General features: G+C 36.6%; 1 protein-coding gene across 2 annotated transcripts; it reads left to right on the plus strand.

Annotated features, from left to right (window-relative positions):
- Positions 1–2,175: 2,175 nt before the first annotated feature.
- On the plus strand, positions 2,176–98,220 carry DNTT (DNA nucleotidylexotransferase). 2 transcript variants are annotated; one of them, XM_049810476.1, is made up of 12 exons: positions 2,176–2,290; positions 2,652–2,731; positions 6,138–6,312; positions 12,596–12,721; positions 24,064–24,234; positions 25,497–25,568; positions 28,613–28,736; positions 30,082–30,214; positions 62,335–62,437; positions 71,350–71,613; positions 73,064–73,147; positions 97,974–98,220. In XM_049810476.1, the coding sequence occupies exons 1-12, from the start codon at positions 2,258–2,260 to the stop codon at positions 98,058–98,060; spliced, it is 1,452 nt and encodes a 483-aa protein (XP_049666433.1). In that variant the 5' UTR covers positions 2,176–2,257; the 3' UTR covers positions 98,061–98,220. The 2 variants fall into 2 exon arrangements, with proteins under 2 accessions (XP_049666433.1, XP_049666432.1); XM_049810475.1 differs by lacking the exon at positions 2,176–2,290 and having other exon boundaries at positions 2,529–2,731.
- The last annotated feature ends 45,959 nt before the right edge of the window (positions 98,221–144,179 follow it).

The following is a 144,179-nucleotide window of genomic DNA, read 5'->3' on the forward strand; positions in this document are numbered from 1 at the left end:
ACTACTCTGAACTCTGGGAGACTGTACCGAGATGGACAAATTTCTGCAAGTTTCTGTAGTTTTAGGCCACTAACCATATGTGGTGTCATGAGTTAGATAACAGGATACTTTTCCTTTGTCATAAATAAAAGACATGCTTTTCCTCCACTGTATTCTCTCTCTCCCTAATGCATATTCTACTTTCTGTGTTACTGTCAAAAATATTATAATGTAATGTTGTAGGAGAGTAGGTTATTCACTCATCTGGGATATGGAAATCCTGTTAATTTTAGAAGGTATGTTTAATAAAATTGCATCATTGGCAGGGACCTTTTCATGGTATTATACTGTGTTTATTAGACAGAGAAAATCTCGTTGCATTAGGTTCAAAGCTAGAAATTGATTACCAAAGGAGCCGGGTGCCTAGGTTGCTTCGATATTTTGAAAATCCCACTAGGCCTGTGTTTGCAGCTTTTTGGCACCTAAATACCCTTGAAAATCTGGCTCAAGAGTTATTACAGAAACACAAAGGAATAACAACTTATGTTTTTCATGCCAGAAGGATTTTACTGGCACTGAGCATCTTGATGTTACACTGGGGGAAATTATATTTACATATTTGAGAGCACTAAATTAATTATAACATAAAATAAGACTTTGTTTAACATATGTAAAGAATCTGTTCTAAAATACATTATTCCTTGTAGGGATTGAGATAAAGTAAAGCATTTTACCAAGCCTAGGAAGGCTGTAAACAGGGAGATGGCCAGTGTTCAACGGTTGATTAGTAGTCTGGAAAACAGACACGGAGCAACAAAATAGATTGCTCAGCCTTAATGCCAGACCCATCACTATTAATTTTTTTTTCTTCCGTGCTGCCATTCTTTTGTGTAAGCCTCTTAAAGTCTGCTTGTCCGTTTTCCAGTTCTTATGAAAATATCTTGTATAATTTCAAAATAACCTTGAAATGATTTACTTTGACAATTTTAATGTTATGAATCAGAAAGAGGAAAAGATATTTTGGCTTCTGGGTTATCCTTAGGCAAGGGAAGAAATGAATGGAATCTAGTGTACGTACTGAACTACGTATATATTTTCTTCATGGCCTCAGGAAGACCCCAGAGCTGAAAGCTCTATATTAATTTTTGATGGTTAGTTTCTATTCTGATGAAAACTATTTCTTTGTATCTGTTACAATACAGTTGAAGCAGCAAGATCTATAGGGCTGGGAAAATGTCAGTAGTACTTCTATAATTTAATTTTTAACTCATGGCAATAATTGCAGGAAATGGGTTTTGACTTATTTTTCCGTAACTTAGGTTGTATATCCATCCATGATAAAATGACAGAAAATAAAATTGATAGATCTGACTTGCAGGATTTTTCCACCTTGCTTCCTCTCCTGAACATGAGCAATGAGAATTGCAAGATATAACATTTCTGACACATTCTGAAGGACTGGTAAAATCCACATTCTCTGCTACACTAAAAATAAAAATCTAACTTGACGTGAAAATGGGGATATATACCACTGAAGTAGATTTGTGCTGAAATAGATGCACATGCTGTAAATCTGGTTGTTTGCACTCACTTTGCTCTGGTGGAAATTCAGGGTGATACCTAACTGGATCCAACACAATGTCTGCAACAAATTTTAGCATAGTTCTCTGATGATCAATACCCCATCTTCTAGGAGAGGATGGTACATAGCCTCCATAATCACCCCTGTAGTGGTTTGGAGGTCACTGGGTGCTTAAAAGCGGTAAGCTAGTTACTTTTTCCCTACTGTACCTGTTTCCCTACTGTACTGTAGATAGCAGTACTTTCCAGGGCAAATAGTAGAAAGCAAAGTTGGCAATGCATGCCAAAAGTGTATTTAAACACATCTCTAATGCTTTCTTTTTGTCTTTCATTGCCTTAGTATCAAAACAGCAAAGGATTCAAAGGATTTCTTTTATTGCAAATTTAATTTCAACAACGTATTTTTTGTTCGCTCTCTCAAAAAAACCTATCCGTCTTAAATCAAATTAATTACAGACAATTAGCAAGTGTACAGGCTATTCTACAACATTTTGTATACTGTTATTTATTTGTATTCTAAGACATAGTTCCTAGCTGACAGTAGGAAGAATTATTAATATTTTTTAAATAAATTGAAAATTAATGTGCCCTGCAGTTTGGAAAAGTGAGATCTGGAAATGATTTGAAAGCAGAAATTGATGGAACTGGGCCATTAAACCAGCTGAAGACCGTGTTGATATTTTGAGATAATTTTGCTATGATCAATTTTATTTGGATAAAGTCTTTACAGGTAATGGCTGTTTTAAGGAATGAAAGCATATTTGCACTTCTCTCTAGTAGTTCTGTGCAAGAAGTCCCAGCTGGTAGAAAGCAAGTGATGTTTCTGCCTGTGTAGCACTTGTTTTTGATTTCAGAGGGGCAACAGAAGAAAATTACTTCAATGGGTGGTGACTTTAAATACAGCTGCTGCCTGGCAGAAAGTATGTTATCTCCCTTTTACCCAAGTGAAAACACTTCTACCTTGTGTCATGGATAGGATCAGAACTCCAGCTGTATTGTCCCAAAGGAAGAGACAGAAAGGGATGCGTTCCCCAAACCTTTCCTGCAGTTATGAAATAAAGTTCAATAAGTTTGTCATTTTTATTATGCAGAGGAAGATGGGGATGACCAGAAGGACATTTTTGATGGAGCTGGCAAGAAGAAAAGGTTTCCGAGTAGAAAGTGAACTAAGGTAGGAAAATGTTTATATGTGTAGAAAGAACATGTAGTAATGCTGCTTGAAGCGTTCTAATTTAATAAATGTAATCATACAAGTAAGTGTGGTTGAAGATTTTGCCTACGTATTTGGTAGATATACTTTGTTCTTCCTGCTATAAAGATGCTTCAGGATTTCAGTGGGTGTTGCTAAAGTGTGGTTTGTTTTTATTGTCTTCTGGGCAAACAACAGGCAGAACACAAACATTAGCAAAATTTCTTATTTTTTACCTCTAAAATCTGTGGTTCTAATTGATCTTAAGTCTGTTAATTTTAACATGTCTACATTTTTCAGTGTACTGCTTCTCACATGGCAAATAAAAACTATAAGGTGTGAACTTGTTTTTCATGGGATATGTTTCTATGCCTTTGTATAGTCTCACTGGAGTCAATGAATCATGTCTTTAGCTGATTTAAATCAGCCGTTGTTTACGTCCTCCTTGAAGTCAGGTTAAGATTAATCTAAACTCAATGGCCAATTCCTGAAATGAAAAAACATTAAATATACAGGAACAGAAAATGTGATGGGTTGAGGGGGACATTTCTCTAGAACACCTCTAGTATTCTAATATTTAATCTTCCTGTGAGTAATACACTGATGTGAGTCTCAAAGTTACTGGCTTACGCTGTGGTACAATCTGTAAGAGCACTGGAGAAAAAAACTAGGAATAAAGTACCACAGATGTGGCATTTCAGGATGAAAATATACTCCACCTGCAGATTTGTCTGGTGGTGTTTCAATAAGCCAACTCATTTTGAAGGAAACCTTCCTCCAAATAGTGCTTTTCATGAGTGCTAGTTATGTTTTGCAGTTGTTATGTAGGCTCTCTGAAAGGCTGGAAGAAAACCAAGTATTGATCATTTGTCTGTATCTGTATGCAGATAGTATACAACTGGATCCTCCCTATAAAAGCTCATTTCCACAGACTTTTTTCAATCCCATTGACATTGAAAGCCTGAGGTAGAGGGGAGGATGAAATAATTTGTAAAGCAAGATTCAAGCAGGTATTGAACAGAAGTAGGCAATTAGTGTTTGATACAAAACTAATTGAATTCTTAGGGGGAAAAAAATGAACTGTGCTGTTCTGAATCCTACATTAACAATCCATTGAGGACTGAGTAGAGGCTTTAACTGGTCTGCTTTGACACACAGGTATTTATTACCACTATTTCAGACTTTCTGTAAGTTGTATGCAAAGCAGGTGTTATGTTTAATTTCAGCCTAGCTGCTACTGGATAGAACATAACTATTTAACTGCTGATTTTTGTTTTTGAAAATGCCAGAGGAAATGCTAAATTTGTTATGTTCTGTGCCAGGAAAAAAGTACAGCTGTACAGGTACCAGAGGAAACCAGTGCACAGCAGCTAAACTGCTGCTGTGAGCATAGAGATGGCAAAGTTCCCAGATCTGCAGCTTGGTACAAATACATTACATATGAATATTTTATATAAAGTGGAATAAACCACAGGAAGCAGAAGTTCTATGTCTCTAACGGATTTTTTTTTTTTTTTTTTTTTTTTTAACTGAAGCAAAGATGTGACAGTTTAATTAAAGTAGAACCTAGCAGGGTTAGATAATAACAAATGCAATAGTATTTCATGGATATTCACCTAACCTTGATTTTTAATCTTTTAGATTAAAATAAATTTGGGGTTTTTTTTTTTTCCCCAATGGACTCTGCTCTACAAGCTTCACAATATGGAGAGAAAAAAAAAGTGCTATACTGTGACAGTTTTCGTATTTCCAAAGTATGGTACATTCAATACATTTCATATCTTTCAAAAATATAGTACATTTAATGCACTGGAGATTTTGTGATACCAGTTTTCTATGGTCAGTTTCTAGTATTTGTAATTGTGGTTTGGCGATTTAATGAAATCAGTGATTATTGGTATGAATCAGGGTCACAGGGATAGGCCAAGGGGTTTTGCTGGTCTCCTGGAAAGTAGTTTGCTTCGAAAGGTTGTGCAGCCTGCCTTCAACAGTTATCAGCCGTCATTTTTAAAGTCCATACTAACCAGCTATTTCTACCAGTGGTGTCCTGTCTGCTTGGACAGGTTGGTGGATTAACTTCTCCAGGTGTTACAGAAGGGCTGCAAAGCAATCTGTCAGGTCTGTTTGAAATTTACTGTATATGCACAAGGCTGTCCCCAGCACGGGCTAGCAGGAGGTTACGGAGGCTTGCAAATGGAGGCGGCTGCTATTGGGACAATTTATGTTCCAATTCTAGGCTTATTTCTATAGAAACTAGGTCAAATAATGACACTGTCTTGTCTGTGCCTTTCCCCCAAGAAGTTTAGGAATCTGTTGACTGATATAATTTAATTTTGGCATATATTTCAGAGATACTGAGATCCTACAAGTTTCATGAAAATGAATAGTTTTGTCCTTTATCTGTTGTTGTCTTTGTGGGTAACAGCACCCTCCTGGGGTTTGTGTGTGGAGGGGGAACACTAGGAATCACTCAAGATTTCCTACCAAGTTAGTAGTTTTCTAACCTTGCTGAGGAACATTAGCAGGCCAGGTAGAAATTTACAGATCATCCTAAGTGTGTATGTAATTTTTTCTTGAAACATAACTTTGACCCTGTTCATTATTTTCCTGTGGAAGGTGCAGAATTGTGTCTTTTTAATGATGAACTATCATGGGATTCTTTCCAATGTTATTCTAGTACATGGATCCAAATTTAGTGTAATAAAGTCTGTGCTACTGTATTTTTAAGCAATGTACACCATATAATCTATTGAACAATAACTCAATCTGTACATTTTATATTCACTAAACTAAGATATCAGTTTCGTAAGAGACTGGCCTCTTAGTAGCAAGGAAGCAATCTTTAGATGGAGTGCATAATTCATAAGATTTAAGTTATGAACATTTGACAATGCCATATGTAAAAATGTAAGAATAGAAAAGTTAAATTTACAAAAAGATATTACTAGCTGTAAAGCTTTAAAGAATTATTGTTAACAGACTTTTTAATACTGTAAATCTTTCATTCATTTATCAGGAATATTGAGAAGGGGCTAGCAGGTATCGTAAAGTAGCCTTTTCATTATGGTACTGCTCGCGCAAGCCAAATATTTTCAGAGTTGCAAAAAGTGTGTAATAGGTTAAAGTCTTATGGAACGCAAATGATACTGAACAAAACAAAATGCTGCACTTATGGGAGCTTATGGCTAAAGTTTTTCCTCAAAGCAGATTTGGTGACTGGACTAGATATATTGTGATATGAAAATACAACTGCTTCCCACATCCTAACGTACGATATATACTAAAATTTCAGGAAGTGCTTGACAAGTAAATATGGAAATAGCAGCTCTATCTGTGTACAGCTGGGTTCAGGAAAAAAGGAAATTTCTTTTTCTGTACTTCTTGACAGTGACTCTGTCACTCACATTGTGGCCGAGAACAACTCGTACCTGGAGGTGCTGGACTGGCTGAGAGGACAGGCTGTGGGCGACAGCTCCAGGTTTGAACTACTGGATATCTCCTGGTTCACAGCCTGCATGGAAGCAGGAAGACCAGTTGATTCAGAAATGAAGTATCGTCTCATGGTAAGACAGATCCTTGAGTGCAAATACAGTGATGTTCAAAATGCATGACTGTGATTAGTTGGTTTTTTTATATACTTGTGTTGAGATATATTTTTTGAATTTAAAAACTTTTTTTACTAAAGTTTACATGAGTAATTCGCACAGTTTTAACAGATTAAAAAGACCTTCCATACCTTCTCTATCAGTGTCTGGTAATGCTAAATTACTATGCCATCACAGGTTACAAACTGGTAATATACATCATTCCTGTGAAAAAAGGGGTGCCATTAAAGGGGAAATATCCATCAATGAAGCACTCACTGTTGTTGTGGTACTTGTGGTATTTCCACAAATACTTCAATGTCATGGTAAATGTCCCACTGAGAGCAGTGTGTTTTAATGGGCTCCTGATGGAATACTTTGCCTCTTCAAAACAATACAAAAATATTACAACCTTTGCTGTTTGGAAGTGATCAGCTAACCGCTAGGCCCTTGAAGGACCTGTGAAATGAAGGCTGCTGCAGTCTGTAGACATGCATTTACAAACTTGGCACCATCAAGTAAAACTGTCCTAAGAAAAAAAATGGTTTTATTATATTGTATTCTCTCTTAATGGGAGCTGTAAGTCAGAGGATATTGTGAATGGCAGGCTGATTACTTGGTGAACGGTGTTTGACCTTGAAGCAATGGATGATGACATACTTTCCTCTGATCTGCATCTGACAAAATTATGTGCTAATTTCTCAAATTGGAGCGTAGTGTGAAACGGTGGTATTCAATACCCCCAGTACAGACTAGAAACGATGAGGCTGTGGTAGGGACGCCTGGGGTGCTGTGCACAGAGCGACGACAGCACGTGCTGCTGGGCCGTGAAATAGAGCCTGCGCTGCGGCAGGATGAACCTATTCCCTTGTTCTGCACGCATTCAGGCCTCACGGTGATGGATATAATGTGCACTGGTGAAGAAATTAATTCATACATCAAGAGAATTACAAGTCTGATCTAAAGCTCTCTGAAGTAAAGTGAGGCATTCCCGCTGATTTCTGAGGGTCTGGATTAGGCTCCATGTGAACTGTTATCCCACTGCAAAAATGATAACTGGGAAACCTGTAAACACTGGGACCATGGCAGGATCATCAGCGTGTACCTTCCTGTGAGGCAGAGGATGCCTGAATATTTAACAGCAATATCACACTGTTTGCTGCTTCTTCATCCTGATGTTTAGATTATGAAGGATGATTCATAAATACCACCCTTCCCAAGAAAAACTGTAGCTCCTGATTAATTTTTTCAAACACCTTTCATTGCCAGAAACTATTTTCCAGGATTTTATGTGTAAGAATTACTGTTTAATAACACTTGGGGCTGGGGGTGGGGAATGAATACACCAGATGGAGCTGTCGCTCTCAGACTCAGCATAATTCCATGACAGAATATGTGTTTGTATTTGCAATCCTTCCAATGAAGTATTTTTGCAGTATGTTTATAATATTTTCAGTGAATCTGCTGGAGGGAGAATAGACCAAAGAAATTAATGCAAAACAGAAAAAACCTGAAAACCTTGTAACTACTGCATTGTGTAATCTCACAGGCAAACAGGTCGTAAAAATAAAAATACTGGGTATGCAAAGAAGTTCTCTAAACAAGAAATAAATCCAAAAACACGAGCAAAAATCCTGTGAACTTTGCTGAGAGTTTCACCTCAGGATTAAAAGTAAACTAAATTACCCTTTATGTACATTCTTAGTTTCAGCAGTGTGTGAAGACCTATAGATTCAGACATCTCAGAAAATAGATGGGTTTTTTTCCTTTCAAAGTCAGAAATGCCTTTGTCTTTCTCCAAAATGTCTCCAACGATGCTGAAGCTTACTTTTTTTCTTTCTTGCCTTTTTTTTTTTTTTTTTAAATCAATGAGGAGGCCACTGCAAGTTGAACTGCCTTAGTTTTCTTTTATATATAAAAGTCCTTTTGGAGTACTGCTGGAGCAAAAACTTCTGAAAAAGGTAGCAGCACTGTCAGGAGATCGTTAGTATACTTTGAGACTGGCTCTGCAAGTAAGAGCTTCTGTTTTTATTGAAACATAAAGATTTCATGCTAATAAATGTAGAGTGCAATAAGCAAGCCAGTGACAGCTGTACCATTAACATTAAAGCTTATAGTTAAGACCAGTCTGAATTATATAGTGACTCTAAAGAAAGAAGCATATTTGTAAAGCAAACAAGGAAGGAAGGGCAAGGATTCTAGAATTTCAGCAAATTTAAAAATAATTTTATTGTTGCAGTGTCACCATGATTATTTTTTTTCTGCCTTGAGAAATGAGGAAGGATTGAAGTAATGGTTAATTTTCTTTTTAAGTACTAGACCAAATTCATATATAATGTAATTTAACTGGAGTTTCACTGAAGACAAATTTGGTCCATTATGTCAGTCTTGTAAAATGTGAAATGAAAGTGAATTAACAACCCTTGAACTCAGGCTACATCATGAAGGCTTTGAGGTATAAGGAATGGATTGCAGTGGGGGAATGTTTTGGGTGAATAAAATTGCCATTAATATCAACAGCAGTAAGATTTCCTCTTTCAGATCTTACAGTAGCCTATTTGGAAGGTTGTTCTTCATTCAGGACATTTGTTTTAATGGATTACTAAAAAGAAATGTCCTTCTTCATGCAAAACAAGGGGAATAAAGTCAGAGTTACAGACCATTAGCTAACATATTAATTACAGTTGTCACCAAAGTACATCTTTCTGTGGTTGCGAATGATCCAAGAGGTGCTCTGATGTTAGTGATTTATAGAGTATAAAAGGTTGGGTGACCAGATCTAAGATGGTCTGAATTCTTATTGATTCATTTGGTAACAGTTGACTTTTATAGTTAATAGCCATCATTTAATTTAATAGGCTATGGAAGTGTGGTAGCCAAACATCCGCTTTAAAGGGAAATCAAAGTATTTCTCTGCTTTGTCCAGAGATGCCCTTCCCACCACAAACAGATGAGTATTCTGGACAATAGCAGGACATGGACATCAATATGTATGCAAGGGCATCCCTGCATGCTAGAAAGTAGTGATGTTTCCTGGGTAATGGAAAAGAAAGAGGCAGAGGGGAAGCTTTCAGAAGGATAAAAAGAAAGGAAGAGAACAATAAGTGGGTTCACATCCTCAGCAGCCTTAGGAACTGTGCTGTGATTGTGTCTCTTCCGCCTTTTTCTCAGTCAGAACCCCAAAGTTGTTAGTTAGTTAGTTATTTTTTTAGAAAGAAAAAGAGTTTTATTTCCTGAACAAAGGATGTCCCTCCACACTAGGAAAAGGAAGTACCACATCTTTTGATCCCTTGCTGTATCATGTGACAAGCAACTCATATTTAACATTTTCCAGAGTGTCTCACTCTGTTGCCTTGTGAAAGAGAGAGGCTCTAACTAATGGAAGAAATCCTTCATACTGACAGTCAGAGTTTCCCAGAAAATAAAATGAAACTTATAAACTGGCTGCCTTCTCTTCATAAAATGCTGGATATCAGCAGACTTCATTATTTGATCAATGCTGTCTGGACTACAAAGCTGCTGGCTGTTGAATAATGTGGCCTGACACAGTCTCTAGTATCTGCACACCTTACTCACTGCTGCTCCGTTTTCTCTCTCTGTTATTTCCCTATGTCATTATACTACTTTGTGTATTAAAAAAAAATAGTTTGACAAAGAGCAAAGTAAGTCCTCTACAAGATTAATTCTGCAACTAAGCCACTCTGCTGTGCAAATAGATGCTAGTGGTACAGGATGATTTTCTTGCTTATGCCATGTAGAAAATGTCACCGTGAAGGAGTGGCAGTGACTTTCACTCTTACTTCAGCCTGGATGTGGGGTACAGACTCTAACTAGCTCTAGCAATTCAGTAGCCTACACATTTAGATTTTTTTTTTCAGTGGTTGCCCCTGTGCAGTGTATCATAATTTAATTTTAATGTAGTGGAGTTATCTGCAAAAAAAGGAATTTTAATTCTAACTTTTTTCTCATATCCATAGTTGTTTGTTCCCAGTACTACAAATTATTTTGAGGTAGTATGAGTTTCCAGGATTGCTTGTTCTACACTGTAATTGCTACTGGATGAAACTTTTGGTTTGTCCCATCTGATCTTCCCACCAAAACACAGTATCAATCCTGTTCCTATCTTATGCTGATGATAGATCATCTCTGTAGTTCTCATGCAGGCATTGTAATATTCCCTAAAAATCAGACTATAGTGATTACTGTTTGCTAGATGTTTTTGCTGTTGATTTCTAGCTGAAGTTTCTTCTGTTGTTATATATAATCAAGGCCTGTTAATTAGAAACATAACTATTACTGATTAAGAAAAATGCTCAAATATCTCTGCTAAGGCAGGAACAGGATGTTTATGTGCCAGTCTATCACCCTCTTAAATGCATAGAGTTTCTGCATTAATTCTGCTCTCATCCACAATGCTAGGTAATGCTACATGTAGGGCTCTTGTTCTTTGTGTGTATATATCCTAATGAAGATAATAGCTTATTATATATTCTATTCAGTAACGTTGTGTTTGTTCGCAGTCTTTGCAGCTGGCACTATCATTTCAAGCAGTATATTAGCTGTAATCAGTCATAGTTTATATGATTTAAAATCAATTTTAAAGTATAATTCATGAATGTGTGCAAAAGTGGATGAGTTGTGCTGTTGATCCTGGCTGAAACCCATTTCAGTTATTCCCAAGAGTGGTCTTACACATAAAATAGCTTCCTTCCTTTCAGTGTATACTATGGAAACTGCCATATAATTCACTGCTCCTTCAGCTGTGCAAGTAAATGCCTTTTTTGTGTGTGCATGAATACCGTTATTTAACTGCTCTGTATCAAATACAAAGGCAATTTAGCATGAAATTATATGTGGGGGGGGAGTGTGTGTGATGGCACATACACATATTTATAGGTTTGCGTAGCACAGATGCTAGCTGTATGTCTGCATGTCTTTGGATATAGGGGAGAAAGGGCTCATCATTCCATTATTGGGGTGAAAATTTCCTCCATGTATCTTTGTGCTATTTTTTTGTTGCTGTTGAACCATTTCCCTGTGGTTTTGGATAGTGCAATGCAATACATTTTTGACAGATCTGCCAAATGTTTTCAAACAAAATGACAAATAGCAAAAAATACACAGAAATGCTGAGAATGCTTCGGGTGTTTCCCAAGTATTTAAGATTTGGGCACTTCTAATGAAAGCAAAGGGATTAAAGGACTGGGCATATAAAGCAGCAGAAAAGCTGGTGCTAGACTGTCTTTTCAGTTGCTCACTCGTCAGGACACTTGCATATTGAGGACTTGTGCTTAGGACTCTCTTTTGTCAACAGGGACACAATTCTGTGTATCCTGCCTTTCAGGAGAATACCCCCCCCCCCCCTCACTGGGGTGGGTTGCCCACAAACTTTTTTGTTGCATGGAGCAAAATTAGGTGAAAAGCAAACAAGCATGCAGGTAGCCTGGTGGTTGGGAAACTCCCATTTAAGATTTGGCACCTGGCTCCTTTTTCCTGCTCCAGCAAACACCTAAAAATGATGTCTGAATTAGATCAGCATGTAAGGAAGGGGCTGAGTGAGAAACCACATCATAAGAAGAACACTAGCTGTTGGTTGAAAGGCTGGAGATGACTCTTCCATGGCTGTAAATGTTTCCTTTGCTTTATAATGACCCCAAAATAGAACATTTAGCTCAATGAATTAAATCCAAACCAAAAAACTTTTCTTTCATTTTGCCTGGAAGAGGGGGGAAAGGTTTAAAGTCATACAAACATTTTTCTTCAACCACTGGAATTAAAAAAAAAAAGTCAGTTATTTGAGCATTTCCTTTTTTTCTTTTTTCTTTTTTTTTTTTTTTCCCTCCTCAGTCTAAATCCCTGATTTTATATTGAATAATCTAGTGTTTTCTGGGAAAACTCTGTTCTTTCAAGCTTATCTGCTCTTAAAGCTTTGTGGTTTATCAATATTACTGCAATAATAAGAGTAGTAGAGACTTGCCCTGTAGAGAGACTTTTTTTTTTTTAAAATGACAGTGCCATTGAAAACTGCCTGCTAGAACTTACTGCAGAAAATGAAAAATCCCAGTAATCACCAGATAAACTGGTATTGTTAGTGCAGCCAATGTGAAATTAAATGTTTTTCCTAGAAAGATGGTAGAAGCCTTATTATTCTCTTGCCTTCTCTTTAAAGATACATATTTTGGGATCATGAAATGTACTTTTGGTATTTTAGGCTATTTGACAGGTGTGTCACCAACCCTTCTCCCCATTTTTTTGTTGTTAGGAACAAGATCAGTCTCCTCCTTTGAATACACCGGAATCAGAAGTGCCATCATTTATTGCAAGCAAAGTATCTCAGTATTCGTGTCAAAGGAAGACAACTTTAAATAACTACAACAAGAAGTTCACGGTAATGCTTATTCTATCTATGAAATAAAACCTAGCATAAATAAAATAATTAATACGGTACTTGCATCAATATTTTCTATGGTACCCTCAGCAAATTTGTGAGTTAAACAGGCAGCACAATTATAAAAATTTAAAAAGTTATGTATCTGCCATACTTAAATTAAAATTAAGTTCAAATTTAATTGCATCCTTTAAGTATTGCTGAAAGCTTAACACAGTGGATCTTTAAATACACTAATCGCTTGTAAACACATGAATTTTTAAAACAAATGATAGAATGGCATTCTGAAAATGTCTTTTAGCTCTTCATCACAGTCTTATTTGACAAATTGGAAGTAATGGTAAGCAAAAGTTTGGTTTAGGTCAGTCCAAGGTACTTCACAATTGCTGTGCTGCCTTCTTGCTTGCCCAGGTGTTTGGTTCTTCAAAGTGTGATTGTAAGCTTGAGATTTTCACAACTGCTTAGTTATGAAAACAGATTGCATGATCAATGTAATTAACATGATGAAAAAAAGCCTTTAATTGTTTAGTTAAATAGAAGTCTTAGAGACTGTCATATATCCTATTTAATGCTCATAACATTACACAGTTCAGTGGGTATGAAGAGCCTGAGTCATCTGGTCTAAATTCCTCTTAAGTTATTGTGCCTAATGGCTTTTCTTGGCTGGCTCTAGGTACTCAGTGACAACTATTCAATAGGAAACGTTTGACACAGAGACTCTAATGTAGTATAGTCTGGATAAATCTGGCATAGTTATATTTATATGTTTCAATTATAGTGTGAAACACCTTCTCATCTTCCTAAAGTTTTATTATTTATTTTGTTATTATTTATAATTGTTATGCTTTTACTTTGTGTGTGCCTATAAATACACAAAAATCTTTCAAGTAAGTATTATTTGCAAGATCCATATAAAAAGAATAAAACCAGATACCAGTAATTTGAGAATAAAAAACATTTACAAGGTAAATACTAAAACCTCTGGGAATTCAGAACTAAAGCTAAACCTAAGAGCAACTCTGAAATGTCTTGAATGCACAGTTAAAAATTAAACCCCCTAGATTTTGCCTTGTGGTGATGCTTTTAAATAATGATCAATTATGCCAATAATATAATAGTGTTTAAGGTACTCAAGTAGGTTAAACTGTTTGCTTATTTAAAAAAATTTCCCATTTTGAGCAACCTGATGGGAATTTAGTTTTGACCCTGCTTTGAGCCTGAGGTTAGACTAGAGGCCTCTAGAGGACTAGAGGTCCTTTCCAACCCCAACGATTCCAACATTCCCAAAGCTGCTGCTTTTGAAATAGCTACTATGCCCCACCTCCTGCTAGAGAAACAAGGCTGTGAATGCTACCATTTAACCTCTTGAAAGTGGCCATTCTTTTTCACTGTTTACAAATATGAAATACACCCTGCTGTAGGGGAAGGTGTCAGACCAAATATAGTATGATCCAAAGATTCAGTAAAATACTGACCTTCTTGGAGAAATAGGAAGTAAGTGCCTTTGTTCTACACTTCCTGAAAACAGTGGAATATGGGAGTCTGACTTTTTCTTGAATTTTCTGTAGTAAGACATTTTGTCAGTGATTCTGAGGGTAAAAAATTAGAAGTAATTGTGATGGATTATGGCAAAGTACAATGGCTACCCCTAGAAAGCAATAAGTTGTTGATTTTTAATTATAGTTAACAATTTGAGCACAAAAAGGTCTAGAATAAGGTAGTTCTCTTTTTAATGTTACCTTTTAAAATTATTTTTACTTTTGAAAGATCTAATATCTTTATTTGCAAATTCGCACAATATTTTTTCATTTTCGAAGACTGAGTACTCTAACTCTAGTGAATATATAGTTTGTCTCCTAGCTGCTGAATTCCCGAATTTAGTCCAAGATTCAGTTCAAGTGAAAACTGTGATAGCAGCAACATATTCATTGAGTGGTTTCTGTCATACTTGTGTTTCACAAAGAAACAGTCCCTAAATTACTTCCAGGTTTATCATTGCAGCAGTCTTAATGTCAGAGGACAACTTGTATTTGATAAATGAATTTAGCTGAACACATGAGAAGCAGGGCAGTTCGATGACTGAAGCACTGAGACTCCCTTCTGTTATCCTATGTATCAACCATTTCTGAGTCTGGCTAGAAATTAGGTTTTGTAGTGACAAAGGTAGCAGTTTTTCATCTTCATACTTTGAGAGTAACTGTTCTGAGTTCACGCTGTATTTTATTTCTGGAGGTGGTGCTGGGCAAGCTGATGATGCGTATGAGTCTGCCTAGCATCTGCATCTTGACAGTTGTAATGTGTGGTGGGTTGACCTTGGCTGGACGCCAGGTGCCCACCAACCTGCTCTATCACTCTCCTCAATGGCGGGGCGGAGGGAGAATATAAGGTGGGAAAAAACTCATGCATCAACATAAAGGCAGTTTAATAAAAGCAAAAGGTGTGCGCAGAAGCAAAGGAAAACAAAAGATTTATTCTCTACTTCACATCAGCAGGTGATGCCCAGCCACTTCCCGGGAAGTAGGGATTCAGTACGTGTAGCAGTTGCTCCAGAAAACAAATGTCATAATAATGAAGCCCCCCCCCCCCCCCCCCCCCCCCCTCCTTTCTCTTGGCTTTTATTGCTGAGCAGACATCATATGGCATGGAATATCCCTTTGGTCAGTATGGGTGAGCTGTCCTGGCTATGTCCCCTCCCAAAACCTTGCCCACCCCCAGCCTACTGGTGAGGGGGGAAACGTTGGAGAGCCAGCCTTGATGCTGTGCCAGCACTGCTCAGCCATGGCCAAAACACTGGTGTGTTACCAACACCTTTCTAGCTACCAATGCAGAGCACAGCACTACGAGGGCTGCTATGGGGAAAAATTAACTCCATCTCAGCCAGACCCAATACATAATGTAACTCCTTAGTGCTGTTGCTCTTTTCCCTCACAACCAAAGCTTGCAATAACAGCAGAAAGGCTTGGGTGTTTATGGACTGCAAGAGCTGGCCGCTTCCCTGGAGGCCTGCCAGTTAGTCTGTCTAATGTCAGAGGAGCCTGATTTTCAGTTTTGCTGTTGTTTTGTCAGTCTTGCATTAAACCTGTAATCCTTGTTCTCAAATAAAAGTGTTCCAACAGATTTTTCAGTGTGAGCACTTAGCAAATGCACTGAAGCATTGGTATAATTCACTTGTGCATGCTGTGGGCAGCCAACCATTAAATGACAGATTTTCCCTGGCTCAGAGCTGTATATCCTGAAAATTAGGTCCAAACCATCTTGAATTATGTGTTGATGATAGTATTTTGTTATAACAACTTTATTCTGTGAGCCAGGGTTAGTTCCCTTTCCTTACAGTTTTTCTATTTTCTTTGGTTAGCTTGAAAATAATGTTTTTTATTCTTGCCTCTAACAGCGTCACAAACCTGTTCCTTACTTATGTGTTCTTGGATGAACTCATGGATTCTTCCTCTTACTGGACTTTGCCTTGATACTGTGTATCAAATTCCCCTTTCAAATGAGTAGTATTTACATTTGAGAAAGAGTAGTATTTACATTTGACATCCTTTAGTCTCTTCAGAAGGGCAGGAAAACAGTCACTAATAGGAAGTGACGTGCGTACAATGAGGCTTTGACTGTGCTGCTTCAGACACATTTGGAGACTTCATTTCTGGACAGCTTGGTATTTAATCATCAGTTTTAATCTTGAGTCCTCTTCTGTATATATTTTACTGTGAAAGACCATTTATTAAAACCAAATAGCAGAGATATTTGATGAGAGCTTATGAGGACAATGTGGTGGTTTAACACACTAGATGCAAGTTCTGTGTTTAACTGTCCCATGTTTTCTTTCTATTGCAATGGCCAGAAAATAACTTACAGAAAGGTGCGCAAACCAGTTTTACATCATGGAAGAAGGTGCAGAAGGGTTGGCAGACTGTGCAGATGTGAAGGTTTCATGACTATGTTTGGTATGGGGTAAATCCTACCCAAGTTATTTTATTTTATGAGCGGTTGAGTAGTAGTAAGGCCTGTTGTGTGAAGAATAGACTAGGTATGTCAGATTGCATGCCAAGGAGGAGACAGCGGCATTGTGTGGCAGTTCATGGAGGAAAAATGCAACCACTGCAGGCTTGTGGGGCCTCATGCAGTCTTTGGGTCACTGTGCGTCATGTACCATGAGGTCACACTACACGGGTTGGGAACCACTGCCTGCCACGGGCTTTACTCATTTGAGTGATTCAGGAATGCGCCTGAATGCATAGCCCTGACTCCAGAGGTGAGCTGTAGCTGTTCAGATGGGTAAAGGTGCGAAACAAAAGGGCAAATAATTTCACCAGAGGCTATGCCTTAGCATGTTCCCTTTACGCTTGTCTCAAACATAGATGTTACTATGGAATATAATACTATAATATTGTTCTCTGGCTCATTTGTAAATAGCTAGCCATCCTCCCCCTCTCCCACTGAAAATATACACTTGGGGGCTGCATTGTGTTTTCATGTGGTAAAATAAATGGAGTCATTCTGCTGTGCCCAAGAGGGGTTGTTGGATTTGAATATTAATACCAGAGTGCAATAAAATTCAGAAAGACATTCTTCTGTGAGGAAAATACAATTTAATTCTTACAGAAAAAACTAATTAAGTCAGAGGCAAATGATTCTGTGATTCTGAGGCTTATTGCTAATGCTACTGAATGTTACTCTGCTTTGGCTGTTACTCATGGTAATGAGAACGTGGATGTTTAGCATGGGAAAGATGCCTGGTTTCCTTTCCACTCTGTTAGAGAGAAAAAAAAGAAAATCCCTTTTTTATTTTCTCTTCTTTTTTTTACCTATAGAACCATGTATAAGTTATGCCAGTTGCCCAAGCATTTATTATTATTATTCCATTTTAAAACAGACCTCAGGAGAACCTCAACTTTAATTTTACAATGAACTTGGGAGCTCTGTAGGTAGAAAACCACTAACTAAATGCATATCCTTAATAACATGTACTGTCTTACTGACATAGCCTACTTCAGTAAAAATTCTTCAGACAGTATATCAAAATTGCAAATTTTGTGAAGTGTACACCTACCCATAATGAACTCGTGGTTTGGTCTAAGGAGCAAATGTCTCTTCTCACTTTTAAGGTAAGTGGGAGGGTGCTCCCTAAAATACAGACAGAATATAAATACACCTGCACTTTTTGGCAACCCACATTTGTATGTATACGTCAAGTCTATGCTGCTTTCTTTCACTACATTAATATGTGTAATATACATTTAGCATTTTATGTTTCTTATTACACTGTGTGTTTTTATCTAGGGCAGTGTTATGTGATCGACACTCTCACTGCATTTTTGCGCTCTGTCAGCAAGTCTTTCCTCGAAATTGTCTTGTTTTCTTTCACATTATGTGGAAAAATATGGAAACTTCTCAAGAGTACCACTCTTCTGTTGTGAGAAATGAACCTGTTATTATTGGCTAATATGAGGAGCAGCTGGAGCTAACATATTTATTTCTGATAACAGTGTGTATACAAGGACCCTGAGATCTTGCATATTACTATTATTCTCATTCTTTCAGCTCCTTTGTTTCTCCAGCTGATGTAAGATGATGTGATAAAATCTTTGGACCTGAACACATATTGGGCTTTTCAGTTCAGATACCAATAATAATAACAATAATAATAATATCAGACTGAACAAAAATGGATAATTTTATTTATTTGGAAATCACTTTAGTCAACACTATAGGTTGGCTAAAATTGCTTAATTCTCCTTGAAATGAGCACCTAAAATTGTTTATTTTCTCTGTGTATACAAAAGGCATTCACATGCCCTATGTCTCTTCCCATTGACACACGAAATTAGGATTTACACTGGGGAAAGTGAAAAGAAAATTATTTGAATGAATAGTTTGCTCTAAATCTCTTTAAAATCACTTTGGTCAGTTCTGAATGGACACCAAACACTGGCAACAGCAACGTGATGAGAACTAGGAGCCACCCTTTGGATTTATGACTTACTAAATAAACTTCAAGTAGAAAACAGTGATTGAGAGGAAAAGCAATTTAACTCAAATTGCTCTTCTGAGTGTAATAGTCCTTCAAGCAGGTATCATGTAGGATTTTGTTGTTGTTGTTGTTTAGCACACTTAGCTATTTAGCTCTTTGGTGGATTAAGTTCACCTGCACAATGGTATGTTATTTTTTTCATTTGTGCCGCAGTAGCATTTGCAGGCTCAAGTAAGATAGAGGCCTTTTTTTATAAGAGATGCTGTACAAACACATTGTAAAAGACAATTCAAGCCCTGGAGAGTTCATAGCCCTAATAGACAGCAAAGGAAAGATAGCAAGGGAAACAATGGCAGAGAGGTATGAAGCAGCTTTCCAAGGTCACACAGCAGAGGAGCAGTGGGTATAGGCATGGGAATAACACAAGTGCTCTGTCCATGAAGCTGTAATGCTTTTTTTACAAAACAGATTAGATTTAAAATATGTTCTTGGTAGTATAATATTGGTGATATCTGTTCTCACAGAGTCTTAAACTGGAGGAAAAGACTGTTTTGCAAGTAACAATGGAACTGCTCTGATAATCTTGTTGAAACAAGCAGGACAGTATGAAGCATAGCATGGGACCGTTAACTTCTTTTGCTTTCCTGAATGAGAGTGGACTCATACTCTGATATTCATGCTGAATGTTATCAGGTTAGCTGTTCAGCAGGCATAAACCAGCATAGCATTATTGATTATTATTTTTTTCCAAGAATCTTTCTCATATATTAGTTGAGAATCTTGCTCTTTGTGTTGATTTCAGTGTTGTGATTTTAGCATTTATAATATTTTAGTGTGCATTTTTACATGTGCAAGATGCTTACTGGTAGCTTTGCTTTGTTAATGATATTTTATCTTACTAGGTCTTATGCCAGATATTAAATGAGCTTCAAAATTCCTGTCAGTACATCCATCCTCTTCCTTATTTCTAACATAATTCAACAAAATCTTTGTGTACTTTTGTATCTGACCCATTGGGATCTGGAAGTCCATTCCATGCCCAATGTTTTCCATAGCCCAAGTCTCACCAACATAAGTTCCACAGTTTCAGACACAGATGGAAAATTTGCAGTAACTGAAGAACTGAAATGTAGCCCAGCTATCTTCCACATTTAATTAGAGCAGCCCCTGCAGAGTATGCCAGAGATTATGAAAATCCCACGTGTTGGAAATCTCTAGGAATTTAGTTTCCCATTAAACTAGAACCTTTTAAATGGGCAATCTGAGTATTGATCTGATTGATAAAAAGATGGTGAGGTGCTTAGTAAGAAATACAAAGGTTTAGAATAAATCAGGGGTCAGTAACTTTCCTTTTTATATCACCGTAAGTAGATTTCACTAGAGATCTAATAGACTGCAAACCTTTTCTCAGCTAATATAGGAGTTTCATGTGCTTTTCCCTTCTGGAATGTTGTTCAATATGGACTATAATATTCAATAGGCAGCAACTCCACTTGGAGAGCCGTTTCTTTCTTTTTTTAAAGCAGAAAGATTTTATCAAAAAAGAATGTCAAAAGCAGTTTTATGTAAAAAGACAGATCTGTAATTAATTGCAGCATTTGCAGGCAATGTTTTGTACAGGGAATAATGAATATTCAATACTATTTAATTGTTTATTTAAAACAGCTTAATGAGCCTCGCAAAGGCAGGAAAACATTGAAAAATGCCAACTAGAATGATAAAAATGCTTTGATTATATTTTCTTACTGGCTGTCAGCAGCCTCTGAGTAAAATGCTACATGCGAATGTTTTTTCTCAATAATGGTGGTGACACAGCTTTTCTGAAAACTGCCCTCCCGCTACTAGGAAGGGGCTAATACCTCTCTAAAACAGCAGTGGTGCTGGTATATGCAGACACATTTATCACGATGGCTGATTATTCAGTGTAGAATATATCTATTTAAATGTGCATGTGAGAGGCTGCCTGTTGGGAGTGAGAAAAAACATCCCTAGACTTTGAGCTTCCTAATCAAGAAGATGACTTTGCCAGTCTGTCATTACTGCACATGGCTGAGTAGGTACTTACGAGAACTGTTTTCTGTCTATGTATTTGTCATGTACAGACTATTTTATCAAGAAGGTAACAACTATATCTTTTTGGTTCTGTTCCCTGATTAATTCTCCTAGTGTTGACTGGAGTAAGAAATTTCTTGCCAAACAGTGCTTTCTTGAGTATTCATGTGCATAGATTGTAAAGGGAGAAAAAGAAAGAAAAAGTAATCATAATTTTGTGACTGTAAACCTCGGTTAAAGTAAGAATTAGCATCTTTTATTGCATACAAGGAAAGAATCTTTGAGCTGATAAAGAATAAAAAGAAAAAGAACTTGAGACAACATCCAAAAAAACTCACAGCACAGGAAACATCTGACTCCTGTCACCCCACTGGTAAAAAATATATATCCCCCATTTGCTTTGCAGTACTGTGTATGCTGTATTTGTTCTTCCATATGCAAAGTGGGATGAATCCATGCTGTTTGTGACCTCAAATTGGTAGTTTCCCTTTTTTTTTGCATTAGTTTTCTTTCTAAATGGGAACTATAATGTGCACCTGTCTTTAACCAAAAAGTATGTAATTAAATACAACATAATCTGTCAAGCAAATAAAGATCTTAAATGTGGAAAAAAAGAAAAAAGAATAGCAGTTGAACAAATCCAACAATTAGCCACTGCAAGAGCTTTAAAGACAGCTGTAAGGAAGCTAAATTTTTGTGCACTATTTTTGTAATAGAACTCCCCCCCCCCCCCCCCCCCGCCCCCACCGCCCAAAGGAGCGTTTTCCACCCTCCCTTTGATTCCTTATACCCAAGGTTTAGCTGAATGTAAATACTGGTATAAACTTCCAGATCAAGCATCTTGCTAAACAGCTCTCTATCTCAAGAGGTCTTTCATGAAATGTTATGAAAATGGAATTGCACAGCGCCTATTAATCAGGGTAGCTGATAAATAAATATGCAGCTAAGGGGAGGATTCTTTCAGTGAGATGGACAACAGGTGACTGATCCTTACAGAGATCAAGGAGTGAAGTTATACTGGTGATACAGAACAAAGCAAATTCTCTATGGCAAGCCCTAATTAATTATTTTTATACACTTTAACATGGTAGCACAGAAAAAAAAAGGAAAGTGAAGTGGGTTTGTTCAGCTAAGGTGCCTACTGTCAAACCAATTAAGATCTCATATTTTTGATTCGTTAAGAGGAAAGTTTTGCAAATCCTAGGGTCAGTAGAGAACATTTTCTTGCAGATTGTGGTTTAAGCCTTCATTTTGCTTCAATGAGACTATAATGTTTATAATCTGAGCAACACGACATATCAGATGGTCTGTTTTTCTAGAACTGACCAAACAATAAAATGTAATATGTAAGTAATCTACATTCATTTGTGAAAAGCACATTTAATTTTAAGAAGTTGTTCTATTTTAATGATCTAAATGATTGTACCTCAAGTAAAATCTTTTCATTGTTGTTTAAATCAGGCTGTATTCCTTCAGTGCAGGGTGACAGATGCTGTTCTCAATTCCACAGATGTAATAAAAGGACTACTTCACTGGACTTGCTGTCACATCTTTTAGTGGGCCTGGAATTGATTCCAGTTCACCTGGCAATATTACTCATGTAGCATTTAGGATGTGCAAGGCCTGCTCTATTTTACTTGGCTTTATTTTCCGATATAAAGCACATTAATGCTAAGATAAAAACCAAAGCAAAATCTAAATTATTTTTTGAACTATATAATGATACATTTAATTACAAATTAAATGAAATATGAGCCTAAATATGAACAGTGATTCCATAAACACTGAGGGCAGGAAAAGCTGTTCAATCTCATTCCTTCCTACTCTCCGCTGCAGTCATTGTTCTAGTAAGCCATTTGCTGTCAATATCTGTATCGCAGGGCGTTACTCATCCTTATTCCAAAACCATTTCTGAACAGACACTTGGACTACTGCTCAGTGAGGAGATAATTGCAGGCAGGTGCACGCTGACAGCAACTTCTTTGTTATTCTGTAATGCCTCGTGGGGCAAAGAAGAAACAGGAGCAAGTTGGAAAAGAGGAAGGATATGCAGCAACTGATATAGTGGCACATGTATCCCTTTCAAGGCCCGGATCTGTTTGTTAGCTGCTCTTTAGAGACTTTACTAAACGGTAAGAACTGGGATCTCCAGGAGGAGTGCAGGACACAACGCAGTGCTGGAGCTTTGCAAGGCTGGCTTGTTTATGGTCTGTACCTAGCCTACCCTGTGCACAAGATCATCCCTAACAGCCAGGTGTGGGATGCACTTTAGATAAATATTTTGAACAGTATCTTCTGGAAATGGTACACTCTTAGGTGGTTTCTTCTGAGATGTTTAATTTTGCAGTCTTTTTTGAGGTTTTGTGCAAGGTTTCATTAAGAACTCAGATTTCCAGTTGCTGGTCAGCTGCAAGCCTTCTTAAGTTCTTATCTTAGGTTATTCACAAACTTTTTTTGCAGCATTTGTTCTCTCCCAAACCATAGTGTTCCACAGTGGGAATCAAAAACCTGCTTCTTTTCTCTACCACTGTGTGATCTGTTCCCTGCATTTAATTTCTAAAAATTGTCGCTATTAAGATATATTATTTTTTTTTCATATTCTGGGAGGGAGGGAGAGAGGGAGACTGCAAAGCTACGTAAATGACATATGGATAGTTTACAAATAAATAAATAAATAAATAAGTTGTACTGGCAATCTCCACGTAGTTTTGAGTGCAATGTCAAATAAACCAAGCCATGGATAGCTGAAGAACCATAAAGAAAATGTTTTTCTCTTTGCATAGGTCATACATCTGAAAAAAGAGGAAAAAGTGAGTTTGTTCCATAAATTCCTAAATGGAAGCATGGCTAAAAGATCAAAAAGGAGGTTGTTTCCAGTATTGCCACAGACTCCTATTTGTTTGTGTCTGAAAATGAAGATATCATGTACTGACCTGCTGGATTACTTATGTTTGGACACAATTCTAAAAATTATGGTGCTCTTTCACATTGATTTATTAGATCTGCACAGAATATGGAAGGTCTATCTCACAGAAGGTTTTAAAGTTTGGCTTTGTTACAGATCGGATTCTTTTCCCACATTTGCCTCTCAAAGACCATTTTTATGATATCTGGAAAATTTCAAGTGGTTAGAAAATTATGCTGAATATTTTTTTATGAACTCTATCTTTTCACCTTAGTATAAAGAAATCATTCTTGAATTAGCATACCGAGTAACCTTTCTAAGGAGTATACTGAATAGTTTAAGCTTTTATTAACCTTTGACTTTTTTCTACACCTGTCCTGTCCCCCTGTGTCCCCCCTGCCCCCTCACCAGGATGCCCTTGAGATAATGGCTGAAAATTATGAGTTCAAAGAAAATGAAATATTCTGCCTGGAATTCCTGAGAGCAGCTTCTGTGCTGAAATGTCTTCCGTTTCCAGTAACCAGAATGAAAGATATCCAAGGGTTGCCCTGCATGGGAGACCGAGTCAGAGATGTCATTGAGGTAACATACCTCTGAATTATCTGCCAATTGATTCTTTTACAGATCTACTTTCAGAGGTCACAGAGTGCACCATTGATATCTGTGTGTATTTACATAACCTTCTGTATTTCCTGTAATAACTGTATATTACCCTTGGTACTAAGAATGCAATGATTTGTGGAAACCTTTTGTAGTAACATAAGGTTCTGTCATGGACCCCCTGCCCTTAGGAATGAAAGTAACTAATGAATAAATACAAATTAGTAAGTAATGCAGTATCATCTTTGTATGTATTTTTTTAAAAAGCTGACTCTGATTTGGATGTGACAGGTTAACTGTTAATAGTTTTCTTCATGTAACTTCTGCCCTTGGCAACATCAATTTGCTCACCTGAATGCTTTATTAGAAATACTATTTTTGCAAAACTGGTAAATATTTAAATACTTTAATGTTAAATCCTACCTTGCTATGAGTTATAGCAGAACCTTTTATCTAGGTGATGGATGAACTTTACATTCTTACTGGAGCTTTGAGTATTCCCTGCATTTTTCTTCAATTCTTAGCCTTTTCAGGACCCCACATCTCAGGTGCTGTTACTCCAGCAGGCAGCTGATCAGGGGGGCTCAGCTGTCTGGAGAGGTCATTGCTGGCTGCTGTGATTCACTCCGGCTCCTTGTTTGCCTCACTCCACCAGCTAAGAACGTAGCCCCTGAAGTGCTCTTCGTACCTGCTACCTGGGGACTGGGAATTCAATTATGATGCCACAGAAAAAAGGATGATTTAGGGGTTTTTATTGATGGGGGTTTTTTTGTTTGTTAGTCTTTATCAGAAAGATGAAAGGAACTGTACACTCAAGAAAAAATACATCTGTTCTTGTAATGTTCTTTTAAGAGAAGTAAACTCAACCAAATAATGAAATCTAATTTTCAGGACAACTCATTGATAGCTTATGATAAATAACTGCTTTCTGGCTGTGAATTTATGAGTAAATAAGTACTGTGAAATATATTCCGTGGTCCCAGTTTCTACTTCATCCTTGAGTAAATTTATGAGTAAATAAGTACTGTAAAATTTATTCTGTGGTTCCAGTTTCTCCTTCATCCATCAGTAATTATCTGTCTGAACAAGGATTGCAGAATTTGATCCTAATGCAATAAAACAATATGCTTGCTAAGGATGCTCTTCATGTTTTTACAGGTTGTTATGACTTTCTTTTAGATTAGTTGACTAAATCTTACCATAATCTTGATATTTTTTAAAAGTAACGTTTTTTCTTTGCTTAGGAGATTATTGAAGAAGGAGAGAGTTCTAGAGCTAAAGAAGTGTTAAATGATGAACGATACAAATCATTTAAGGTAAATCTTTTGAAGTTTGTTGCTGTTGTTTAAAATTGCATATATTTTCTTCTGTTTAGTAGAGCTTAGACATTACCACCAATTTTATTATAAAGAAACATCCAATATCAAGTATAAAGAAAGAAAGGTCTTGAATAAAGAGAAAGGGAGAGAAACTGATAGAGTAAGGAATAATGGTGAAATCAGTTACCTTTCTAATTAATGTGATGCATACACAGCTGCTCTTAAGCTTGAAAAAACCAATCTCTTTTTCCCGAAAACTAATGCAATGCATAGTCTTTGCTTTAAGTTTAACCTGATGTTGGGTGTATTTTTTCCTCAGTTGATTATTATTATAACACTACACCATCTTATTCTGGCACTAAGAGAATACCAGGTGAAGAAGATGACTCAGATCTATTTTAATTCTCTTTTGTGTGAGGCAGGAGGAATAGGACTGCAGATACTTCTTTCTTAGGCAGATTGTAGGTTCAGTGTCACGGTTACACTTCATAGTTACAGGGAATCTAAAACACACAGATAATGCAGTTTGTATTTCTTAAATTTTCAGTGAATTCTCCACTGGAAAAATGTATAATGCACATTTTATTTTTTTTAATTTTATCTACAGTTTTAATATCTAAAATTATCCTGTTTGTGCCTTCAGAAAAAATTTAAATCAGAGTAAAAGGAATGGGACTGTTTAATTCTCACCTGCGTTATTCACTTTTACTTCAGCTATTGAAAGGCTCTTCCATTCTCTCTGACCCATAATACAAGTATGAAAGGATGTTCACTGATAGTTTTTGATGCTACCTGTAGCAATACTCAGAGAAGAGGTGTAGATTCACATGTACAGCAGAATTCAGGAACCAGACCTGCTTATTAATGGTAATAAAGATTGAGGATCCACCATTAAATTTTATGTTTCAGGGTTTAAGAAAATTTCTTGGAGATCAGAATAAAACCTATCAGGGGACAGATTATCTCAAATATGCTTTATGCCTTGTTTCACATGCCAAATTACAGCAAACTTTAGTGGCTCTCTTGTTAGCTGAGTACAGTCTCAACATTTTGACTAAATTGCCTGTAGCCAGTTTTTTCCAACAATTTTTTAATGGGTTTCTAAGAAAGCTAAGTAGAATCCTATAATATTAGTGAATTTCTAAATTTTACTCTTTAGCATGGTTCTGGTAACGGCTACAAATCACTGATCATGACTTAAAAGATCACCTCTCATCCCAGGACCACAGTTATCAAACAACTGAAATAAATTATACAGTCTATGTTTGAGATGTAGGGTACGTGAATGACATGGTCAGTTTGCCTTGTTACGGAAGTGGGTGCTGCAAAGAACAAGTTCATAAAATTCACTTTCACCAACTGAAAAAGAGCAATGATAGCATACACAATTGAAGAAATGGGCTACTTGCTACTCACACTGCACTCTTGGCAGTGTCTCTAAATTGACATCTATAAATATATTGAATAATAATGGATCTTAGTATGGAAAGAAAAAAATGTGGTTGTTTTTTACTAAGAATTTGAACAGTGGCATAGAATCCATTTTCTTTAGTTCTCCATCCCAATATTAATTAAGTCTCTTGGAATTGTTCTAAACCCAGTAATAGACCCTTTTGGAAATATTACAGTACTAGCAAAAACATTAAAAGATAACAATCTAAGTATTTAAAAAATCACATTCTTTCATAAACACCCGTGATTCAGACAAAGAATAGGTAATTTCATCCATTATATACAAAATGTAGGGTAATTCTTATTTAATATTTAATTCCTATTTAATATTACCCGAGATTTTAATTTTTCTTTTTTCTTTATCTTGATTATTTCCAAGGAATTAATCTCTTTAGAAAAACACAAAATAAAGCTAGTATGGTTGGAATTCAGAGGTTATAGATTCAATGGAAAACAGCAGTTATTCGTGTCTTACACAGCTACTCATTGAATTCTATGAAAGTACAAAGAAACTATTGAGAGCTTCAGTATTGACAAACTGAACATAAAGAATGTGCTTTTGGGCAAGCATGAAAGTTTTCTCTCTTGCTTTTATGTCGCTGTTTGTCTGAGATATTGATCCACTGAATAATGCTTGCAACTGTGACATTTTTGCTTTACATCCTTTCTTGGGGAATAAGTTAGTATATAAAATTACTTGGAAATAAATGGAATATAACCCTACTAAAACTTCAGAGACTGGTAGATTTGGCCATTTATTTTTTTTTTCCCCATTGGGCAAAATAGTGAAATCTGTGCTCCAAGTAAGAAGTACAGGAAATTAGCTTGGCTCACGTGAGGACTGAAGAATTGTAAGACTGTTTATAATATGCAAGCAAACAAAAATTATCATTTCTACTTGAAATTTAATCCCATTTTGGAAAACAGTATTGGCATGACCTCCAAACATATGGTTTTTTATAAAATGCAGTATAATAATAGATTAGTTGTCTTTACATACTTACCATCTGTTTCTATGCACCACTAAAACCCATTGCACTCAGTGCAGATTTTCAAGGGCCACAGGGTTCTCACTGACCCCAACTCTTGGCAGTGCTGCAGCACCAACATCATGTGTACAGCTGGGAACTGGTAGTGCATATAATACGAAATCATAATGTTGGTCAATGAGGAAGATAGTCTTGAGACATCTCTTATTCTGTGAAGTCAGTGTAAGGGAATCCAGCTACTTAACATTATTGTTTGCATTTCTATTAAGAAATGCAGTAAAAATAAAGATCACTATCCTTATTTCAAACCTTAGCTGAAAGTGTACATTTAGGTAAATCATGTATGGAGCTGGAGCTGCTACTGTATTATTGTTTAGATTTCATTTTAATGAGAACTGTCCATGTATAAAAAACAATTGTCTGTTCAATGTAACTATGCAGAGAAAGGAAGCTGAATCTGTATGTTGTATTACAGTATCTTCAATATAGGATAAACTCTGCCCAGTGTTTCCTGTGAAACCTCATTGTTACCTATTTATTGTTAATTCACTGTTCCTTTAGAAAATAACACTGAAACGTGTGTTCTTCCACTGACCTTAGCTGTTTACCTCAGTCTTTGGAGTGGGAGTGAAAACATCTGAGAAATGGTACAGAATGGGTTTACGAACTCTGGAAGAGGTAAAAGCTGGCAAGACCCTGAAGCTGTCAAAAATGCAGAAAGCAGGTAAGGTGAAAGTCTCAGAAAGACTTGTATCTCAGTGCTCTAAGAACTTGATAACAGAATCAGAGGAGGAGGCAAAGTTCACTTATACATCCATTTCTTGCTGCAGTGTCTTGTGAATATCAAATTATTAGGTTAAAATAATGTTTGGACTAACAGAGCTCCTACTTAAAAATGGTGTCATTCAAAACATATGAATATGCATGGTTTTTTAATTGCTTACACAGATACCCAATGAAATCTGCTCTTATACACAAAACTATTGATGGGTCATTATTGCACAGATTGTGAAAAAATTACAACATTAGGAAAGCCCAGAACTACTTTTTAGAGGAGACCTGTCTCCTTCAAGGCAGCCCTACTTTAGTGATAAATCTAGATTTGTAATAAAGTACTTGTAAAAGTACTTCCATAATCCTAGCACATCATAATTTTAAAGTGTTAAACATGGTCAAATGAATAATGTTGCTTCCCCGTAGATTTGCGTGTGTGTGCACACACATGCCATGTCCCTAAATAAAGGAACTCATTTAAACAAAGGAATCAGTTACATTAAGAAAAGGAGATTATATAACAGGACATTAACATAATGTAACTTTATGTTTGCATTAAACCCATGTGTTTTATGTCACCTCAGTAACCCTTGGATCAGCTTGCCTGCATTCATGCTCCATTGCCCTTTTTTCTTTTACATATCATATCCAAATGTGAAGCAAGCTGCAGGACTGGCCTTTTTTGATACAAGCTCTGTGATCAGACATAAAGATAGCTGGGATATTTCACATACCTCTGAGCCCTGCACTTGGGCAGAATCCCATCATTTTGGGAAAAGCACCTTTTAAAGCAGTATGTCCCAAAATGCCATTGATGGGAGCTGGTAGAGAAGTCAGACTAATTTATAAATATTCAGGTTCTCAGCAAGTGGAACAATTATCCTGAATGCTATGTTGTTATACATTGAAACAGCAAATTATAATGACTAAAATATATATAAACTATAAGGACAAAGATGAGGGAAGGAAGAGGCTGTCTCTTGCCTGTGATTCGCCGCACCCCAAGCAGGAAGCCGACTCCAGGAATGGCAGGGAGGAAGGAAAAGACTTCTGAACAGGCTGGATATAAATATATTTGTTCCCACAACATGTCCTGTAACAAACCTATAGTTTCAGGTTCAAGATCAAGCATTTCTTAATTCTTGCCATTAGATAAGGTTCCCTCACACATGCGATGAGTTGTGTGGTTTAACTTCTTGGTGAGAGGTGGCTATTTCACACGGGGCTTACATAACAGTATGTAGATTTTGATAATTCCACAGAGTGATTGGCACTTTTTTGCCTTTGATTTCCAGGGTTTCTATACTATGAGGACCTTGTTAGCTGTGTATCTAAGGCAGAAGCGGATGCAGTAAGCTTGATTGTCAAGAATACTGTATGTACATTTCTACCAGATGCTTTAGTTACCATAACTGGTGGTTTCAGGAGGTGAGTGAAAACAAATGAGGTCACGTGGTTGTTTTATTCTGGTACACACAGATTGATGTTTGTGTCTTGGAAAAATCAAAGAAGCTTAGTGGGAAAGTATCAGAGGGTTTTTTCCATATTCCGCCCCCCCCCCCCCCCCCCCCCCAAACAGAAAAACAATTCCCAGGTTCCTATGTTTTATTACTACAGATGGTTGGTTTGTCGGATCAAAATCTAAGAATAGCGTGCTGGAAAAAGTATGTTTAGGTCACGTACTATACTTGAGCATATTTTTTTTTTCTCTTTTGGTGGCTCTGAATTCCCAAGACTGAGACTACTGTAAGGCCATGTTGAAACAAAGATATGATAGCTTTAAGGCAATCTTGGTTTGTTTTGGGTTTTTTTTGTTGTTGTTGTTTGGTTGGTTGGTTTTTTTTTAAGAGAACTTGGTCATATGAGATTGAAAGGTGCTAAGGCAGAGTTTGTAGTGTTGCAAGTATACTTTGCAGTAAACATTGACTAAACTGAACATAAAGTACTGACTAAACTGAATGTACGCTAACCTCTGTATAGCTAGGGTGATCTCAGAATTTCTTTCCTGGGTGATTTTTGTTCCTAAAGCTTTTGATCTTGGTTTGCAAAACCAGACCCAAACCTGTTGCTCAGGAAATACACAATTCATTCTTTCAGCACTTATTTGAGAGCTTTCCTAAAGCCACACAGCAAAGTGTTGAGACTGGGAATAGTCTTCAGGAGTATCGGGTTCCTTGCTCTGTACTCAGTCCCCTGTTACGTCACTACTTGTAGTACTTGTCATGCTCATAAACCTAAAAAACTTAGCACCTTAAATCTCTTGCTGCTGAATTTGTTACTGTGTAAAAGTTTGACTATGTTTTTAACACAAAAATATCTTTCAAAAAATACTGAAAGTATTCTCTTAGAACTTAAAATACACAGATATGAAACTTAAAATGGTATGAAAGCAAAAAGACAGAAGAATGCTAATAATTAATTATCAATTGTGTGATTTATTATTGTAAGCCTACATAGGCCTGCATAGACTCACTCTGGTGCTAAATTAAGACCTTACAGGATTTTTAATTGCTATATACATACACAGTGATTATGATGAATGTATTTTATCACCTTTGTGCTCCTTCATGATATTTGTAATTATTCCTTGTATGTCCCATATTTATTGTAAGAATGCAACCACCAGCTACATGATTTCTATAACACAGTGTGGTCAATAAGAAGTATTAGGCTTAAGTATAAACCCTGGCCAAAGGTATAAGAACAAGATAAAATTTTATATTCAGAACCTCAAGTGTCATTATTTTGTGAGTCCTTGTTTAAGAGGCATGTGACGGGAATCTCTTCCCACTGATGCAAATCAGTCAGGGACCTTGTGTTAAGTAACTTCGATATAGCTGATTAACACATGTCTAGATGGGTCAGAGAGTTGCAGGGACAGAACTGTTATCACACTGAAAATTCCCCGTTTCTTCTGATATGATGTATTTGTGAGCTTTGTTGGCAGCATAGTTGTTTGCAAAGTTGGAATCTCGCACATCAAATTTAAGCCTGTTGTTTTGCTTATTATTTCAGGGTGATGTGATAGTTAGCCATTCTCTTTTTTGTTAAGAATAAGCTTTTGTATCTTTAAATGGGTGTGTCAAACCAGAAGAGAAATTATTTAAGTATCTAATGATGCCTTCAGTGAGTAATCCTGTATATTATTTATGTGCCTTTAAATATACAGAGCATATATTAAAAAACTAAGTTTCAAGATGTCAGTCCTAAATGATATTTTACCAGCCCATGGAAAACAAATACTGCAGCGTAGGATTTGTAGAAAACTTGATTAAATGGATTGAGGTACCTTTATTAAGCACCTATATTTTAATTACTGAACTGCAATAGAGTTGACTACTCTGTTCTTTTTTGCCTGTCTTGTATAGTGGCAGTACTCATCAGCATGAGGTATGTGTTAGCTCACTAGCTCACAGTTTCCAATTGACAAATTATTATTTGTTTCTTTCGTCATTATGTAAATATTTTAATAAAAGTAGGCAAATTTTATTAATCAAACAACTTGATTCCCTCATACTACACCTTGTACGCTACTAACATAAGAGAAAAAAATAGCTTGTGTTTGCTCTGAATAATATATTAATTCCCCAGGACCCAGATTTGTCTTGTTTTGTATATTTGTTTCATAACTTGGAAAAAATAAGCAGTTGTTTGTGTTCCTCCAGATTTGACTGGAGAGTTGAAAGTCAGGAGTCTTATAAACCTTACTTACTATGCAGGACGACTGGATGAATTACAAGGAACAGAACTTCCATTAGCAATCTACAATCATGGAGATTCAAAAGGGTAGAGGTGAACTACAGAGAAGTTACATTCTTTTTCCCAAACTTATCAAACACACACATGGCTGGATATATTTAATGATTTACTAGACTTTTTCCATTAGATTCCTGGAATTTCATGAAATCAGATGTTGTAGTATTTCTTTTAATCAAAATTAGGAAGCATAGTATAAATTCCAGTAAACAATAGCTTTTTTTGAAACCCCAGCAAACTTGTTCATGGACTTCAGTTTGATTTAGCTTTCACCTTTAGTCTTCTGTATTGCTTTTTGTACTAGTCTTAATACTAGTTGGTGTTTACAGCAGCCATAATCATGGATGATGGTAGATGAACCATGTTTCAGGTATGGACGAAGGAGCAGTTCAAAAGATCAAGAGCAAACACAAGAGAAGCCACTATCTGAAGTACAAAAGCATCAGGGCATTGATCCCTCAGTAGTCAAACTGCAAGCACAAGTGCAAAACCAGACTTGATTGGCAGCTGTACGTTAGAAAGCAACAGGAAAATGAAGAGCAGGATGGACAACTGACAGTGAAAATGATGGAGTCTTGAAGAGAGGAGACAAGGATATTTTGAGCACAGGTTTTGCTGATATTCTGGAGACTGTGTTAGGACACTGATCACTGCTTGTGTCAAGGAAGCAGGACTGCAGGATTAAGCCAGTGGTTACCCATTTGCTGATTATGTAGTACTGGGGACTACTGTTTGCGTATTTCTAATTCAGAATGGTGGAAGTTTCAGGGGGAGAAAAAGGCCATAAACAGGAAGTGAAAATCAAATTACTAAGTTGGATCTATGTCGTTTAATCAAAATACCAGACCTACAAGATGTTAGACTGAAGCATTAAAACTGGAAAAGGTGATGCACTCTTTTTGAGAACATACCAAGACCTGTTTCTCTGACCCATTGCATACAGTTTATTTCCTCTTTTGCTCTAATGTTCTGTAGTTTCAGCTTAGCCCCCAAATTCTTTCTTTTACCTCTTCCAAAGGGTCATATTACTGAAGGAGACTTCAGTGTCTGCTACTTCTTTGATGCCTTTTCTTTATGACTCTTTCATCTTTCTGCCTGTTTTCACAAAACAATAGCTCATAAAATATCTTTAATCAGAGGTGCTTTCCTTGTGGTTTTGGTTGGAAGTGGCAACAATACTATGTTTGGTTGAAGGCAACTCTCTTTTCAGCTATTCAAATCCATAAAGGAATATGAAGACTTAAAAGTAACTGAAATAAAGGTTTGTGATGGCAACCCTTCAGTATCTCCTTAATTTGAAATCATTCAGGAGCAGAAATGAATAAATTAATGAAGTCTGGACGATTTTATCATTTGTTACTCCCCTACAGAAACACTTAGCTAACTGCCTGTTAAACATAGTCCTTGAGTTTCAATCGGTATAGTTTCATATGAGAAGTTGGGAGAATTTTTTAAAAATCTTTTTCTGACACTTATCTGGATCATTTTGAAACAGAAATTACAACACTGAAATACATAGAAATACAGAAGTAGATCAATTGTATTTATGAAATAAATAAATTACACCCACACATTTGTGGAAAGCATTTCATTGTCTGTCTAGTGAGGCCTATCAGCTCTACTGTAGAGAAGGAAGTATTGAAAATGCTGATAATGCACTATAAAGCATACCATGGACAATGTTATCAGAAAGACTGAATTTGCCATGCAGTTTATTTGAATCAGGAATTGGCATGGCATTAGTTTCAGTGCTCAGCCTCCCTTATTTTGAATTGCTGAGATTTAAGACTGTTTTCTTCTTAAAGTTAATGAGAGAAATTCTGAGGTGGGCAACAGCACCTCATATTACAAGTCACAAAAGCCACTGTGGGTGAAGTTTCCCTTACAACATTGAGTTAAAGAGAGGCCCTGGGATGGGGAGAAAAGAAACTTTATTTTAGCGTGCAACATCCCTGATTAGTACTGTGTTTGTCCCAACTATATCCAAGGCAGGAGTGTAGTTTAGGCTAATGTATGTTACCACTTTTAAATGAGAGTTGAACTGAGGACCTGAATTTTTTTTTCCTGGTTATTAAAATTGTAATTTTATTCTATGAGGAGATTTAAGTTTTTTCAGTAGTAATAGCATTATCTCATCTTGTATATATTAGTACATGTTACAGAAAGTTTGATGCGTATTAGCAATGTGTTAATGCTATTATTAATAATATTAGCATCTTTGCAGGATTGTTAGTAATGACAGGTAGAGAGAGAACTTCAGACTAGCATTCATGGCAGTAAAACTGGAGTACTTTTTGCCTTTTCCCATAGCTCTATCATAGGACATGGCTTCACAGTGACTTCAAGAACAGGTTGTCACAGGCTGAATCATTATCACCACATTCTGCAAGATCCTGGTTTTTTTGCTAACTTAATTTAGCTGCTGATATTTGGTTTTGCCACAAGAGGTAATCTAGACTGAGGGTTTCCTAAGAGCAAAAATGCTTGGAGGAAGCATTGTATACTGTATGTAGTTTACAGCTTCAATCCCTGTACTGGTTATTCATATCTCAATACACACACCCACAAAACCCAATTTTGACTGGAGATGTTCAGAAAAGGATCTAGAATAAGAATTAAATACAATAATAAGGATAAATCATCATGTTCATTAACTGCATTTCCAGTATGGCTTTCTGTTAGTCTTTCTGTGTGCTTTGTCCACATGATTAACAAATGATTTACAAATTAGGTTTCAGTTTTCTTGTGTTCCATGTAGCACACTCGAATAGTAGTGGTTAGCTCTGCAGCAGCAGGATTGTATTGCTATGGTATGAGCACATAGTTACTATATCATCAGTAGGCACTTATTTTTTAGAAGTTACCTAGGCATCCAATTGATATTATGATTTCAGTTCTGGCTTTCTCAAATGAGATTTACTTAGACACACTTTTGTTAGTTTCTCCCATCTTTGCCTTAAGATAGAGTGAAGTAGACTAAGGAGACACTTCGTTTTAGATAAGTTTTCATATTGCAGGTGTCCAAGTGTCTTGGGCAATGCATCAAGCAGAATATCTAGTGCCTATCGTGTATTATTTGTCTTGGTGGGAGGCTAATTTCTCCATCCTGCATCAGTCTTCAGGGAAGTTTTGTCTCAGAACTTGTTATTGAATTCTGTTCTAACATGAACCTAATTGTAGTTCACTACCTCCTTGCTTGCATTTTATATTATCTTTTACAAATCGGGATTTGAGGCTCTCTAACATTTGAAGATAAGGACTGCTAACAGAAAAGCAATGAAGACAGCAAAGGACAGGGTCTTTGTGTTTGTCAGGCAGCACTGCCATGCTTTTGTATATTTGAAAATTTCTTTCCTGGGTGCAGTGACATTTCTTACAAGGCAAAGGAACGTATAAAGGAATGACATGGGACAGGACTGTTGTGTATCAAGAAAATAATTTAAAGATATCCCTCCTTTCAATCTCAGAGATAAAGTAAAACGAAATGACTGGGACAAGGAAATACTTTGAGAGATTATTTTACAGGCTCACACGCTGATGAATAACTATTATTGTGGCACCTTCATTTCAGAAATGAGACTTCTGTAAGGTATCTGGAATCAAAATTATCTAACTGTATTGACACATGCTCATAAATGAGAGGATGTGAGATCAAATGTATGAAGAATATTACACCTCCCAAGCTCTTGGTATATACTCAGGACTTCATGGTTTATTTACGTGAGCTAGTCATGTGGCCTCTGACTGAATTTCTTGATAAATCCTGATAAAAAGCTCTATTTGACCTTTTCATATTGGATACTCCTATTACAAGTATTCTTTAGCAGGCTGTAGAGGTTCTACAATGCGTCTAGAACACCTGACATGACACCAGATCTTTGTTAGGTTCTGAGAAATAAATGTATTTGAAGTCCTATTACATTTTTTTTTTTTCTTTCTGCTCAGATCTAGGATTAAAATAGTGCCAGATTTCAAACTAATATAATTAATTTAGTAAAAGTTTCTTTCATTAAGTTTTTAGACAAACTCCCAAGCAGAGGTTCCTTATTCTACTCACACCTTGTTGTTATAGTGTATCTTTACATTTACACTCTTCTTAGATATAGTGGTTTCTATGCTTTTTTCCTCCAAAACACAAGCTATAATAAGGTAAGATATAAGCTGTGCCCAGCTGTTCAAGTCCAAGTACTGTAATTTCTGCTCACTTTCTTCTACTGCTGTTAAAAGACGTAAATTTTTTAATCTGCTGTTATTTTTTTGTCAGGGAGAAATGTGCTATAAAGGAGCTGTGGGGCAAGCTGTTCACTGAACATTTGAGCTGATACAGTAGTTTGCACACAGTCTAATTTAAGCAGATCCTGGAATAATCTAGCAATTCTTCCAGCAACAGACTGGAGACTATTTGGATATCATTCATGAGTGCAGCTTTGCCTCTGATAAACTATAGTCCACTTTGGATGAGGCTTTTAACCCAGAGGTGTTCTAATCTGATCTGTTTGGTCTTAGAGCTTAGTAAAAAACTTCACCCTACTGAACTTCCTCAGTTTAGAAGTGTTTGACCTTGAGGTATTGGGATGCTGTGAATAAAAATATTCTGTGGCAGGAGTTAGAGGCACTACAACTGGGAAGGAACAGAGGTCATCACTAGTTTCTGCTTCTAATTTTCTGTAACCCATTAAAAAAAAAAGTTGAGAAAGGAGAAAATCATTTTTATCCAAATTAATGGCTAGCTGAGTCAATTTAGATGATAATCTATTGGAGTAATTCAGACACTTCCTTTTGTCATTAGAGCTTTGATTATTTTTTCCACTCATTTCATCTATTATTAGCCATGATGAATCATGAAGTAGAAGCTGATGAATAAGGTATCTGGGAGTCATGGACAAATAAGTACTCAGCACAGTGTATTCTTTCAAAGACATTAAAAAACTTGATTCGGTATTTTTTACATGCCCTACTCAAACCTTTACCACTTTTGCAGGTTTATCAGCTCATTAGAAGGATGCTGTTTAGTTATATACCTCTCTTCTCTCTAAAGCTACTTCAAATAATGGGTCCAGAGTGAAGGTAGCAATGCTGCCGATTTCTGTGAAGCCAGAAGTTTTACCCTGTATATGTAGAGCCAGAAACTCCCTGGATTAGCCTTACAGTCTCCATGATAACTTACACCTCCTGGAATGCATTTGTCACAACCTTAACAATGTTTATAATTTTCCATATCCTATCAACAGTGGTGATGACTACTAGTAAGCAAGCCAGAGCAATACAGCCAGAGCAATACGACTAATGTTTATAGAGCAAGATATGAAATCCAAGACTATACTAATTTAGCACTATTACAACAAAGCCTTCTGTATTAGCTTTTTTTTTTTTTTTTCTTTTTTTAACTGAATTGGACAAAATGAGAATGAAAACCAAAAGTAGGGCTAATGTATTTCCTTGTCAGGCAGTCAATCTGAAATTTTAGTTATGTACTGATCAGGTTTGTTACCATTTTAATTCTAGACAAAGTGTTGTTTTTTGGGTTTTGGGTTGTTTTTTTTTTTTTTGTTATGGAACTGGCTAAAGTCTTTGAAGTTACTGCATTGATGACTGCTTTATGCTATTTACTGTATTTGTCATTATACAGAGTATAAGGAATATTGGCAGTAGCATTTTCAAGTCACAAAGGCAAAGCAACATATCACAGGTATATTACTAGGAGAAATATAAGGTACTGTCTTAAAAATAGGTTATTTCTTTACAGTTCACATAATAGTGTTTTGTTCATTTGATATCCAAATCTGATATTCAATGTTAAAATGAAAACCAAAGTGTGCAATTAATAGAAAAAATGCAAGAATTTCTAGTAAAGATGCAACTATTTCTAGTGTAATAACAAAACTACAATTCACAGGACTCTAACTGGTTTTGACCACAAATTGTAAGTTGCCTTTTTCCTGTAAAAGGTTATTTTAAAATAATGTATGAGACAAAGTTGCCAGATGATCTTGGGCTGGTAACTGCAGCCATTATCAGAGGCAGAAATGCCCTGTAACAGAGAAACTGCTGATAGATGTGGTAAGATGCAAAAGTTTAAAACCAGCAACAATAAAACAGATGTGAGTCAGAACAACTGAAAAACTTGCTGTAAGAAGATAATTTATGTATGTATATCTATGTGCGTATACAGTAATATAATACATACATATAAAGGCACTCTATATATGAAGAAAGAGCAGAATGACAGCTAATAATGCTATTCAATGAATTTTTCTCCTTTTGCTTTTTTTCTGATTTGCCCTTTGAGGTCACTTTCAATCGTTTTTGGTACATAATGGTCAGCCATTTGACAATTCTGAGTTTCTGAATTATATGGAAATATTTTTAGAATGCTTGCCACTGCATAAAACCAAAATGTTAATGGCTTCACTAAGTCAAATTAAATTTTAATAGCCATAGTTTAATTTTTCTTTTAGCCTGTTCACATCCTTTAAGTACCATTAAATGTGATTCAGTTGTCTTCTAATATCAGCTGACCTGAACAGCCTTTTCAATTAGCCTTTTAGATGAAGCAGATCTGATACATTTTAAATAAATAAAGATCTCTTTTTATTGGTTAAATGCTGATATTCACAGCTCATTTAATCCATTTATTGAGATGCAATGTCAAAAGAACAACAGTTTCTTTGTGCAATGCTGGTGAATAACATGTAGAGATGAGACAAAAAAATCACAGCATCTTTGTTTTTGCAAGTGGATGGAATTTAAGGAAGCAAACTGAGATCTATAAGATTTTAAGAAAGATGCATGACTGAGAAATGAAGAAACTTATTTGCCAAGAAGTTACACATTGAAAACATTTTAGGAAACAGTGAGAAAAATAGTGAGCTAGCAATGCAGATTGCCCTCATAAATTCATTCTGATGTTTTGCAAATAATCTAATCTCTAAAGAGTAAATGGATGTCCCACGTTTTTTAAATCTGTTCATTCTATATTCATGTATTATGTTTTAATTTAATCTTTTCATGGATTATTTTACTGTTTATAATGTCATAAGCCTTTAACTTACACAAAAAGTAATAGTAATTGTCAGAAATCTACCATAGTTCATTCAAAACATCTCTGATGTTTCCATAATTCTGTTTGATGTTTGATCTCATTTTTGCTTGACAGTTTCTCAAAACCTTCACCATATAACAGAGAGAGCCTACTGTGATTAAACCTTCACCTCTGTATGGGGGGAGGCATGGGGAAAGAGGTTTCTGGGTTTGCTTCTGTTGTATCCCGTGCTGAGCAGTAATCTGGGGTGTCTATTATGTAGAAGAGCGAGGTTGAGGATGATTTGGACTGTAGGTGTATCTTTCCCAGTGGCTGTGGTTATCAAAGTGCAAGAGAATGGTATTGTCATTAGCTAGAGAAGTTTTCAGCACTGACTTCAGCTTTGCCTTCACTGACTTCAGCACTGCCTTCAGTTTAGTTGCTTGTATGAGTGTCAGATTATAAACCCTGCCCACAAGTAACTTGCTTTCTCCTGATGTAAAGTCCTAGCTCTGAAACAAATAAGAGTCTGTCATGACGGCTGGCTCATTAGACTCACCTAAGTGGAAAGAAGTGGTGACAGCTGTCAGTATGAATAACAGCACTCCCAGTTCCAAACTCCAGTGGCTTGTGCAGTGGCACTCTTTAAGATAATATACCATTAGAATTCAAAAAATGTTAAAACAGATTTTGCATTATTTACATAATTTTCTAGGCAAGTTTGCTAAAGTGAATGTTTTGAAAAGTTATAAAGTGGGTTCATAATGCAACTATTTAGAGTCCCAAAGCATCAATGAAATATACTTAATAACCTATATTCTACTGACCATTCCTATTTTAAAAAGGTTAGCAATAAAAATTGTTGTGATTTTTATTACGCTAGGTTAACTGAAAATTATTCAATTCAGCATTTTAGAACAATTGACACAGGCAGTACTGGATACTATTAGCATTATGAAAATTAAACATGTAAGTTACTAACTTCTAGTATGACTTATATTGAAAACACTTCTCTGGGTGTTTTTTTTTTTTTGGAATGGGAAATGCTCTGCCTTTCCTTGAACATGATTCTCCCAAATACATAATTCTTCCAATATATAAATATGTCATTTTTCAGTGAACATAAAACACATATTAAATAAACTCACAAAAGGTCTTTTGCACAGGACTCAGGCATTGATGCTGATACAGTTTGAATACGATACCATTTCATCCAAAAAAATCGCATCAAGTCCAATGGCCCCAGGCATTATTGTAACATACAGTCTGGGGCTGGGGCAGGGATGCAGGCTGCGTGATACAGAGCATGTACTAAAATTGATTTATCAGTATAATTTTCTAAGCTAGAAAATCTGCTTCCTACACTAATGGTGAACTATTGCTCTTTGAATGTTTTGGTAATTTGGGAGTAGATTAGTATGATATGTCATGGGGGAATAAAAGCTGTTCTGATTAAAAGGAAGCTGTACAAATAATTGGTACCTAGCATTAACGTGTACAAAGATGTATTCACAGACTGAATGAGCTTCATTTTCAAAATCTGTAGAGAGAATGACAAGTAATTCTTTACAAGAAAATCTCAGGCAAGATCAATGATGATAACCTTAGAACTATTCTGTAGCAGAGTCATGTTATATGTGCTGCAGTTAATTTGGAGTGCATGAAATAGGGCTCATGCAGTTTGCAGACTCATTCTTTTTCATGCTACTGATATTAGACATATAATAGGAATATGACAAAGAGAGAATATGAATATCTAACTTTTAGTGAGTTTTGATTTTATCCCATGCTTCACAATGTGTAAGGAAGTCTAAATTCACTGACAATTTGATTAACTCTTTTTGGAATTTTATTTTAGTGGCTTTTCACTAATGTTTGGTTGGTTGCTGTTTTTTTTTTAATACTGGGGGGACAGGACAATTTGTATATTAATATTTGGGAAGAAGTTTGATGAAAGGGGATGCTGACAATGTGAAAATTGCAAGCCAAAACATATCGGTGGTGTTATAGAACAGGTCTATAGCCAGAAACTAAGATAGTGAATGAAGTAGATCATAAGTTTATATTTAAGGTTAGTTGGAAAATATCTGTCAAAGTGTTTATAAGTATTGTTTGTTTTCTGTGAAAATTTTCAATTCTTCATTGAAGAACAGGACAGAAATGTCATTCTCTTGCCTGGTAGGGGCTATAATTCAAGTGATTTGTGTATCTTTAGTGAAATGAGTTCTTTAGTTGGAATTTCTTTTTCATGATGAGCCTCAGCGATAGAATTTTCATACTATATTGTGTCATTTCACGTAAAGACAGGGCTATGTGCATCATGGAAGAGGTAGTCAGAGGCACAGAAACCTCTGTGAAGTGTTACAATGCCTTTTCAAGATCATTGAAATATTTTATTTAGGTTTTGGCCAAGAAATTGAAATGACAACTTGGATTAAAACATTCCTTTCTCATTTATATTTATCTGTCCACACAAATCCTTCTGCTTTCTCTTATTTTCCTGACCAACTCTGCTAAACCCTCATTGTAAATAACAGATAGAGTAATTAGAGAGAGAGAATAAACTATCACCTATAACTATCATTCAGAATTTGTAGCAAAATCAAGCACCAGCAAATATTTTCCAGTCATTAGTGATTTTTTTTTAATGGTTGGTTTTTTTGGCCTTTTACATGGGTATTCTGTGGACGCATCATATTTTGAAGTACTGCTCTGAAAAGTGACAATAATCTGGGTGTCTCTTATAAATATTTGACATGAAGACAGCTTAATATCATGCATTGATTTCTGAAATGCTCAGCCAATGAATTTAAACAGACTGATTTTAATACTCAGGCTAGGAAGTATATTGAAGTAGGATATTTAAAATATACTACGTGAAAAGTATTTGCTGTAAATGGATAAGCACTAAGGGTTTTAAAGGCTGGCTCACAAATAAATAGCTATGGAGTAAAATTTATTCATGATAGTACATAAAACTGGTAAGTAAAAATCTTCTAAAAGTTATAGAGCATTAGGTACAAGGAGGACTATTAAGATAGTGGAATATATTCAGGGAAAGATGAAGTAGCAAGGTAGAAAAAGAGACAGGATATGTCAGATAAGGTGGTAAGATAAAAGAAAAATGTAAAGAACAAGAGGTCAAATCAAAGGCATATATGGCCTTGATGAGATAGGGATGCATAGTTTGTTAGACAGTTCTGTTCCTTAGATTTTATATATATGTATTGAGTTTGTGTGGCAAGGTTTTGGTAGTGGGGAGGCTACAGGGGTGGCTTCTGCAAGAAACTGCTAGAGGCTTCCGCTATGTCTGATAGAGCCAATGCCAGCCGGCTCCAAGACAGACCTTCCACTGGCCAAAGCCAAGCTCATCAGTGACAGTGGTAGTGCCTCTGTGATAACAGATTTAAGAAGGGGGAAAAAAAGTTGCTGCAGCACAGAAACTGCAGCCGGAGAGAGGAGTGAGAATATGTGGGAGAAACAACCCTGCAGACCCCTAGGTCAGTGCAGAAGGAGGGGGAGGAGATGCTCCAGGCGCTGGAGCAGAGATTCCCCTGCAGCCTGAGGTGAAGACCCTGGTGAGGCAGGCTGTCCCCCTGCAGCCCAGGGAGGTCCATGGTGGAGCAGATCTCCACCTGCAGCCTGGGGAGGACCCCATGCCGGAGCAGGTGGGTTCCCGAAGGAGGCTGTGACCCTGTGGGAAGCCTGTGCTGCAGCAGGCTCCTGGAAGGACTGGTGGCCCCTTGGAGAGAGGATCCCACACTGGAGCAGGTTTTCTGGCAGGACTTGTGACCCCATGAGGGACCCACGCTGAAGCAGTCCATGCCTGAAGGACTGCACCCCATGGAAGGGACACACGTCGGAGCAGTTTGCAAAGAACTGCAGCCTGTGGGAAGGACCCACGCTGGAGAAGTTCGTGGAGGACTGTCTCCCATGGGAGGGACCCCATGGTGGAGCAGGGAAAGAGTGTGAGGAGTCCTGCCCCTGAAGAGGATGAAGTGGCAGAGACAACATGTGATGAACTGACCACAACCCCTATTCCCCATCCCCCTTTGCTGCTGGGGGGGGGGATAGGTAGAGAATTCAGGAGTGAAGTTGTGCCTGGGAAGAAGGGAGGGGTGGGGGGATGGTGTTTCAAGATTTGGTTTTATTTCTCATTACCCTACTCTGGTTTGATTGGCAATAAATTAAGTTAATTTTCCCTAAGTCAAGTCTGTTTTGCCCATGACAGTAATTGGTGAGTGATCTCTCCTGTCCTTATCTTGACCCACGAGCCTTTTGTTATATTTTCTCTCCCCTGTCCAGCTGAGGAGGGGGAGTGATAGAGCAGCTTTGGTGGGCACCTGGCATCCAGCCAGGGTCAACCCACTACAAAATAAAACAGTTTCATTGGGGTTCACCTCCTAAAAAGAGGATGCCTTACAAAATCCAAGCAACTCAAGATGGAAACAAAGAGAGACAGTGACACTGCCTGCGGAAGAAAGTGGTACTCTTGTCTAAAGGGAAATCGAATCAAAACTCTACGTAAAGGTAAATTGAAACAAAAAGCTGCTAGCCGTTCTCAATAAGTTCCCAGCAGTAAAGTCAGCTGTAAGGTATCATTAATGGGCTAAGGATAGAGCGTGATTATGATTACGAGATTTAATTAATGTGTTAAGAATGAATAGTGCCGATGATGCTTAGTGAGTTTTCTGTCAGACATACATAGGTGCACCAGAAAACAAGTGTCTATTTCTTATTTTGTTTCAGACAATTGTACTGAAGCATCTCTTTCCCTATGAACTCCGATGCCTGTCCCTAAGCAATTCAGGACAGAATTAGAAATAAGTCATTACATATTGGCTTGTTTGTAGTCCTTCTTGAATGCATGTTGCTTCCTCTGAGAGCTTTCTGATGCCTTACATGTTTTCAAGTATATTTCTTACTATTCATATAGCAAGATAATTTGTTCGTTAGTGTGTTTTACTCATAAGTGTTTCAGGGCATCTACACCAGAGATGAAGTTGCTCTGAACATTTTGCTCTCTATTAGTGAGCAGTTACTAACATGAACAATATTATGTGGTTCACTTTGCAAAAGAGATTTTGCAGGCTCAGATGCCAGACAGTTCAGGGTTTGCAGGATCTAATGTCTGTTGTTTAGAGTGAAGAGATTGAAAACCAGTTCTAATTATAATATGTAATATACTGCATCACTTTTACCATGGTTTTATTCATAGAAAGCTGGCTTGAAAACAGGATATTTATAGTAGAGTTTAGTCATTGCTGATTTACCCTTTAGCAGAAGTCAAAGTTTATTATAGGCTAGTTAGTTGCTGTAAAGACAGTTGAAAGCACAAAGACTGATGTTTTCCTGGCAGATAATCATGAGAAAAACTGCAAGCATCAGTGACCTTGTAGTATGCTTAGAGCAACCAGGACATACATTTTGCAGATCCCTGTGAGTAGGAGTAGCTGTAACATTTTACTTATGTGTGACATGATCGTGCTGGTGGTGTGGGGACATGACAATGAGGAAGTAACTGCTGGCTAATTTTATTTTATTTTTTTGCTACAATATGAATCACACAGGACATTTTCTACATGTCAGATAACAAGGAAAAGACTAAAATGGTTAAAAATAAATCATGTAGGAAATGCCTGAATTACAAGATATAGCCAGAAATAGTTCTTTTAGTTGGTTTCAGTTTGGGAATGGTGGAATTTATTATGGATTGTTGCTATACTGTGGGAGAATTGATGGAAATGTTTCAGGCAATCTTTTTGAAGAATGGAAAATCAGCATTGAATAGGCAGCTGCAAAACTTCATAAGATAGACTTGGCTACAATCATCAGCTGATAGCTGGTCTATCAGACTACTAGGGGCTATCTTGGAGAATTACAAAAAAACCCCAAACATGAAAACCTTACGGATTGCTGCTTCTTATATACAAGTTTATAAACTCATATTAGTTCATAAATTAATAACCTTACACTCTGTATGTTATGTTAGTGATCAAAGACTGCAGAAAATTTTCCTTTTATCTTGAACTATCTTACACCTAGACACAGTTCTAGTGGGTGAACACAGCAAACATTCCTGGTTATTTGATCCTGTTGCAGAAGTTATTGTGTCCAGCTGCACCTAGTTTGTCTGCATTAGTAATAAGATCCTCATTGAACATTACTTATGAAATGCCTTGATGTTGATATTATATTATGCATTTTCATCACTACCATAAATAGTACTACATCCAGACTTAGTAAATTTAGATCATATCTCCACAATTCAAATACCATAAATGAAGTATGAGCAACTTATTGGTACATTCTAACTAAAGATAATTGAGAGCCTTGACACTGATTTCAGCTGAATCATGACAAAATAGAAGGATACTTTCACCTGATTGTTTGAAAATTTGAACTGGCAAGAAATGGTGACCCAGGAAACGCACCTTCACATTTCTCCTAAAGAAATAAAAATATGTAGCTACAATGAAGATACCCTTAAAATGCTCCATTACCTGAGGTCATACAACAATGCAGGTTGAAAAAGTCAAGGTTATATTCAGAAAGAAGTCAGAACAGAACTTTAGAGAAATATGACATGGCTGGTTCTTTCAGAGACCCACTGAAAATATACAGCTAGAGCTTTACAATATCTGGTACAGGAAAAAAGGCACAGAGAGAACACACAAAAGTTACATTCTCAAACAGAGTATCTCCTTGCCATGGTTTGAGAATTAAGAAAGTTGGTTAATAATAATCAGAGAAGTTTTCAATTTAGGATTAAATCAACTAAACCAACTTCATGAGCTCCTTAGACTGATGGAGGATCATGTCTTGAAGCAGAGCAAGGGAATTTTGTAAAGGAGGGTAACAAGATTTCACTATGTAAAGATTTACCGAAGGTAGAAGGTAGATTTAATGACAGGCTTGTCTACACTTTAAAAGGCTTTTCTGGTATGCTTATACTTGTAGAATATATTGGCAGCCTTTCTCTGTGGAGATGCAGTGTTCCTTTGCCAGTACAGTTTAAATGATTTTCTCAAGTGTAATAACTTATATTGGTCCAAAGGGTAGAACTGTTTCAGCTCCAGGGAACTGCTGGCTAACAATGTGATTTCACACAACACAGCTATCTTGGCAAAACACTGTTGTAGACCAAGTAGACAAGTTTTGAATTTCAATTTATGTTTGAAAACTGTTTGCAAAACAGGCATAGTTGTATTCCATAATTCTGGTGTAAAATATGTTCATTTTAATAGTAAATACTTTCTCTGTAAAAGTCTAGTTTTCTAAATGTATCCCATAGGTTAAGAGTAAAGTTCTCTTCCCTCAGACAAAATTAGTTGATTGACAAATTAGGTCTTAAAAGAGAGCAATCTCATTTTCTTTATATTATGCTTCTGTAAAATTCCCAACTACCTTACTTGCAGTAGGGTTATGTAAGCATAGTTATGGAAAAACCATATGTAAGCCCAATCCTGAAAAAACTTAACAGTTCACTCTAAAAAGTCAAGTGAGTGAGCAATGTCATTAAAACTAAACAGATTGTACACATACTCAAAGTTTAAACTGTGCATAATTTTTTCGGAAGTACTTGAGTAAAACTTTAGTGTCTTGGTAGAAAGGCTAGACTCAAACTTGCCATCTTGCAGCTGTAGGCTAGCAACACGCAACTGATAAATTTGAAATTAGTAGATATTATATTCCATTGGATGCAATAGGCTAGTAAGGTATCTTAAGGTAAATCACAACTGAAGTGGAATTTTACATATTGCCACAAAATGCCAGGAAGTTTGTTAGTAAATCAGCTTCTCATGTCTTTGTGACTAACCCAAATGCATGAACCCTGCACTCCTCAGCCATCACACAACCAGCTCAAACAGAAGTCTTAATCCTATTTTATGTTAGAATTGGGGGGATGTCTTTTTTTGGTGGGTTTGGGGGGGGTTTTTTGTGTGTTTAGTGGATGCAAGCAATCTATTTCTCAGTTCAAGGAATTTTAATAGAAAAACTGTCATGTTTATATAACTTCCAGTACAGCTGAGCAGGAAGCGAATAGAAACCTTTATTTTTATGGTAGGTTGATTCTACAGATTGTCCCATCACTGCCAAGTAAGTGAAACCCAGGCTGAACATCTAGTATCATTCAGACATGCTGAAAATGCACGTTTCCTTCCTTGCATGAACATTAATATCGTCTTTTAAATTGTTTAAAGTGAATGTTTTGATTTTTGGAAATGCCAAAGTAGACATGCATGAAAAAGAACATTTTGATGGCAGTTTCTGAGACAAAGGGATATGACAAAGAAATAATCCATTTGAAACTCTCAAGAGAATTAGCTAGAGAGAATTAAAATGGACTGGGATTGAAAGCATGTTTTCAATCTACCACCAGAAAGCTTCAATACAGCAAAAAAAAGTTGCTATAAAGCTATTTGTTAATTTTGTTATAGTGTCAGTATAGAAAAATAACTTTTTCTTTCTTCTTTCAAAATAAAATATCATATCTTAAAAATTAGCTTATATATATGAACGAGATTCTGAGTAGGTAGAATAGAAATACAATTCTTAACCAAACAATTCTCTCTTGGACAATAATAGTAAATGGAACTAGTTGCAAAATAATTTTTTCTAGTTAAAAAAAAAAATGTTGTAAGTGTGACAATAACTTCATAAAAGCATTTTCCAAAATATACTGCTTTCATAATTAATAATGCAGACTGTTGTCTACTTATTTCAGTAAATAATTTGAATGCAGCTGACCTTTCTGTTTTCCCTGCTGCATTATTAATGATGTTGAAGAGATCACTAGGTTATTGTTCTAGCAATATATAACTCGCTTAGCTGAGGCTTTGGTTTGCAACTAATGGTATTTGAAATGTGGCACCTGAGTAGATTATGTACCAACTGAGACGGAAACAAAAAACTGGAAAGCTTTCTGACTTACAAATCCAGACAGAATGTCAATGCATTTCAGCTGTTCAATTCCACCTTTAGGCAATTGGAGTACATGTATAATCTACAGCCAGCTCTTGATTACTCTATCTGAATACCTCATGATGACAAACTTCATTCTCTGTCAGAACACCAGCAGAAGGTGGACACAGCACCTGAATTTGTCTTGAATCAGAGCAATTTCTATATATAATGATTAATGCAGATCTAGAAGGGCCCAACTCTCTCCCAGTTTGCAGTAGCCTGCCCTGAAAAGTGCTGATCACCAACTACTTCCAAAGAAGTCAGACATTAGTCCTAAAAACCTTAACCCTCTCCTTTCATCATCTCATATTGATTTATTGTTGGATAGAGGGAGAGGTCTTTTTCTTTACCTTTTTTCCTTTGTTTTTTGTTTTTTTTTTTTCCAAAGTTCATCATATTCTGAGAGTTCACTGAAACACCTGGCATTTTTGAGTGCACTGATCTCTGTGTTGTATTTTTCCTAAGTAGAGGTAGTTGAATTTCCTTGTCTGTCAGTTTGCATAAGTCTAAAGTCTTTGTTAAATCTTTGAATTAGGCCAAAAGAGACTAGGTATTTCAAGATTTCTGAGCAGGTCTAGTCTAAGATGCCTGCTCTTATAAATAATAAAAATGTACCTTCTCTTCAGTCAAGTCTGATTCTTCAGTACTTACTACATATTGGAATATGTTCTTTTTTCTCTGCAGATTTCAGAATAATTAAAATTTTACAATTTCTGGTAACCAAAGATACTGTACCACTGTCATACAGACTGTTTCTTAAAGAGTGAGAAAGCTTGTTCCATGTTATCATAGAATACGCTGACAGTAGAGTTTACACATGCAAAACTAGATAGATGTTTTAAGACTAAAGTATCATCTGCATACTCTTACATTCCAGCTGAATACATAAGATCCCAAATCCACATCAATACTCATTGGAGTGTATATGTTTTTCAGTGTTGAAGAGGTTTTGCTTTGCCATTGATTGGCACTCAGCAAAATTTATGTATGCAGGAAGTTTCTATGATGTCATTTGAAATGCTTGATTGGAATGGAGTGTAATTTAAAGGATTTGCCAAGACAGCAAAAGCAAAACTTCAGCAATGTATTTCATGACTTTAAATAAAACTGTGACAGATTGGTATGGTACATTTCATAAGCTTTAAAAGCTTGAAATTATACAGACAGCTTCCAGGTACAGTTACATTATTTACATGAAATTGAGACAGCACTCTCAGTGATTCAAAGCTTAAGCATAGTTTTGTTTTGGTTGGTGGAATAGTGAATTTACTTCAAATATAGAATTCGGAGAGCCTAGAGCTGTTAGTAGCAAAAAGTCTTCTTGTGAGCAAGCCAAAGAGGCATAAATATTCAGCATCAGGGTATGATTGGTAACAGCCACACTCAGGCATTTATGTCACAGAAAGCTGGAAGACAATAATGCCATCTAGGCAGTACGACTATTATAATATATAGAGATAGCCATAGTTTCTAATTAAGAAGTAGGTGACTAAATTCTTACATGGCTATTATCCTACTTTGCTGTCTCAGTAGAAACCAGACTGGTAGAGGACTAGTTTTATAAACAGTTTTAATAGTGTGTAATAAATTAAGTTGAAATTTAATTTTGTTACTGTGTTTCACAGAATATTTTTCGTTTGTTTTTTTTTTTTTTTTTTAACAGCTCTGAGGTTGAGTTAAGGTTGAAGGGAATTAGTTTCAGTATGTGAGTAATAGGTGGTCCTCCTGAAGATAATACATACAAAAATAGGTCAGTCATTGTCTGTAATACTTTTGTTTGTACAATAATGTTTTCTAGTCAATTATAACCATTTTCTGATTTATCTTTTCTTACTGCATTGAACATCCCATATCTGCTAAGGCAAAGCTTGAAAAAGACATCGGCATGACATGCAGTACCCAGGTGTCTTGTACTCTGAGAAACAGTGTTTAGGTTTCTTTGGGGTCGTAAAAGACTCACACAGTCAAGCATAGCATGACATACGCTTGGTCTTTCAAAGCGTGTTTAATGAGAGACTAGGTGAATGGCACGCATTACTGTACTTTTTTTGAGGCAATGTAGTCACTGAGGGTGAAATTAGGTTTTAAGTAAGATTTAAGTGGTATTGCGCAGGTTTTGCACTGATTCTCCTCACTTCAGTGATTTTTACCCTCAGAGCATAACTCGCAGAAATATCCAGAGATGTGATCCCTTCTGCTGCAGCAGGTGACACTTTATCCTGACTTGATACAAGAAAGATCTTTTAAGTAATGCATTCTCTGCATTGTTAGGTGTTTCCCTAAAAGTGTCCTTGAACAGCAGCTGCTGATGCTGCATAGCACTGATATCCTGCTGAATAAATGAGAAAACAAAAGTGCGTTTTGTGTATCCAATATTAAAGCTATATTCCCTTATGCCATATGAGTAAAGTTTCTGCTCCTAAAGGGAAAGGGATTTTTCCATTGCTACTTCATAGCAGAGTTGGATTAACTTCAAAAATAAAATAAATAGCTTCCACAGCTATGGAAAATGAGTTCTGCCCCTGGTGTATTAGAATTAGTGTTACACTGGGCAAGAAAAGTAGCATTTTAATGAAGTGTCCACCCTCAAGCACCTCTTCCAGAGAAGACACCTGTGAATCTTTGCCAAATACTTATGTAGTTCAGCTGGGTTTATGTTGAATTACTTGGCTGGGTGAAGAAGCTGCTATGTGCTATCTTTGGAAATTCAAACCTTTGTGGAAGCCTGATTTATAGCTGCCCAGGAGAACACTGGCTCAGTTTTCACTATGTTTTTGTTTCAGTCTAATCTAAAATGATTTTATTCTTAAATCAGTGGGAAAAGTAACTGTGCAGACAAAGCTACAACAGCAATTTTTTTTTTTAGCCACAAATTGCCTCAGAATGAGTCAGAGTATCTCTCATAACTATGTATCTTTTCAGTTAAATATATCATGAATTCAGTTTTAATTTTAATTGTCTTTCCTGGTGGCAGAATTTATTTCAGTTAATTTCATTTGATTATTGCTATTTCAGACATTAATCAGCATCCTATTAACCCATCTCACAGATATTAATCATGCCCCAAAATAGCCCTGTGATGTACATTCAGGGAAGAATTAATCCTTGAGGGACAGGAATTCCAGAATTCCCTTTGATATGGAATACAAAATTTCAGTCAGTTTGGGTTTAGATTTCCAGAAATACTCAACTCTCAATTTTTATCAGCTTGTGCAAACCAAGTGCAGCAGGGTGACTGAAAGGCCGGGCACTAAAATCAGAGTCCAGATACGAAATGTCTGTGCAAGTATTTTCCCACACTGGCACTTCTCATCTCAACAGGTATTTTACAGTACATTACCACCTATATGGTATTAGAAAGAGAAGAGAATTAATTTTGACACTGGCTGGCAACCACTAGTATCAAACTGCCTTCAAAGGCAGCTAGGATCTAATTCAAATAATAAACCAGGAGAGCAGAAATTATCCCAAGAAGCCAGATATTCCTATACCCTCATATCTGTCTTCCACAGAGCCCTGATCAGATCTTGCTTTGTTGTTTTCCTCATTACTTCAGACATGTTACTTTATTTTTGAAAAGCAGGGACTGACTGTGTATGTTGTTCTGTGTTGGGATTCATTCACTTGGGGTGAAGTAACAAATGACACCTGCCATAGATACTTTCAGGGTAAGGTTGGGGGGATCCTTCTTGGTTGTTTATTTTTTAATAACTATGGGCAAAATTATGATATAGGATTTGTAATTATCCATTGCATAAAATAACCTGATAACCTATACAGCTCTCTCTTCCTATTTACCACCCCAGTACTGCAATAGAAGGCTTCTGTGAGTTTTAATTCTGGAATGAGAGCGATCTAAGATTCCGAAAACTACAACCTTTGGGAAGCTTAGTATGTCTTCATGTGATAAATGGTATAGATGAGCCTTCTGACTATCTAATTTGATGAACTATAAAATGGTATCTTGCCTCTGGCATCCTCATCAATCTTATGCTTTGTCACTTTTAGGGTGGAGGTATAAAGATCATGCACCTAGAGAGCAAGTGAAGCTGCTGGTAGATTTTGGCATGTTTGAGTGCCTCTTGTTTATTCTGGCTGAATGTTCACCCTTCCACTCTGCCTCCACTGACAAAGTAATCATTGCACAGTGTGAGTCATGCTTGCAAACAGTCACTTTTTGTGTTTTGCTGTCTCTGCTTTCTGTGTGTCAGTGTTTTTGGATTGTTAACTTTGGTTGAGATGCTTTTGGAGTTCAGTGAGCGTTTATTTTCTTGCTACCTACTCTATATGTGTGTGAACCACCATTGCATTGACACTGTTGAATCTAAATGTTGTTTTGAAAATGTGGAGCTGACTTGAATATTAAGGTAAACTGCTGAGCTAAAGCTGACAGTGATTTGAAGAACAGCTTATGTGTGGTGTACAGGGCTTAGCTGGTCATTTATGATAGCAGTGGACTGGTATAGTGTTATGCTGCTACTTAGGCTGTTAATACTCTTTACAGCATTGATCAGAATATGTAATTGCGAGTTTCTGAGGAAATAACTTCAAATAAATGTTACAGCATTTTATTGTAATTTGGAAGACCCTTTCTGTCACAAACAAGATAATTTTCTAACTTTCTTTTAAGCTATCACCCAGTTTGTGTTGCAAATGAAATAAGACTGTTGCAAACATCATTTCAGCCATTCAACAAAATCCTTCAGCATGACATCACTGTTGCAGAAACCCTTGCACAGATATGGTGCTGTTCATTTGCTTGGAAAGTGCCTTGTTCCTTCCTACATCCGTAGCAAAGGTCAATGTCCTTTTAAGTCAATAAAGCCACTTACACTAGGTCCAGATTTCAGACCTGAAAAAAAGGTCAGAAGAAAGCGTGCTGAAAGAATTGATTTCTGATTAAATTCTGAATTAGGTAAATTCACTCAGGCAAAATATCTGTGAGAATTTTACTTATTGGTCTACTTTGCATTTATATTGTATTAAACTTCTAGTAACTTATACCTGAATACGCAACACTATGGAAAAAGATTTTGAAAATCTGTAGTATTACAGCCAAGAATTATTCTTGGCTGAATGAAATCTGTGACTACTTTGCAATCAATGGGATTTTTCTCCTCTGGCTGTTAAACAGTCCAGGATTTTACCTTCTATGTAATCATTGTAGCACTGTCACACTCCGAGTACTTCCAGCTTAAAGATTTTTTTTCTCTTTATAATGGGGTGTATCCAAGAAAAAGCTGTAGTACTTCATAGTTTGAAGGACAGTAACTCAGAATTATTTTAATATCTGGCTGTAAGAAATTGTCCATCTCTTGTTCAAGATCTCAGCAAAGACTGCTTAATAAGCAAACCCCCAAGCATGCAGACTACCCGAGATTTGAAATAAAAATTTCTGTTCCTCTTCTGAGAATGCATATGCTGGTGGGTCACAGGTAGTAGAGATACCTTAATCAGGACTATGGTTATTAAAGACAGCATTACCATGACAGGTCTATTTGGTCAAACTTGGCTGATGTCAAATAATAGTTCTATGTTGCCAGTACAGTGGGAGTTAAATTGAACCCAGCGCAGAGGATAGCTCCCTCGAGTAAAAATATGGCATCAACATCAGAATAGTCAGAGAGAAATCTTTGAACTATGTATGCATGTGTGTGCATGTTTGATTATAGCTGTAATTATATATTTGACTATGCATGCACAGTGTGTCTACTAGTTTTCCATCAGGAACATGCATTTTATAGTACTTATAAATTATTTGTTTGCTATATCTAAAACAAGTGATTCTGCTACTTGTCCAAGCTTTCTCTTTGCTGCTTAAACAAAAGTTCATTGTGCTATATTACAGTTTGTCCATTCGTTTAGCTATGTGTAATCTTCTGCAACATTTAATCCCTTTTCCATTGCCACACAATCATCACTTCAGCAATTGCATTTGGTCTGCCTAGATGTTTATGCATATTGCTCATCTATATTCAAGGGAATATTCAAATGGCCTCACATATTTTCAAATCACTTGGGGATATCTGTCTAGAAGCTGTCCTCCCTGCATTTCCCAAAAGAAGAATGCAGAGAAGATGACGCTTAATTTAACATGTAATGAATTCCCATATTTCTTTCCACAAATAAAGGACTCGTCATCTTTTTATATCAGCTTTCAGCATTTTAGCTAGTATCCAGCTTGCTCTACAAATGAATTTCAGCTGGATTGCTTTTAATCTGAGCTCTTTGGAAGGAAGGGAGAGTTATATCCTCTGGTATTTTGTGCATACTCTCTACATGCCATCTAAGGGTTACTTTTACTGATTTTCCCTGCTTTCTGTATCAAAATACAACTTTACAATGAAATGGTCAGGAAAGTGAGAGTTTAAAAATCTTACCAGTTTTGTGGTGAATATTGGTTGCAAAGCAATTCCTGATGGCCTGATTTTTTTTGCTGTCTTTCCTGATAGCAATCATTCTCAGGAAGCTATTTCACAGCTATAGGGTTTTTCTTATTCAATGTAAAGGCTTCAAATTATATGTGTTAAAACATCCATTAACATTTTTAAAAACCATTTCAGTCTGCCAAATCTGAATATTACTATTATGATAAATGTACTGTTTTAGTAAATAAAATCCAGTTTCATCAGACAGACTAACTCAGAACATTAGTCAATATCAAATGTTTAGAAGCTCATATGCCTTCCTCCACAATCAATATTATCCCACAATTTTAACAGGAATAAAAGGTTCAGTCAAATAGAAAGAAGCCTGAAATATCTATGCCAAATCTGTTTCTGTTCTCCATTATTTGTCCTAACTTCATTATGTTATATTTTGCAGCAGTCAAATGAGTGTATGATTTGAAGATTTATTATGTAATTAATTATATGCAATTAATTTGCTTCATTCCAAGAACCCCACATAAATTTATGCTTCTTTATTATTTAATATAGCTGATCAGATGTTGGAAATAAGCACGTTAGTTGTTAGTCTTCCAGGTTCTTAAATATATATGCCTGGCTTCATGCAAGTGATTAATGCTGCCGATATGTGTGGCAGTGTTCTCATGTGTGAAGTTCAGTATGTGCGTGCAAACACTGAAGGATTTAGTACACATGCAGCCTCATTCAACACTTAGAATGCTATCATTATGCCAACAAGAATTTTGTCTGAATAAGGAATAGATAGGATTTGCTTAATAAATGGAGACTTGACTATGCTGTGACTCTTACAAAATGAAAAAAACCAAAGTATTTGGAAATTTTCCATCTGTTTTTTGAGAAACAGAAATGCAAGTTGGCCAGCTTGTCTCCAGAGCCAGTGGGCCAGTCATCTCTGATGATCTTTCTGAGCAGCTATTGAAAAACTTTTTCTTCTGAATATTAAGTGCCTTCCCCAAAAAGAGTGCTCAAGAGCCCTTCCTAAGATGATGTTGAGAATCAATTGAGTTACAGAATGTGGCAGCTGTGAAGAAAGAGTATTTTAGACTGCCCTGGAAAGTCTGATACTAAAATGGATTCCTGGTCCAAAATTTCTAACCAACAAAACAAAGTTCACTTTGCATTTCTAATCAGAAGTCAGGCAAATAATTTGTTATTTAGCTGACAAGGAGAGATCCGAGGGAAATCATTCAACCAGAGAACTGTTTTCACACAGAAGTGAAGTCAGAGTTTTACTTGAGAAGGATTTGTAAAAACTATTATAATCCCACTTTGAATGAAGTGTGAACCTCTGAAAACAAGAAAATGCAGTCTCTAAAGCAAAACATCACAGTGACCCATTACTAAACAACCTAAATAAACCAAAGACTAATCTAGCACAGTGCGCGGGGTTTTAAAGTCAGAAGTCATTTTTATGATCATCTAGTGCTGCAGGTAGGCCATTCAGTTAATCACTTTAATGGTTTGAAGGGCTTCACAGAAGACTTTTATCCAAGGATTTATCCTATTCGTTCTGGTGTATTCAACAGCAGGGTAACAGTTGGATTGTCAAATGAGAGAAAACTTAACATCTTTCAGAATATGATTCTAGGAACTTGAAAACTAGTGGGTACATTTTAAAAAGCTGTTGGTGAAAAAGAATAAGTGAGGTACGCCCAATAAGAACAAAAATCTAATACAGAGCCTGTAAAGTCAAACCAGGAAAGAATTCCAGGGAAATAAAATAATACCTAGATCTGTGTATTCCTCCTTATCATTCCCACGGTCTCTGAATGCTAAGCAGACAAGACTAAGAATGTCATTGCAGTAGAGCATAAAATATTTTTAAAAATAAATTATCCATATTGTGAAAAAAAGGGAGGAATCATGTTGTAAGGCAAAATTAAAGAGACATGAAAGAAAACTGGAGATAGAGGAAGCCAGTGAAGAAAAAACTACAGTACAGCAAGCTTAGCTGGAAAATACAGGGCTGTATGTATGTACTGTGAATAATGCCAGACTTGGATACATCTAACCATAGCTGAAGAAAGAAGGTCTGCTCTTGGAGAAGACCCTTCACAATTGAAGGGAGCTGATAGAGAAGATGGTGGTGAACAACTCTAGGACTTAGACTGCAACATTTCAAAGAAGAAACATTTCAAAGGAGAAATGCCTTTCCTTGGTTAGCAGGTAAAGCCAAGCATATTTTGGCAACACTGAAAAGTGAGTAATATTTCTATGCATAATACAATGTCAATAGTAAAGGTAATAAATCATTTTTATGACAGATCCATCCAAAGGTGTTGTGCTGTCTGTGATTTTACTTTGATGCTTATATTTCCTAGAAATATGCCTGAGCAGGAGATGCAGTTACACTTATGAACACAGGCTGTTGATGTTCACTTTGTATTTCATGCACTTTGGGGGCTTGCAAGGTTAAGAAAAGCTTACGGTTTTACCTAATGCAAGCACACATGTGGAAATACAGTATCATCTGTATCCACTTGAATTCTGTATAAGCACAAAGATTGCTAAATGGTTTTCAGGGTTTTGACACATAACTCATCACTGCAAAAAAAGTGATTTAAGCTCCTCCATTAGTGAAGTTTTGTGAGTGGTAGAGGAATGTCAGTCCATCTTTCCTCAACTAAAGTCACTGTATCAGAATTCTCATTGATATGGCTTAGCTGTTATGTAATATCCTGGGATTTCAAAATACTTTGCACACATACTACTCTAAAATGTCTAATCATGCAGATGTTGCCCTTGTAGATTAAGACAATATGATTATCTTATGCCATACGTTCGTATGTTTAAGTTTTAGTCATGACGACAGTTATGTTTGATCACTTGGAATCTAGATTTTGTATTAAAACAATAACAGCAAAAAAGAAAACTCCAACAACCTTAAAGGTATAAATTGACTACTAAGAAATGCTTACCAGCTTTATACAAGTTTAGTCAGCCAAGAACTGAACACAGTTAATTAACGGTGCTCTGTCTTTTATAGTCTTCAGGCTTGAATAAATTATTAGGACAAAACTTAAACTGCAATTTCAGTTCTGCAAGGTGCTGGGTTTCTTATAGCTCCAGCCCAACAAGGATTCAGGTTTAGATTTAAAGAAAAGAAAGAGAAGATGTAAGCAGATCTGAATAGCAAATCCAAAACTTGAATCCATGTTTTTTCCTGTTCAAAGCCTCAGAAACCTAAACTCCCCAGTCATGACCCTGATTGCTCTGCTCCTAAGGGCACCTACGCTTTTGCTTCATAACAGCCCCAGCCTTTCCAGGTATAAGCAAATAATTTCCTAAATCCTGCTTATGCCCAGAGGGGATCAAAAAACTAGACAGATTATTACTCATTTCATAGGAGGCTGTCGTGGTTTCAGCCCAGCCGGTAACAAAGGACCACGCCGGCCGCTCGCTCACTCCTCCTGCCCCCTCCGGTGGGGTAGGGAGGAGAATCAGAGGAGAGAAAAAGAAAAAAAAATGGAACCTTGAGGGCTGAGATAAGGGCAGTTTACTGCGACAACACAAAAAAAGAGAAGTTGCAACAACAACGGTGCTAATGAAAGAATATACAAAAAGAGTGATGCACAGTGCAACTGCTCACCACCCGGGACCCGACGCTCCGCCACCTCCCCCACCGAAAGTCGAGCGCTCCCCCCAGCCCGCTCCCCATTTATATACTGAGCATGATGGCACATGGTATGGAATAGCTCCTTGGCTAGTTCAGGTCAGCTGCCCCGGCTATGCCCCCCACCTCCCAGGTTCCTGTAAAAATTAACTCTATCCCAGCTGAACCCAGGACAGAGGCCTAGAAAACAGACAAGCTCTGAGCAACTCTCATACACATTAAGAGGATGTATATTATTTTTTCTAAAATGTCATTGCAGCTGTTTTTATTTTTAAAATAGTACTCAAATTTTATATCAAAGCCTTGTGATTAGAGTACATAGACAGTGGCCTGCCAGAATCAAAGCCCTACATCTCCCACCATCCATTAGTGTGCTAAAATCACTAGCCTGGGTGGATTTATGCCACCCTGCAGTATAAAATGGGAGATTTGTAGACCCAGGGAGAGTGTGATATAGTGTACTGACTAGGATGCCCATTTAGAGAGGAGAATTCTCAAGACTCTGCTCCCTGCACCAAGCACTGGCTCTGTATTTTGTATTTCACAGTCAGTGGATGACAAATAACTTGGCTGTGAAAACATTAAACAGTGTTCTCCTTCCTGGCTGAGTGGTTTTAATCCAATAGCTAATAACAAGTAAGTAAATAACCTGTGGACACTGGCGTGGACCCAAAGGCTATCTCTGAACTCTGGTCCTGGAACTGTACCCCAGCGGAAGGCAGGAGGAGAGGAGACTGAAGAGATGCCTCCTGTGAAGCAGGAACGTTGCCAATATTCCTAACTGAGAAAAATAAGGCAATAAAAAGACAAGGAATCACTGCACCAATCACTAGGCTACCAAATGCAATACAAATCCAGGCACCGATAGCATCAATTTGATGTTTGTTTTTCAAACAAAGTGTTTGTTTTCATTTTAAGTGAATGATGCTTAGTCAACCTGTGTAAGGAACCTGCTCTCTTGAATGTGAAGGGGTTTGAAAAAGACTGCAGCCTGCAGCATTCCTCTTGGAAAACTTCAGGAACGAACAAGAGTTTGAGGTTTCATCTCTGAGGCACTTAATCAGGTGATGAATTCTGGGTTTTTGTATCCAGTTTGAAGACCACATGTCTTCTACCATGGTGTTTAACTTGTATATGATCAAGTCCTGTATCATATCTAGTCTTTAGGTATACAGTTGGCTTTAGCTTCAGTGAACTGTTGATGTGCAGATAGAGTTAATTGTTGATAAACAAATACAGGTATTTACATACTTCCTGAGCTGGGGACAGAGCACCTTGGTACTATGTCATCCTATGTGCCTTTTATGTAATTTTATGAATACCCATGGCTGTACATTTGTATGTATACACACATAAATATATAAATATAGAGATGAAAAGCCCTACTCTGCTGAAATCAATGGCCACATTCCCTTCAGCTTCAATAGAATGATGGTCTGAATCTATGTGCACTTTACTGCATCTTTTTGCATGATTTACAAGCCATGAGCAGTATATATTATACAGTTTTTTAATATACTAGATTGTTTTTCTATTTTAAGGAAGATAATAAATTTGTCAAGGGTGAAATACGTTATTTGGTAAAGAGTGGAAATTAGACTAAGTGTTCCAGTAACAGCCTCACAAATTCAGTCAGAAATTAATCCAATGTGAATTAGTTCAAAGAGAAGCTGAAATAACTTTGACAATAACAATGATTTTATATCGTGTGCTTTTATATGATATTTAAATGCTAACTTCACAAATAAAAAGCGTTTCCATAAATGCTCTCTGTCTTGGGAAATCGATGGCTAGTGAAACACCTTGGATTTCTTGGAATTTTATGGCTGGATTGATGCAGGATTTTGTAGATGTGTCAAGTACCAGAGGAAGAATCAGGGATCAGATCCCAATTCCATCAGCTTCTAATTTCTTCCTTTGATTTTTTTTTTTGAAAAATAATTTTAGGCAAGTTTTCTTATGCCACTTTCTGAATCTCTAAGATAGGAATAGTAAATTCCTTCCCTTTCAAAAAACATTTTGAGACATGTAAGTAAAAAGTGCTATGTAAGAGCTTTGGATTATTATGGTAATTTAAGAGATAATGAATGTCATCCTACAAAATAACTCAGAAAGTGTTACATGGAATACTAAATGTTTTTTAACTTCTTGAGTTCGAATTGCTGTTCGGTTTCTAAGCCTAGACTGATGCTTTGTTTGAAACTTCTTTTGAAATCATTTCCACCTGTTTAAGCAGTTTTGACTTTGCTGCAGACACGGCACAATAGTTGCATTATAGTGAGTTAGACTGCTTGTCAAATGTAAAACCTAGATTTTCATTTCCTTACATCTTGCTGCTAACGCTGTTCAACTATCCATCAGCTAGATGGTTTCCTGTCATGCGAATGGGAGTTGACATGTCTGCCAATCAACTCTATTCCTACAAATTTCCAAGTTTAAGAAATCAAATTTGGTTTTATGCACTATTTTAAAAGAACAAACTATTTCATGAAATACAAAAAAGCAAATCTTTTGTTTTGTACAGTTCTCATTTTCACTGCTTGTATAACAATTCACAAGTTCTCTGAATACTGGACACAATGTTGAACTGAAACACACCTCAGCTATGTTGTGTACCCTTGTGAACATCAGCAAGAAGAGACTCTTCCCCTGAACACAAGAAAAAGATTTGGAGTTTTACACTTGGGTGTCACTACTCCACATTTTGGGTGCTCACTCCTCCTCTTGCATACTGCACCTAGTTGCAGAAATATCTCCTCTGCTCCTTTCTCCTTAGGCTGGCCTGGTTACAGCCAATAAATAGATATGTATGCAGTCCCTGTTGCAGTATTTAGACCAAAATGAAAACCTCGTAATGGTTCTGCAATGCTCAGATGAATTGCACTCTAAGATAAATTTTCAGATGTTCTCAAATATTTTATAATTCTGAAGGGAAGCATTCTGACAGCATGCTTTTGCCTGTTTTCCAATGATAGCTACATCTTAATCTGACTTAAGTTTAACGCATTTGGTAAGTGGATGAAAGGCAAGCTGAATGCTTAGACTTAACTGAAGAGAAACAAGAGGTTATGACACCATTTTTCATTAAGAAGATTTACAATTAAACTTTGTGCATATTGATTTAGTTGTGAAATCCTTAGTGGATATAATAAACGAGCTTTAGTCACATTAAGGCTGAACTGTTCTTGAAAAAAAATCAAACTCAATCTCTGCAAAAAGCATTGTTATATTTTAAAAGAGAAGAAATGTAAAATACTCAGGGATTTTATGTCTGCCATTAAAAGAAACAATAAAATTATTTTTAATCACAGTTTTGTTCATTGAAGTGTCCATCAAAAGCTAAAGAAGAATATTTAAGCCTGCATTAGTCAGACTGGCAAGTTTATCTGCTGTTACTGCACTGGATTCATAATATGTACTATTGTATTTTGATTATTTTTTTTTATCCAAAGATGACTGAAACCTTTTCTGGAACTTAAGGGGAAGACAGAGAGAGATTTAACATCAGCAAATGGATCTGCAGTATCTAGTTGAACAACAGAGAAAATACATCAAAAAGCTTAAATTATTGCTTAACAAAGAACACTGACAGACCCGATAAAAGAAATAGAAGATTCCATTTTGATTATGTTTCAAGAAACATTGCTATTACTTTATGCTGCAAACTTTTTAAATAATGCAGCAAAAATATTCTCTTCAAAAATAGTGTGAAATTCTACAGGAACTTAACTCTTTTAGCCTTCTTGTTATTTATTGCTTCCAGGGGTAAGAAGATTGGACATGATATAGATTTTTTGATCACCAATCCAGGACCAAAAGAAGATGATGAACTTCTGCATAAAGTTGTTGACTTATGGAAAAAGCAGGTATGAACTCAATAACATTTGGCCAGAAAAAACATATTCTAACAGTACTGAATTAAGCCTATGTAGTGCTTAAAGAACATTGACTTCTTTTTACATGACTGCAATATTTTAAAATTGGATATTGGTCTATTTGGTTATTAATAATGATGATGTATGTGCATCCTCCAGCTCTGAATGCTAAAGTTGAAGGTTATATCAGAAGTACTCTACACACATTCTGTTATATTTTAACCTAAGAATATGCAGCTAGTCAGAGGTAAGACATTGAGCTAGGTGGAGTTTTGATTGACACAGCAAAAGTGTTCTTATACTTTGAAACAAAACTGTATTTTCTTGATTTCTCCTTGAGATGGGAGTAGGTTCTTCCAAGGGAAACTACTTCAGGGAGCTCCAGCTTTAAGTGTAGTGGATTTGGGTGACCTCATGGTGTGAGGTGAGCAAGTCTGAAAGCTTAGGTACCAAAGGCCTGGAATTCTGGCTTCCTTTCAGCCCATAGATTAGCATTTTTCCTGGCTTCCATTGGAATATTGTCAAAATTGACATAATCTTCCATGATGTCTGGGTTTGGAAGAATGCACACATTTCAGAGAGGAGTTTTTCATCTAAGGGTTTTGGGTTTTCTTCTATTCAGCTTTCTTCAGTTTCAAGCAGCATTACAGTTGGAAGAGTCTGAATTATAACAGGTACAGGTACCTCAAAATATTCCTAGGTCAGAAATATAGTATGTTGGGAGTAGTAAGCTTTTGTTTCTTCTTCTACCTTTCTAGCCAGCTAAGATATTTTTCAACATTTACTACCTGTACTGTTCAAAGGAATTGAGGACATTTCAACAAGTAAAAGGCCAATTCTCTGTCTGAAGTGAATCACCAAATGCCCCACTGCTAAGTCAAGTCAGCTTTCAGTGCAGATAGCCTGGAGACGATGCTTTTGAACTGATTCTTGAACTATATACTTTAATTAATGTATAATGGGTCAACATGTGAAAGATTAAAAACATCCAACCAGACAAAGCTTATCTGATTGTATAAAGTTAACTGTTTCGAGGTGGTCAAAACGTTTCAGTTGGCTTTAATGGAAGGGCTTCAGAATTTTTTTCCTGGTAAAATACAACCTTAGCTGAATTCCTTTTCCTTTGGTTGGCTTTTGGTCTTTGAAAAGTTAACAGATTATTATTAATATTTAGATTTCTGTGATTTCCATCCTAATTCTGTATGGAAAGTGTATGTATTGAAGTAAATTGCTAGCAGGTATAATTTATCATACTCCAATGAAAAGCAATGAAGCTGTGGCAATTAATGAGTGCTGAGGAGCTACTCTACTTTTATCTTTTTATTATTTAGGTAAAGTTTATTTCTCAATCATTCTACTGCCTTTATTATGGAAAAGTTGCATTTCTTCTTGGAAGCTGTCCTGTTACCTTCTTAAGCAGACTGGAACCACTAGGAAGCCATGTGTGCATCCTCCAAAAATCATGTTTATTATCACACAGCAGAAAGGAAAAGCGATGACAGGCTGAGGCTAAAGCCTGCCCCAAGTGCAGCCTTTCATTCGTTCTCCCATTCTATCACACTCCACTTACATTAATGAGAACAATGGCTGTGATCTGAGAAGTCTGGCAACTGCTGAAGCTTTTCAGGTCATTCTGAGCTGCTTTCATTAAATGGAATTGAAAGGAAAGAAATAGAAAATAAAACGTTCATGCTGATTTTATTATTTTTTTTAAGGATAAAATTTGGCAGAAGTGAGTATGGGAGGTCAAGGGTGGCCAAAGGTTTGATGAAAAGATTAGGATTCCTCTAGGAATCCCAGCATGGAGAAAATGTCAGAAGGGGAGATGCACAATGGCTGTAGAAACCAAACCCAAACAAGCTGGGGATTGTTTAAAGCTATAGACAAATATTTTCTGTGTTCTATTTGTCCTCCAGAATTTTTATGGATTGTTCTACTAGCTATACAGCCTCTCTACTGTGGCAGTTGTAATAGACAGGCTTTTACTGGTACTACTAAAAAATAAGCTGCCAGCAAAATCAAAATGCAAAAAAGGAGAGGAATTACACTCCTCTTGCCTTTTTATTACCTTTGCTTTCTAAGGGGGAGGAGAGGACACAAAAAAACCCCAAACCTAAAGCACTTTTATACTCTTTGACAGTCCATCTGTCATCTGCTTCATAGCTTTCCACTTTTGTGCTATTGCTTCAAAGCTCAAATTCATCAAAGAACATCACTGAGGTCACGATGAGCAGCTCTTGGTGAAGGATTCTGCAATGTTTAACTTCTAAACTGTGGACCTCAGCCTTATTGAAATAGTTTAAAGGGGCCTTTTTCTTAGCTGAAAAGTTTAACGTAACAAACGTAACACTTAACGTAACACTTCCACTGAAAGATGTTGAAAACTTAAGTGGTTAAATCAACACCATCATGCTCTTTGATGCAGCGGCAATGCAGGTTATGGTTTTAATGGTTCCAAAAAGCTTCATAAAGAAAGTAAGAAATTACTTCTGTATGTTAGAGTTTGGTAGTCCATGGCCAAACAGGCTGAGCCATCTGTGTCAATGCAGCTTCATTCACATACTGTGTAAAGACATTCTCATTTTTTGCTTAAAACCTATATAGCTATATTTAGCACGGTTACATATGTACTTTCAACAAAGGAAGAGATACCATTACTACAGACATTCCTGCACTCTTCATTTTTTCCCTTTGTATTCATGTAAGTATAATGTTGCATTTTTCTTTTGACTTTTAGGAAAATGAGGAATGTAGATGCCTGCCTGTGCTTACTTATTTTAGTATATTAGTGGTCTGGTTTACAATCTATTATTCACCCTTGCTGAAGTGAACAGGTCAGGAAGGGAAAGCCTTGATGTCCCATTAAGGTGGATGGTGAGAAGCAAGTAGCCAGTCTCACTTTTTCATTGCTGGAAATATTTTTTGTAAACAGGGTTCACAGAACAGCGACACATTCATTATTGAGTGACAGCTGGATTTTAGCAGCAACAAAACCTGTTCCTAAGATACAGAAACAGTTAAAAGGCCAGAACAAAGAGCTTATTTTTTTCAGATGAACGCTCTGCCCATAAGGATGCAGACCTCCTTTGTGAACAGATATTGTCTCACCTTTTGACTCAATGCATTATGAATTTTTGTTGCATTCTGGCTCTGCTTCAGCAGGAGCTGAGGACGTTCTTACCTAAAATAGACTATTGTATGGTGGTTAGAGCACTGGACATGAGAGAACTTGGCTTAAATCGCTTCAGGCAGAGGATGGGTCTGAATCTGATTGTCCTGCGTATGAGTTTATTGCATAAAATGGGCAGAAGCGTTCCATTTCCTGCTATGTTTCATGTGAAGATCCAGGCAGCAGTGGCATTTCTTATGACATCTGATCCTTCTGGTGTGTGTTGTATATCTGTGTGTGGGTAGGTATGTATGTATATGTCCCTATCTATCTATCAGTTTATCTTGCTTACCACTGCAAGTGCTCATGGCATAGAGAGAGAGAAACATCTTCATTCCTGGACTCTGGTGCTGGTCTGTCCATTGCTGTTAAGACCAGGCTGTTCAGGACATGCCCAGAATTAGACCATTCTGATGTACAGGGAACTTCAAGATGAAAAAGGGGCCAGGGCAGCTGCATGGTTATGCAGCAGCTGCAAAACTTTGTATTGCTAATCAAACCTTTGATGCCATTTGCTAATGATTCCTCATCCTAACAGGTCTGACTGCTCCCAGGCATAAGTTCCTTGAGCTGTTCCACTTTATAGAATTCTATGTGCCTCACCTAGGTATTGTTTTTTCTCAACTAACATACCTAGATCCTATTTTGGATTAGCTATAGGTATTTCACTGAAAAAAATCCAGTTTCACTTTATTAAACCATCTCAGAAGGAAATTAAGAGCAACAACATATATACATTTCAGAAAAACATACTGGTTTACATCTTCAGGTGGTATAAAATGGTCCTACTTAGCTTTAACAGAATTAATCCAGCTACCAACAATTGAATAATGACAGCTTGTAGCATTAAAAATAGGGTAGGATTTCATTTAATTAAAAATGACAAAGAAAGCTAACGACCATATTTGGATTGATTTTTCAGCTGTTGATTTCATATTTTTCTAGAAATTCACACTTTTCCTCAGTTTGATCATGGATTTACTCCAATATCAATGCTATTGATGTGCCAGCACCCAGTCTATTTAAGTAAAAGTGTATAATAGTTCTTAAAAGGGAAAATTGTTCCGGGTATTGACATAACTGCCCTAAAAACATACAATTGGTTTTGATGATGTTGTAAATTTGAGAAATAAAAATGCCCACATTTTAAAACGATTGTGTAAACAAAGTCTACAACATTTTATGGTGTATAGATCAAGCTGAAATTTGCAAAGAACTGCAGATTCCCGGGCACAGAGTAATGAGAAGGCTGCTGTTTTGCACCTAGCAGTAGCCAGAGCTTCACACAATCTTCTAGCTGACTGCCCTTTCAGGCAATACTTTTCCAAAATGTACAGAAGTGCCATTTCAGCTTTATGGGGTGATGGTGATGTCCAGTGCCTAATCAAATTAGGTTAATTGGAAACATTATCCCAATGGATATGACCTAAGCTTTGGCTCCTATTTAAAGGCAATATCCTGACTTTGAATCAGGTTTCAATTGCTTGTTCAACTCGGCACTTGTGTAATTGTTGCCTAATTGCATTTTTTTTTAAAGTTGAAGCAGATATTTACAGTGGTCTACATACTCTCATGCTCCTCCTATTAGCTTTAGAAATTGCCCAGCCAACAAACTATGAAAAAACACTACAGAGTAACCCAGAGAGAGGTAGTCCTAAAACATCTTCCTAGTCACACTTGCTAACCGTGGCCATCTGCAAATACTTAAAATGTATTCAGGTAGAAGACACGGCCTAGTCCGCAGGGGAAAACAGCAGTAGGAAGGCTCCAATACTGATTTGGTGTAACTTCTTCATGATTGCTTGATGTTAAACCTCAGGGACCCCAAGGAGTGTTCCCTTGAAGTTCCTAAGTATGAAAATAGGATGAGGGAAACAAAAAAGAGAAGAGATCCATCTTTAAATGCTGTGGTTTAACAGGCAGAATTTGTACTCTTCAAGCAGCTGAGAGATCTCAAAGGGAGGACCTCTAGTAAGTGTGGTATCCAGGATGACTTTAGGTAAAGAGAATTTCTTCATTTTTAATATGGGCAATGCAGCAAAAACTAACACATTAAATTCACCCTGTTTCATTTACTACTACATATTCCTGTAATGAGTAGCAAGCTGGAAAAAATGACTGAAAACTAAGTAAAGCTGATGCAGAAGAGATCATCTGTAAGGTGATAACACAGCTAAGCATTAGAATAAAAATATTGATGAAGCAGCGATTACAATGTATGACTAAAAGTTAAAAATGAACGTCTTAAAAGGCCTGAGCATTTTATGTCAAGGCCATTTTATCTATTACAGACACACAGGTAATACATAATCATATCTCCTCAAGAGCTTACAGGCTAAAAATCCAAGTATGGGGTACTGGTGGCCATGTGTGACTGTCCCCAGATCTCACTGAGACAAAACAGTCTCTAGGTGCTTGTCTGCTTGCCCCTAGAGAGAGAAACCACTGCAGGCTGTGATATCTTGCTGGATTTCTCAAGTGATCAGAAACAAAACTCCTTCTGAGACTTTGTATCTACAGTAGGAATTCCATTCCTTTTGTAGTCTACCTAAAGATGGGATTTAATTCCTGATTTCTTGCACCAAAACTGAGGAGATTTCAACTTCACTTGAACAAAGAGGACACAAACACTTATATAGACTGTGGCAAATGTGCAAAATTGGTGATCCGAGCACACTGTCTACAAGCACCATACAGGTACTGGAAAAGTAGTTACTTGGAACTGTAAAATAAGACTTTACCAAAACTTAATGTAGTTGGAACTGTAAAATAAGACTTTACCAAAACTTAATCTAGTTAGGATTCTGCCTAGGGACATAAATTATTTAGATTCATTCCGGGATATGCTCTGTAATGCCTCAAATCTCAAAGAGCAAAAAGGAAAATGAAGCAAAAGATGAGAAAGTGCTGATGAAGTAGCTAGAAGATTTTTATAGAGAATGGGAAGAATGTCAGTGCTTAATCAAAGCTTGAAGTCATCAATTAATGGTCAATGATCAATGAGATTAAAAGCTTTTTTTTTAGCATTAAAAGCAACAAAATTAACCTGAAGGCAGGCACAGTTTCATCAAAAAGAGAGAGATAATAAGCAGTTATGTGTTAACATTCAACAGCTGTTTTGACTCTATATTTGGAAATAGCAGGCATCAGTGCCTTGTGACGTTGGGGTAAAATTAAGAAAAAATTACTATCTGTTTTAAAGATAGATGTGAGAGAATACCTGCTAAAATTAAGCATTTTCAAATCAGCAGACTTGGAAACTAGTAATCCAAGAGAAAGAGCTACATAAGGAGTTTTCTCATATTAGTTTATAATAAATCTTCAAAATCAGGAAAAAAATCCAAAGAAGTGAAAGAACGTCAATGCAAGTCAAAGAGTTATCATGAAAAAGGTTGGCCCAGTGATCCATAAACAACCTGTGACTGATTCCCAGTAAAATAATGGGATTGTTAATCTGAAACTATCGTCAACAAAAACCTGGAGGCTGAAAATATAATAATACCTATCAGTGTCTCTTCATGGAAATAATAACTTGTTAAGTGTTTTTGTTATGCTTTTTTTGGCCAGAATTATAGCTCTGAGGAATAAAAGTAATTTATTGTTGTAAAGTATTCTCTAAGGTATTCAACATATTATCATGTAAAGTTACCACACTTGCACTATATAAAAGAAGTAATCAAAACCTGGTGTTTAATATGGAGATATTCTTCCAAAAATCAGTTCATTGTCCCCTGTGTTCATAAGAGATCTGACCTGGAGACCATTGTAGTTAACCATCGACAGCCATCAAATAAAACCACTTCTATACATGCTTAGCTCAGTATTGCAATTTAAAAAAAAAACCAACACAAAACTAATATGATTCTTTACCATATATTAAGGGATGTGTTAACTAAAAGTCAGGAGGCATTCTTGATCATGCTTTTTTTATGGTGAGACTAGTATAAGAATTCCTAGTCCAGAGGAAGGATAATGTGTAAACATTCGAGGCACTTGAAAAGGAGAGACAAAAAATTGATTCAAGGACCTAAAGAAATCCTGATGATGGAAATTTTAAGAAACTGAGTCTATTCATCTCATCAGCGATAAATCTGAGAAGTGGGTTTGATCGATGTGTAGGTTTAAAGAAATGTAAAAGGAGATATGAAAAGACACGTGACAGTTGTAGCCTTGTTGATCTTGAAGATGAAAACTAATGAGCTTATTTAGTCAGAACATGAAGTTAGTAAGTTCAGCTTAGTAGTTTTCCTTCTAGTAATAACAATTAAACACCTGATAAACTATGAAGAAAGTGGTTTATGCACTATTGTTGCTAACCTTTGTAACAAAGTTAAATCTCTTTTGCAAAGGCAATTCTCAGAAGTCTCTACTTTCTGTGAAACCAGGAGCTCAGATGAAGCAGTCACAGTGGTCTTCTCTATTTTATGACTCTATAAAAGCTAAATTAAGGGTGAGCGTACCAGGACTTAGGCACACATCTAAGTGTTTTTGTCATGTGGAACCACTCTCAGAAAGCGGAATCTTTTTGCCAGCTGAGCCCTTCTGCTAGAGATGGCTTCAGTGACACTGAGCCTTGTTGTATTATTATGTATCAAGCTCCATTTCTATTCTGAAGACTCAAGGGTGAGGAAGGAAGCAGTGTGATGGAAAGTATCTGCTTTATTTCTTTGCTATTGTGTACTTGATTGTGTATTCTTTAAAAAGGATGTGCCGGGCAGCAGAGAGAGGGATGCTGCTCCTTGTCTTGTTCCAGGTGCTGTGCTTTGGGTGATGAGAGGTTTTCTGGCTGGTGAGGCGAGATTGCGCTTTACCTGAGGGCGGCTGAACATGCAGAGCTGTAAGAAGCTTTGGGAGTGCAGGGTAAATCTGAGATGTCCAGGAAATCAGTAGCCTTGGAAGCTGCCTAGAAACGCAAAGAACAGGCACAGAGACAGGCCAGAGGAATGAGAGAAAGATGCTTTTCCTAAGGGCCTAGAAGGGATAGTGCAGAGTTCGCTGCAACCCCAGGAGCCATTGAAAGGTTGCTGGCTACAGAGCAAGGCTGGAAGAAAGCACGACCTCTTTCCACCCAACCCTTCCTACTGTGCTGGATTAGAAGGAATTAATTTACAACGCTTCATTACTTCAATTTTTCTTACCCTGAATGTTCTTTATTATAAAAAGAAAATCTTGTTTTTATTTTAATAAAACCTGGTTCTTGAGGATCTACGTTTTTTTGGTGCACTCCCTTCAAACAGAAGGCATGGGCAGGGTCTTTCCATCTCTCTGGAGACTCCAGACCTTGTCACAAGGAAATCTCACACAACAGACAGAGTCCAAATGCTCTGTTTGGCATCTGTCAGCAAGACTGTGCTTCGGACTAATCTGTTTTTCTAGATGTCTGCCATGTGGGAAAGCATCAATCCCTAAACAGAAGTTTCTGTTGACATAACTATAAAAGGCTTAGGAGGAAAGGATGGAGGGGAAGAATTGCAAATATTGTCTCCCTAGTACAGGGCGGGACATAGCCACTATCAGATGACTACCACTGCACATTTCCCTCAAAGGGTCTGCTAATATTTTTCAAAAAAGCCACAGCTGTTTCATGTCTCTGCTTAGCCCAGATTTGGCCGGGCACAGTTCTGTGTTTGCTGAAACTGCATTTTCCATGAATTTTTAAGACAACTGCCTAGAAACTCTGGAATTACAGTAAAACCAGTCCAGCAATTCAATGTGAGCAATGTCTTCTCTTTAGGGCTTACTTCTATATTGTGATATCATTGAATCAACATTTGTAAAGGAACAGCTACCAAGCAGAAAAGTTGATGCCATGGATCATTTTCAGAAGTGTTTTGCAATTTTAAAATTATATCAGCCAAGAGTAGACAACAGCAGTTACAACATGTCAAAAAAATTTGATGTGGCAGAAGTCAAAGACTGGAAGGCAATCCGTGTGGATCTGGTCATAACCCCCTTTGAGCAATATGCATATGCTCTTTTAGGCTGGACAGGCTCCAGGGTAAGTAACCACAACAGTCTGTGTTTTCTCAGCATTTCTAACCTATTTTTGCTGTTGCAGGACCATTCAGAGTTCATGGATACTTAAAAAATGTTCCTTCTCTCCACATGTCACATTTCATGCTGTCATCAACCTGTGATCATAGGTTGGAGCTGATGAACTCATCACTGACATTTATGGATATCTCTCTAGAGGAGTTAACATCCATTTTCCTTGAAGCTTATTATTTAGGTTCATGGACTGAAGAGCTAGATTTTCAGTCAGTTGTGTTGTCTTTTTACATCATGCTAGTGTTAACAAGAAATTTAAATGGTTACTGAGTAGAGGGATGATTTGGAAAGTGTCACAGATTTTACAGGAAATTAAACATTTGAAGAAGAGATGTTCTGAATTGGAACTTAATTTGTTTTGTAGGAAATTGAAAACAATTTTACATGTTTCTTTTTGGATTAGATAAAATGTTTTGTTTCAGTTGTATTTTGAGTGTTTTAAATTGTAAAATATTGGAAAATTTTAGAATTTACACATTAGTTTTGAACTAGAATAAAATATGTTTTGTTTGATATTTTACTAATTGAAGAAAACTTGAAATGATAGCTACTTTCACAATAGACACTGTAGTCAGTAGGTATAATATAAAATAGTACAGTATTTTCAAAATAAAAAATTCTATCTAAATGCAAACTCAAAACTCAAATGCTTAGTCTCTCTCCAAACAGAATTATTTTTTAATCTGTTCTACATGCTTGCTTTCTGATGTTCATTTTCTTAGGAAGTGATTACATGGTATAATGGAGAGCTGCTGAGCCTGCTCTGAACACTCTTTTTGATGTGCTAGAAGCAGTACAGGTGCTTTGCCACTCTGTTCTACTCAGGTTAATTGGAAGCAGGATGTTATAGACTAGGCAAAATGTTGCAATTGATGTGTTCTCTTGCTGAGCTGATGAGTTACTTCAGTCACTTTTCTTTTTTGAGATAATAAAATCTATTTATTTGGGCCCTGGATAAGTTCTGCAGACTTTGGGGTCCTTCTTATCCTGGAAGTGTTTGGCTACTTAAAAGCCCTTCTCTCAACTCCGTAGGTAGGTGTCTACACTAAAAATGCACTTTGTGAGGCCCTTTGGTTGAGTAGGCAATGACTTCATCTTTCTCTGCCTCACTCAGCTCCTACTCCCTGTTGAGATAATTCACCTACAGACTGTGGGAGGCCATCATAGGCTTACTTTGTTGTACAGTGCCCAACTATTCTTGGACTAACCAACAGAAATGATGGACCAGTGCCTATCAAAATATTGTCCTTTCAGATGATCAATTTTTTTCAGGCTGTAGTCTTTTAATAGAGGTAATTTTTACATGTTAGTTTATTATTTGGTTTGGCGTTGGGACTCTTATACAAAGGATAACAATTTTGGTTTGTCAGAATTGCTGGTATTTGCTATATCTTTTACAGCAATTTGGACGTGATTTGCGGAGGTATGCTACTCACGAAAGGAAGATGATATTGGATAACCATTCCTTATATGACAGGAGAAAGGTACTGTTTATTCTCAGAAATAAAGCTATTGTGTTTTTATTTCTGAGTCTACATTTTCAGTTTATTTTTGATATTCAAGTGTATAGAATATTTTTGCTTGATTCTCTGTCTATTGTGTGGTAAAACAGTCCCACCTTTGCAAGATTTAGTTTCACTGACAGAGCCTGATTAAATCTGAACAAGTAAGTCCAGAAATCTTTTTTGGCATTGCTGAGGTAATTTCGAAATTTAACAAGAAACATACATTAGACAATGGTCTTTGGAAGGAACTGTGCAACCTTCACAAAACTGAGAACACCTCATCTGCAAGTATTTGAAAAAAGTCTTTTATTGTCCTGTTTCAGAATGAAAGGTCATTTCTGTGTCCCAGGCACAATTTCAACAGGGATTGTGCTGACATTTTGAAGGAAGAAGGGATATTGAGTGGTATAGGCTCAGCTAGAAGCAATGAGGAAGTTTTTGTAGGGTATGATACTAAGTGGAGATCAGGGATCATCCTGCTTTTAAAGCCCTGCATTCAGAAGTCTATGTGGAGTTCTGTTTAGTCAGGCTTGCCAGTCTTGGTAGTAATTGGTAGTATTTCTGGTCTAAATGCTCTTGGCTGCAGTTATACTGATCTCTGCATTTATCTGGCTTAATGTCTGTATTTGTATTAGGCCATTTTAATAATAAGCAAAAATCGATATTGAAGATGTTTATTGATGTCATTATAGGGGAAGGCAAAAGTACCATGTCAAGATTTTACATTAATATTTCCTATATATTTGTTATAGAACGGAGACTGCTTTTAGCATCTCTACTTACATGCAGCATTGTCTCATTGTTTGTTTGTGAGATGCAGCAGTGAACTAAGCCCTCACTCCATTTCAGCTGTCTCCATATGTGCTTGTCAGGCTTAGATGCTATAGCATCCTCAGTTCACATAGAAACCTGGGGAAATGATCAGACTAATGATCCATTTAGTCAAATATCCTGTCTCCAACAATTGTCAATACTAGATGCTTCAAAAGAAAATATAAAATCGCATAATAGATAAATATGCTATCAGACGTCTAAGGGGGGAAGTTTCTTCATTAACTCAGGGATGATGTCAGTGTCTTTCTGCCTGTTTTTTATATTTTGAAAGCATTCAAAACATAAACTCTTTGCCTCAACATAATATAGCAAATGTTATTATCTGCAAGTCAATATGTGCTCTGTTAAATAGCTTTTTGGGTGTAACAGATAACTGCACTAGGGAAATACAAAGAAATTAAGAAATGCCAGTGTTATTTTTTGTGTGTAGCAAAATTTTCCTGCCTGGTGTACAAGGATCTATCACTATATCTGCTGCTTTTATGTGGAACACTGAGGTGTTCAGTGATGCAAAATGGACACTGTTCATTCACAAACAGCATCAATCAGTATCATTTTTTCTTTATTGTGTTTAGGCTTTACGTACTATACAAAACCTTCTGGGAAAGAAAATGTGAGTTTCCATGTGTATTTCACTGGACTAGCCAGGATGTTTCACAGATAAATGATGAGTTTATCTTCACAATACCCTCTGGGAAGAAAGGTGCTTTTGTCTTCGCAAATTTTCAAGTAAAGAACTGAGGCAGAGAAAGATTTAAGGCCCTAAAAATCCATTGATTTGAAGGGCCCCCTGTTTGCAGTGTCTGGTCTGAATTTTCTCTTGTTAAATATCTGCCTCAGGACTTTGAAAAATACGTAGAAATGAGTATATCCGTGACATGTTTCCCAAAGCCATCAGCTGTAGCTGTAACTGAATCTCCAGACATTCTACAAGGCTGAGTGTCAACTTACATTTCCCCACTGCACTGCCCCAAACTGAAGAAACAGCATTAGTGAGAGGACTGAGAAGCAAGACTTACAAAATTTTCCTTATTACTTATTATAATGCAGGAATTCTATAACAAGGGCAAGGAAAAAAAATACCGAAACAAACCTTCAGGGCAGATTTCAACTGTCTTGACCATGAAGTCTAGGGCTTCCATATATCAAATGAAGGAAATGAATGGATCAATTGTCCCTTTTTTTTTGTGGGGGCACTCCGCTTTTGAGTCTGTCCATCATTGTCCACAATAATATCTAAGTCTCCCTTTTCTCATTTAATCCCAGACACAGTCAGTTTACTTCCAAATTTTATTTTCTGCTGCAAAACACAGATGTACTACAGATTTCAAAATAAGAATTCATGTTAATCTGTTGACACGGCAGAATACTGTTCTTGTCTCTGCTGCATTCTCAGAAATAGCCAAATTACATCAGCTGAAATTTTTCATAAAAAAGAAAATTCTAAGGCAGATATGCAACATGAAAAATTTTAGATCAGGCAGCACTGAAGTTATAATCTACTTAAAACAGGGTCTTTTATCAAGTAGTGTCATTCTAACAAGAAGCAGGGAGACACCCCTTGCACTTCTAAGTATTCTACTATTTATAATCTAATGTGTTAAATTAAAATAATTTCTTTTCTTATTTTTAACTTTGCAATTTTTTATTAAGTTATTCCCATAAAGGGCGTTTTGAACAAAAAGCCTTCCACACTGCCACCCAGTGTGTAATAAAGTCACGAATGTGCATAATACAGCAATGGTGTCTATAACTGTGAAACTTGAGATGATGACCTGTAGTGGAAGAGGACAAATTTGCAGTAAGTTGTGTGGCTGCCAAGGTTGATTAATTTTTAGAGACATCAGGTTAGTAAGCTTAAAATCAGTGATTACAATAATTAGTAACTTTAGTGCTGTTTCAGGGAACATATACCAAAATCGTGAAATGTTTAGGGTTTTTTTTTTTTCTTAATTTAATTATGAAGACTAGAGAATCTTTACTGTAATTCTAGTGCTTTTATTTAAAAAACATTTGACTCAGGGGGGGAATACTAAAAACATGGATGTTTTATCTGTACCATCTCTTAAATTTAGATTGGAACATGAGCGTATGTATTTAATAAGGACATTTTTCTTTGTGGTAGGAAATCTTCCTTTCTCAAAGGAGAGCTTTCTCAAAGCTAAAAACAATCAGGAAGCAGATATCCCTTGTGCAAGCTGATCAAGATCCCTCAATACAACCTTAATTAAGGTTAATTAGGCACCATAGGTAAAAACGGAATCATCTTTTCCATATTTCTCTCCTCGTTTGCTGAAGAGAGGTTACCTGATATCACTGGCTCTGTCTAGGCAGACAAGCTTTCATGCACAACTCTGGAACAGTCACTGGGGTATAATTCAGGAGCTGGGCCAAATCCGTTCTGCTTTGTTCTTCTTTATTACTTTGTGTGCGTGTACAGCAAAAGGGATAGCAAGGTCAGGGAGAGTCAAACTAATTCTCGATCCTGATGAAGATCAAATCCTTTCTTTAAAAACACTTGCCTGTTGTCATTTAAAATTTTGCAAGCTGGTATAAGTTAATAAGCCATGCTATGGCAGATATACTTTATTTTTTTTTTTTTATGGAAGGTGACAGTGCCTCTAAGAGATTGTATTTCATTACAAAAGACAACAGTTTCCTGGTCTACTCTGTGTTCCAATATATAATTTGGTATACTTTATTCTTCTATATTAATATTTATCAGCCCTTTGGCACTGAAGCTTCCTCTGTGGCCCACTGTCTGAAATGTGATGCATGTCAGAGAAACCCAGATTCCCACATTCGAGGGGTTGTATCAGGAGAGAGTCCTGGTTACTTTAGTGTATTTCCAAAGGGATTCTGACAGGAATAGGGAGCATTAACACAGCAGTTAGGAATCAATTACATAGCTTTGCAGAGGGGAACAAAAGGAACAGATATTTCCTCCAGGGACTCGTTACAAAGTTACACTGTGAAATTATTCCTCAGCCTTGATTTTTTTTTTTTCCTAGTGTGAATCTTTTTTACATATTTGTGGAGTTTAGAAGACAGCGTGCAACTATCAAACTAATTGTTTTTTTCAGTTCTGTAATAAAAAGGTCATTTTGTAGACCTTCCTTTGGTAGGAAAATTGTGACAACAAAAATTGCAAATTTACTACCAATTATCTGTCAGCCTCTTTTTCATAAAAAGATGAGTGGATGTCCAAATCTGTGCCTCTTTAGAACTGTGTCCTAAAGCTATGGAAATCAGCACTTGTATATACCAACTTGAAGTCTGAAGTTTCTGTGATTTACATCAGCTGGAGATCAAACCTTACAATGATTCCCACAGTTATCGAATGAAGAAGTTCGTGGATCAGCCATCAGGAAGAAAAAGAAATTTTATATTCCCTGTGTCTTATTGCTGTTGCCCTGGTTACAAATGGCCTGACACATTTATGAACCGGGCCAATAACATTCTCACTGTAAAACTTTCCCGATTCATGAATGAACAATATGCTCTCTAAGTAAAGCAGAAGTGCTTTTGCAAAGAAGAATTTAATTTTTCTGTGTGAACCATAAGTCAGGTGACCTGAAGAATAGGCTCTTCCATAGAAAAAATAAGGCCTTTAAGTTGGAAACCATGGCATCACTGGTTGTTTTTACACCCCTCTGCATTGGATTGCAGGTCATTTATCGCTTAATCCACTATAAAGAACTTCTGGTTACAACATGCGTTGTGTCTAGACTTAATCATGTAGACATTCGTCTGATCACCCCGTGGGACTCGGCACAGGGTCCACCATACCCTGGGCCACAGAGCACTGACACCAATATGAGGATGCTGCAAATGGCGTTTATTCAACTGCGTCACGCCCTTACATACTGTCTGTCGGTCATCCCGCCTCCTTTAACCCTTCTCTTTCCGTACATCGCGAGATCTTCCGAGCGCCAATCCCTACAAATCAGGAGCTAACAGAAGTGTAAGCACTGACCTTTGTTAGGTATTTATGTAATGCAGTCATCAGTTCTCTGTCTGAACTGCAGTTTTTAGTGTGTGTGTATATATGCAATTTGCTACATACAGAGATTTGAAGGGCACTTTCTTTGCAATGATTAAAAGTTTGTGATGTACTAGGGCAGTCGCTAGCAAGTTTTAACAACATCCTGACAGCTTTTTAACTGGGTGAAATGGAGAGAGATCTAGTGGATCTAACTAAAGAAGATACAGCTCTAAACCCTGTTTTAGTTTTAAACAACTGTCTTTAAGCTGAATAACTATCATCTGCTTGAATGAGAATGCAATAAAAGTGTGAATTATTTTCACTTTAATGTTTTATTATTTTTAAAGTGATTTTTAAAGTGGCTGGCAAACCACAGGGTTTCTATTCTTAAAGGAGTAGCTGTCCTTGAAGTATGAGTGCTTCTCCCCTTTTACAGTGTCAGCAACCTGGAATAAGATTCAGGAACCGCAAAGGTTGTTGGCTGCTTCTTTACCAAACTCTGGTGCTATTAGCTAGAGTAGAGTATTCTTGTCATGCAGAAGGGCACTGCAGAGTGTCTGAAGCTGGACTCTATGATACTGGATTTTTGCACTCTTCACCAAGAGGGTCGGTAAGACTTAATGTGGAATTACTGTTCTCCCATGAAATGGCTCTCGGACTCAAGTGTGTGCTTTTCTTCAGTAAGACTGTTACTTAAGGAAAAACTTCCTTGTTCTCCAGAATATGAAATGCTATGGTCCAGTCGGCTTATAAACTTAGCATCATCTTTAACTTTGAAGTTTGCTCCACCATAAATATAATGTCTTATTACCTGTCCGTACTCTCCGTGCCTTTACTTTGTCTCTATGATTAAGCTCATCCAAGTCTCCATTTCTTCTTAATCTGACATCGTTTCGTTCACTTTTGTAGACTCCAATAGTTTTGTAGACTCCACTGTTGCTGTCTACTTTCTTCTGGGTACTATTATTAGAACTTCAAAATCCAGGGAATGACTGTAAAAAGGGTGGCTACAACTTAGTGGTGTAAAATGTCAGTTTGAGAAGTTACTTTCCTTACCCCAGTATTGAAAGGATCCAAGAGGCTCTTGTGAGTTACCTAGAAAGCTACCATAGCTCTGGAAGACATAAGTTGTCTTTCTGCTGAAATGAAAATTAACCAATTTTAAATATAGCTTAGATTCCACACTGTAAGCACTAAAATGAAATTCAAGTTCCAAAAACTTTATCACCAGGAAAAGCTGCCATTGTAATTTAAGCTAATTTTGTTCTACCTTCTGTTATTCTGACATTTGCTCTTAGCTGCTTTTTGGCATTGCTGCAAAACCTTTTTGTCGCTTGATACTCTTAAACTCTCCTGTTCTTACAGGAACATAAATATGTTGGATTCCCCCCACCCCACCCCGGCCCTTACTCTGTGTCCCTGGATGTTATCTGAGGTTGCAGCTTGCAGTTCATAAATACCAGACTGTTGCGATCCTGTTCTTTCTCATGGCTCATTCATTTGAAGATCCAATTCAGATATGCAGCTATAGATTTGCTGCAGTCTGGCTTGTTGAAGGTCTCTCTGCTCCCTCTTGTTGTCTATGTGTAGTCACTGGATATAAAAGGTCCTTCTTCAGCTTCCAGAAACCCTGACATATGTGATTGTTAAGACATTATGCCTGTCACTGGTATCTGAATTGTTTACACTGATGATTGTGAAGACAGTTGTCCTGCAAACTTCCATTCCCATTGAAGAAACACAGCCTAGATAACTGTTAGTATTTAAAGGAAAGGTTGAATGAGCAGGCTGAAAATAATGTGATATTTTACCAGTTAGAATCTTCAGGGTTGTGCAGTGTCCAAGCTCTGAACTTGGAAATGTCTTACGTGCACAGCCTAATCACTCTGAAATTTATGTGTAAAATTTTGCACACACTGCTGGTGTTTTGGCTCGACAGAGGAAACAATCAAGAATAGCTATTAACATGTGTGGAAGGCATTCGTATGCAGACTGGGAGTAACGTCTTGAAGATGACCTACTCTATTTGTGCCCTTTCTTACTCTGCAGTAGGTCCGCTCTTGCCTAGTAAATATGTCTTTTCTTGTATCACTTTGTAACAGGGTGTTGTGTCAGGCTGGTAGACTGATGTGATTACAGTCAGCCAAAAGATCATGTACTGGTTCAGACATGTGACATCAGAGGGCATATTCAAACAAATTTCAGGTTTTCCTGTTCTCTCATCCCTCTTTTAATGCTGATTTGGCTTGTGAAAAGGCAACTTTTGAGAAGGAATTTTGACATTTAGCATGAAGTGACAATTGTGTGAGCTGAAGAGAGCATACATATTGTGATGTGGCCTGAGGAAGGAGGGTGGTGCAGAGGTTTGGCTAATAGCTTGCAACTCGGGTCACACTGTAGCCAAATTTTCTCTGTAGTTTTAAGCAGGTCATTTAACCTTCCTTGATCTTGCTTCCCAACAGTAAAACCTAATTCCCACAATGCAAAGGTACAGTAAGGATAAGTATTTAACCACCGTGGCAAAAACTAGGTTTAATGAAGAATTTTGATCACTCAGCATTTTGCCTTTCCCTATAACTAGGAGAAAGAATAAATGCTTAATGAAGACTTTTGATCATTCAAAATTTGCTTGTTCTTTTAATCAGAGGGAAATTCAAAATATTGACACTTTCTGCAAAGGTAAATGTTTTGGAATCTCAACTTTGGAAACAATCCATAGACCAGACTGTTCCAACCCTCCAAAGCTCAGACAGCTCTTGGGGCTCCAAGCTCTGAGGCACTCAGCTTGGCTGGCTGCTTCAGGCTCATGGAGGATAAGCTCTGGGGATCCTGGCTCTGATGGAATTACAATGACTTATTTGAACTCCCACTAAAGTGTCGAGCAAGTTGTTGAGAAGATGGGCAAGCTGGCAGGAGCTTAAATGGCTTAGATTTTTAAAAATGTCTGGTAAACTAGGTTCCATTGGATTTTTATTTTTTTTTCAGGGCAATATCTTGATAGTTATATCATTTTTATGTAACACCCAGGTTTAGGTGAGTAGGAAAATTACAACAAAACTAAATTCATTAGTGTTTTGCTGAACAGATCTGTTCACAAGGCAACGGGATATTATGTTTGTGGGGCTATACATGTGTTAAGTAGAAATATTGTTCCCTAGAACTGTCTTTTTTCTGGGAATACTGGGAGGTTGCACTCCAGTGATTCTCAGCCAGCAGTATCCATATATCGTGTTTCTCTGTAGAGCTTGGTGTGAGGATGCCCCAAACTTAAGTACAAAAGATGCTTCTGAAAGATTTACTGTGCTATGCAAAGCCCAGCCCTACCACTTATGCCATGGATAAATCTGGGGTTTTAAAATGCAGGATTTACCAACCTTTTTTACTGTTACTTCCTAACTAAACTCTCTTATCTGGATTAATTTAAAACTAGTACCATTACCGAATACTTTGGAACCCATATTGTCAGAAAATAAGCTTCTTTTTGGTTGCTTTTATATTTTGGTAACTATTTGAAAACTCTTCCTTGTAGCCACAGTAAAGAAAGATGTTTAAAACTTCCTCACCGTACTTCACACAGTTTCAGCTGTAGTGGGATTCTCTATTGCTCTCGCCTTTCATTCAAGGTGTATTCACTATTCTTGATGCCATTTGCTCTTCAGCAGTTACTCAGAACTGAAAAGCCCGGCAGAAGTCTGCTGTATTCAGTGTCTGATCTGTGAGCACTTCCCATTTTGTGGGAGAAGACTCTGCATAAAACAGGAACTAGTTTCAACTGCTCCATGCCCGAAGTTCTGAATGATATGTTTCCTCAGATTGTTATCTTTTGAGCACATGTGCGAGCATGTGGGAGATAGGCTGAATGAGAGGTGGAATGAGCTGGATGCATTAAGCTGCTGCAGGTACTTTTCTCTATTTCTGTTTTGTGGCGGGAGATTTCTAGGGATGGCATATGGAACAGCTTCACGGCTGCATCGTGGCCATGTAGAAAGTGTCTCTTTTTGCACCATTATCACACCGCTACCCAGCAGAAATCCTCAAGCTGGTTGTGGGATCTGAGGGCTGGATTTGTCTTGCAGATTTAGCTTTTTATCTTATATAACCCCGTATGTTTTCACAATAATATTCCAGAAAGTCACTTTTAAGTCCAGTTATTACTTTATGCAGTTCAAGGCAGCAAAATTAAATGATGTAAATAATTAGCATTGCTTTTTTGTAAAAGAGTAGCTGGGATTCCTAGGGTATAATAGATTGATTAAATTATTAGCATATGAATGTTCTTGCACTAACATTGTAGGTTGTTGAGTTTTTGTAAGAGGAGGCGCACAAGCTCAGTCTTATTTTGAAGAATCATTGGAGCAGAAAGCAGTTATTAGTTTTATGTCCTATGAAAATTTAAGATGGGAAATAGCTGCCTTAACGTTTTCTATTGTTAAAGAAATATTGGAAAAATATGACACTCTACGCAGAAGACTGTATGTGACTGATGACAATTTTGCATTTAAAAACTATTGTGTGAATTTGAATGGCAGTAAATGATATTTAGTTGTTGAATAGCGAGAGAGGCGGTTTATATAACTGCTCTGAATAGTAAATTCACAAGATGCTCTGAAAACTTCATAACGGGACCCAGCTTTGCAAAACATTAAGTGCTGTACAGTTACAATGAAAATAGCAAAACCCTGTGCTCCTAACTGGTTTTTTTTAAGAGAAGTTTTCCTTGGGAAACCTGTATACGCATGAAAGGGGAAATTTATCCTGGGATTTCTTCCACACTCTGAAGATCACTGTTGCACAGACTTTAATTACTTGCCTGCAGAAAGCATTTCTATTTAGGAAAATCCTTAACTGACTCTTCAGGCGGGGCTTGCCTTGTCTGTCTCTGCATATATGAAGCCAAATGAAGGTGTGATGACAGCCCAGGTAAATGATTATTATGTGACTGTAATGCTTTGATGAGCTGGCTCAAGGGTGTATGTAACTTTGCTGAGTTCTGCTACTACCCATCTTTTGCCCAAGTAGTTGCTTCACAGACAAACACGGTGTTTGCAGCAGCAGCCCGTTCAGTCATGCCTGGCAACATACTTGAACTTCTAGCCTCCCCTGCGATGTTCAAATTTTTCTCTGGCTGAGTCTAAGTCCCTGTTGCTGGCATGCCACTTAGCCAGTAACTTTTATTTTGAAAAACGTCTTACCTGACATTGACCACATTGGTCGGAAAAGTTATGTTCATGTGGTAGCTTGGCTTAGAGGATGGAAAGAGCTCTGACGAAGCCAGACTGATTGCAGATGGCTGGCCTGTTACTGAACTTTCCAGAACTTTATAAACAGGTCTCCTAATAAAAAGCCACCTTTGTTTTCCAAGCATTGATTCTTTTCTGTCACTACCCAATACGTCATTTCTCAAAAACATGTATCACTGGGAAGAAGAGCTGGCTGTGATTCTATGGCCTCATTTTATTATGTAAAGATGTGTAATATTCACACATTTTGACTGTGTATTCAATAATTATAGTCTCAAAATTAGTTTTCTTGTGTCATCTGAGAACATTTACTCCACACTACCTTTCACTGAGAAAAGATGCCTGCAGAAGTTTACTTGCACAGTTAAAGAGACTTTTTTTACGATTCTTTAAAAACTGCATGTTATAGTCTTATTTTGGCAGATGCTGCTCTAAAACTATGAAGTTATAACAGTGAGATAGTCAGCCTTGAGAACATCTTGATGAATTAAACATACTGCAGCTGCAGAGTTTGCTTTAGATGTCTGCAGTAATGACTGGATTAAAGCTAAAGTAAACATAAAGATCCAAAGTTTGTAATATTGATTTCCAATGTGATCAGTTGTTCATACAATCATTACTACAATTAAACACTGAGTCATTGTAAACAGATGCACGTACTTCAAATTACATTCCAATTCTTCTCTCTCTGTCTCTCAGGAAAGTGGAAATTGCATATGTGATTTAAGGGATTTGTTCTTTTAGCACCTGGTCTATTTTTAAAAGTTAGGAATTAAAATAATATACTTTTCTTACCTCTTGGTAAATTAAAAAATGATTATGTATTTTCTTCCAAAGTGTGCTTCTCCCCAGTGTTCTCTTAGCAGTTTAAATGTTTCACATATACCATATGATTGTTCATTTTTTCAAAGTCTGCGTGTAATTCATGTATATATTTAGCTAATTTAATGCCTTTGTAATAGCAAGCTGTACATCTAACACAAAGATAAATGTACCTAATTGTTGTTTCCTTTGCTTGATGTGTTTTCTGAACAGTTCAGTGAAACCTGTATTGCTAATGAAAAGAGAGAGCTCTCAAAATGCATAAGTAGGTGCAGATCCAGAATATTTTGACTATATTTTTATTCATTTTAATGTCTAGGGCAGTACAAAGCCAACCATTTTCAAGTGTTTTAATTCAATTATTCAATCAGTATGCTTGGGTAAGTTATTGAATGTGAAGCAGGTAACATAGTCTCAGATTTTCTGTTAAAATAAAAAAGAAATCAGTTGGGAAGAAGCTAGGTAAAGAGGAAGCTGGAAAAGGAAAGAGCCAAGGGCCAGAAAGGAAAATGGACTACAGAGTGGGAGTGAGAATGGGAAGTCTGTGGTGGATGTACAGATTTGATAAGGAAGCGCAGAGCGACTGGACAAAGCGATGGGGAAAGGAAAGGGTATATTTGATTAGCAGCTGCACTGTGGAAAAGAATATGGGTTGGTTGAAGAGGCTAAGCTGAAAAGGGGCACGAAAAAAGAATGACAGGAGAGATATGAGTGGAAGTTTATGGACTAAAAAATAAATTACATTCATCAGGCTAATGCTCTAAGCTGGCAACAAGAAATGGGTAAACTTTCAATTGCCCCAAGTAACTGACTAAACCATGCTTATCTCACTTTACTCTGGATATGGCATGAGTGGAGCCTGAAGTTACATTCAAAATCTGAGGGGAGAGATGAAGGCTACAATTTAGTATAGGGAAGTAGGGAAGAGAGGGAGCTAGAACAGATACAGATTGTAAAAACTCAACTTGCTAAGACTGATTGATCCCACATTGGCCTGCAACCCAAGATTGTTGCCAGGGCTGTCAGCAAATATTTGTTAGCCCTGTGGCACAGTATATTTCCTGCGTAGTGAAAGAAGCCTAAGTACTTCAGAGGAATTGAAGGAAGCAGTATTTCTTTGAAGAAAAAGAAGTCTTTATGCATATACATAGGAAAACAGAATTAAGGTTAAAATATAATCAACCACATTCTGGGATTTCTTAAATTGCAGGTCGTTGATTTTGCAATCTCATTAAAGTTATTTTGAAGTGGTTTGTTTATAATAATCCCATATGAATTACACTCAACTGTGTTTCATAAAATTGAGGATTCTGCATTTTTCTTGTTTCATTCATTCATATGAAGCTTTATAAAGACAAATACAATAAGTCAACTTGAGAGTATTTGACAAGCTCAAGCTGCTGTAAATAACATAGACTTAAAGCAAAGCGGAAGTACAGATAAAGTGGAAAAGTAATCCCTGTTAATATTTTTAAGGACTTTGTGATAGGGCACAGATTGTCAGAGAACTACAGGGGACAATAAGGTTTTTTTCTGGTTTTGTTTACAACAACGTGCTATTCCTTCAGATAGGAAGTTCCAAGTTTTTCTTCACTTTGTGTACCCAAAACTGAAAACATTCTTATCGTCTGGATGGTAGTGTATTATACTCTTTATTTCTTGTGGAAAGTTTTTAATTATTAAAATTGTAGTGGGAGAGTGGATGCATAACTATGTACTGTTTTGCAACAAAGTAACCACACATCTGTAATTTTAAACAGAGAAGAGTTCTATTTTATGCATAGCATGGTCTTGTTTACAAACTATATTTTAGCAAATAAAAAAATGCTTGTTCAGCTAAGTCAACAGATAATATTAATGTTTTTTAATATTTTATTTTTCAAAGTGTCAGCTCATCAGCACTGGGCTTTTTCTTTCTCCTTCATCAAAGCTACTTGTAGTAATTAGATTGCATGTAGAAGGCCTGAAGGTATTTTGTTACTCCATGTTATGAAATAGTTAATAGGATAACTGCCTAGAATATCCTAATATTAGCCTGATTATTCTATTTTTCTCAGTGAATATAGTTCTTATTGTTCAGAAATTTAATATGACTAAACCTATAGCTAGATTTAGAGAGTAGTTGTAAGAGAAACATTCGAGTATGGTACTTCTGATTAAAAGCAAAGGACATGTCCAGTGGTAAAATGAAATGAGAATTTATGAGTCTGGGTTCTATTACCTTCAAAAATTATTCATGCCCAGAATTATTAGAATAAATTCCACCGCACTATTTTGCATCAATACCATTACACATGATTTTGCCTGAGGGTATTGAGTCAATGGGTAATGCTTGTAATACTGCTTTTTCAATCATGGTTTGTTGTAATGTCATTTCAAAGAGTCATTTTTTTCTCTCTGATTTATTTATCATCTTATTTGTAGCTGGATTAGGAACAGATTAGTTTTTATTTTAAAGTAGGCATGGTGATGTGAATATTACTACAGAAAATACCAGTTAAACATGAAAATTACATTTGGAGATAATATAATGTCAGAGGCACTTCAGGTTATTTGCTACTGAAAACCGTTATGATACCATCAAAAGGAAAATGCATAGTGTCTACACAGTGCTGTGGAATATTATTATTGAACTTGATGAAATACTTCACATTTCTAGCACAATTAGTACTTCAGCATTTATGTTCTATAATTATCATGAAATTGTTTGTACTGTTGATAGTCTCATTCATAAACATAGCATAAATATTTAGCAAAATGTCTAATTACAACCAAAGCAAAAATCACCAACACCCAGTCTTAAAACAAAACCTCTCTCTCAAAAAACCCCCAACCAAACAAGAAAAGATTGGGAAAAACAAGGAAGAAAAAAACACCTAAAAGCTGTTAGTCCTATTGTTTAGGAAAGTACTAGAAGATAGATGCTTAGATATTATAGCATATATATGTGTGTTGACCATAGTGAAGATAAATACTACTCAGAGTAAAGTATACTAATGGGTAGTTACTACACAGTTCCTTAGGGCTTGATTCTCTTGTGTTTTTTCATCAAGCACTGTCTTATTCTGAGAATGCTGTCTGACTGACTAGTGATGGAATAAGATGCTGTCCCTCTCAGGCTGGCTAGCAGTATGAATATCAGGACCATGGAGAAGTTTCATTTTTCCATGTTACATTCCGACAGTGTTCATACTACACAAGATAACCATTGAATACAATTATTTGAAACATCTTATATAATGACAGGATTGTATGCATTTTTATCTGGAAATTGCTTTAGTTGGACTTTTTTTTTCCATTCCTCTATTCCCTCCCCTCTCTCTCCATAAAACCATTTAGCTCGCTGTGAAAGTTACTGATTACAATGATTCTTGTTAGCACTTTGTCTACCCTAATGAGTCAGCTAATGATTTCAGAGAAGTAGCCACCATTTTATGGATTGATGTTACATTGTATTCCCATACTTTCATTGTAGACTGAAAGCAGTCAGCCTCATATTGCTCAGTATATTGCAGGAATTTATGGATCTTCTGTAACACTTTCTCTACAGTTGCTTTACACAATTCTGGGTCTGTAACGTGTAAAATTGCAAAGCTATTTGCTACACTGAAGCTCTGAGCAGATTTATGTTTTCTACCAAAGATGTACAACCTTCATTCTTGTAAAGTTAACAGTAGCATAGAGAAGGAAGAGAAAATAGCTGGCTTCCTGATCAGCGTTTGCGAAGTATGCTTTCATATTGGTCATTAGAAGTTAATAAAAGGGAGTGGAGCTAGTTTGCAATGCTGAAGGTAGGCTGCATGACAGAATGTGACAGACCTGAATGACAGATGGAAACCCTGGTGCAGGGTCTGCACCCATTTATCGATGGCCATAAATACATAGATTGAGGAGGCGCACATCCAGCTGTTGAAAGAAAATAGAATCATAGTCCCTGTGGGTAAACATTGATATCACCAAACTCTGCTACTGAAGTCAATATTTTTTAAGTGTTGATGGCAGCGCTGGGCTCCTGTCAGTTATTTTAGTAAACATCTCTATGTACTACCACGTGCATTCCTTTTTGACATATAGCATATAAAATAAAATCACAGCCTGCTGTCTTGGTTAGGGTGATGCTCAATGACTCAAATTCTACATTGTAAGAGCTGGAGTTAGATATTCAGGGAAGATTTTAAGGAAATATGCTTGAGAGAGGCTAGCTTTCACTCACATCTCTTGTATTTATTATAAATCATACTAATCAAGTAATGTTGCTTGTCTTTAGGTTAGTAAATTCAAATATAGACACAAGCCCGTGTTAATAACCTCAGCAAAATACTTCTTTTCTTTGAAATCTGTTCCTTTCCTCAAACCTTGTGGCTTATACCTTTCAGCGCTATTAGCTGTCCCAGTTAATTCATAAGCTCTGTCTGCAAGAAACCACTCCAGAAAGTGATTGGTTTTGATAGTGGAGAAAGTGGGAATATCTTTTCGTGAGTAAACAAATTTTGAACAAGAAGTGATTGAAACACTTTAAATTTGCAACATCCTTCCTCACCCTCCCTTGCAGCTGCTATTCTTGCTGAGTCACTTTGCAGGCACTACCTGCACCTTCCTCTCAGAAACCCACTCTCTCAGAAATCCATTAAGATAAAACAAAAACAGGTTAATTAATATTTTTTTTATTCTATCTGCTGCATGGCTTTACTGACACCCTAAGAAGTTTATCTAGACTATTGCTTTTCTCCCACCTTCTCTTTCCACTGCTTTCTATTCTAAGTGCCCTTTCGTTCTTGCTTTTTGGCTGGCTGGTGGTTGGAGTAGATTTGTATGGTTCTGTAAATTTTGGTTGGAGTAAAGTGTTCTGAGTAATTTTATTAGAAATTTTAGTGTGAAAAAACAATCCAGAAATGTCTGTACTAAAATTCCACTGAAAATTTCTTTTCACTATTTTCTTCAGTTTTACCTCCCCAACTTGTTGTATGTGTTGCACTTATTCTCCGTAAGAAAGCGCAGAACTGCAGAAGCTCATCAGCAGGTTCAGTACTGTAAGAAGTGTTAGCACAAGAGGCACCATTAGCAGGTCATGTCAAGTCACTCGATGACATTCTCCTCCATTCGTTTTTTTGGTCTTTTGCTAGTCTGTTACTGACATCCTCCCCTTTGTCCTTCTCTCCTCCTTTCTTTTTTACTTACTTTTAGAAAATATTACTAGCATCTCCATATTTATGACTTCAGGATAAACCTAATTGAAGTTGATGGGGATCAAGAATATAATCAACTCAAAGTGTTTATTTCGGGACTTGCAATAACTTAATTGTCAATAAATAGAACATCCAACTAGTTGTGCCATGGAGTGAATTTGGATAATTTTTCATCAATCAGTCTGTATAATTTGATTACCTCTCTTCCAAGTGACCTTTCTGAGAGAAGATGCAAGTGCATAGCTGAAACACAACATATGTTCTCCCTGTCTGTCTTGTCTTCTCTTGGGCTTTCCTGACTCAGTTTCTTTGACTGTGGTCCTTGTACTTGTCACATTCAAGAATTCCTAGACACCTGCATTCAGTGGATGGCCTTGGAACTCGGCTTTTTGTTTGAAAAATATGCTTTCCTTGCCAGAGATTGACTTTTCTGTGACCTTAGTGTTTTCAGGTCTTCTTTTGGTTCTGAGCTAATGGAGATATTCGGGCTAGTGAGGCAGAGCAGGTTTCCTAGGTGAAAAGCAGCAGTGAACTCGCATGATTTCATGAGGCTTAGGTGCTAAGGTTTACCAGAAATCCATGCAGCTCACTGTAGTCAAATGAAAAAGCCTATAGCACTGGAGCGTCTTTAAATTTGCACTGAGAACTTATTTTTCTCCTCTTACTGAATTTGTGTACTGTCAGTCACAGGAACTAACATTTAACTCTCAAAAATAGGAAACAACTGGAATTATATTGATATAAACCATTTGGTGTTTGCCTAAGGACTTTTAACTTCTAGTTGACAAAATCCATGCAGCAGAATTGAATTACTGAATCATATGAACTTGTTCATATAAAATTGAGCCAGAAAGATGCATGCTTTTCTAATATAATAGTTTTTTTGCAAAATTTTAACAGGTAAGATAACAACATATTTTTTGCCTTCTGTCCTCTTTGTTCCTTATTTTTCTCTTACCTTTCAGGCAGATCTCATTTCTGTTTTTAAAGAATTTTGCAGCGCAAGCCCCAAAACTCTTTTCCTTGCAATTCTGATCACACAATAAATGAAAATGTGACTAGTTCAAGCTTTCAAATGTCTATTTATTTCTTTCTCCTCAGTCTTTTGTGGGTTACAAGAAGCTGCTTGAGGCTATTGTCACATATTACATTTAATAACCATATATCAAGAAACAATTTAATGTACTACTGCTACCTTTTAAGAAAAATTTCACCAATGGTTGTTTTAGCATTGATAGAAATTCTTCCATAAAAGTGACAGTTGTTTGCACCTATTCCAACTTCTTTGTTTTATTTCTAATTATTGTTATTTCTAACATTTTCGCATATGATAAATAATTTAATGCTATACCCATTTATTGTCAGAGTCTTGCTCTGAACTCAATAAAGTATGAGTATTGAGTACAGAAGATAGCTGCAGTCAATCTAAGAATTGCGGCAAGTGTTACGACAAAAAGACTTCAATGTATTTTTTTATGGACACTTGATCGTGCAGACATTTTTGATGCAATGATCAGACTCCCTCCTGAGCTGAATATCTTCAGCACGGTATGCAGGAGTTTAGATCAATATAGTCAGAAAATCATAAATCATAAAATAATGAAATATATACTCACATTGTGAGGTATACATTATAAAAGGCTGATTTATGAAAAGTAGCGTCTTCCTAAAAGTGTCTGCAGTCCTAGTGTGACCTGTGTCCAGTGGTGGTGCATCAACACTTGTTCGAGCAAAAATACCCCATGGCAGAGAACAGATAGGGTAATGCTCAGGTCAGGTAAACATATGTGAACATTACCATTGCTAATCATGTAGAAAGTATTTGCTACCTGATGGGTTACTTATGTTTCTGCCTTCACAATTCTTCCTGTAAGTTCATTTTATTAATTTAATTAACAGCTATTTATATTGTTTTACTGAGTATAAATATTATTTGAGCAAATGGAATCAGAGAAAAAGGGAGTGTGAGCAGTTTAATAGCTTTGCACGTTTAATCTAATAGGACATCTTAATATATTCTGTAAATTGTAGGTCTTTGGTGTTACGGTGCACTGCTTCACTCAATGCAGTGGCCTTTCATATCTAGAGAAGTGCATTCACACCTTGGAAGCTATTGCAAACAATGTAAATAGCATCATCTCTGCATTGGTCCCATGTATCATTAATTAAAAATCTTTAATTGACCTGGCATAAATGATGACATGTGAAGATGTCACTAAAGTGACAAATACATATGTAAGACAAATTTAAGGTGCATTATAGTATCTTTTACTATGGTTGATTAAGCAAGTCCTGTTGTTACCATCATTCATATACAATTGAGTTTACCCACAAAACTAATTTTTAGAATGGACTCTGTCCAAGCACAATGAACAGTTAAGTTCTGAGTTTGCAAATGACAGTCTGTCCTCTTCTTTTCTGTTGTTCATTTATCATTGTCATGTTTACTGCCACTGTAATAATTCCAGACATGTAAAGTGATGGGGGTTTAGACTGCTTGATATTCATCATTCAGTATACTGGAAATAGTACAAAGTTAGATATGATGATATTTCCATTATATCTCCATTTTAATAATTTAAAAAAGGAAAGAAAATATTAAGGTAATTAAACTGATGTGAATAGAAGTCACATGATAAACACCATATAAAAATCAGTGAGAGAAGACAAAAATTAGATGAGAAGATCCCTAACTACCCTATGTAAGAGTTTGCCATTTTAAAGCATGCAACATCATCAGGATACAAGGAAAAGATTAGAATAAATGTGTATTTTAATGACGTTCCCAGATACTTTTCTAGAAGCAAAGTTGTATCAAACAGTTTTGTAATTTGTTAACAAGATACTGTTGGCAATATTCCGTGTCATCCACTCCACACTGCCCCCCCCCCCCCCCCCCCCCCAATTTATTTGGTGAAACAGTATGTCAGAAGGAGTCCAGACAAACCTTAATGATTATGGCCCTTCAGGGACTTTTGCAAAAGGAGGGAGGGTGCCTCCTACACAATGTCATAGTTTTCCAAAGGATAATGAAATCCACTGGAGTGTGACTACATTCTTTCTGAATTACAGCTGCAGACCAAATAAAAGTCAGCACTATGAAAAGAATAGGAAAAATAGCATATGGAAGGAAATTCTTTGGTCTTTGAAAGGGCATGATTTTACTATGACTTATTCAAGAATAAATGCTCAAATAATGTGTAAAGTAGAGTTGGGCCAGTAATCATCTAGGAAACTTCATAGTTAATTCCAGTTTTAAAGAAGGAAATTAATCAAATTTCTACCATGTCTCACCTTCAGATCAGTGGGTTGTATGTTATACATACAAACCTGCAGCTCTTTGCTCTCCAGCAGATTCTGTTGGTTCAGAACCATTAAATCCCATTTCACCAATTATACTATCTACATCATCCTACAGGCTTTTATTTTGAGGTACTTGTATTCAAACTAACTTCCTAAGTTCATCTCGAGATGGGGAAAACTATAATGAAATGCCACAGTGACAGGCTGAGAGTTATTTATAGTATTACTCAATCATTATAGATTACCCAATTTGGTATTTTGCAACGCACTATTATTACCAAACTATTTGGTAATAAAGAGTATGATATGAGCCTACTTGTAATCTGATTAAATGTGTGCCCTTCAAGAAGGCTGAGTTAATATTGATGGAGAGCATGAGTAGATTTGGTTTCAGGAAATTTGTGTACACAATGCTGGCGGAACAGTTGTGGGCAGAACGACAGCTTCTATGTCTCCTGAGTGAGCAACCTCAGCAAAGTAGAGTTTTGTTCAATGCAATGTCAGGAGGTTGCTATCACTGCAGTATTTTTCCTTCCTGACCAAACAGAGGAAAGGAAGATGGATGGCCACAGCAGAGGCAAGTGTGGACTGGGTGTCTAAGCAGTATATTTTCATTTCAACAGCCTAAAGGATTTATCTAGGCTCACTGAAAGTACAGGTTGCTTAATACATGAACAGTGCATATTCAGTGGCCTAAATTTTCACATAATAGCAAGATCCTTTGTGTTATGAAAATCAAGAATTTGTGCACAGTAATGTCTAGTAATCTCTGCTTTCTTGAGATCTTTTCTTCCGCATCTTTACTGGACAAATTGCTAACCATATTTTAAGGTTTCCTATCTTGATGTGTAGTGTCAGTCTACTTGTTAAACTACTTAAGAAGTAGGTTAGAGGCACATGAAGTTACTCCAAAAATGGAAGAGAAAAAGGGGTCTGAGGTACTTTCCAGTGCATTCAACTTTTCCCCATTATTTAAATGCCCTATATACAAAATCAGTAAAATCAGTATTTGTCCCCCAAAAGAAACATGCTGTTGGCCAATGCTGATTTGTATAACTAAAACTAGAACTCTACTTTATTGAGTAATGGTTTTGTTTTGCTGGCTTTGTCATATTAAAATGTGCGATGAAACCAAGTGACAACAGTAGTATAACATCTGTTTGAACTTTGGCAGTGCTAGTTAGGATATCATCAAGCAGTGCTAGCTCTGTGCCTTCACTCTCTGCTTCTCTTTCATCAAAAGTGTTATTGATCATTAATGCCAAAATGAAAAATAAGAGGGAGCTGTTCACATAAGAAAACATTTGGATGGCAGCTGTTCTGCATTAGGTGTAGTTAATGGTCATTTGCAACCACAAATGTAATATTTACATCCATTGAAATAACAGAATTGATTAAATGGGATAAGAGCAGAGTGATACCAGCTGCTCCAGAGCATTGTTTTTGTAAGTTTGATTGATGTTGAATGGGCACGTCTTGGATCTGCTGAATATTAGTAAGAAGCTGAAAAGAAATCACAACTCGGCAAGGAGTTAATTACTTCTCTTGAGCAAAAAGAAAAGGAAAAAGGAAGAAAGAACAGTAGTGAATGCAATAATCAAATTTGCATCACTGTATAAGCTCTGCATAGATTGACAAAGAAGGAAAATCACAGGTTATGATTAACATTAATAACACTTACACTGCTAAAGCAGTTGGCAGATATCAGCTAGAGATTCATTTAGAAACATGGCTTGTAGCTACTGAGAATGGTATTCAGCATCAGATACTTTGTATTAGAAATTTTCCCTGTCAAGCAAATGAAATGAGTTTTGCTTGCAGAAAAACATAAAGTGACAGAACAAAAGAAATGGGATGCAATTTGGGGTCCCAGAGATATGAAGAGCTTCTATTAAAGAGTATCTATAACATCTGTCTACAAGTGTAAGATCTTTTTTCTTGTTTTACTTTTCTGCAGTAATGTACGGGTATGGATTGCCCTCTCTTGTTCTTAGTAATAGTAAAAAAAAAAAAAAAAAAAAAAGAAAAAGAAGAAAAAAAAAATCCCTAAAATCCTGTCCTCCCAGGACATACTCTGGGAACAAAATATCCCAAATATTGTTAGCCAATGGACAGCTATCAATGTCATCCTTCCTTTTCTTTTATTCTGTTCAATATCTTCTTTCGTATCATTTTTTCTATTCCTGTCTATATGAAAAAGGATCAGTTTTCCATTGGTCAGAGTTTTTGGTAGGTTCTTTTTATTCCAGAATCTGACATTTGAACTTCCTAGGAAAAAGGAACATTATTTGTCTATGCTTTATAAGCAATCTTTGCTATTGCAGACATAACTTTGAGCTGTCAGTTCATTATGGATATGTGGTTGTTTTCAGCTTTTCATGCTCCAGCCAATGCTCTGTAGTTGTCTGGGGCACTGTCCCAGAGGCTAAATATTCATATGCTGAGAACTTCATGGTGGAGGATAAAATACTTTAGAAAACTGAAGACTGTTTTTTCACTACAGGTGTCAAAGCAAAAAGGCATACCATGTTTGTTCTGATTTGATTTAAAAAAAGAAAAAATATCCCTGAAGCAATGCACCAAATTATTCCCTCAAATTTCTCATGTGGTGTGTTTGAATATGCAAATTGTCTTATATAAGTGGAATTCATTATGGAAAAGTGTAAACAGCTTCATATACCTTGTTAAGTACTTTTACTGTGCACTCCAATAACAGATCTCTGATACATATGGAATGTATCACTGCCTGAAATCAATGCTTTTACAGTAGAGCTGAATACAATGTCTACTGACCTTAGCGTGAAAACTTTTATTTCAGTGGGTTTGGTTTGGGCAAAGAGCAATGGATGCATGACAGTTCTGCAAATACAAATCTGGGGAATATAAATGCTGAAGAGTTAGTACGACAAGCAAGTAGCTTCTGAGCATGGCAAGACACTATTTGTGAAGACTGCACTGTACATATTGATACAGGATATTACAGAAACAGATACAACTTTAGAAGTTACTTTCTGATTTTGTAATATATTTTATTAACAGAACACATTACTTCCTGCTGCCATAATTACCATTGACTCTAATTTATTTGCCTATTAAGATTGTTTTTGTCTAATAAAAGATGAACTGTCTCCAAATAAAATAGTGAAAATGTTCCATATTACTTCACCATATAGCAATAATTTGCTAAGAAAGATAAATGACTTAGTAACTTTGGATGATTTCAAGAGGATATCAGCCAGAACTGCTCTTCAATACCTATTTTGCTGGTTGAAAACTCTGGAAGAGCAGAATCAGAACCTCATATTCTGTCCTCCCAAGCTCAAGGGAACACTGATGGCCTATGGCTCTATTCACTCAGGAGCATCTAACCTCTACCATCCAATTTAGTCTTCATAACCTTTCTAGCACAGTTAAACTGGCTTTCATTCTGCTTTGCGGCATTGAAAAATAGCTGTTAGGAAAGCTGCGAGCCTAACTATTCTGGCTGTTGGAGCTGAATAGCATCAGCAAAAGATGGGCCTTTTCTGTAGAGTTGGACTTAGAGCTTCAAATTTCAAATACCTCTACACTAAAATGGAAACAAGCTTCTGATTTGGTTGAATCCCCAATGAAGTTTGAGTCCAGCGGACAATTGATGTTACGTTTCACTTTAGGGGTTCAGTTCTTCATTATGCCTCAGCAAAACTGTGGCTCCTAACAGGACTGAGATATTGGATCAGGCACTGGAAAGAATGGGACTGATGGAGAATAACAATAAGCCAGAAGGTACCAGCTGAGGAGGTGAATTTTACTGGTGATGCACAAGCATATTTCAGGTGTGGCATGAGGCTTCCCTGGGCTCAGTGGTTTTGCTCATTCCTTCTGGCTCGTTGTTCTTTCTGCTTTCCTTCTACTGATGCAGCAGCTTAGACTGCGTTATGTAGCCTTCACATGCTCTGGTGCCATACTGCTTGGCCAAGCGGCATCACCAAGTCTTTCCTACCAGTGTTGATCTTCTTTGCTGACTAAGTAACAGGGGGGTTGAAAGGAGAAAGAGTGAAGTGTGAGTAACAAGAACAAGATCTACCTGTTCCAGTAATCTGCCTACCTGCTGCTTTCTGGTGCCTTGAGTTATGTGACCTCAACGGGAGTAAGAGACAGGGAAGCACCATCCAGATCAGGGAGTGAAGGAAAACAAGGAGGAGAGAACACAGAGGAAAAAGAAGGAAAAGTTGTGAATCTCTCATGCCAGAAGTTGTTCCAGCATACCCTGGGACTGCTCTGATCTGGTTATGGACTGCTTTTCCTGACCCATTCCCATAGGTATGCTGGACAGCATAGCCCTCCTGGATACTCCGCTTGGCAGCTGAGAAAGCAGAGGTGCTGATACAAATGTCCCTAAATTTTATGGTACTCAGTGATTTTCCTGACTCAGTGAAATTCATCAGTGGGTAATTCTCTGGACAGCATCTCCGCTTTCACAGTAGAAAGTAAATCCAGATTATGAAACTTTAACCCTGGAGTTTTCATGACAATGGAGTTTGAGATTGTTCAGAGATGAACGTGGATTGAGACTTAACTTCAGATGACTCCGGAACTGCTGAACTATTAAGTATTCTTTTCCAATAGAAATTAGTTTTTCTTGTGTCCAAACTCCCCTAAATGGTGAGGTTTCACTGTTTTAATATTCATCTACCTTAGCAGCCTTTTTAATTAATATTGTACTTCAGTGATGAAAGGAATTCATAAAGCTTTACTGTATCAGTCATCTTAGGGGAGGTAGGCTTGTGGGTGGTTCCTGTGCAAGAATACTATCCTGTATTATCAGAAGTGCAAATATGAAAAAACAAAACTAGTTTTTACTGTAAAACTTTCATTAGGAGTGTGTGTGTAAAAGAAAAAAAAAAAAGTTGCAGTTGTTGATCCCTTATTTTGGGCTTGTTTTTCCAGATGGAATATTTTGTCTTTTCAGATAAGTATATTTTAGAAATTTGGAAAGCAATGATGCTTTTAATGCTTGACTATACATAGTTAGTGTAACCATTGAATCAGCTTGAAAGCATTTATAGAGAAGATTACTATATTAATTTAAAAAACATTGATGTTTTTATGAAGAAAGTCAAGGTGTTGACCCTCATGGAAGGGAAATGTAGGTTTTATCTGAGTTCTAGTCCTGAAACTTGTGCACAGAGCCTTGAAAAAATAAATCAAAACAAAGAATTGTAAACTATCATTAGAACTGAAAGCATCAAGCAACATTAGAATTATTTTTTAACTTGCTTTCACATTTCAAGGTCAGCATACTAATGAAGACTGTATTCTGGAGAGGATACAATGGGTAGAACTGCCAAAAACTAATTCCTTTTAAACAGCAGAAAACATCAATTGAAATTTCCTTTTAACACCCTTATTGTCTTCCTTTTTTTTTTTTTTTTTTTTTTATTTTTTTTTCACAGAGGATCTTTCTCAAAGCTGGAAGTGAGGAAGAAATCTTTGCACATCTTGGCTTGGACTATGTCGAACCAGGGGAAAGGAATGCTTAAAATGATTTGCCAGTGTACATTCATCAGTTGACATCAATGGTCTTTCTGCCTATCTTGTGGTCTGATTTAGAGAGAGAGAGAGAGAGAGAGATAAATACTTGTTTCTATGAAAACTAAAAGATTTTAAATATATATTAGTTAGAAGCCATTATATATGCTAGAAGAGTATAAGTTCTTCAGAACCCTTTCCAATCTTTTCTGTTTTATTTTTTGAAGTTTCTACATGGGAGTGACAAGATAGAGCTTGTTTGGGGGGGGGGGGGGGGGGTACGACTTGAAGCTGGTGAGATTTTTGCTTGTGATAGGAATTTAACATTCCTGTGAACAATACTTGCTTGTTAAAATGCTGTCAGCTATGACAATACCTAAATAATACAAAATATTTGAGCTGAGTCCAAAAATTACTGAAATGCATGCTTATCTTTAACTGAATTTCTTAAGTATTTTGCTGAATCCATATATAAAATTGCTACTGTATATAAGGCTTAATGACCTAGGCAGTAATTAGTCTGGCAGTCTCAGCACGTTGAGGCTTGAATTGTAATATTTTTCCAGGTAGGGTACCACGCTACAAAACCTGTAAACAAGTAGAGAATTCAACAAGAGTTAAAAAAATGTTTCACAGGAAAGGAAAGAAAAAGTGGAATAACTCAGTAGCAATCTTCAACTGTGAGGAAAAAGTACTATAAATTTGGAGTACTCATTTGGACTAAAGAAGATTCAGGTTGTGTGATGTGATGGTCCTCATTCAGGAATTTGAATCATAACCTGCATGAAAGCAGCTGCTTTAACTGTTAGGCTGGTGCCTGCTCTAAGTTGAAAGCTTTTAATTGTGTATGCTCAATTTATATAGATGGAAATTTATTTATTAGTATATATATATGCATTGAGATGGAAGTTTACTTGAGCTGTTTGTCTATTGGCTGCTCTGGAATGGTATACCCTCTTTTTGGTCACAAATTCATCTTGGATGTGAGAGACTTTCTGATAAAAGTAATCCTATGAGATATTTTGGTTTCAGAAAATTCCCAGGTAGTTCTTGTGACTGTAATGATAATGAAGAATTTGTAATACGTTTATTCTTTAATGAACAAGGGCATTTAGTGCTTTAGGACATGAAGTTACTTACTGACCATTAATTTGTCATTTGTAGAATAAAGGTGATTAAGAACACCAAGACTGGTCAAAAAAATTTCTCTCTTAAAAACCTGAACTTTATTTTCTCTGTTGAGGCTGATTTCACATCTTGGCATGACAGGGGGAGAATGGCAGCGACAGGGCCAAGAACAAAAATTATGACTGACAGCAATGGTGTCCCATATTCAAATGATGGCAATATTCCATGGCAACATAGACTTGAAGGTTCTACTCATGCATAAAAACATATGCCAAGGTTTAGAAATACAGTGCTTAACTACAGGATGAATGACTTGAAGTGCAAGTGCCAAAGCGATTGCTGGTAAGAGAAAATTAAATAGGAACTTCTGAGAAGCTGCTTCCCCAAAGGAAGATTTGCCTGGTACAGTAGACAGGATAGTACAAGTATTAATGAAACTTCTAATGTACAGTTTTATACACAATCACCTATTCCTGGTTGTTAAAATAGGTAGTAGCTGTATTTTTGTGAAATGTATTCATTCATTATCATGGTTAGACTCAGTACTATAAAAACACTTTGAAAATATGAGTTCACATTAAATTCTATTTATTTGTTGCCCAGATCTTTTAGGATACAGTTTATGCACCCCACATTCTATCTCCTCTACTGTATTCAAGAAAAAATGCTCTCATCAGTTTAATACATTTATTCACCAGGCTAAAATGTTACAGGATTAGGCACAAAAGTGTTTGCAGGAAAATGAAGGCTATTTCAGAGCAAAGGTTCAGTTTTTGCTACAAGGATCTCATTCTATACATACACCCATCTAGCTCACAGGTAGTGGGTAGATTTCCTAAACTTTAGCAAACAACCTGAAACAAAAGCTAAACAAGAATGGCTCTATCAGACTTACTGCAAGAAATGCATGCTATTCTATGAATCCGTTCTATAATTTGTGATAATCCTAATTTTATGGCACAAGCAATTTAAAATCCGTAATTTAAACCTAATTTGGTGCCATTAGTAGAAATGAAGGCAAGACTTTTTTTTTACAGTTATAGTTACATGACAGTTTTGATACTAAGAAAAAGTATGCTGAATTTGTTTACTGGTTCCTTTCAACTGAGGAATGGACTTTTAGAGGACTGCATCGTAAACTATTCTACAACCTCAGTCAGGGATGTAGAAAAATGTAATAACAGCATGGAATTTTATTCTTGCCTGTGCCAATAAAACCATTCTTTTTAAGTGCAGTTTTGCTAACTGAGCAGAAAATATAAGGCTACTTTCTAAACTGCTCTAACTAGAAAGCACTGGTGTTGCTTCCTACTTTATTGTGCTGATGTATGAAGCACCTTCTCTGTGTTTTGCATCAGGATGCTGACACTTAAGTAGCAATGACATTTTTTAGTCCTAGTGGAAGAGAACAAAAGCTATGGTATCTTATCTGAATATTCTTTCTGCCTGGCCACCATTTATCAGAAATTATACATTCCAGTTCTGCTGTTTCTGCATACTTCAAGCCACAGAGGAAATATGAAACATTCTGATTTCCACATAAAGAAATAGCTCCCATCTTGCCTGCCTATGGATCACTTATAATTATACCACCTGTGGGGGAGAAGATACCAAACACAAGTTCTGTCAGCTCCTTCAAGACTGGAAGAAAACAGAATATCACTTTATTCTTTTTTTTTCCCCCTCGATTTTTTGTGAACTTTTGTTAGAATACATCTTACAGATTACTCACTGGATCGAGTATTATCAAAAATTATGGAATTGTTAAATGGGAGGTCAGATTAGATGACCAGGGTGGTTTGACTATGAAGAAGATAGCTTCTATTATGAACACCTCTGCTGAAGAAGCTGATATCCCAGTCACTATCATAGCTACTGTATGCAGGATCACCCCTGATAGCACTAGCCAAACTCATCGTGCATGCAATGGCAGAGCCAGAAAAGCACAAACTCAATTTTTAGTAAATAATCTCTGAATTATAACATGGTTCTTCTTGTATCAATTAAATCTAGTCCTACAATTCTGAACAGTCTCAGCCTTGTAATGATTTCAGTGGTTCTTGATGATGCTAGTCAACTGAGACTATAATTAGAAAAGACAGAAGTCATATAGGAGAACTGGGGTGGAACAGGTTAAAGGAAATAAAACCTTTATCAGTTGAGCATATCTGGATCCATGAGCATACTGAAAACTCCCTACAGTGTGGTGGAACTGTTGGAGTTAACGGTAATGATGTTTCTGAACTCATGAAGGACAGGTGAGGCCTGGGGGCCTGGAAAAGGGCAAACACTTGTAAAAAGAACAGACATGTTTGTTATAGGGAGAAGGGAAGAGAGAATTTCAGATCAGTGCACTTAATATATCCTAAATTGCTGGAATGATTAATAGACTTTATTTTTAAAGCACCTAGAGGAAAATAAAGCGATAGGTTATTGGTAACTTGTTCATCAGACACAAATCATATCAAACTAATTCAGTTGTAAAGTCCCTGGAGGCTGATTTTTAAAATGCCTGTCCCTCCTCCCCTGCTTCTATGCCAAGGCAATTTGGCAAGTAGTAAGAGGAAAAGGATCATTGGTTTTATAAGCATCTACATACTAACTCTCTAAAATTGATCAGTGACTCTATCTCTGGGAAAAACATACAAAAGTTAAAAAGAAAACCACTGTATTTATTTCATGGTTTGTGGTAATTTGTGTTTTGTCAAATACCCCACACAATGATTTCCAGTGACGAACATGGTATGACATATATTGTATAGGCAGCACAAGGTAGTCATTAAAAAACAAACAAATAAACAAATCCAAATGCATATACAAATGCTTTCCTACAAATCCCTTAAGGCAAAAGCAATGAAATATATCTATTTAGATTGGTGGGTAATAATGTAGTTAATATCATCAGTGAATCTATGTGGTATAATATACTAAAGGAAGAGCTTATTGTATCTACACAGCTCTACAAGATTGCACATCCAGGCAACCTAAATATTCATACAGCTGTCATTATAAACTTGAAGCCACACAGACTTTCTGGAAATTACTGGAAACCTGAGAACTGCTGCTAATTTACATAAATAACTCCAGAACTTTAAAAAAACAAACCCAAAGGTCTGCATATCTTATAGTCCCCAAATGAAATGTGTTTTCTATAGTTTATGGCCAGAATTGTTTGGATTTCTCAGGTGACACCATCTTATTCGTTTGTATGAAATGTATTCTTTCACTTTTTGAACAGCTATTTCTGTCTATGATACAGTTTCCTTCAGCAACTGCAGTTAAAATAATCAAGTCCTGGGTGTAAAAGGTTAATTGAAGTCACATAAACAAATGAAGACAGGGAGCTCTGAAAACCTTCCATAGAGGTTAAGCTTCTGCTGGCACTGCTGTCAATCTAGCTAGAAGATGGTGCTGCTGGCTTTGCCTTTAAGGGCCCAATAGGGGTCGTATGCATAAAAATGTCATGTGTGTAGCTATAGGTGAGTCAGAGTTTCAGAGCTATCCACTTCTAAATTCAGCTAATAGCTAATTAGCTGATCTCTGTCTGTATACATGTTAAGCCTCTTTGTTTTGTTTTGTTTCATTTTACAAAGAGGACCAAGCAATCTTTGCCCCTGCTGTGTAGATATCCTAAGTGCTTTTTATTTTAATCAGGATGCATCAGATGTAACTTGTTTTAGCTGTTGATGCTCCTTAGGAAAAAAGATCAGCTCACAGTCATGGTTATTATCCCCTCTTTAGGATCTAATTTACTTAGGATGGATTGTCTCGTGCCTGTTTACAGCTTGTTTTGTATGATTTGTGGTATCATACATTAGGTGTGTCAAATTCTAACTCTGGATTTGGTCTATTTATTTTTAACTAAAAATGTGGATCTTTGAATGGGGAAATGAAGTGTCTTCAGGTGTCCTATATCTCTGCCATAATTCTACTGTGCATGTGTGGCCTCACATCTTGCTCAGGTATCTACAAAGTGGGTTGCTCTAGGAGTTCCTGCTCTTGATACTTAGATTCCCAAATCTGTCTACATGGACCATTTGTTCCACATTTCCATTTCACTCTGCCATGTCAGCTCCTCCTTCCTGTATTTGACATGACAGTGATTTGTAGCTAGAATGTGATTCTGTGGTGGCCAAAATAAATGCCAGCCTAAGCATCAAATATTGAAAACACAAACCTCACAAACTATTCATCAGCTTCTATTTGTCCCTCATCTTCTCCTTGGTCTTTGCTTCTTTCAGTTTGTGTGGTCACTTCCTTGTTTGAAGGTTGTGTGGAATACAGTGAAAATGTACATTGTGCCACCCTGGCCTAAGGTGCTCTGCTAAAGCCAAATGTTCTCTGTTCTGGTATCACCACACACAATGTCAAATCATACCTAGGAGAGGCTTTCCTCCATGAATGCTGTTCAAACACCTTCAGAATACTTAATTTAAAAATATATTTAATGACTTCTTCAATAAATGTGTATTACAGGCAACCCATAAAATCTAACACTATTTTTCGCCTAATGCCTCCAAACGAATAGTATTCTCAAATACTACTGGTAATACAGACAATCCATACGAGTTGCATTGTGGGGGCTACTGAACTACATATCCCAGAATCCCAAGTGCCTCAGGTAAATGTTCTCTCACTTGCTTGATCAGGATCAATCATACCTGCAGCTGGTGACTGACTATGGGGAGAGAGATCATGTGTTGGGTAAGTACGGAGGCTTCCAGTTTGCAGTGTTTTAGTAAGTAAACACACTTATTTGAAAAACAGGCTACTTTTTCTTTTTTTTTTTTTTTTTTTTTTTTTCTAATTGTGGCAGGCATTTGATTCTAGTTCCTTTGTGACTGTGCAGCAAAGAATACTGCTATATGGCATATTGCCTTTTGTGTTGCATTCTCTCCAAAATCAACATCTTAATTCAAAGGGGTTTTTAGAAATGGCAAAGCTTCCCAATTCCTTTGCCATCATTTTTGAAGTTATAAGGGAAAAACATTTATATGAAACCAACTCAGAAGCATTTCTATTAAATAAAGAAAGCCTTTCTAGCAGGAGTTATATTACATGAAATACATTATTTCATGTATTATATATACACACACTATATCCAAATTATCCTAAGTTTTCTGTCAACTTCAGTGTCTTTTTCTCTTCAGGAAGCTATACATTAAGATATAATAGAAAATAGCAAGGTCTCCATTTTCAAAGACTAGGTAATTTCTCTGCTAGGGGACATGTAGTTTATATCCTAGAAATTGCTGGTTGCAACATCAGGGAAAAAAGAGCAAATAATAAAAACCTTATCCCAGCGTTTAGAAGATAAAATAGGAATCTTTATATATTTCTAACCACTAAAAGAGAGGTGATTTGGAATTGTCTTCACAGCTGTGTAGAGAGGCTCAGGAGTTTATACAGCTCCAAAAATGGAACTTGACAAGGTTATGTAATTGTGTGACTAGGTAGGAGTGTTTCTGCAGTTGGAAACTATTGCTGATGATACAAGTCTGAAAGTGTTCAATTTTTGGTAAAGACCATATGGTCCTGTGGCTTCCATAACTGTATTCTATGAATCCTACACTTCAATATGCAATGGCTAGAAAATTTTGCTTTTGCCCTACTCTGAAATGCAAAAATCAAAGAGACGATGTTGAGTGGGATAGCTAGGATCTACTGCTTCCAGTGATCCTGAAATCCTTATGCTCTGGTTTAAACTACATTATGATATATGTGTTGGTTTTCTATGTTTTAAACTAAACTAAGGTATCAGAGAAATAGTGTGGTGCCTTTTGACTTTTGCACTATGCTTTTAAGTATGTTATAGGCAGCTAGTAAGTATTTTTGTGTTGGTGTTATGTGAGTGGGAAGTGGTTGTTTTGGAAACCCTTCCAGACTAGTTGCAGGGCTGTAGCTGTTGCAGAGCTCTTGACAAATGATGGATGACATAATTTGAATCCTTCATGATACCAACACTAAAAAAGAAACCAAATACCACAAATATCAGTATCTGTTTGGAAAAGATGTCAGAATTACAGAAGGAACGTGGATACTTCTCTCCCATTCTGTCTCGCCCCTTGCCCCCAGTTAGATCTGACTTCATTAGGGGAAAAGGACATGTATCTGAAGAACTCAAAGTTCAACCACAGAACAAGTGCTCTCCTGCTCCCCATTGAAGGGGCTCACAACCCCTTTCTTTACCTACTCACCTGAAGGACCCAGAGTTTCCCTTTGACTGCATATGACCAGAAAGTGGGATATTGAACATTAAGCAAATTTCTGTTGGATGCAAATAAATGGGGCCTAATGAACTATATATTTAAAAAATGATGCTGCAAGTCTCTCTAGTACATGTGTGTTTACAGGGAAAGATTTTCAAAAGCACCCAAGTGAGAAAGAAAGTGTAGATGAGTTGGCCACACCACTATGAATTTTAGTGACAGATGGCTGCTAAGACAATCTGCACTAGATGATAAATGACTATACATTAAAGCCTACAAACCATAAATAAACACAAAAAAAATGCCTCCAAGAAACATTTGAACTGAAGTTTAATGATCATACAAAATTACTAGCAAATCAAGAATTACAAGCTTTTGAAGAGAAAAAAGGCTGAACAGAGAATAAATATTCTCCTAATGTAATGGAGGGTTGGACAGGTACGAAGACTGTCAGTGATGAGCATCAGAGCTGTCAGTGATGAACTTATTATTGTGATTATTCCAGTCCCTGAGAAACCAAAAGAAGAACCTCAATGAGATGTGGTAAATCCCCCTAGAAGCAAGTACTTCTCACGCCCAATAACATGGGTACACACTAAATGCTGCAAAATGAAACTTTGATGTATAAGGGAGGACAAATTAGACACAGATAAATAGGTAAGAATAACAAAAATGAGTAATTATGAGCTATTATGAGTTACAAATTTTAAGATAAGGTTGGAATATTTGTGAAACAATAATGGAGGCCCACTTGAGAGCTGAACTAATTTATGTTAAATTAATAGAGTTCAAAAAAAAACCCAAATGACATAAAACCTCATAGTATGATAAACACCTATCTCAATGGGCTAGTTGTGACAAACAACTATTATGGGTAATTATTTTTTACTAGTGAGAAAGGGGAATAATATCTTCAAAAGTATCTAGCTTCCAGATTCTGTAATCTCAGCAGTTCCTTATAAAAGAAGCAAATAGCATTGACAGTTATTCTTATTGCAACAGAACTTAATTGGAGAGTGTTTATTTTTAGAAGTAAATCATGTTAAAAAGACACATGAATTTTGTAAGAAAAGAGCAGAGAAAATAATTTTCTATAGGCAGAGGTTTACCACATGTAAAGGAATACTGTCATTGGTAACCGTCTTGTAACAAGACCTTCTATTCTCCACCAGAATCCCCCCCCTCCCCCCCCCCGACTAACTAGCATGTTGATACTAAAATCTAAATTACAGTATTGACAAGAGCTAGGAGTTGTTGAAGACTATTAGGTCTAGGGAGAATTTGATTGAAATAACAGAGCAAGAAATTGTAAATTTACTTTAGAGGACACTAGATCTGTATCAACAGAGAAATGTATTCAATAGTTTGTATGCAAGGCTCTGTTAAACGTGATTCAGACTGGATGAAGAATAAAATTGCATTACTGTTTTAAGTTACCCACTTATAACATCTTTACTTCCTTTTTTTCTCCAATTCTTTTTCCTCTCTTTTTCTCCAAAGTTTTTGCTTGTTTTGATGGGGAAAACTGCTCATTTTCCCTTTTTATCTCTTCAAAAATATTTCACAAACAGCCATATAATGTTGAGTACTAGTTGAATTTCACTGCAAATAGTTTATCTAAAAGCAGACAGAGATAACTTAATCTCAAATGATTATGCAGATATATCAATCATAGGATGTCACCAGGTTCTCTAAGGGAAGAGAAGTTTAAGCCTCAAATTCTTAACTTTCTATATGTGTGGTTCGTATTCTTGCTGTGGTATAGATTTCTTATTGTAAAATGCAAAAGTCATGTTTTTAGGCCTTCATGCAAAGGTGATCAAGAAAGCATTGTTAGGAATTGCAGTGCCACAGCAGACCAGTGGTCTTTCCACTGCTGTGTCCTTTCTTTGATCTAGGTTGTTTCACAAGTTGTGTAACACTTCCTTAACTCCTTAGTGCTCAGTTAAACATGCCGGTCATTTTTGTGCAGAACCAAGCAAGCTGTGTAAAAACAAGCAAATATTAAGACACTGAACAACAGCATAGTGTTGGACAATGATTGACTTGCATGTATGAGGAGATGCTTGCTCTCCCCCAGCACAAACCAGACTCTAGGCTTCTCAACCAGGAGACCTGTTTCAGCTAATGTTGTGTGGAGTTTAAACTGATGAAAAGCCATTGTCTTTAAAGAAGGCTGGGCTCATTTATGCCAGCAAAAGAACTGGGTTACACTTGCAGTGTCTGTGTGGATAAAACTCATGGATGAAAAAAGTAATCTGACAATAGGAATTTTGTGTGAATCATGGAAAATCAGTAATCATAGTCAGAAAGTAAGCAAACAGAGTTCGTTTATGTAAAAATATACCTTGGATGCTGTAAAAACATAATACTGTTGGGACCTGCATATATTATTTAATCTATCCCTTTTAGGAAGTTACTCAGTAGGGTATTCCAGACACTTCTTAGTGGCATTCTAGATTCCAGGATCCCAAAATAATGGAAAAAATAATGCAAGTTGAGAATAAAATCCCAAACAATTTGGAATTGGGGGTGGTGGGGTGGTGGGTGGTGGTGTTATTATTTAGCAGGACCATCATCATGCCCAAGAATAGTGAAGTCACTATCTTTATCTGGCCTCATATCGTTCAACTTGCAATTATTTCACTTTATGTATGCTTGTGAGGACTTCATGAAGTAAGGTTATCCAGTTTTCTTTCTGAGAATGTAATACCCAGAATTAGCTCATAGCTTAGAAAATTAGGATTTCTTACAAAAGTTACTCCATCTTTGAAGTTGAATATTTAACAACCACAAACAGAATAAGTACGCACAGACCAAACCCAAAGTGTTATCTCACTTGCCCCCCTCTTTTTATTCTTGGGGTTTTTTTTCATAAACCTTACCTTTCTCTGCAACTGAGGAAAAAAATTGGTTCCCTGATTGTATTATCAAACTAACTGATTTTTACAAAGATACTATGGCTATTAAACATATCAAACCACAAAACTCAGTTTATGGAATGCATTAGCATTCATGACTGATAATGCAAATGTGAATTATGTCACGGTACACTCAGTATACCATCTGCTCCAGAAAGAAAAACATCTGTTGGTAAATGTAAACTGTGGAGCTTATGTGGTATGCAATATGTTCAGATACTGTATGGAATAAATAAATTGGACGTTGACAATCTATTGTGTTAGAAGCATTCAACTACTTTCTTATGTGGAAAAGAGGAAGAGCTCAGCTGCAAGTATTTTGAAGATGGTGGAGGAAATTATTGTGCCATGTCCCATCCAGATGATTTTTGCTGAAGCCAGTCACTGGCAGGCTGCTGCAATCATCATCTGTGGTTATGAGGTGCTTTAACATAGTATGGACGTAGATAAATGTGCTCCTCTACAGCAGAAGTTTCTGTGCTTGAATTTTCATGATGGTGATGACAGTGCAATTTGTGATATTGTTGCTGTATTTTCTGGCTTTTAGGATGAAAATCATGACCATGAAACATGTGTAGTCATATGTATGAATGATAAAGACTGCTGCATGTTTAATAATGATAAATTGCATCAACAGAAGAATAAAACTGTATATTTTCAATGTGCTGCACTAATATAAAAATGTAAAATGGGCAGTAGTTTTAGAATTCTAAGGACCAATCATATAAAATCTAAAATCTAGCCCTTGTAAAATCTAATGCTTTTTATTTTCCTGATTTAGAGTATCCTGTTTTCAGATTAATTTGTTCAATTGATCTTAAGCACATAAACAGAGAAATTTTATTTTTTTTTCCTTCACAACTGAGTGGGACAGCTGAGGCAGAGGTGAAAATTTCAGAACACCCCTGTTCTGCACCCATATGCTGTGATAGAAAAGGGTAGCACCAACAGTACTTCAGAAATTTCCTTGACAACTCTCCATCCACTCCTTGTCAGCTCACAGAGAGCACAAATAGTTTTTAACATATTTAAAAAATTGTTAAGTATGCAGAAATGCATATTTGGACATATATCAAAAAAGGCAGAAAACTTATAAAAATACTGGGACTTTTGTTTCAGTTTAAACCTCCTCCCCGCCCCCCCCCCCCCCCCCCCCACACACCTTGTGAGAAGGAATTTATCATAATCTGTGTTTAAAAAGTCAACTAATGTTTGTGCTAGTGATGGTTTGCAGGTTCTGCTTGTTTAAGCATCTTAAACTGCTGATGTTTATTTGCCAGGGAATAAAAGCCATTCTGTGGTATGCATAATGCTGGTGTTACTCTATTGTGGAGTAATCTGAAAGATTGGGAAGCCTTGCTCAAGAAGATTTGGGCTTCTGCAATTCTCCTCTGCAAGAACCCTCACAAAGCTTGCATAGTCAGTCTCCACATTGCTTTTGAACAGCTCTTAAGCTTTTTACTGCAGCGTTGTCCTTGCATGTCATGGTTTCTTTTCTTCAGTTTTCCAGCATGTTCACATTCATTTTCAGGCCACAGATAGCAATGCAAGAATGCTGTGGGCAAAATACGTTTAAACTATTTGTTTGGATCAAGCTCATCAGTCTACTGTTCTTTGTGGTACTGCTAATACCTGTGGTATTCTTCACTCCATGTATCCACTTATTTGAGAGAACTTTTTATCCTTAAGGGTATCAACTGAAGTGAGTCTCACAAATCTATTAGTGTTAGTTAGCACATTTAGTCACTAGCAACAGAACTGACTGATCAAACACATGATGAAACATCTTTGCAAAAATAAACACTAAAGAAGGGTAGATGTAGCAGTTTTTAAAAAACTGTATGTTAAATTGTTTCCAAATATTGCTACATTGTAAGAAGTATATTCTATGGATTGATATTCAAACCACTGACAGGGATCAATGCCTGGACTAAACTCTTTGCTACACATGGTTTCCCCAGCTGCACTACCAGTGCTCTAGCAAGAGTACCTGCTTTTAACCCATTATCTGTGACAAAAGTGAGCCACACATCTTCTCTTAGTAGACCCAGCTTCAAGTTTTGCTTCTGTCAGTCTTTCCTGGGACTTGTGGTTTAATCTGTGCTCTGTTTTAAAAAAATGGGGTGCAGATATGTTTTTCAGGTCTCCCCTGTACGAACAGAGATAAACTCTACTGTTGAATGGTTTAGAAAATTCCAGAGAAGACACAGGCAACAGTATTTTTTATAAGCTCCAACTTGTCAAAAAATAGATTTGGAAATATGGAGAGGTTCACAGCTATCTTGCTGTAAGAAATAAAAGCACAGTCCAAGATATCAATAACCAGATAATAAAAGAGCAGCCTATCTTTCTTAGTTGAAATAAAGATAAGTTAATAGAATGTACATAAGCCTTAAATATCAATCACCAGACTAGCAGCTCTCTTCTCCTTTTCATATTTGGACTGAATGTTAGATACAGTAATGATTATGTACTAAAGAGGAAAATAACAGCTAAACAACATTTGTTCCTTTTTTGTTGAATTTAGATGGAAAATGTTACAACACATCCAGTAGCAGAGATCAGACAAATTATGTAAGAACAATAAAAATGCCTGAGGGACAGAAGGTGTTGAAGAAAGATACAGTTAAGTATCAGCATCCATGCAAGAGCATGCAAACTTTGCCAAAGAATTTGGCCTCCAAGTGCCAGCATATATATTAGGAACAGTGCTGGGCCAAGAACGGAATGCTCTGAGGAACATCAGACCTGAGCTTATGCTCTGTAGGAAATTAAAAATCCCACAACAGCCCAAGGTCAAAACCTGACCACCGGTCTGCAAGTTACAGCTAGACAAGATTAATATAGGCAGTATAGGAAAAAACCAGTATGTTAAATCTCCTGATTAGAGTCCTGTGGTGCAGTGATGACTGAAAGAATACAAAGAAATGCATACAGAATTGGAAGTATTTTTAATTTTTTATATTTGCTCAGTCCCATAATTCTGAAATAATTCATAGCAGATTTAAAGGAGATACAGCCTTTGGGTGTAAAAGACAGCTATTTGAAAGCTTACACTATATAGGGGATTTCTTAGTTGAGTGATTGTCCTAACCTATCAAATCAAAGCAAAATGGCAGTCAAAAACATTTGACAAAAATTTAGAAGGTATAAAAAAATTATCAGCAATAAAGTTTATAAATTATTAGTGCAATATTTCAGTTTGAGAAAACAAAAATAAAACTGTAGCTATATGATCAGTGTTTTTTACACTACTTAATGTAAGTTGCACTCTCTGAATCTGGGTACCTTCTTAAACAGGTGTTTACACTTGGCAGGAAACACAGAAGTGTGTGTTGAATAGTAGGTGTTGGTGACTGCTGTGGAGATGCAAAATACAACTCGATCATTGTGAATCTGTAGAATATGTCAGAAATCTTGTTTGACAGTCTTTAAAATGAAGGAGGAGAGTCTGAGAAAACAGACAAGGGAGTGAAATCCAAGAAGCAAAAGGAATTTGGGGAGTGAGGCAGTAATAGAATTCACAAGAAGCTGCTCTCTCCTGGGAGAGAGCGGAGGTGCTGGCAGTTGACAGGCCAAGATGAAGTGCTGTCGTATATGCCTGACAACAGTGGAAAATGGACATAGAAGAGCTGGAGGAATAGAAGTTTTAAAAAATAATTCTTTAGGAAATAAGGCCTGAAAAGAACAAGTTGCTATAAAGCTAAATACAAATAAGAGTGTGAAGCAAATTAAAGGCTTATAAGGAATCAAAGTAATGGCTGTGATTCTCCAGATCTCGGTTCACCAAGCAGTCAGCCTGTCTTTTTTGCAGGGCTGCAACAGACAGGACAGTGGGGGAGTTCTCTTCCAGTACAGGATGACATTTAGGTATGGTGCAGATTGCCATGTCTCCTCCTATGTGATCACAAAAATCCTTCTCTTTTCTCAATCTGTTTTAAGACAAAAATGTTGCACTGCAAAGTCAAAGGAGACATAAGGCTTTAGAGGTAAGAACCCTCCATTGCAAATACAAGATTCAGTGGTTAATATAGGATCAAAGAAATTAATAAGAATTATGCAATTTACCTCTAGTTATGGAGGAGGATTTTCTGTAGCTTTTGTGTTAGTTACATTCTGCACTTGAAAATGCTACATTATTTACTGTATGCATAAAACTTGATTGTCTAAGGTCTGTGAAGAGCTTTTTTATTAAAAAGAAGGGGCAGCACATTCTGTTTCTTGATATTAAACGAACAGCAAACACTAAAGTCATGAGTGCTGCTACCTCCCTTGATTTGTATCAAGAGTATATTTAAAATTTACATTAGTCTTTTTTTTTTCAGAGGATCATGGTTCTAATAGACTGTTGGATATTTAAAATGTGAAAGATGACAGGTTGATTAGTTTTTGTTTGTACAACTTTTAAAGCTAAGAGTGTAACATAAATAATACAGTATGTTATTTTCAACTAGCAAAGAAAGAGAATAGCAGTTACCTCAGAAAACCAATTCCTGTTTACCAAGATTTGGAGAAACTGTGCTACTGTGGTGAGAATACTACATACATATTCAAACTGTGCATTTATGATACCCAGCAGTTAAATTTAAATTATTATGAGCTATTTGGCATTCTATTTGGCATGTGAAATACCGTGGTTTCTGGCTTTAACAGTTAAGTTGATTGTATTTCTAATAAAGAGAGTTCTTGCAGCATGGTAAACTATCATTTTCAGTTGGTGCCCACAAGATACAGCTTTAGCCCTGCTATAACTTACATGTCTGCTCATTTCCTCTCTGCTTGTGTTCTGCTTCTTTCTACTCATCTAGCAATTATAGACACTTTCAGGTCACTCTCATTTAATTTTTTTAAACATTGTTGTTTTCAAAAAAGCAATGACATATGAATGCAATATGAATATATAATGTGTAATATGAAACATGTATTTGGTTTCTTTATTGCTAGAACTCAGAGGCTGCCAGCTCATGGGTTAGATGCTGGTTATAGTCCCCCACAGTATCTCAGAAACCTGTAAACTATTTTCTAGTTCCATATGCACTGATGGTCCTAGGGTAGGCCTAATGCAGGGAGAATTGGAAGCGGTGGTGGTGACACAAGGCCGTTCCCAGTGAGGTGAAAGAGCCTGCCTGGAAATAGCTGGAGCATAGGTCTGGAAAGAGGAATGAGAGATTTTGAAATGAGGGGAGATCAAAATAGGAAGCTGAGAGAAAGAGAGGTGACTGCAAAATGTGCTGTGCTTCTCTTCTGTTTGTCTTCTCTATACTGGTCATGATAGTGTTGTTTTCACCTGCTCCTTAGTGGCTCCCTGGTAACCTGTGTGGTCTCATCAACCATTAAATCTTTTCTAATGGTTTACACTAAACAGCTTGTTCTGTGTTGCCAGTCCATGTTCACTTATTTGAAGACTTTACTATTGTGATAGTTTTGCCTTCCTAATTGTTCCATTGCTCTCTCCTTCTATACTCCATAAGTTTTTTCATCTTTCCTACCTTTTTGTCCCCTGGACCCATTGTTAGCAGCTTCCTGTTTCTCCTGTGCCAGTCAGCCTCATCCTCCATCACTCAATCCTCTCATCCAACAGACTCCTCTATTGGTCAATCAGTTATACACATTTCCTAATAATCTGACCAAATTAAGCTTCTTGTTGACATCTGTTCTTAGAGTTAAGTGTTGTGTACTTCTAAACTTTTCATTTGTAGTAACACCTGAAACGTTTAAAGCACATTTGTGTTGTCAGAACTCAACCGATCAAACATGGGGACTGTTCTCCAGGGCATTAGGAGATAACAGATGACTTTTAAGAGCTCACCAATACTTAAAACCTCTTTACAGTGTAGATTTGAATAATAGGTTTCATTACATACATTAAGAAACAGTGACACACAGTAATATAATCAGCTGTTCAAGGTACCTAGCAGCAAAGCAGGGGAAAAGGTCTTGAAACTTAGGTCTGTCTTTAACACACTAGGCCACACTGAGAAAACACTTGTTCTGACTGGACTAAGTGTTTTTTGTCTGGAACATATTATTAAGACTTTGTCTGGATAACTATTATTTTGAAAACGTTTGAAATTATGTTGAAAACAATTACTATTTCCTTGTGGGAAGGAATCCTGAATAGAATCATGCTGACAAGTTTGCCATTGTGCTAATAACTCCCTGCTTGTGTTCAATGTTTACATTATTTTCTGAAACTACTGAAGGAACAATCACTTAAAGCACAGGAACAAAACCAGAATTCATGTTCCCCTTTAAAAAAAAAATAATTGCAGGGTTTCAAGAGCATATGAAGCAGAGAGCTGTGATCTTCATCCCAAAGGAAATGACCTTTGTTCTTCCTATGGTTGTGCTTTCCAGTTGTTTTCTGCTTCTTTTCTTCTGTACTTCATATACTTGAAAATTATTCCTGGAAGAATCTTTCCTAGAAACTATATGCCAGCCTGGCTCCCTTGGACTCAATGTGCATTAATAGGTGGGATGTATTAGGCGCCTTTCTGGAGTGCATCTCGGGCAAGCCTAAGTGTGGTGAGTAAGAATAATCAGGAAATTTGCTCCAAAAATTCATTCCAGAGCTAGACTGAAACAGTAATATAGGTGCACCCAAGGACTCAAAAGGTATCAGAAGATTTCTACATGTTAACCCTCTCTCTCTCCCCCCCTCTGCCCCCTGAAAAAAAAAACACAAAACCAAACCAACCAAAAAAAACCCCAAACACCAACAAAAAGAAAAAATGGTTCAAAGATTGTAAAAAAGTGTTCACTCTTTAAGTTTTTGGTGGTTGTTCTGTTAGTGTGCCTTTCATCTTATGAAAAGTGACTTTTGGTCACTGATGATATAACTACAAATTAAAACTTAAAGAATTCAGACCCAGTTTCTGTGTTAAGCAAATTCTGCTAAGATCAGTAGTAGAGAATTTTGTCCCAAAAGCAACCTCTGTTGCACAGTTTAAAATCTATCATATTTGTGCTTTCAAAGGAATTTTCTATCAGTGCTCCATAACAACTGTTGCAGGAACAAAAAGCCAAGGGTTTCCCTTGTAAAAAGATCCAAATTCACTGATCCTTTTACTGTAAGGTTGAGGGATTTGTTCCCTAACATTTTTATTGGGTTAAGGAGTCAAAGTTATGAGCAAGCAGTAGCACTTTTTTTTTTTTTTTTTAATATCCTGCAGTATCTGTTTTGTTCTTGTAGAAAGGCCTTCTAAGAAGCAACTAGCCTCCACTTATGCAAGGCAGGATGGAACTCCACCCAGGATTTAGTGTGACCATCACACACAGAGAATGCTAACAAATTATTCTAGAAACCTGAGAGGTCTGAGAGTCTCATGTCTCAGACACCTCAATTACCATGAATTAAAACCTACACTGAAATTTTCTGTAAGACAAATTTTCTCATTTTCCCTCCCAAAGTACTTTTGACACCCAGATGGGAAAGATACCCAAACAGTGAAGACAACTTCAACCACGCTGTGTGTTCTCGGCCCATGAATCCACATCTCCTGGGATGAGTACTGATGTACATAAAATCTGAGAAGCTTCAAACTACTCACACAATGTTCTTTAAAACATTCCACTGTAATGTTACTCCCTTACCTCCTCCTACAAGAATCATGCTTGTTCACTGAAGGAACAGTGACTATCAGACTTGAGTTAGTTTTAAGTTCTGAGACGGCTTTGAAGGCTAAAAGCTTGTGGACTATCAGGGTGAGAAGTGGATGACTGTAAGACTCCTGGGAATCTCCCATTATGAGTGGTAACCAGCTTTTGTTTCTCTCTCTGATCCATAGCAAGGTTTTGAATAAAACATGAAAATAGTCTCAGATAGATTAGAGGATTTTGTGATCTTTAACTTATTATTTAGCATTTTTATTTATAAGGCCTCTATGTTCAGACTTACAGAACAAACAGAACATAGATTTTTGCAGGTGAAGGGATTGGGAAAAAAATGGAATGAGCCTTTGAAAAACTGTTTAAAAAATAGTTTTCAAAAATTCATGCAACAGTTCTAAGAATGGTTTATTCCAAATAAATGCCCAGGTATGATTATTCCAGATTTACGAATTTCTCATTTTGCAGTTCTAGAAGTTTTTGCTCGAGAGGCCTATTTGCTCAAAATATTGTTACGTTTATCACTTCTATTACAAAGTCTATCAATAATACTGAACAATTGTATTTTTAGTTCATTTCTTGGCATGTAGATGATCCACTGATCTTTAATTCCTACTTGAATTAGGAATACAAAGGATATAAATAGGTTGGTGTACACAGTAAGGGTAGAAGGAACAGGAAGACTCTTATCAAGTTTGAAGAGTTCTTGAATAATTCTGTGATTTCCTGCAGCATTTGTTCATCCTCTGCATACTTGCCCCAGATGGAACTTTTATCTCCCCCTGCAATAGCTGTATGGGCTTCCTGAAGCAAATTTTCCTATTGCTGGAGATAATTTAGTTCAGCATTTTCAAAGGGGTTTTAATTGTTTGTTTTGTGAAATTGGCTAGCTAGATTTCTAGTAAGGAGATAGGGAATTTTTTTAATCCATTAGTGTACAGCTTTCTTTGCATGATATTTAGATAATTCAATATAGAACAGCTACCAGCTGCATGAGTGCCTTGAATATACAACAGGCCCAACAAGAGAGTAACTGGCAATAAGAATCTTTTGCTTAATGATTGTTAGTATTTAAAGCCTTCATAAAAAGAACATTGTTTGTCAAGAATACCTGATACATCTGTCATTTCACCATTCCTATGATGTGAGAAATAGGACTATGAGAAACATGTTGGGGGCATGGCATCAAGATGTATGCTAGACTGTTCACTAGGCAGATTGTGTAAGAGGTGCAGAAGAAGACACAGCCTGGAAAGATCTTGGTTTATTAAAGGCTATGACACTTCTGGGCAGTTAATGAACAACCACTACACTGTAGTTTCAGTGAAATTAATAAATAGTAGGACTAGTTATTTATTGATCTTTTCATAGACTGTGCTTAGATATATTGAGGACCATTTAAATGAATGCGTCATCAGTATAACCCTAAAAATTACAAAATGACAGAATCAGCATCTGCTGGTTTTTGGTTGGGGTTCTATTTTGTTTGGTTTTTTTCTTTGCTACAGTACAAAACAGAGCAAAAAGCAAATCACTGCCAACTGTATAAATATAAAAGATGACTTATCTTTGTAAATATTTAAATAATTGTTAAAATAACCTTCCTAGTTTTGTGCAATAAGTAGTGCAAACTGGTATTATGCTTCCAAATGTGCTGCTTTCTCAGTTCTGTAATCAATGCAAAGATATAATGGGCTTTATTTTAAAAGAGGATTCACCCAAGTGTATTGTGTTTGTTCTCATGGTTTTTTTAAGATATCAGTTGGATGCTTTCTAAAGCATTTGAAAGCAAAAGTATCATTTTTTGCAGATGCACCACTGGGATTTCAGTAAGCATGCAAAAATTTTTGTACATTTTTTGGCTTCATAGCTAATAATCCTTCCTGAAAATCAACTCATTTCATGTCCCTACTCCCTGCCACCTTTCTCTTGGACCAATACGTTGATCAGATAGTCAGCATCTGCAGCATTTGCTAAACTTTCCAAGGGCGTGGTTGCGTCTTTGCCAAGGTCACATACCACCATGCTGACCTAGAAGCAAGCCAATGACTAAATCACTGTTTACTACGTTTTTTTCTGCTCCGGCAAGATATGTGAGTCCATCAATGTTGCACTGCTATAGGCATGGAAACATTGTGCAGAGACTGTACCTTCTCCGTGATGCTGCTAGACTGTGCCAAACAGCCAGGAGTTGTCCTAGGCATTCTGTGTGTGAGGAAATATCCCATACAGGTATTTTACATGGGTTCATTGTTGGACCCACTTATTCCCTATAAAGAATGCATCTTTCTTTAACCTGCTTTGGAAGTGGATTACACTCAAACACAAAAAGACAAACACAGAGAAGCACAGGTTTGCTTTCAAATGAAGCCAGTGAGAAAGAGCTGTTATACTTTACGACCAAACTTGTTTTACAAATGCTTTCTGATATAAACAAGTACTAAAGCTTTCAGTGAGCATGAATGCAATATAAACTAGTGAAGGACATTGGTAAGAGGAAACAAACTAAATGATTCAATTTGATTCTTCTGTTTTAGCAAAAATGTATAAAGCAGAAAAAAAAGTCCACATAAGGAAGTGCCAGGATACTCTTTTGAAATGTATTTAAGAATACATTTTATATCTTGGGATTCATGTTTCATACCAGATATATAATGTGCTGTACAGTGATGAGAGAAGTAAATACAAGCAAGGTCATAGCAAGATGGGCTGCAACTATGCTCTGCCCTTAGTTATTTCAGTCCCTAATGAACTGGGCATATTTCTCTCCTCTTTAGTACTTTCCTTTTGCTCCTTTCTGATAAATGTCCATATGTGAGCATGGAACATGCCTAAACCATTAATACTTACATATTAGGATATCATTTTCCTTTCTCTGAAAGCAGCACTGGCTTGTCCGAGGTGATCCTCCAGGGTGATGATTCCTTACAGCACACTTACATGAGAGATGACGATGTACCTTACAGCCACCCCCAATCTTCCATTACAATGAACTCTGGTAGAGTAAGACTCCGGAGAGTAATGTTTTTACAGTCTCATTACTATCTAGTGTATTAGACCATGGCAAAAACATAGCTTAATGAAAAATGTATCCTGTTACAGTGAATGATCACTTGGCAGCAATGGTTATTTTAAAACTTTATCTAAGGCCTTTAAACTAAGCTTTCGCCATCTGTTCTACCTTCTAATTATACATGCAAAAAGAACATAATTCACAAGTGTATCATAAAAGTGGATAATGTAATTGATTAAATGATATTGCTGTATGTATGTATGTTTGGTTATTCAGTGCCTCTGTTTTGCTTTTTAGCTCATAAATCACTCTGAATACATTGTGCAGTGACTTTTTCTTGGCAAACAGACAAGATATGTACTCTCTCACATTTAAGGGGAGGCAATGAACTAACTATAATGATAGATGGAAAGACAATACCAGAGAGGTACAAATACTGTGTGGTGGTGCAACCCTTGCCCTTGGCCACATTGTGATGTCAGGACCAGGCAACATTGTGTTCTTGTGCAATGAGTTGGGACAATCTGGTACTTTCTTATCCTGGCTATGGCACAGTGAGTTGGGATGATGAGGCGCTCCCTAACCATACCTGAAACTCCTGTTGCCTAGAACTGTACCTGAAACTCCTGCTGCTTGGATCATGGCCCACCTTGGAAGGTGCCAGAATTACCCAACAAGAATTATGGCCAGAATGGAAATACATTGACCAAAGTCAATCACCTTGAGAACCTATAAACAGTGGTCCTAAGTGAGGCCCTTTGAGCTCTCCTGGACTGCAGAGGGCTGCAACCAGCATCTTCTTCTGAGTGGGACGCCTCTCAGAGCTTGCAAACTCTCCAGTTTGCAAATTTCAGAGGACTGTCGCTGAAAGCTGACAATGGGATCTGAGCTGAAACCCTTCACTCCTTGAGACTCAACCCTCACATTTTGAGAAATGCCAAGACATATGAAGTGAATATTTCACTGAGTTTGAGGGGAATTTTTAACAGGTATACCTTTGGTTATATCTATCTATCTATCAATCTTTGTATCTGCGTATGTGCGTGTGTGAGTTGACCTAGGTATCCAATAGCAAGTATAGTATAAATATTGCCATTTCAAATCTATAATTGTCACTGTTGTGATTGTAGTAAATTCTATTGAATCACTTTGTAAATGTTAAAATAGTCAATGATTAAGTGCTGCTAAATCTTGTGATCCACTTTAAACTGTGAATGAACTTTAGACTGCTGCTACACACATATAATCCCTTAAAACATAAACTGTTGACCAAGTCTGGGACTAGGAGTGGATCCAGCCCCATCTAGCTCCATCAGGAGTTTAAGAAGCAAGGGTTTTTTCTCTGAAATGCGTGACTCAATGGGAGGGTCTTCCTTACTCTTTATATTCCTTCCATTAGACATGAACTGTTGCCTAAGTCTGAGACTAAGATTGGACCTAGCCGCACCTAAGCTCCATCAGGAGTTTAGGAAGCAAGGGGGTCTTCTCTGAACCTTGTGACTCAATGGGAGGGTGTCCCTTACCCTTTTGCATCTTCTGTCTCTGTATAAATAATTCTAGTTTGATGCTTATTTGATTTTCCTTTGTACACTTCATCCATGTATTAAGTAATAAGAGTGAACCTTGCCATTGAACTTTGTGAAGTTGCACTCTTATAAATGCCTATTAAATCACTTTTGCTAATACCCTTGACGGTGATTCTCTAAGCGGCCCAAACCACTCATTTGGGACGTATTGTCAAACATCAAGTGTGCATGCTCCAGTTCTTTGAAAGAGTTGGGCCAATCTGCTCTCTTGCAGTACCTCAGAACATGAGGACCTACTTGGCAACTGTCTTACATTAAATAAATAGCAAGGAAGAAATTGCTTGCTTAAATGGCATCTGACTGCCATAGTCTGCATGTAACCTTTTGCATGACATTCCAATATCTGTGCATTGTTATGAATAGAAATCTTAGAGCTTTGTTTTACTAAGTCATCCAGGTGCTATATTACTTTCAAAAATATTGCAATGAATTCTGTTGCTATTACATGCTAAGAATAAGTTCAACTTGTCTAGGGCCTTAGGGAGGAAAAAAAAGCCTGTATGTTAAAACAGCTAGAAAAAAAGGAAGAGCCACAATAAATAGAATGAAAAATTACTTTAATTTGTAATTTGTTACCACAAGTAGGAAATTAACTGACTTCACAGATTTCAGATAATATTAAAATCTGAATAATAGCATAGCCTTTACAATAATTAATTTCCTTAAAAGTAGCAGATTTTAGTGAATCCACAGAAAACTGCTTGGGAACTGACACCCCAGCCTAAGGTCTGTTTTGATGAGATCTTGCTTAGGCAAGATGAAGTAGAAATTTGAAGTGCCTTCTACAAAGCTCTAGTAAAATTGTAGATTCCCTTCAGATTCATCTGTTTAAAGAGGTACTTAGTACTAACTGCACTTCCATTTAATTTTCAGTGTTTCTGCAGTAACTTTTCTACAGTAACACACTGTATGTACATTTTGCTACACACAGTGTGTCCTAAGTGTGTACATAAAACACATTGCACAAGAATGCATTTGTCTGAATGCATGAAAGAAAATACTCACAATGAAAGCTGTTTTGAAAGATGCTTAAAATTAAGGAGAAGAAAATGTCATTCTTAAATTTTTAGCATTCTAATAATTTAGCTCTCTATCCATTTATGCTGTAGATTCTGTGATTCCCAACATGCCTTTGCCAACTTCCTCCCAAACAGCTCTTCTCTATTGTTATCTTTGTCCCCTGATTTAAGCAGATAGGGAGAGTGAGTTCCTTGTGACATTAATGTATATTTAATCCAGATCATTACTTCAGTAGTTTGGCCTCAATCTTCTTCCAGGGACTATAGTACACACCCCAGTCATGTCCTGTCATGTCTTTTGGTCTTTCTCCAATGTCTCCTTCCCTCTTTCTGACAGGTAATTTAGAAAGCCTGCCACATACCTTCCTTGCATCTGATTCCACTGGATGTGAATGGATTGAAAGATGGAATGTAGTGGAACAAAACAATCAGTAGCATGTTTGAGTATTTTAATAAATATTTAAAAATATTTGTTTGACTTCACAAGGATTTCCTAAGTATTAGCAATGCCATCCAGACAGCCCTACTGTGACTTTTCCAGGAAATAACATGTGGTTATTTCCTTAAGAGGTTGTTTTGGGGTTTTTTAATATCAATAAATAATACTTTCCTCTTGTACTACTATGTAAAAAAGAAATTTATGCTTAACATATGTTTGCTTGGAGGTAAAATAAATGTATGATGGAGTGTTAAAAAGCAGACATGAAATGTTAGGGAAGCTTAAAACCCCTGCTAAATCCCTAGATGAGTACATAATACACTGTTGTGGTTTAACCCCAGCCAGTAACTAAGCACCATGCAGCCGCTTACTCGCTCCCCCCCCCCACCCAGTGGGATGAGGGAGAGAATTGGGAAAAAACGAGTAAAACTCATGGGTTGAGATAAGAACAGTTTAATAGAACAGAAATGAAGAAACTAATAATGATAATAATAACAATAATAAAATGACAACAATAATAACAAGGATTGGAATATACAAAAGAAGTGATGCACAATGCAGTTGCTCACCACTCACCGACCGATGCCCAGTTAGTTCCTGAGCAGCGATCCCCACAGGCCAACTCCCCCCATTTTACATACTAGGCATGACATCACATGGTATGGAATATCCCTTTGGCCAGTTTGGGTCACCTGCCCTGGCTGTGTCCCCTCCCCACTTCTTGTGCCCCTCCAGCCTTCTTGCTGGCTGGGCATGAGAAGCTGAAAAATTCTTGACTTAATCTTAACATTACTTAGCAACAACTGAAAACATCGGTGTGTTATCAACATTCTTCTCATACTGAACCCAAACCATAACACTACACCAGCTCCTAGAAAGAAAATTAACTCTATCCCAGCCAAAACCGGGACACACACAGAGCCATAATCTGCAACGCTGTATTGCTCAGAAGAGCAGACAAAACAGGCAGGTGTCAAACTTGGCACCTATATAAGTCAATAAAACCCATAAATTAGGCAGTGATACTTCAACTTAAAATGTACGGACATATGCAAAGTCTCATTTACTTCATAGTGCTAAGCCAGAGCACATGCAAGGAGATGGTAGGTCCAAACACAAATTGTAAATGGTAGGATTAGAGCTTTAGGAGTAGAGGACTGAAGCCAAACCCACTTGAATCAGTGGGAATTCTTATGCTGACTTACAGTGAACTGTTAATTGGCCCCTGAATTATTTATTCTGAAACCTGAACAGATATTCCTTAATTCATCCAACCTGTTGTTCATGAATGTAATTTTTACAGCTAGCCAGTCCTCTGCCTTTGCCATACTGGCACATTTTGTCAAAATCAGCTTCACAAAAGAAGCTACTGTCTGAAACCAGAAAAATACCTAATTATACTGAGTTCAGAGCAGGTTGCTATTTTGAGGATTCATTAAACTAACTCAAATTCATGAACCATTTACTTTATTGCTAAAATGTTCATATTCTTCAGAAGTCAACAGCAAGTGAGCAGTTTTCTAGTAAAAAAAGAAATTATACCATTCTAGAGGCAAATGCCTCCAATTTACAGCTGTATTAGCAAGACCTAATTTTATCTTCTTTTTCCTACTTTCCAAACCACCATTCTCCTTTCACATGCTCTGTATTCTGCAGATCTACTATGCTTCTCTCAATTTTTTTAAAGATTTATTTTATATTGGATTTTCCTTCCTTTATATTGTCTTTTTGTTAATTTGGTTTTTAAGCTTTAGTGGAATGTAGTTCTTATACTAGAATCAGAGTTTAACTTTCAAAACCACATTTTCCTCTTAAGTTGGAAACTGGGAAAAGGAAAAAAAAATCCTTATTATACTCAATCTTTAAAAATATCAGGAGAGCCAGAAAAGAAATCTCCAAGGGCTCAGTACTTTTAAAAAGAGATTAATTCTTTTTCTAAAGCAATGATTTAATATGGCAGATCTTTTGAGATTTTCTGTAACTAGGGATAGGTCTTTTTTAAGTTTCCAGTAACGAACAACCACAGAGATACTGACTCAGCTTGACAATGTTTATAGTAGTCGTTATTTAAGCTATATTATAAATGCTTTTGAGATATAAAGTCAGTTGCAGAAAGAGTCTAAGAGGCTCTCTGATCAGTGATGAGGAATTGTTCACTAGATAACTGTAATTCATATGGCGATCCACAGAGCAGAGCTGTTCTGGCCAGCTGTCCAAATTCACTTCATCACATGCTTAAACTTAATTAGACTTTGTAGACTGATGGCTTATAAAGACAAAAGGAGCTACTGGCATCATCCACGCTGACCTCCTTTGCAGCACGGGCTGGAGTCTTTTGCTGAATAAATCCCCATTCCAAGAACAAAAAGTCTTTTCAATCAGGTATCCATTTTTGTTGTCAAAACTCTGGTGATGAGTTGTGACCCTTAGTGCTATTGACCTAGTGTTTCCTAACTACCCTCGTTCAAATTTCTTCCTTACCTGAAGCTTTATACCAGCTGAAATCAGTCCCTGAGCTCATTCTGTCACGAGGGGCCTGGAGAGGCCCCGCTCTCAACCACCTGCCCACAGGATGGTCTCCCACAGGTGAGGCTTCTGGTGAGCCTTGGCCACTTGCGGGCTGTTTCCAGGCCCAGCCGGTGGGCTCTGCTGGCCGTGGGTGGGCTGAGGCCTGCCCTGGCCTCCTGTGTTTTCCGCTGCGAAGAAATGGCTCCCTGCGCTCTGGTGGCTGCCTCACAGTCTGCTGCCACACCTACATGCCAGCATGGGAGCAGCCTGTGGAGAAGGTACTTTTCTTCTTCTGTTTTTTTTTCCCCACCCTCAGAAACAAGGATTTTAGTACTGACCTGTCTGCCCTGCAGTGCAGGGACAGGGCTGGCGCTTTTACAGTGTTTAGCAGTATGGGCCCTTGGGTGGAGGTGCCACGGCCATGACTGAATTCCTGTCAAGACCTGGCTCTTCTTGGGAGATCAGCTGCTGCCTCAGTCCTTCCAGCAAAACTGCGCCCATGTGTGGGAACCATGTGGCTCCACGTGATACCAAAACAGTCTCCCCTTAAACAATGTCCCCCACTTGGGGACATTGTGGTCTCGATGGAGCCCAGGAAGGTGGTGGGCTGTTAGAGCTGGATTTTAAGATTTCTGAGTTGCCTTTCATTAGTCAGCAACTTACACAAGTATGCCCCCAAATGGGGAGTGTAAGTCTACTTTATAAGTGAGATTGTCAGTTAAATTTAAATGAGTACATAAGGCATGCAAGAGTAGAAAGGGATTCCATGTAACAGACTGACTGCTCATAGTTACATTTGCTATAGGTACCAAAAGGAAGTATCAAATAACTGTTAATAAATGGCTAGTTTTCAATGGCAACCAGTGCAGATATTTGGTAATCTAATGGTGTGCCCTTCAGGTGGTGTAATAAGCACACTGAGAGCTCCCTTTCTGGCTCACCAAACTTAAAATGGGGGACTATGTTCCCCATGCCTTGATTCTGCCTTTGGAAGTATACATACTCGTAATTAATTCTAAGGGATATTTATTTTTAGGCAGAAAGAACCTGTAAAAACTGAATGAACTGATCTGTTAAAAAAAAAAAAGAAAAAGAACAAGAAAAAAATTTCTCAGTTAAAGTGGAAGAACAAAAGTGAGTAATAGCATAGAGTTATTTTTTTCACATGCTTGCACCTTCAGTGTTTTCAGCAGTTGTAACATTCAGATTTAAAATGACCATGGCTACAAGATCTGTATCTGTACTTGAGCCTGATTAGCATTTATGTTCCACAGCTGATGACAACAAAACTCAGCTATAGCTTAAAGTTCCATGAGGGTCATGCTGACCACTTTCTTGGTTTGATAATATATAAATAACCTTCTTAGACTAATACTAATTAACTTTGTACAGTTTCTGCTGTAAATTATTTTCTGAGCCTCTTAGGATTGCTCTCAGCCAATTGCATACATGGCAAAAGGTTAATTGTTTGTGAAAGACAAAGAAAAGGGCACTTCTGTGACTCCCAGTAGAAATTAAGAAAATAATGAAGTCTTTCTCTGGGAATTCATCTACTTCATGTGTGATGTACCGACTGCAAAACTTCTATGATATTCAAATATATATTTTTCAGGAGCAGTGTTTGACAAAAACAGAGTGTACATTTATATAAAATAACAGCATGGATTTCTGCTTTGTCCAGAAACCTGGCTAGCAACAGATGTGATAATTTAAGCTTGTCTGTTTTGAGAGGAATTATATCATGGATATATAAAACCTATGTATTTCCTATGCTGATCAAGGCATGCTGGGTTGTTCACATTAGCCTACAGAGTACAGAGAAATTGTACTTATATACATGGCAACCACTATCAGACAAATAGAGATTACATAATTATTGTGGCATGAAATATTTATGTGGCATATCATTACCAGAAGAGATGTAAATTGCCAATTGCACCCAACAAATCACAAAAGAAACTGCATGTGATGCCACACAATGATGTAGGTTTTTAGAACTTATTTAGAGCTGATTTATAATGCAGGGTTTATAGAAATGTCTTCATTTTTTAAAAGACATTTTTAATATATTGTCTCTTTTGTTTCTTTCTGACGTCCTTGTGAAGAAACTCATCTACACAGATGTCAGTTGAAGGATCCTGAAAATAAAATAAAAATTATTTCAAAAAATGTTTAAAAAAACTTTTAAAAGTTGAGAAATAATGTGATGTTGTAAAGAAACTATTTCTTCATCCTTCCCCCAAGTTACTTTCCTCTTGTTCAAGAAACAGTTGTTTTCTTCTTCTTCATGCTACTGTTTGGGCTTATAATTCCTCTTCTGCTTGGTCTTCTAGAGTTGATTGTGTAAGCAAAGCTGAGATCAGTCAGCTTTAATGACTCTTATACGTGTAAAGATCTCATATGTGGGGAAATAAGGGAGGTTTTCGCAATCCAGAATTATAGAACATTGTGGGGTTTTGTTACTTGTGTGTACTTACACATACTGTTCTGTAAAAATAACTGACATTTTGCAAACCTCAGCCTGAAAGCTGTGAAGTATAATAAAGAGCAGAAAAAAAAAAAAATATTTTGGAAAATGGATGGGGGTAAGGAAATAAAATAAAAAGCTAGAAAGCTAGCATGCAGGAAACCTGATGGTGGAAGTAAGGTAGAAGTAAAAACCTGTGCTTTGGTAATAAAAGTTTTGCTGATGATTTCATTTTGCATAGCCGAAATGATTGCATAGGTTAAAACCCAGGCCCTGAGTGGCATTTAAGGTGCAGCTTACATTTATCTTGTATAACTTTAACACCATACTTTCTTGGTCAGCAGTGTATAATCACATCCTGGGTGAAATGTCAGCTTCATTGAATTCAGTGGGTATTTTCTCATTGCTTTAAAGAAGGGCCAGACTTCATGCTTATATGTATTTACTTCTTTATTAACGGTGATCAGCCATGAGAAGGAAACAGTTTATAATGGAAAACTCTTCTTCTTGTCTTCACAGTTACCATTTCCAGCTGCTGCAGGTTCTCTAAATTGGCAGACATGACACTTCCTTGTAAGATAGGCTAGTAGTTCCTCCCCTTACCAGTAGCAGGAGAATTAGCAACAACAATGACCAGCAGAACTTCCATTGTCTCTAAAGCTTCTTAATATGTGAGTAACGTTTGAGTAGATGTTAAGATCTCCAGTGTACAGATAAAGAAAAGTAAGTATAAAGCAATGTATTCTATTTTTTAAAAAAGTTTTTTTCACACTGAACTTTTAAATGGTTCTTTCTTGGTTGGAAAGGAAAAATGAATAATTGATAAACTAAAGGCAGCAGAGAGAAGCTGTAAAAACAATGATTTTTACTGAAAATTTGACAAGGAGTCATGTTACACCAGTCTGAACTGGCAAAGGTATTAGTTTCTGGATAACGTTTCATTTGAAAAACTGATTTAAGATGATTTGGCAGAATCAAATGGAGACAACCTTTAGAATCTAGAATGGGTTGGCTAATTTTTTGGCTGTAACCTATACAAGCACTAGTCTGAAAGAAGTTTCACACCTTTAGCTTACTGACATTTTTTTCTTCTTTATGGAGCTTGATAAATGAAGGTTTGATTAGTAGAGGTTCTGAAACTTGTTTCTGACCATATGGGAAAGCATAATCTTTTTAGGAATGAGGAATGATCTTAATATCACCACTGAATATTTAGAATTCTAGCAGAAGAAACTAGGAAATATTCACTTCTTATGGAAATAATATCTACCAACTCACTGGACGTGAAGGTTGGAGTCTTTTGCAATTGGGATACGTGGAGTCATGTTGTAGAGGGGACACTGGTTAAAGGGTTGGGTTTGCTCCCATATGAATAGAAAGGAAATTAAATAGTAGTTGCAGTGAATAGTCATGATCACTGTACCTTTCTTTTGTAGTTGAAGTTGTATGCAGGAGAGAAAAAAACAAAATAGTTGGTGACTTGTTTTTACGCTTAAGACTGGCTTCAGATGTTCCCACAGCCTTCTGTTGGAGCATTCAGGTTACACAAAAACAATGGATTTGCAAACTGACAATACCTGGCCTTTTCAGCAGATGGTATCAGTCATACAGTTGTTTTCGTGTTTTCTGCAGACAGGTCTGAGGAAGCACTACATTGGCTCACATACCACTGTTGGAAATTTGGTGCGTGAAAAATACTAAGCTTTAGAGTAGAACACAAACTGTATGATGATGCAATATTTTTATTTTTGGTATGCATATATACACATATATATGCAGTGGCTATAACCGAAGAAAAGGAAGAAGGCTTGCATAACCACTCTAGATGAACAAGGCCTATAGAAATCCGCAAACATATGCAGCAATTTTTATAGTGAAGATAATTTCCACAGAAAGCAAGGAATAATAAAAAAGTAAAGATAAGGAATTATGGTATCCAGCTATTACTACTATAAAATATTAAACAAATACATTATTAAGAACACCTGTTTCATTGAGGTTTTTTATATTTCTTGTTGATGAATTGCTGACATAGTAAGCTTTCAGTGGTTTGCTTCATATTTAGTTCGCAAAACTCCAAATAGACCAGAAACATGAAGCTCAAAAATCTGTTGTCTTTTAAAAAATATTTTGGTTTGGGTTGTTAGGATGCTTGGAGAGGGCAATTTTTCTGCGCCTACTTAGATACTGGGGTTTTGAGGGGGGGGTTGTTGTTGTTTTTGTTTTTAATCTAATTCTAGTCCAACACACATTCATTGGGTCTAATAGACACAAGTCGGGAAACTCAATCTTCCCACAGTTTTGATAATTTATATCTACTGACAATCAGGTATTTTTTTACTATGTAGAAGGGCTAACTGTTATACTCCATTGTCCTTTTCTTTTTCTACTAATGGGGAATAGAAATAAGAATGCATGATATGCCTTCTTTAATACCACTTACCTTCCTTTGTGACAATATTTCACAAAACTTACCTTGTTCTGACTCTGTATTAAAACACATTTTGGAGGCCTTCTATAGCTCCAGCCTTTTTTCTCATCTAGACATAAAAATGAACTATTACAATGCTATCAAGCCTGTTTGCAACTGCTAGAAGGGGCTCTCTATTCTGTCACGTGTTTCATCATCTTTTAAAATTCATTACATCTCTAGAGCACTTTTTTCCACTGTTGTCAATCTTTTCCTAGTAATGCTAATGAGCCATGCCTTGTGATACTTCTATAACAAAGAAGCAATAACTGTTTATTAACGTGGCAATACGTACCTATTAGACAAATAATACCTTTTAAAAGAATGCTAACTGTTATTTTTAAATGCAAATTGAATAAAACCACTAAAAATGTCATAAAGAATAACAAAGAGGACATAATAACATTCTTGATTGTATTTGATTTAGGTGCTTTTAACAAAATTTGTATTTTAGACTTAGTAAGTATTACTGCAAAATTATTTTAAACTAGGAATTTTATATTTTAGTATATTCTGCTTTTTTAGATATGCAGGGTTATTAGGAACACTGCTTCTTTTTTATTTTCTTAAGACTATTTGACATAAGCTGATTTTGTAAAAAATATACTTGCATTAAGAACCATTCCAGATTAGCTTTTGCAGCTTAAAAACTACAGAGGTCCTGTTTCCATATGTTCCTCAGTTTAAGTCTCTAGAAATATTTACAGAATATTTTTGGTTTAGGGGTTGATGAGTCTCTGTACCAGAGATAACTTGGAAGTTCTGTTTATTTTAGAATATACTTCTCTTTATTCTTAACAGTATTTGTTCTTTAATCTGTATTTTGCTTAACAAGCAGAAGGTGGGATGTTCAGGTTCTACACTTAATGAGGCAATTTACAATCCATTGTTACAATCATGGGTGCAGCTCGGCCACATAGTAGTGCATTATGTTCTTAGAGTTGCTTAACCAAGGAAGACCACAAATCTTACACAAGTCTGGTGAGTTGAAGGCTTAAAAAAATTAGTAATTTTAAAAGTCCTTTATATTGATATGACAATAATGTTTGTATTCATGTTTGAAAATATCTGGAAAACCTGACTCAGAGGTCACTTTTATTAATTCTATGGTGTTCTCTGTTGGGGGGGGGGGGGGGGGGGGGGAATAGATGTTTGTCCATAGCTAATGACTTTTAAGCGTATGAAAAGGATTATTTGTATCTGAAGTGAGTAGAAGATAAACTAGGCTTGCCTTTGAAACACAGTAAGTGGTAGAAAGGCAGTAATATCAGTAGGCCTTGATCATTTCAGGATGCTGGAGAATTTTAGAAGGTTATAAGTTACTATGAAAAAGAACTAGGATGGTGACAATCTCAACCTGTAACTAACATTGTAATAGAATTAAAATTAGGCATTAGAACACTACTTGTATTTGGAAGAATGATAAAGTTGGTTTTTCAGCTTGAAGACAATGAGATAGGCAAGTTCTGAACAAAACACATACCTTTAGTTGCAGCCTAAGTGTCTTTCATGTTTGGCGATTAAGTTGGATTTTACAGAGGCTGGATGAATTATTGAATGTATGCATTGTTACAACTTGAATGTCCTGGTATTAGTAAAAAGTATTGTTTTACAGAGGAAGAGAAATACATTACTGTAGTAAAGTAAATATTTAATAGCAATGCATGGTATACACACTCCATTTTTCCCTATCAAGACCAGCTAGGAGAGACTTGTTTGTGAGAAGTTGTACAACATGACTTATGCATGCATATTTCTAAAATGCTTGGACAGTAATAAACATGATAATGTATTTATCTATGCCTTTGAATACTCAATCTTAATGTTTGATTTGTAAACAGAAATTTTGTTCTAAAAGTAAAAGCACCCCAAAATGGTATCAGCAGGTACTTTAAAATATATTTGCACTGATTTTCTCTCTAGATATGTGGAAATACTCTATGTGAAGATTGGTTAAAAATAATCTTCTTCACAGTTAGATGTATGATTAGAAATAGGTTGGTTTGGTGTACAGTGGAGGATATTGTGTTTCTCAAGATAGGACAAGTTCTATATTGTTGGTAAATTTTTCATGTTACAACCCTGTAAATACTTCTACTGTTGGCTGAAGCAGATGGGAGCATTGCTAATCATCCATTTAATTAGACATATTTTATTTTTTTAAAATTTGCAGTTATAAGATCCACATTACTCAAATCTTCTAAGGATTAAGCCTTCTCACTAGAAATGACAAATATAATGGCAGAAACCACTTGTGCTTGGACAGATGTCTCTAAGTTTACTTACTGTTAGTATTTTTAATATTCTTCCTGTAATACCATAGATAGCTAAGTGTTATTGACTTTATTAGTTTCAAAACAGTGCAATTTGCTACTGAACATGCTGAGAAAATCACGGCTTTGATAGTGAAAGCTGGAAAGACAAATGCTGCAATTTTCAGTAACATTTATAGTTCATATGTGGCTAGAGATTTTCATGCGTTATAGCTTTTATAGTGCTTCACATGTGTTTCTGACATGTTTTTGTTAGTGTTCCATATTTTAATTTTAACATAAACAGGATAGTCCTAAATAGTAGTGGTTGTGTGTCTGTACATATAAGAACATAGCTACTCATTTCATATCCTGCATATCATTGAATATTCTGGATATATATTATGTGTGTTGTTCTGTATCACAGTATATTAAATGACATGCAAAATATCAATGTCACCTATTTTCTTCATAATCCCATGGCTCTTCTACAAAAGCTAGAACAGTAAGGTTGGCAATGTAAGTGTTACAATACTTCACAGTCCCACATCAGCTTCATATCAAATGGATTAAGACCGATTTGAGTTCGGGACCGTGTTTGAGCATCCTAACTGCTTCGGTACCTCTTGCTTTCATGAGGTTTTATTTCTAATGGCAGAAAGCAGTTGTCATCTTAATTTTAGGTTATGCTCAAAATAAAGCTGAATGCTAGATTCTTAGTTCTGACTCTCATATAGAACCAAACGATAAGAGTAAGCTTTGATCTGCAGAATTGAATTCTTACATGCCTCCATCTTTATCACCTCTGCAACTCACAATGCAATTCTCTGACCTACACTTTTTCTTTTTTAATTTATCTGTGTCTACAGACTGCTATGAAGTAAGCAAGGAAGAACAGTTCTGGCATGGGCTCTAGGGCCTCTGCTACTTTGATATGTTAGGGAAACTGCTTTTTACTCCAAGAATAGATGATTATTTGATTGGTCACAACTAGAGAAGCCTAACAAGTGCAGTTGCTATAACACATCCGCCAGAAGAAAGTTTATAGTACTAAATAGAGCTGGAATATTCAAAAGGCCAGAAAAAAATAGACTATTTGTACCTGGGTAAGAGGCTGAGGAACAAATGAAGTGTTAGCTAAACCCTATCTCTTTCTGGCTGACCAAAGGCAGGAAGAAAGTTTTTTAAATAGTGTTTAAACAGTTGGTGCCACAGGATGGCTTATGCCTTTGCTTCTTGATCACCAGTTACCACTACTACCACCACCACCACCTCTAGATTGTTGGGGTTTTTTTAACTACTGAAGTAAGTAGTTGACAGTGTAAGTCTAAGTTATGTATATAAAAGTAGTTTTAAGCAGTCAAATATATTTAAGCACATATATTTATAAATATATTTTATATACTATTATATATATTTAGATGTAAGATACATTTATATTTTTATTCATGTACTCAGTGATCTCTTTTGTCTGTATCATTCACCTAGAGCAACTATTACACTGAAATCCTCTATGGATAGAAAAGTTTATGCTAACATAGGGCTTAAATTTAATCATGTCTGTTAAACATTCATTCCTTCCTGCCTCTGAAACAATTGTAAAATAGGGCTTGGGTTTTGTTGTTTTTTCTTTTTTTACAAATAATTAATAATACATTCACTGAGAATGTCAACTGTGATTTGTAAACAAACTTGATCTTTCAAATAATTATTCTTACTGTCTCTTTTATCATTTTCCACATTAAAAACAATCAATTTATGCAGGCCACTGAAGAAATATTATTCAGTTCACCCAAGCTAGTATCAGAATCTACTGGTGTATGGCATAATTTAAAAAAATTCAGAAACAAAAACAATTGGGAGATTGTATTTTCAAGTTCAAGATATTTGAAGCAATGTTCTTTGTGCACTTTGTCTGAATCATTTTATGCTGGAGAGCATATTTTCCCTGTATAAAAGTAGAAACTGCTTATCTCAGTGGTGAGGAAAGTCTGTGCCTCAAATACAAATGAGTAAGTAAACTGACTTCTGAAGAATACTTCTCTGTGCTTGTAGTGAGGTTGAGTTCTTGGAGGAACACTGTCATTCACTCAAGGCTTGTGAAGGGTGGTGTTCTAAAACCCTTTTATCCCTTTCATTTAAGGTGCAGATGGTGCAAACATTTAATCTAAGCAGAATGTATTGTTAGAATAGTCTAGATAGGCTATGATCAAGAGACCACAAATGGGAACAACTTGGTTTTGAAAATTTTTTATCTGATTACAAGGATAATGACTTGAAAGTCAACCTGGCAATTTTGCATGATTAGAAAAGTGACATTCATGTTGTTTTCTCATCATGTTTCCAAATAAAAACAGATTTCTGCCACATATTACATATCATTTATCTCGTAAATGTCTCTGTGTCTCATTTTGTATCTCTCAAGTCTCAGCTATTCCATGCATGGAGCTGTTCTGTTGTTTTGTTTTGACAGGCAAAGACACATCAAAATCATGTATTAGCTGCTTTTCCACATCACTGAGTCTGTATGAAGAGTTTAGGAAAATTAAACCAGAGAATTAAATATAATTTTTAAAGGGTTTTGATTATATCAAGTCTGATGTTTATACAAAAATAGACTCCTTAGAGAGGACGTTTATATTGAAATAAACACTCATATTTATTTTACCCAAATGAATGCCCATCTAATTTTGAATCCTTCATGTCCACATTGTGCAAGTGCATTTAAACTCGTAGGTGTGCTTCCAGCCCTAGACACAGTTTTACTGAAAGGAAATTGGTAGAGACAGTGCAGCTGATCTATTTTTATATCTTTGGGTGACTTTCTTACAAAGCACTCTTGTGACATCTGCATGATTCACAAAGTTTAATGTGGTATGTTATAAATAAAAACTTTCCCCATTTTTGCTTTTTCTACAGTCTCTATAATCCACTTCTGCACTCAACAGAATCCATGCTGTTCTCAACACATTTGATTAAAGCATTATACCGTAGAGAAAGTGGGGTTTATGGATATCTAGGCCTGTTCTGTGAGTGAATTTCAGTTGTGGACTTGTTTCCATAACACTTACTTCCATCTTGGTCTGAAGATGCGGTGTCAGTGCAAGGATTCTGTCTTTTCCCCTGTAGCATAAGGTACATATTCAGATAACTTTTACTGAGCCTGTGTTTTCTCTTGAAAATAAGAATGAAACCAGAAGTGAGAATCAGTATTTGACAACAAAGCTGACTTGAGTTACAGACACATGGTGACTATGAAATTTATTTTTTTCCACTCACAAATTTTAGCTTGGGCTTCAGTCAGTATCCATCTTAAAATTCACTTGCAGGGTAGAAATTACTGAAACTATTTCACTGGAGATGTTTTGACAGTGGAGGCAGGTCACCAGGAGAGTCCTTCAAGAGTTTATGCTAGGACCAGTGCTCTTCAAAAGTATTCACAAATGACATTATGAAAAGGCATGAACAAAGAGGTGAAAAGGTTTTGATGGCTTTATTGGATTACTGGTTATCCAGGGTATTAAAGAAAAAGGTGAACTAGTAAGTAATTTCAGAAGGATACAGCAAGACACAAGACTGAACAGTAGAAAGATGAAATCCAGTCCAGATAAGTGCAAAATCATGCAAGAAAGTGAAAAGTTCTAATATCACATGCAAAATTACTGGCCTTTACTACACAGGAGTGAAAACTGGGGATTATGGTAAATCCATGAAAATGTCAGTCCAATATTGACCAAAAAGTGTTATGAATTACCAGGAGAGAAGTAGGAAACAAAACAAAGACCATAATAATGCTGGGCTATACATCCATGCTTTATCTCTGTAACTGTGGACTGTTCTGTTCCTGTTTCAAAAACAATGTAGTAGAGCTGGAAAAGGTTTTCAGCAAGACAGACAGGGTGATCAAATTGATGGAACAGCTTCCATACAAGGAAACTTAGAGAATTTAGAAAAGGGTACACTTAGAAATTCAAAACTGGAAAATCCTCTACTCACTGTTCCTTACACTTTGATTGTTCTCCATAATATAAAGCTAATATGTCTACTATGGCATTGATCAGTATTACTGCAAGAGGTTATCATATCTTCTCTGGAATACTATTTCTCTCACTGTTGGATTTCATTGTCAGGTGTGCACAACCCTCCAATGTTCGAGGAAGGATATAATTCATTCTTGCTCTTATTTAATTAAGGCTGTATATTTATTCATTTTACTTTCATTCCATGTTTCTGCTGGTTATAGTTTTCCTCATTGTGTTTCATTGCTCTGTGGAAATTAAAGGAAAAAACTCAGAGAAGAGAGCCTGGAGCTGCTGGAGCTGGCAATCACTCCTAACGCTGCTTAACAAGAGGTAGTGTTGTTGTGGAACTGAAGGATATTGAAGCAGTGTGCAAAAAAACTGTAAATTAGGAGCAAAATTGAGTTCAAGCAAATAACATTTATCAAATCAAGATGGAGAATTCAAATGAATACAAACAATAAATTGACTCATTCAAGTTATTTTTAGCTCTGAATTTTCCCTGGTACTATAACCACCCACTTCTGTCTTCCTTATACCCATGAATTTGTTGATCACCAGTATGTAACACTGCCCATTTTGACCACTGCCTGAACACGTCTTTCACAAAAATCTGTAACTCTTTCACAAGAATTTATAACTCATGCCCTCCTCTTGTTTCATGTAAATTCACATCCAGTGCTTGTTACACTTATCTTCTTGATCTTGCTCTCATAATATTAGGAAACTATTTTGGGGTTTTGTTTTGTTTGTTGTTTGTTGGTTTGGTTTGTTTGGTTGGTTTTTTTAATAAATTTATGATGTGCCATACTCTGCCTAAACATTGTTGTTTGTTCTCCGACTAGGCTCATTCTATCTACAATCTTGTCATAATGCCATAGAAGCCAGAGGGACCCATTCAATAATTTAGTGGAGTATATCACACCACCACTTAATTTTACCCATCTATTCTTATTTTAAACCTCATAATTTGGACTAGTCTATTTCTGTATTTTGAAAACTAAATTGTTCCATGCCCAAGGAAAAATAATAGGAGAAGACAGAGAGCCACAAATGACTAAGGTATTTTAGCAATGTATATAGGGCCAATATCACAGGTGAAAGCAGAACTTCCAAATTCCTTTCTATACTCACATGGAAACAATTTTGTCACAGCACGGATCTGAGGAGCAGTTTGACCCTGGGTTTCTGATATGGCAAATAGCTGAGGAACAACATACTTTTTTTAAAAAAAAGAAAATTTTTTTTTAAAAACACAATTTGCACTTCTCTGACACACCAGTATTGGTCAAGAATATCTTCTCTATGCATGATGAGGATTTTTACAGGTGCTTTACAAAATACACTGCCATCTTCCTACAAATTGTCTTGAATATCTCTTTCATTCCTTGTCTATAGGTTTTGATCTCTTCCCTCTGCCTTCTACTGAATATTTTAACATGTTCATTACCCAACAGCCTTCCTCCTTCTCTTTCTGTAGTTCACATCACAAACTGCCTACTGTATTTTTTTTTTGGTGACAATTTCTGTATACAGTTTATGACTGACAGCAAGTAAAGTAAATCTGTGTTGTATCTTTATCAACAGGTATGATTGGTGTTAGTTTTTTGAAGACTTTTTAATGAGCAAGATAGACTTTGAGCATTCTTTTTTCTGAGGTTTTCTAGATTGCACTTGATCTTACGTTCACTTCACTTCATTATGGTTTTAAACTCCAACTCATAGGGAATTTCCCCACTATTGATTAAGGGTAATGGTCTGAAGTTCAATGAAGGAAAAAATTCTTGGTGACTGAAAAAAGCATTAACTGCATGAATGATATTGGGTCTGAATTACCTGTCACCAAGAATGAGGCTGGAATTTTAGCATTTGTCTGTTAATTCCAGTCATTCAGAATCCATTTGATTTCCCAGACACTGCAAAAGGATTGAAGACAATAGATGACATATATAGTAACAGGGAAAAAATGGAAAGTAGTCAGGATGACAAATATTAAAAGCTTTTATTTATTTTCTAGTGAAAAGTTTTTTGTTGTTGTTTTTTTTTAATCCTCCTTCATACCAATGAATGTGTTTGAAAGCTAGGAAGTTGTGAAGTACTGGGTTTTTAGATCATAGTGACAGTCTTTGGAAAATGGTAATTACAGCATTATTGGTCATTCACATTATTTATATAACCTCTCTGTCTAATCATAATTCACGTATATTTGAAGCTAGCTGGCACAATTTTGGACTCTTATGAACATCTTGCTCAGAACTAGTGGCATGAAGGCATGAACTCTCTCTTTTTCTCTCTCTCTCTTTTTTTTTTTTTTGACACAGATGGTGTATTCCAGAGTCAAGCAGGTTACTAAATATTTTCTATCAATCTGTAATAGGATGTTGATCCTTTGCTTTCAGATCTCATCAGATCCTTTCTGATGAGAATTATCAGATTTAGAATTTGTCAAAAGCTTGCTTTTCATTGGGCAAAAGAGTAAATTGAAAGGAGGTGACCAGCATATTTCTTCCACAATTGTAATCTGAAATCTGAAAAGGTATGTTGTCCAGTTATAGTTCTTGTAACATGATTTATTTCCCCCCCGCCCCCACTAGTTCTAATAAAGGGTTGTGTGGATTGACGCTAAGAGTGGTGAGGGCTAGAGCTTAGGGCAAGAGCTAAGAAACCAGAAGAACAGTTTGTATTGTATTTTAACACAATAGAGATTGTGTTGAGTTAAAAATATTGCTAGCAGAATCATTTGAGGGCAAGAAGAATCCACTGCTCAGTTTGACAGACTCTGATGAAGGAAAGTGAAAGCTGAACATGATCTCCCAGTACTCCATAATGAAGACATCATCACTTACAGTAATATCTCTCATTTCAACTTTGCCTGTGGCAAAGGTGGTAAGGTGCTTAAGTTTGCTAAGAAACTGCTTTATAATTTCTCAACCATTGCAAACTGGAGCAAATAATCTGCATTCCCCACCCTGTCCATGAAAAGTGTACTTACCATATATTACCTGTCTGTCCAGCCACGTAGAAAACACTATTAAAATGATTTCAGTATGCAGGTGAAAGAGAAAGTTTCCTTGTTTCATATCTTTGCTAATCCTTATGCTGGGACAGATACAAACCAACTTGTACAGCTATACTACTAGTATGTGTTTTAAGATTTCTTTGGAATTTTGTTCATGCTTGTTTAAGTTTCATATATTCACTTCCTAGCTATATATTTCCTCTTTTCATGGTTACTTATCTTTGCTTGAATCCAAGTTCCCCATTACATAATTCAGTCTCTCATGCCTATATGGGAATGACTGTCAAGCTATTAGGTTGGTTTTTTATTCTTTATTTTGGTCCACCAACTACTTTAGAAAAGTCTGTGAATGGTGACTAAGAAAATGGAACAACTTGTCAGTACCTTTAATTTAGCTATGCCTCTCTATTGGAAGGGGAAAAAAACCCCAAACAAACCACAACCTCCAAACCTGAAATAAGGTGAGGGAGTACAAAGTGAAAACAGCTGAAAAACATTCCTAGGTTGAAATTCACAAGATTATTTCAATAGGAAAAATTCAGTCTCTTTTTCCTTGAACTTTTTTATGTCTGGAAAGTAATTACATAGCTTTAGGCTGCCTATGTTGAGCTGAGAATGAAGTGAAAAGCCCGTGTATTCTTCTTCCATCTTCTGAAAAATGATAATTTTACAGTTGTTAGAATCCATCTTCTTTCAAAGATATAATGACATGTTTTGCTCTTATCTATCCTTAAAACATTAAATCTTTTATATGAATTGGTTGACAGTTTTTGAAGGATAACCTTTTCAACATCATAAAATAAATGAAAGTGGTGAAGGATTTAGATTCAAAATGCTTTACCAGTGCACTAATAATTTGATGAGCACTGCTATCATTTTTCTAAAATGGCATTAGATTAAATCTTATTCATCCAGCAAATTCTTTTGAAGAGTCTCACCTTTAAAAGTTGATGACACAAACCAGCTTGAAAATGTGATTGTGGTATTTGAAATGCCCTGTCTCTAGAGTCAATTATTTATGATGTATGATGGATATTTTGTATGTTTCTTTACAAGACTTGTTACCTTAGTATTATTATTTTAAAAACTAAACTTACAAGCACATAATATAGTTCCCTCTCCATAGTAAGATCTTGTCTCTGGTAACAGCACATTTTTCTCCAGGCATTCATGTTGGCATCACACGACCATGATGTGAAAGGAAATTGCTTCCAACTCCTCTAAAATTGCTTGCTTGGCTTGAATTAATCTTAATCGAATTTCTGTCTGAGATGTTTAAAAACCTTACAGAATCTCATCCTTTGAGCACGGCTTTGCTAATTTGATTCTACATTCCAAAGTGACGACAAATTTTGAGGCCCTGCAGGGCTGCTGTTGCTGATAATGTTTCTATGTGGGTGGCATAAACCACACTGTTCATTAATGTGACATACCTTTATAATGAATGTCCTCATATAATAGTTAGTGATGCAAGTTCATTGTTTTCCCATTTAACTGTGTTGCCTCCTTGTCTAAGGGACTAACTATGCATTCAGTCTCGAGAAAGAAAAACTAAGAAAAATACTGTGTATTTATCTTCAGATATTTAAATTGTGAAGAAAGTAAAATTACTGATCTTATAAATGTGATTATTTTTTAATCAAGGTAATCCAAAAACTAGAGACTTACCACAACAGAGAAAAAAAAAAGGGGGCAGAAAGATCTGTATATCATCAAATGACTTAGAAATGACTTTGAGTTTGTAACACTTCAAATAAGTTTTACATACTTGATAAATTGAATTGTTTCTTTTTAAATGAGGAACCAGATCTGAGTTTCCAATTACAGAATTGTGTGTAATTAATTTTTAGGTATTACTAAACTTAAAATGTTATTTAATTGTACAACATTTATTTTACTTAATGTCCAAGATGTTCCTGAAGGTACTTTTTAAAAAAACTTAATGTCTGTAAGCAAAACTGTTGCTATTGATATCAAAGTTGGTCAAAGTGAGCTCCAAACAGTAGATGTTCCTTTTTGCAATAAAAATCAAACATGGTTAAAAAATAATCATCTGTCTCATTAGAGTTTGAGAAAAATCTTACTGAAGTAGTATTGTGTTAAAATAAGAGTAGCTCAAGTGTGCTGTGTAGTAATAAAGCATATAGAATCATCCACAAAGAAACAGTCTATATATTAAGAAATGATGTACCAGGTCTCAGTTTGGATTTTCTGTTTTCTACACTGATTGCTCATTCGAAGAGCAGTGGTTATTCTGTTGTGTTCTCTCTGTAAAATGGATTCCACCTGCTGTAATATCTAATATGGAACAAAGCTGACAGCAGTAAGAAATGCGTTTTCCTTGGCTTTGCCTCACATTTTGTCACCTATGGTATACCCCATCACAGATAAACATGATGTGCTGTAAGCATCCTTATGCATCCAGGAAAGTCAGACGTGCAGTTGTAGTTGGAGAATAATTTTATTTTTTATCCTAAGTGATACTTACCTAGCTCTTTGGAGCTATATATGCGTAATTCAAGAACTTTACAGCTTTGTGGGTAGAATTAAACTTTGCCACACCTTTTTAGCAGGAAAAATAATTATTTTTTAGAGAGATTTTTTATTTTCATCTAAATGTCAGACTTGCATGTGATGTATTATTCCTCAATGTATTTACATAATTTTGATGTGTATGCTTACCAATAATTAATATTTTCATTCAGATAGTTACAGGGAAAACAGGCTTTAAATAGTGCAACTATCTTGTGCACATGCCCATATACAGACACATATTTTAAAATTATGGAAGAAAGCTGTGCTATTTAAAGGCAGACTTGCTCTCTAGTGGACATTTTCTCACTGTAATCAATGAAAGGCCTTGCTGATTTCAACAGCAATATAGGGGTGACAGCTCCTGAAGTTAAGTCTAACGGTTAACTCTTCCTGTTTTCTCCAGTATGCTGGGTTCTTTTGCATTAAGCAACCAGCTTTCCACCTACTTTTTTATACTATGTTATGTTCTTCACCACACATCATTGCAATGAAATTTTTTTCCTGTGAAGAAACATCCAGTCTCTTCTTATTATGTGCTCCACAGGGATTTTCTTAATTTTGACGAGCACATTATTTTGCTGTTATCTTCATTTGTTCAGTATGCTACTAAGCTAGCGGTTCCTCCAAGTGGGTGAGAAAAATGCTGCTTATGTTTTATGACTTTTATTACTTTTTATGTAATCTGTTCTACACAATTTCTTTTTCAACTTCATTTCTGTTGACCCTGCAAAGATAGATTTAGCACCGTACAGTTTGACTGTAGTACTGTCTGGTAGCTTTTTAGTGAGGTAGTTACTCTGTAGCCTGCACTGACTTTGGTAACCTGCTTTGACCTCAGTATCTGCAGAGAACTGAGAAAACTCTCTTGTGAGAAAATCGCCACTTGGCTTATCATACTCACTTCTCAGACTTGAGAAGGTGTTTTTAAGTGCTATGAAGTGATGTCTTGAGAAGAGGTGACCTTTGAGGACTAGAAAGCAAAAGGTCAGGAAAACCAGTATGGTAGGGTGGGGTTTTTTTCCTTTTCTGTATCCCACTGAACAACAGGGAATTTGCACTGGTACGTGCATTATGGTGGTACTAACTCCTGAGAGAAACTCTTGTGCTTTAAAACCCTATGAAAAGAACTTGGAGAAGGCAGTGGTAGTGCTATCTGTGTAGTCTTGCTCTTCCTATGAATTACAGGGCATTGTTGTGTGTGGTTGACCTCAAAAGAGCTGCAGATTCTGCAAGCTGAGGCTGTTAAAATAATTTGTGAATGCCCACCCTCCCTCCCCCCCCCCCCTTTTCTGTTCCTTTGTGGGTTTTACCACATTAGGAAACATTCTAGGTCTGTCTTCAGCATCTTGAAGAACAAATGTTAACTATGAGAGCAAAAAAGTATTATTTTGTTTTGAACTGAAATACTGTAATTGTTTACATAGGTGATTTTGTTATCCCTTATTAAACTGCGTACTGGGACAGAATGTTCTAAAGTAGAAGCAATCTAAACTATAGAAAAAGTCAGATGTAAATGTCCTTTGATTTCTTAGTGAAATAAACCTATCTGATAAAGGTTCTTCCAAAAGACCTAGTCTATCATATGCTACAGTATCAAAAAAAGCTGAGTATTTGTGTAAGTCCTCATTCACCAAATTATCTGAGCTGAGTGCAAAGAGATGACTGTAAAGCTTGTTTGTGACTGCATTTGAAGTCACTACTTGTGGGTTTAGTTTTGTGCTTCTTGGTACATAAATCAGCCAAATATATTTCCTTATTTGTGATTCCCTGATGCGTTTGGCAGCAGTGACAAAGTAACTTCAGATAATGGCTAACATAGGAAGTCTCTCTCTAAGACAGAAGATAAATTTACAAAATACCTCATAAAACTGAGGAGTGGGTTGTAGTTCTCCATTTCATACTTGTCCATTCTTGTAGAAGTGCCAATGGACAGTAGCAGAAGTGCTCTCCAACTTAAATATTTGCAGGAATGGCTCTATATTCTGTGGCCCAGTGCAGATTTCTAAGGCCACCTCCTAACCTGGGTAAATGAAAATAGTTGGGTTTTTTTTTTCCTTAGGGAGCACTTCTTGCCTTTTAAATACTTTTATACAATCCAGAAAAGCTTCTGTGGTTTGAAGTATATATTTGAATGGGAACCTTTGACTTAGCCAAAACTTTCCAAAGATCGCTTGCCTACATAATTAAAGTAGGTCTACAGTAGAGTAATTCTAGAGTTTCTAGTCCCACTGGCCAAAATGTGACTCCTACCTTTAAGCTTATTTGTGAACAGGAAGGACTAATCAGAGGATCACTTTTTCTGCAATAGGGCATTAACTTCACTTTTACAGATGGCCCTGAATGCTGGAATGTGGTGGATGGCTCCAGAAACAGTGTGAAATAAATCTTGTCTTAGAATCACAGTTTCAGTGCTGGTTGCCTTTTGCTCAGTGTAGTGCGGGTTACGGGCTGGTCTAGCCTCCTCTCTGAAAGAGTTTGAGTACCATTTTTAGGACTGTCATCTTGTGACGCATGCAGATGTAGTAGCTCCTTGATCTAAGCAGCTGACTGTGTTCAGGAACAGGAGATGAAAGACCCCTCTTTGCAAAATTCTGAGCTGTGAACCAGCTGGAGCCATTTGGTTCTTTGGCTGTGTGTGCTCCTCAAACACCAGCCATTGCTATCTCCTCCAAGGCAATGATGGCAGGCCAGAGAGCATCATCTTGGGGACTGGCAGGGCACTTCCACTTCAGCCATAATGAGATATGCTATCTGTTTTCACTCAGCAGTTGTGTTTTATTGCACTTTTGTGTGCATGACCTTGGTTGTCTACTTCTGTTATTCACTCTGCAGCTCCTGTAGCATGGTCCAGGGAGAGAAAAGAGTGAATTTTGTTTCTTCCTTCTCCTCTGTGCAGGTAATTAGGAACTGTGATGACATATGAGTGCTACTTCTAAG

The sequence above is a fragment of the Accipiter gentilis genome, chromosome 9 (assembly GCF_929443795.1).
Source record: "Accipiter gentilis chromosome 9, bAccGen1.1, whole genome shotgun sequence".
NCBI classification, from domain to species: Eukaryota; Metazoa; Chordata; class Aves; order Accipitriformes; family Accipitridae; genus Astur; species Astur gentilis.

Excerpts from the sequence above, each read along its gene's own strand:
- DNTT (XM_049810475.1), top strand. The coding sequence starts at position 2,529 with ATGGATAGGATCAGAACTCCAGCTGTATTGTCCCAAAGGAAGAGACAG. Across the intron at positions 6,313-12,595 it reads AAATGAAGTATCGTCTCATG|GAACAAGATCAGTCTCCTCC; the intron begins GTAAGACAGATC and ends TTTTGTTGTTAG. Across the intron at positions 30,215-62,334 it reads ATAACTGGTGGTTTCAGGAG|GGGTAAGAAGATTGGACATG; the intron begins GTGAGTGAAAAC and ends TATTGCTTCCAG.